We start from the raw sequence: 144,179 nt of genomic DNA, 5'->3' as shown, positions 1-144,179 counted from the left end.
CCTTCTTGCCTAGACTGTTATTTTTCAGGGGTGGGGTTGGGTTGGGTTAGGAGTCATCACAGAAGCCTTCTATGTCTCTCTTTTTGAACTGTCAGTCTGTAGTCATTGAAATCACTGCAAAAGGAGCTTCTTTGGCCTTTATAGTCAGTGGGAGCACAGATCATGGACTACCCCTTAGTTTCTAGTGTCAGTATGGATCACAGTCATTCATATAGGATATTATGTCAGCATGTGCCATGGACCTCAGCATGTCTTTAACAGGAGCATAGGTCATGGACGTCAACATGGCTTCTGGTGATAGCATTTGGCTACAGACACTAATATGGTTCCCAGTAGCAGCACTGCCCACGGACATCAACATGGTTTAAGATGGCAGCACACGCCACAGACAACCATCCGCATTGCCTTTGGTGCTAGCTGGACAATGAACATCAACATGCCCTCTAGTGGTAGTACTGACCATGGACATCCACATGCCTTCCGGCTGCAAGACTGACTAAGGAGGGTCTGAAATTTTAATGAAGACTGTTCAGTGATAGTAGACACACTCTCCCTCAGTCAAAACATGGAGGCCATTATATATCTATTTTCCTTTATCATATATTGGACTGGCACTAAATCCATTCATTTCTCTTAATTCTTAAAGTACAAAGATGTAAAGTTATTTCATAATTTTTGAGGTTTATTAATGGCGTAAAGTAGTACACTTAATTTTCCAGAAGGTGCATATTTTAATTTCTAAGAGGAAATTTTTTGAGGCTGTTCTTTTTTATATACTTTTTATTATTGTTGTTATTATTATTTAATCTTTTCTTTACTGTTCAGTTGTTATCTCCCTCCTGGTTCACCCTCTGACTGTTCCTCATCCCTTACCTCCTTCCCCATCTCCAAGAGGATGTCCTCACCACACTCCCACCCACACACCACCAGGCCTCCCCAGTCCCTGAGGCCTCAAGTCTCTTGAGAGTTAGGAGTGTCTTCTCTCACTGAGGTCAGACCAGGCAGTCCTTTGCTATCTATGTTGGAGGCCCAAGAGGAACTTTCTTAATTTCATTATTCCAGCTGTGTTGGATACCTTTATGTCAACTTGACACAAGGTAGCATCATCTGAGAGGAGGAAACATCAACTGAGAAAAATGCCTCATAAGACTGGGCTGTAGGCAGGCCCATTTGGCACTTTCTTAAATAATGATTGATGTGGGAGGGTAGCCCAGTATGGGCACTTATGGCAGGTTTTATAGTTAATAAAAAATAATGTTATTATAGTAGCATTTCTCCATGATCTTCGGTTCCTGCCTCCAGGTTCCTGCCCTGCTTGAGTTCCAGCACTGACTTCTCTTAGTGATGGACCTTGAAGTGTAGGTGAAATAAAACCTTTCCTTTCCAAACTGCCTTTAGTCATGGTAACTCATTACAGTGATAGAAATTCTAAAACTTCAAGATTTGGCAAATGACTGTTTATCTAAAGACTCAAATGAATCTATATCTAATCTATACCATGTTCCTTTCCTAATTAGGTATTTATAGATTCCATCTTAAATATCTGGAGAGGCCACGTGTTAAAAACAAGGCCTGATTTTTGGCCTGAGATGTTGGGTCCCTTGGGCCTAGCAGAAATAAATTACAGTATTGGTGGTATGCCTTTTAATGTCAGATCTTTCCTTTTTCTCCTTTGCTTTCTGGCCACTGTGTGGCAAATAGACCCCCTCTGCCCTTTGTTTCTATCATGATGTGCTACACGAACAAATCAAGAGGGCCAAATGATCATGGGCTGAAATCATGAGCCAAAGAAATGCTTCCTGTTTTTAAGTAGATTTACGTAGGTGTTTGCTGGAGCAGCAGTAAGTTCACTGTGGGATACAGTGAGCAGGGCTGAAGGGTAAGAACTTTGGCTGTTTTGGATCTAGCTCTATAGACGGGCTGGCTTCCAACCACGTGCTTTGGGTGCCATACATCGAGCTATACCATGTTTGCCTTGCTGAGTTTTACACGTGTATGGATCTAATTTATCATTCCCATCTCCCAATTCCTCTATGTTGGAAAGAGAAATGTTTATCATGTGTTGCGTGCTGGAAACAATTAACTTACTTCTGATAATTTTACAAGGACTCACGGCTGGGAGTTTACCTCGAACATCAGGGAAGACTTCGGATTTGAGCTTTTCAGCAGCGATAAGAAGAGGTAGAATCAATATTCCTGGAGGTAGAATTAACGCACCTTGCGTTATGAAATAAGTGTAAAGCTTTGGATTGTGGGTAATAGTTTTAGAGTTGTGTGCAATAATTTGGACCTGGAACAGCTCCAGAGTCTCACAGGAGATGTCTCAGAGGTCAGCACACTTTGGCGACGAGAGGTGGTGGAAGCAGATGGGAGGGACTAGTGGAAAGCACAACTTCACACTGCCTTTAAAACTGGCACTGAGACCCTGGTGATGGTGGCACATGCCTTTACCCAAAACTTGGGAGACATAAGCAGGCAGAATCTGTGAGTTGGAAGCCAGCCCGTCTATAGAGCTAGAACCAAAACAGCCAAAGCCCTGTCTTGATAAAAGAAAACAAACAAACAAACAAACAAACAAACAAACAAACAAACAAAACACCCAGAGCAACAACAGAAGAGAATGGCATTGGAAGCCCAGATTATTTTTCTTCTTTGCTTCTGGCCTCTGTGATTCCTGTTCCCTAAATTCCTGGCCTATGTGATCTCTGCTCCCTAACTTCCTGGTCTATGTGATCCCTGCTCTCTAACTTCCTAGCCTCAGTGTTTCCTGCTCCCTAATTTCCTGGTCTCAGTGTTTCCTGCTCCCTATCTTCTTGGCCTCAGTGATTCCTGCTCCCTAACTTCCTGGCCTATGTGATGATCCCTGCTCCCTAACTTCCTGGCCTCAGTGATCCCTGCTCCCTAACTTCCTGGCCTCAGTGTTTCCTGCTCCCTAACTTCCTGGCCTCTGTGATCCCTACTCCCTAACTTCCTGGCCTCAGTGTTTCCTGCTCCCTAATTTCCTGGTCTCAGTGTTTCCTGCTCCCTATCTTCTTGGCCTCAGTGATTCCTGCTCCCTAACTTCCTGTCCTATGTGATCCCTGCTCCCTAACTTCCTGGCCTCAGTGTTTCCTGCTCCCTAACTTCCTGGCCTATGTGATCCCTACTCCCTAACTTCCTGGCCTCAGTGTTTCCTGTTCCCTAACTTCCTGGCCTCAGTGTTTCCTGCTCCCTAACTTCCTGGCCTCAGTGTTTCCTGCTCCCTATCTTCTTGGCTTCAGTGATCCCTGCTCCCTAACTTCCTGGCCTCAGTGTTTCCTGCTCCCTATCTTCTTGGCTTCAGTGATCCCTGCTCCCTAACTTCCTGGCCTCAGTGTTTCCTGCTCCCTAACTTCCTGGCCTCAGTGTTTCCTGCTCCCTAGCTTCCTGGCAGCTTTATTTTACTACATTATTATCTTATGCTTTGTCAGAGACCCAAAGCAATGGAGCAAGCAAACACAGAATGAAATTTCCATAACTAAAAGCTAAGACAAGCCTTTCCTTCTGATAAGTTTTCTCAGACACTCCATTACATGGTAGAAAGCTGACTAACAAGAGTTGGAGATTTTAGCCCAGGGTCTTACATATTGGTATTTATCATTGGATATATCAGTAGTCATGCATCTTTATTAGTAAAAGATTTCTTTTTCAAGTTATGTTATGAAAGCCTACATTTCTTTCTATATTGGCTGTAAAAAGCCACCTGTTACTATCTAAATGGTTATGAAATGGAAAAAGCAAAAAAAGTGGTGGTGTATGAATTTCCCTTTAAGTCTACTGGAAAGGGAGACAGGATTGAACACTCTTGGTGGCCAAGAGGACAAAAGTTTCTTTTCAGAAGATGCACAGAAAGACAGATCTTTATTTTTGTGTAACCAAGAAACAAAGTTTCTTCTTCATGGGACATTCTGGAACACAAGCAGGGTCATTTTCTCACAGTTATCACCAAGGCACAAGGTTTCCATCAACTCCAAATATAGATGGCTTGGATATGCATAAGTCAGGACACATGGTTCTTGTCAGGCTTCTGCTACAGAGGGAAGGCCATGTATGTTGGAGAACTTCCCAAGGGACAAAAATTATAAAATATAATTAAAAATTTAAATAAAGAAGATAGAATGTTTGAAAATACAAGGTAAATTTTTAAGATTTTTCCCATACAAAGAAGAGAATCTAGATTCATTGTAGCTTGCAGATAACATTGTAACATGAGATGGCATGGGACTGGTAAGATTGTCAGTGGTAAAAGCATTTGCCGTGCAAGTCAGATAACCTGAGTTGGATTCTGGAATCCACATAAAGGGGAAGAAGAGAACCCAATTTGGTTTGATTTACATCCCTCCCCCCTACATAAACACACAATAACAATTAATAAAAGCATGAGAATTTGCACTTTAAAATATACAGAATAGCTGGCATGTGCTTTTAATCCCAGCACTTGGGAGAGAAAGACAGGTGAGTCTTGGTAAGTTCAAGGCCATCCTAGCCTACATAGTGAGTTCTAGTACAGCCAGAGCTACACAGAAAAACATTGTCTCAAAAATATTAAAAAAATTAAAAAGGAAAAGTTAAAAATATAGAATATGAACCATCACATTTCAGTTATTTTTGTTTCAAATCTTCATTTGGGAGCCAAACAAACCTATCAGAGGGGTCACCTGAGACCACAAATATTTACATTATGATTCATAACAGTAGTAAAATTACAGTTGTGGAGCAGCAATGAAGATAGTTATATGGGCGGGGGTCTCCACAACACGAGGAACTGCAATAAAGCGTGCATCACTAGAAGGTTGAGAAACACTGCTCTGCAGGAAGAGATAACGTGAACTGTTCTGGAGGCACTGAGGGACTAAGGTCAGTTACAGAGGAACAGGAAGAGGAATGGCCGGTGTTCTGCCTGTGGCCTGATGAGAATCATGTAGTACACTTGTCCCTGGATATGACAAAGCATATCTGGGGACCAGAACGTATTCAATACTGGACTTAGAGGAAAGATGGGTTCAGGCCAATCAGGATGGAGCCAGCATAGCAAACATGGCCGTTCTGAGACTACTGTTCTTTCAAGATGGAGAGAAAAGGATATAAAAGAATCACTTTATTTTTTTAAAAGATTTGTTTATTATTTATATGAATACACTGTAGCTGTCCTCAGACACACCAGAAGAGGGCATCAGATCCCATTACAGATGGTTGTGAGCCACCATGTGGTTGCTGGGAATTGAACTCGCAACCTCTGGAAGAACAGTCAGTGCTCTTAACCGCTGAGCCATCTCTCCAGCCCCACTTAGGCCATTTTAACATTCAGGGTTATAGTTAGCTAGCCCCCTGTTATTCTATTATGTATATCCATACAGATATGGAATAGCCTCCTGTTATTCTATTATGTATATCCATACAGACATAGAATATGCCAAAATTGAAAAACAGTTTTAAAAACTCGTTCGTTATTATTGACAGATATTTACTTAATTTTAATTTTCTCCCTCCCTCCCTTCCTTCCTTCTCTTCTTCTTCCTTTAGAATCATTAAGTTGTACTTATGAGGCAACCACTCTGTCACTGTTTCAGCCTCAGCCAAGTAGTATTTACTGGTAATTTTGGCATGTTTCTGGAGCCACAACACTCACCATTTGTTTAATGCACATTATACTGTCTTTGAGGCTAGTAGAACTTTTGAATGTTCTAACATTGTTACTTGTCATTTCTAACCTCTTCAAGAAGCCATGTCTGTAAATGTAAATATTGCTTTTATTTACTCAGAGTAAAAAAATGATATGAGAGCTGTACCCAAGCTTTATGAATACATGGCTTAGGCTGAGCCCATAGTGCTAGCTAACTATTCCTAGGCCTAGGCCTGGAAGCTGCTAGCCTCCATACAATCTAATTTTCTGCAAGTCTGGACCCTTAAGGCTTCAGTTTCCAGCCTCCATCTGGCAACCTAGGTCTAGAATGTTACAGCCGCTGAGACATACTGCTGCTTTAATTCATTCTTTCTAGTTCTTTCTGAACTCTGGCTGGCTAGTACATGAGGGGGGGGGGTTGGTAATGCTGTTTATATTCTGATGTTAATTTGGGTCTCCAAGATTGTTTGCACAGGAGAGTCCCACATGTAAGATACTGAATGACTCTGCCCTCAGTTAATTCTGATTGGTAAATAAAGATGCCAGCAGTCAATGTTTGGGCAGGGCAGACAGAGGCAGGACTTTAGGATTTATGTTCTTGAGACCGGGAAGAGAACTGTCATCATGCTGATATGTAAGGCATATCAAATTATAAAGGCTGTGTGTGTTTCATTCAAGAACTTAAACCTTTGAGGTAGGTTCAACTTAGCTGCTCTGGCTCAAACTATTCTCCTAGCTGACTGATTCAAATTGGTTTTTCTTGACTTCTGACTGGACTGTTCTTATTGAAAAGACTGCCTCTGAACTCCACTGAATTTCCTGAACTTAACTGAACTACACTCACTGAACTACCTTTCTTCACTGACCAACTGAACACAACTCAATTCACTGCATCCTCTTTGTGCTTCTCTTAATTAACCTCTCTATCCTGTCTTTGTAAGACTTGGGTATTCTATTTCGGACTCATTCTGTCAAATTTTTCTCTGATTCATCACTTTGTCTGCCCCTCAACTAGATGTCACTTTCAAACATGGCTACTTCCTTCTACAAACTCACTTTATTTTAATGTGTCTGTATTCCAGTCAGAGAGATTAAAGGTGTTTCATTCCAGCAGATCACATAGACCTAGAAGGTCTTTGCCAGAGCAGCCATGTTGCTGGATTAAAATTCCTCTACACACATCAATTCCTTTCCTCTCTATTTCCTCATGTTTAAAAGAAAGACATCCTTTCAGAGAGTTGTGAGGCATGTGTAAATCAGTGCAGCAATATCTGGTGCTCAAGATGTGTGCATCATGAATCCTGACTTAAGCCTTCCCCAGCCTTGGTATTTATTTTTCAAATTCAATGCCACTTCCTAAAGCTTTTGAATTTTGTGACTTTGCTGAAGGAACTAGGACAACTTTCTGGAAGGTTTAGTTGAGGTTTTCTGTGTTCAGTGACCCTTAGATTTATTATATGTTGACATATCTCAGAATAGCTTTGTGAAATTAGGATCTTGGTTCTCATTCTTTTCCATTGCCTAAAACCAGCATTAATTCATTTAAAGGGGTTCTTCTAAGATCAAATTGATTTGGGGATTCTATTTTAGGGTGTTTTTTGGCAAGACCGTTCTATTCATCCATCTGACCTTGGACTACAAGGATGCTTTTTTATAGCCAGGGATTGGTGAGTGTGATAGGTACCTTGGCTGCCAATTTGATTACACCTGGAATTACTTAAAACCCATACATTGAGGGGGCACATGTGAGAAACTTTTTGCTTAATTTGAAGTGGGAAGCTCTACTTCTAATTTAGATACTTAAGCTGAGAAGACAAACCTTTAATTCAGAGCTTTGGAGGTAAGAAGACCCATCTGTAATCTGGGCCACCCTTTCTGCTGGAAGTCTACATAAGAACGTGGAAGAAGGAAACTTTTGCCTTACACGCTAGTGCTTACCTTCACTGGCATTAGAAAATACTTCCTTCTCTTATCAGTGAGTGCATACCTTGTGTGTTTTTCTGTGACTGGGTTACCTTACTGAGGATGCTATTTTCTAGTTCCATCCATTTGCCTAATAATTTCATGTAGTCATTGTTTTTAATATCTGAGTACTACTCCATTGTGTAAATGTACCACATTTTATGTATCCATTCCTCTACTGAAGGACATCTGGTTTCTTTCAAGCTTCTGACTGTTATAAATAAGGCTGCCACGAACATAGTCCTTGTTATATGTTGGAGCATCTTTTGGGTATATGGCCAGGAGTGGTATAGCTGGATCCTCAGGTAGTACTATGTCAAACTTTCTGAGGAACCTCCAGACTGATTTCTAGAGTGGTTATACCAACTTGCAATCCCACCAACAATGGAGGAGTGTTCCTCTTTCTCCACATCCTCGCCAGCATCTGCTGTCCCCTGAGTTTTTGATCTTAGCCATTCTCTCTGGTCTGAGGTGGTATCTCAAGGTTGTTTTGATTTGCATTTCCCTGATGGCTAAGGATGTCGAACATTTCTTTAGGAGCTTCTTGGCCACTCGGTATTCCCCAGTTGAGAATTCTTTTTTTTTTTTATTTTTTTTTATTAACTTGAGTATTTCTTATATACATTTCAAGTGTTATTCCCTTTCCCGGTTTCCGGGCAAACATCCCCCTCCCCCCTCCCCTTCCTTATGGGTGTTCCCCTCCCAACCCTCCCCCCATTGCCGCCCTCCCCCAATAGTCTAGTTCACTGGGGGTTCAGTCTTAGCAGGACCCAGGGCTTCCCCTTCCTCTGGTGCTCTTACTAGGATATTCATTGCTACCTATGAGGTCAGAGTCCAGGGTCAGTCCATGTATAGTATTTAGGTAGTGGCTTAGTCCCTGGAAGCTCTGGTTGCTTGGCATTGTTGTACATATGGGGTCACGAGCCCCTTCAAGCTCTTCCAGTTCTTTCTCTGATTCCTTCAACGGGGGACCTATTCTCAGTTCAGTGGTTTGCTGCTGGCATTCACCTCTGTACTTGCTGTATTCTGGCTGTGTCTCTCAGGAGTGATCTACATCCGGCTCCTGTCGGTCTGCACTTCTTTGCTTCATCCATCTTGTCTAATTGGGTGGCTGTATATGTATGGGCCACATGTGGGGCAGGCTCTGAATGGGTGTTCCTTCAGTCTCTGTTTTAATCTTTGCCTCTCCCTTCCCTGCCAAGGGTATTCTTTTTCCTCATTTATTTTTTTTTTTTATTAACTTGAGTATTTCTTATATACATTTCGAGTGTTATTCCCTTTCCCGGTTTCCGGGCAAACATCCCCCTCCCCCCTCCCCTTCCTTATGGGTGTTCCCCTCCCAACCCTCCCCCCATTGCCGCCCTCCCCCCATAGACTAGTTCACTGTGGGTTCAGTCTTAGCAGGACCCAGGGCTTCCCCTTCCACTGGTGCTCTTACTAGGATATTCATTGCTACCTATGGGGTCAGAGTCCAGGGTCAGTCCATGTATAGTCTTTAGGTAGTGGCTTAGTCCCTGGAAGCTCTGGTTGCTTGGCATTGTTGTACTTTTGGGGTCTCGAGCCCCTTCAAGCTCTTCCAGTTCTTTCTCTGATTCCTTCAATAGGGGACCTATTCTCAGTTCAGTGGTTTGCTGCTGGCATTCGCCTCTATATTTGCTGTATTCTGGCTGTGTCTCTCAGGAGCGATCTACATCCGGCTCCTGTCGGTCTGCACTTCTTTGCTTCATCCATCTTGTCTAATTGGGTGGCTGTATATGTATGGGCCAAATGTGGGGCAGGCTCTGAATGGGTGTTCCTTCAGTCTCTGTTTTAATCTTTGCCTCTCCCTTCCCTGCCAAGGGTATTCTTTTTCCTCATTTAAAGAAGGAGTGAAGCATTCACATTTTGATCATCCGTCTTGAGTTTCATTTGTTCTAGGGATCTAGGGTAATTCAAGCATTTGGGCTAATAGCCACTTATCAATGAGTGCATACCATGTATGTCTTTCTGTGATTGGGTTAGCTCACTCAGGATGATATTTTCCAGTTCCAACCATTTGCCTACGAATTTCATAAACTCGTTGTTTTTGATAGCTGAGTAATATTCCATTGTGTAGATGTACCATATTTTCTGTATCCATTCCTCTGTTGAAGGGCATCTGGGTTCTTTCCATTTTCTGGCTATTATAAATAAGGCTGCGATGAACATAGTGGAGCACGTGTCTCTTTTATATGTTGAGGCATCGTTTGGGTATATGCCCAAGAGAGGTATAGCTGGATCCTCAGGCAGTTCAATGTCCAATTTTCTGAGGAACCTCCAGACTGATTTCCAGAATGGTTTTACCAGTCTGCAATCCCACCAACAATGGAGGAGTGTTCCTCTTTCTCCACATCCTCGCCAGCATCTGCTGTCACCTGAGTTTTTGATCTTAGCCATTCTCACTGGTGTGAGGTGAAATCTCAGGGTTGTTTTGATTTGCATTCCCCTTATGACTAAAGATGTTGAACATTTCTTTAGGTGTTTCTCAGCCATTCGGCATTCCTCAGCTGTGAATTCTTTGTTTAGCTCTGAACCCCATTTTTTAATAGGGTTATTTGTTTCCCTGCGGTCTAACTTCTTGAGTTCTTTGTATATTTTGGATATAAGGCCTCTATCTGTTGTAGGATTGGTAAAGATCTTTTCCCAATCTGTTGGTTGCCGTTTTGTCCTAACCACAGTGTCCTTTGCCTTACAGAAGCTTTGCAGTTTTATGAGATCCCATTTGTCGATTCTTGATCTTAGAGCATAAGCCATTGGTGTTTTGTTCAGGAAATTTTTTCCAGTGCCCATGTGTTCCAGATGCTTCCCTAGTTTTTCTTCTATTAGTTTGAGTGTGTCTGGTTTGATGTGGAGGTCCTTGATCCACTTGGACTTAAGCTTTGTACAGGGTGATAAGGATGTATCGATCTGCATTCTTCTACATGTTGCCCTCCAGTTGAACCAGCACCATTTGCTGAAAATGCTATCTTTTTTCCATTTGATGGTTTTGGCTCCTTTGTCAAAAATCAAGTGACCATAGGTGTGTGGGTTCATTTCTGGGTCTTCAATTCTATTCCATTGGTGTATCTGTCTGTCTCTGTACCAATACCATGCAGTTTTTATCACTATTGCTCTGTAATATTGCTTGAGTTCAGGGATAGTGATTCCCCCTGAAGTCCTTTTATTGTTGAGGATAGCTTTAGCTATCCTGGGTTTTTTGTTATTCCAGATGAATTTGCAAATTGTTCTGTCTAACTCTTTGAAGAATTGGATTGGTATTTTGATGGGGATTGCATTGAATCTGTAGATTGCTTTTGGTAAAATGGCCATTTTTTACTAAATTAATCCTGCCAATCCATGAGCATGGGAGATCTTTCCATCTTCTGAGGTCTTCTTCAATTTCTTTCCTCGGTGTCTTGAAGTTCTTATTGTACAGATCTTTTACTTGCTTGGTTAAAGTCACACCGAGGTACTTTATATTATTTGGGTCTATTATGAAGGGTGTCGTTTCCCTAATTTCTTTCTCGGCTTGTTTCTCTTTTGTATAGAGGAAGGCAACTGATTTATTTGAGTTAATTTTATACCCAGCCACTTTGCTGAAGTTGTTTATCAGCTTTAGTAGTTCTCTGGTGGAACTTTTGGGATCACTTAAATATACTATCATGTCATCTGCAAATAGTGATATTTTGACCTCTTCTTTTCCGATCTGTATCCACTTGATCTCCGTTTGTTGTGTGATTGCTCTGGCTAGAACTTCAAGAACTATATTGAATAAGTAGGGAGAGAGTGGGCAGCCTTGTCTAGTCCCTGATTTTAGTGGGATTGCTTCAAGTTTCTCTCCATTTAGTTTAATGTTAGCAACTGGTTTGCTGTATATGGCTTTTACTATGTTTAGGTATGGGCCTTGAATTCCTATTCTTTCCAGGACTTTTATCATGAAGGGGTGTTGAATTTTGTCAAATGCTTTCTCAGCATCTAATGAAATGATCCTGTGGTTCTGTTCTTTCAGTTTGTTTATATAATGGATCACGTTGATGGTTTTCCGTATATTAAACCATCCCTGCATGCCTGGGATGAAGCCTACTTGATCATGGTGGATGATTGTTTTGATGTGCTCTTGAATTCGGTTTGCCAGAATTTTATTGAGTATTTTTGCGTCGATATTCATAAGGGAAATTGGTCTGAAGTTCTCTTTCTTTGTTGTGTCTTTGTGTGGTTTAGGTATAAGAGTAATTGTGGCTTCGTAGAAGGAATTCGGTAGTGCTCCATCTGTTTCAATTTTGTGGAATAGTTTGGATAATATTGGTATGAGGTCTTCTATGAAGGTTTGATAGAATTCTGCACTAAACCCGTCTGGACCTGGGCTCTTTTTGGTTGGGAGACCTTTAATGACTGCTTCTATTTCCTTAGGAGTTATGGGGTTGTTTAACTGGTTTATCTGTTCCTGATTTAACTTCGATACCTGGTATCTGTCTAGGAAATTGTCCATTTCCTGAAGATTTTCAAATTTTGTTGAATATAGGTTTTTATAGTAAGATCTGATGATTTTTTGAATTTCCTCTGAATCTGTAGTTATGTCTCCCTTTTCATTTCTGATTTTGTTAATTTGGACGCACTCTCTGTGTCCTCTCGTTAGTCTGGCTAAGGGTTTATCTATCTTGTTGATTTTCTCAAAGAACCAACTTTTGGTTCTGTTGATTCTTTCTATGGTCCTTTTTGTTTCTACTTGGTTGATTTCAGCTCTGAGTTTGATTATTTCCTGCCTTCTACTCCTCCTGGGTGTATTTGCTTCTTTTTGTTCTAGAGCTTTTAGGTGTGCTGTCAAGCTGCTGACATATGCTCTTTCCTGTTTCTTTCTGCAGGCACTCAGCGCTATGAGTTTTCCTCTTAGCACAGCTTTCATTGTGTCCCATAAGTTTGGGTATGTTGTATCTTCATTTTCATTAAATTCTAAAAAGTTTTTAATTTCTTTCTTTATTTCTTCCTTGACCAGGCTATCATTGAGTAGAGCATTGTTCAATTTCCACGTATATGTGGGCATTCTTCCCTTATTGTTATTGAAGACCAGTTTTAGGCCGTGGTGGTCCGATAGCACGCATGGGATTATTTCTATCTTTCTGTACCTGTTGAGGCCCGTTTTTTGACCAATTATATGGTCAATTTTGGAGAAAGTACCATGAGGAGCTGAGAAGAAGGTATATCCTTTTGCTTTAGGATAGAATGTTCTATAAATATCCGTTAAGTCCATTTGGCTCATGACTTCTCTTAGTCTGTCGACATCACTGTTTATTTTCTGTTTCCATGATCTGTCCATTGATGAGAGTGGGGTGTTGAAATCTCCCACTATTATTGTGTGAGGTGCAATGTGTGTTTTGAGCTTTAGTAAGGTTTCTTTTACGTATGTAGGTGCCCTTGTATTTGGGGCATAGATATTTAGGATTGAGAGTTCATCTTGGTGGATTTTTCCTTTGATGAATATGAAGTGTCCTTCCTTATCTTTTTTGATGACTTTTAGTTGGAAATTGATTTTATTTGATATTAGAATGGCTACTCCAGCTTGCTTCTTCTGACCATTTGCTTGGAAAGTTGTTTTCCAGCCTTTCCCTCTGAGGTAGTGTCTGTCTTTGTCTCTGAGGTGTGTTTCCTGTAGGCAGCAGAATGCAGGGTCCTCATTGCGTATCCAGTTTGTTAATCTATGTCTTTTTATTGGGGAGTTGAGGCCATTGTTATTGAGAGATATTAAGGAATAGTGATTATTGCTTCCCGTTATATTCATATTTGGATGTGAGGTTATGTTTGTGTGCTTTCATTCTCTTTGTTTTGTTGCCAAGACGATTAGTTTCTTGCTTCTTCTAGGGTATAGCTTGCCTCCTTATGTTGGGCTTTACCATTTATTATCCTTTGTAGTGCTGGATTTGTAGAAAGATATTGTGTAAATTTGGTTTTGTCATGGAATATCTTGGTTTCTCCATCTATGTTAATTGAGAGTTTTGCTGGATACAGTAACCTGGGCTGGCATTTGTGTTCTCTTAGGGTCTGTATGACATCAGTCCAGGATCTTCTGGCCTTCATAGTTTCTGGCGAGAAGTCTGGTGTGATTCTGATAGGTCTGCCTTTATATGTTACTTGACCTTTTTCCCTTACTGCTTTTAATATTCTTTCTTTATTTTGTGCGTTTGGTGTTTTGACAATTATGTGACGGGAGGTGTTTCTTTTCTGGTCCAATCTATTTGGAGTTCTGTAGGCTTCTTGTATGTCTATGGGTATCTCTTTTTTTAGGTTAGGGAAGTTTTCTTCTATGATTTTGTTGAAGATATTTACTGGTCCTTTGAGCTGGGAGTCTTCACTCTCTTCTATACCTATTATCCTTAGGTTTGATCTTCTCATTGAGTCCTGGATTTCCTGTATGTTTTGGACCAGTAGCTTTTTCTGCTTTACATTATCTTTGACAGTTGAGTCAATGATTTCTATGGAATCTTCTGCTCCTGAGATTCTCTCTTCCATCTCTTGTATTCTGTTGGTGAAGCTTGTATCTACAGCTCCTTGTCTCTTCTTTTGGTTTTCTATATCCAGGGTTGTTTCCATGTGTTCTTTCTTGATTGCTTCTATTTCCATTTTTAATTCCTTCAACTGTTTGATTGTGTTTTCCTGGAATTCTTTCAGGGATTTTTGTGTCTCCTCTCTATGGGCTTCTACTTGTTTATTTATGTTTTCCTGGAATTCTTTCAGGGATTTTTGCGATTCTTTCAGGCATTTTTGCGATTCCTCTCTGTAGGCTTCTACTTGTTCTCTAAGGGAGTTCTTCACGTCTTTCTTGAAGTCCTCCATCATCATGATCAAAAATGATTTTGAAACTAGATCTTGCTTTTCTGGTGTGTTTGGATATTCCATGTTTGTTTTGATGGGAGAATTGGGCTCCGATGGTGCCATGTAGTCTTGGTTTCTGTTGCTTGGGTTCCTGCGCTTGCCTCTCGCCATCAGATTATCTCTAGTGTTACTTTGTTCTGCTATTTCTGACAGTGGCTAGACTGTCCTATAAGCCTGTGTGTCAGGAGTGCTGTAGACCTGTTTTCCTCTCTTTCAGTCAGTTATGGGGACAGAGTGTTCTGCTTTCGGGTGTGTAGTTTTTCCTCTCTACAGGTCTTCAGCTGTTCCTGTGGGCCTGTGTCTTGAGTTCACCAGGCAGCTTTCTTGCAGCAGAAAAGTTGGTCTTATCTGTGGTCCCGGGGCTCAAGTTCGCTCGTGGGGTGCTGCCCACGGGCTCTCTGCAGCGGCAGCAACCAGGAAGCCCTGTGCCGCCGTTTCCGGGAGCTTCAGTGCACCAGGGTTCCAGATGGTCTTTGGCTTTTTCCTCTGGCGTCTGAGATGTGTGTGCAGAGAGCAGTCTCTTCTGGTTTCCCAGGCTTGTCTGCCTCTCTGAAGGTTCAGCTCTCCCTCCCATGGGATTTGGGTGCAGAGAACTGTTTATCCGGTCTGTTTCCTTCAGGTTCTGGCGGTGTCTCAGGCAGGGGTCCTGCCGCTCCTGGGCCTTCCCCCCGGGAGCCCAGACGCCTTATACAGTTTCCTCTTGGGCCAGGGATGTGGGCAGGGGTGAGCAGTGTTGGTGGTCTCTTCCGCTCTGCAGCCTCAGGAGTGCCCACCTGACCAGGCGGTTGGGTCTCTCTCTCACAGGGTCTGGGGGCAGAGAGCTGCTGCGGGCCGGGATCCGGGGGTTTGGGACTTCCGGCAAACACAGAACGTGCCCGGTCCCAGAGGAATTCTGCTTCCGTGTGTCCCAAGCTCACCAGGCAGCTTTCCTGCAGCAGAAAAGCTGGTCTTACCTGTGGTCCCGGGGCTCAAGTTTGCTCGTGGGGTGCTGCCCACGGGCTGTCCGCAGCAGCAGCAACCAGGAAGACCTGTGCCGCCATTTCCCGAGAATTCTTTGTTTAGCTTTGTACCCCATTTTTAATAGGATTATTTGGTTATTTGTAGTCTAACTTCTTGAGTTCTTTATATATATTAGATATTAGCCCTCTATCAGATGTAGGATTGGTAAAGATTTTTTTTTCCCGATCTGTTGGTTGCCATTTTGTCCTATCGACAGTGTCCTTTGCTGTACAGGAGATTTGCAATTTTATGAGGTCCCACTTGTTGATTCTTGTCTTAGAGCATAAACCATTGGTGTTCTGTTCAGGAAAATTTCCCCTTTGCCTATGTGCTGTAGGCTCTTCCCCACTTTCTCTTCTATTAGTTTCAGTGTATCTGGTTTCATGTGGAGGTCTTTGATCCACTTAGACTTGAGCTTTGTACAAAGAGATAAGAATGTGTCAATTTGCATTCTTCTGTCTAGAAAACTGTTCATTTCATCCAGATTTTCCAGTTTTGTTGAGTATAGGCTTTTGTAGAAGGACCTGATGACTTTTTTTAATTTCCTCAGTTTTTGTTGTTATGTCTCCCTTTTCACTTCTGATTTTGTTAATTTGTATACTGTGTCTGTGCCCTTAGTCTGGCTAAAAGTATACCTATCTTGTTGATTTTCTCAAAGAACTAGCTCCCTGGTTTTGTTGATTCTTTGTATAATCCGTTTTGTTTCTACTTGGTTGATTTCAGCTCTGATTTTGATTATTTTTTTTTTTTTTGCTGTCTACTCCTCTTGGGTGTATTTGCTTCTTTTTGTTCTAGAGCTTTCAGGTGTGCTGTCAAGCTGTTAGTGTATGCTCTCTTTAGTTTTGTTTTGGAGGCACTCAGAGCTATGAGTTAGTATCTCTTTCAGTATGTCCCATAAGTTTGGGTACGTTGTTCCTTCATTTTCTTTAAAATCTAAAAAGTCTTTAATTTCTTTATTTCTTTTTTGAGTAGAGAGTTGTTTAGCTTTCATGTGTTCGTGGGCTTTCTGTTGTTTTTGTTGTTATTGAAGACCAGCCTTAGTCCATGGTGATCTGATAGGATGCATGGGATTATTTCCATCTTCTTAACTCTGTTGATACCTGTTTTGTGACCAATTATGTGGTCAATTTTGGAGACGGTACCATGGGGTGCTGAGAAGAAGCTATATTCTTTTGTTTTAGCATGAAATGTTTAAAAGCTCAAAATATCCGAGAAACAATGCACAGACCATATAAAGCTCAAGAAGAAGGAAGACCAAAATGTAGATGCATCAGTCCTGCTTAGAAGCAGGAACAAAATACACATGGGAGGAAGTGCAGGGACAAAGAGTGTACCAGGGACTGAAGGAAAAGTCATCCAAAGACTGCCCCACCAGGAGATCCATCCATATGCAGCCACCAAACCCAGTCACTATTGCTGATGCCAAAAAGTGCTTACTCACAGGAGCCTGATATGGATGTCTCCCGAGAGGCTCTGCTAAAGCCTTACTGATACAGATAAGGATACTTGCAGTTAACCATCAAACTGAGCACAGGGATCCCAATGGAGGAGTAAGAGAAAGGACTGAGGAGCTGAAGGAGTTTGCAAACCCATAGGGAGAACAACAATATCAACCAACCGGCCTCCACTAAAGCTCCCAGGGACTAAACCACCAACCAATGTGTATACATGAAGGGACCCATGGCACCAGCTGCATATGTAGCAGAGGATGACATTGTCCGGCATCACTCAGAGGAGAAACTCTTAGTCCCGCAAAGGCTAATTTCCCCAGTGTAGGGGAATGCCAGGGTGTTGAGGGGGGAGTGGGTGGGTGGGAGTGGGAGTATCTTCATAGAAGCGGGGGGGGGAGGGAGGGGTAATGAGGGGGAAGGGGATAAAATTTGAAATGTAAATACATAAAATATCCAATAAAAATTAAATAAAAGTAATTAAAAAACAAGAAAACACTTCTCTGGAATTCCAGTATCTACTGATCAATGAGACATACAACCTCATAGACTGAGCAGCCAATGAATTCTTAGACCTTCTTTTCATAGGCAGTCATTATTGAATTAGCTGGACCACCATTTGTAGGTCATTCTAATAAACCCCCACTTATATATAGAGGGAGATTTATTCTATAAGTTTTGTTGATAAGAATAGGAAGAACTTTGCCAAAATTCTAGAGTATGCATTTCTCCCAGAAAAGCAATGCATAAACTGAGTAATACATCCAGCATAAAAAACACACTTGAAACTTATTAAGCTATTGGATGTCCATCAAGAAGAACTGCAAGTTAGAGCACCTCATGACCTCTGAACATCGCCTTTAAAAGGAAAGGATCTGGGGCCTTGAGAGATGGAAGATTTCCCTACATTCAGAAGGACCTGAGTTCAGATCTCCATCTACACAAGAAACTGCAAGAGGTGATGCATATCTGTAACACTAGTGCAGGCAGAGGGATCTAAGGAGGATATGTGAAGGCCCAGAGATCACTGGTTAGTGGGTTAGCCAATCAATATGCACTGGGTTCAGTGAGAGCTTGTCTCAAAATGTAAGATAGGGACCATCAAGATGGCTTAGTTGGTAAGGATCAGATAGGTTTCATTAGTTTCTTTTTTGCAGGCAGATACATAGCTACTCAATGATGTTGAGTCTTTTATTGAACCCTGCTATCCTTCTTTAAATTCACCCAGGAATGGGGATTTTCTCTGAGAAAGCAAAGCACAGAAAAATTTTGGATTTAAAAAAATTTGATGCTAAGTTTCATGTATTTGATGATTAGGGTCGATTTTAATGAATTCATTGAGGTTAGGTGGTAAAATTTAGTCAGCTTAAGAGCACTGTGTTCCAACTATGGGAAGTAGATCTTAATTTTTCTTAACTCTTGTTTTATTACTATAAAAGTTTATGGATAATTTTATGTTATATTTTGATAGTATTCATCTTAATTTCTCACCAGATCTACTCCTATTTAGCCATCTGTGTTCTTTCTTCTGAGCATTCTTCGTTCAGTTCCACAGACCATGTTATAATTGGGTCATCTTCTTGGTGTTTAGGTTTTTGAGTTCTTTGCGTATTCTAAAGACTAATCCTGTCAGATGTATAGGTGGCTAGAATTCTGAGAAATGATCTTACAGAGTGAAGGTATCGGGAAGATTAAATGTGGAAGATTCAGTAAAGATTAAGTTAGAAAAAAGACACAGAATTTTCCATCCATTGATGTGGATGATGATCACTTGAAGAATGAGCATGAGAGTGGTTTGACCCAGGTCAGAATTGAAATGAGAGGTCAAGAGCTAGGCTTTGAAGTAAAATTCACAATATTGAATTGGTGATGAAATTTCAATTTATGAGAGGGCAAGCAATACAGGTTTGTTGGGAGCTATGCCCTTAAAACCCTCCATTATTGATCTTAATATTATAGTTAGAGTTAAGTATGACTGGGTTCATTAAGAGGTCAGGATGATGGAAAATCCCCAGCCAGCTGCAGTAGGCTAATACAAATCTGGTGGTCAGGTTGCCTAATGATATGACAAACTTGTGACCTTTCTGAGAAACCAACATCCTGTTGACGTCAGCTGATTACCTGACCACAAGAGTACAGTGTCCTTGGCTTGCGTAGATATTTCCCACTTCCTCCTCCCTCTGTTACCTCTGCTATGGTATAAATTCAGCCTTGGGAAAAAATAAAATTTGTCACCTTGATCAGACTCTTGTCTTGGCGTCCTTCTTCGCGTCTCTTGTCCCCCATTCTCTCCTAGGTGGTCCCCAACCTCCGCTGACTGGACACAGGTTGACTCCAAGATTTGTACTCTGGCTTTTTTTTAGTTGCAGTCAGAAATAATGATAAGGGCTGTCTGGAAGGGTTCCCAGTGAGTTTTATTTTAGACATGAAATTTGAGAATCAATTGAATAAGGAATATTGGGAAGCCAGTTGAAATTTGTGTTACTATATGCTTTTGTTTTTTATAATTATGAGTTGCTATTACTTTAAATCACATGCTTCTCACAGTGAAGGAAATGCCACCATGCTTAATATAGTAATTTGTGAATGTGAAGTGGAGTATGAACTTTTTTAAAGTGAAGGCACACAAAGTTGTCTTTGATGTTATAGTCATAATTTCTACACAGCAGGCAGTGTGTGAGAAAGGCTCTGCTTGAAACCTCAAAACCTCCAAGCTCTGGGATGCTTTCCATTGCTCATACCACTGTCTCCAAGGCTGATTTCTTGTGGTCTTCCCCTGAGACATTCAGTGCTAACACGCTATTTTTATGGCTGTGACTCCCCAAGAACAAAGACAAATACTATTCCTCATAGAATCCCAAATGCTTGCACAGTATTTTCTTTTATTTTTAAGATTTATTTATTATGTATAAGTACACTGTATCTATCTATCTAGAAGAGGGCATCATATATCGTTACAGATGGTTGTGATACATTATGTGGTTGGTGATTTGAACTCAGTATCTCTGGAAGAATAGTCAGTGCTCTTAACCACTGAGCTATCTCTCCAGTCCCAGTATTTCCTACAGTATCTGTGTGGGTTAGCTCTTGCCAACTTGACACAAACTAGAGTCACCATGAAGAGGTAACTGTAATTGAGAAATTGCCTCTATTAGGCTCGTCTGTGGCATGCCTAGAGGACACTTTTTTGATTAATGACAGGTGTAAGAGGACCCATCCCATTGTAGGTACTACTATTCATGGGCTGGCATTTCTGGGTTATATAAGAGAGTAGGCTGAGCAAGCCATGGTGAATAAGTCAGTAAGCGGAAGTCCTCCATGGCCTCTACTTTACTTTCTGCTTTTAGGCCATGACTTGAAGCCCTGACTTCCCTTCATGCTGGACTGTACTCTCTAATCTGAAATAAACCCCTTCCTCCACCAAGTCACTTTGGTCATGATGTTTAGCATAACAACAGAAAGCGAGATAAAACAATACTTAATAAATATTACCTCTGGGAATGCGTGAATGAGCATATCCACATATAATTGTAGAAGTGGTGTCACTCCTACATGAAAAACCCTAGAACTTTGCTACAGCAATATTCTGTATAGCCAGTGTATTTACTCGATGTATTTAGTTTATTATTTAATTAATGATAAGCTACATATGCTGTCTAGTTACACAGTGGTGTTCATCCTAGCTTGTGGAGATCCATCATACGTTTATATAACACTGGCATCACTTGGTGATGCATTTCTTAGAATGGGTCCCCATTAAGACACTCATGAGTATACTTGTAATTTTATCGTTCCTAGAATGTGCAGAAAGCTCACATCTTAAATAATTCTCCACTCTTTTTTCTATGAACTCAGCTCGTTAATGGATAAGTTCATTACCTACCTCCCCTGAAATGTAAACACGAGTGTTTGCTTGTCCATGGGTGGTGCCAGGTGTTGGAAACTCATCCAGAATACATGTCTGTGTCTAAATTTGGACTTCCTTGATGTCAAATACCTTGTCACCAAGACCCCCAGCAGATCCTATTTTGATTTGAGGTCTCAAAGGCATAAAGGTTAAGTTATTGAGCCATTCACCAAGTCTGGGATTCTTAAGTGATGATAGTTCTTGCATTTTATCTTGGGAAAAGATAGTTCTTATATTTTATCTTGTATTTGTCTTGGGAAAGTCTTGGAAATATAAGAATCATAAAGATATTCCTGAATATAAATGTCATAGTAAGAGCAATATGGACATAATATAAACCAATAATAAAGTTAATTCCAACACATGATACTTTAAGGAAGTATACACACAGATGTATTATTTTTAGAATAATTACAACAATGATTAAGAGTACGTATTCTTAGCTGGAAAAGTAAATTTAAGGGAACAGTATTCTACAAAATATATACATGACATAGCAAACATTCATGCACATGTGCATACATGCCAACACAGATGAACCTAATAAATCAACAACAGTTTTTAAGACACATGTACAATAGTAAAACATTTACAAATGCTAAAATAAATATCACATTTTTAAGCTCGGAAAGAGCCCATATGCGCTGTGCAAGTGAGTGTCAGGCTGAAGGTTGGCGATCATGAAGGGGAGGCTGGAATCTGGTGGTTGGTTGTAGTGGTGGATAAGGATGGACTGGCTTGTAGTACACCACAGGCTGAGTGTCAGAAGCACAGAGCACATGTGGGGTGTGCCCAGCTGTAAATTTTGTGTATTCTTCATAGGCTCAGTTCTCTTGGATACTGTTTCTATGTTTTCCCAATATTACCCATGGGGAAAGGTAAGAGAAAACACACCCTCGAATTGTTTAGCAGTTATAATTGTTCTCTAATTATATTATACTATTATATTGACTTCACTGACATGAATTGCATTTTCAAAACACACATTCTAATTTATAGGCAGTCAGCTCTAGCTGTTTTGACCATGTTAACTTCTTTATTCTTCTCAATGGTCCATTTAATTTGGTGTAGCCAGTGCCTTCTCTTATTGGGTTAAATAACTTGAAGATTTATCAATGTTGCTTTTATTTCCTCAGATGAAGTGGTGTATGAACTCACCCCCAAGATGTATGAATTCATGACTTCAGCTGAGCCAGAGCATTTCCTCCTATGTTCTAACCATCCCTAGGCCTAGGCCTGGAAGCTTCTAATCTCAGTACAATCTAATGTTAGTACAAAGTGACTGATATGATCTGGCTTCTTTTGGCTTCTAATTGTATTGCTCTGCTTGACTTCATAGTAACTTTGGCATTTTGTTCTAATCCTCTGGCTCCTTTTCATTCTCTGTCTCATTCTGTTTTCACCTGTGTCTAGCTTGTTCTCTCTACGACCTCTTTCTGTAAAACTGTTCTAGTAAAACTGCCATACATACATATACATATCACATACTACAGCACAACTCTCTCTCTCTCTCTCTCTCTCTCTCTCTCTCTCTTCTTAAGTAGTCTTTCTTTCCTGTGCTTTTCTTCTGTGAGTTTGGCATATCTTATCTCTGACTCCTCATTCTGTCAAATCTTTCTCTGATTCATCACTTTGTCTGCTTCTCAATGAAACATCACATTTAAACATCATTGATATCTTCACAAACTAATCCTACTTTCATTGTTAGAGATTAAAATTGTGTACTAAGGGCATCTTCTGTAAGCCCTGTCACACAGAAGATGCCTGCATTTGGGCAGGATCATATCTTTGGATGTGATTCCTTGTCAGAGTAGTCATGTTGCTGGATAAAATTCCTCTACAAAGATCACATCTTAAACTTGAAAGCCATTAACTACATTGACCCTCAATATTTATAGTATAACAGTGATAAAAAACATTTAATAAGATGTGCTTCCACCTGATTTTTGAAGTGTGATCTATTTTGGAGATGTACTCTCTAAATTTATTTTAGTACTTAACAATTATTTTGTCTTATGTCTTTCATGTTTGATTTTTAGTCTGTTCTTTAATTTTCTTCTCTACAAAGGTCAGGCTATCATGTTGCATGTTGTACTGATCCTTAAATAATCGAGTTCTAGTTGAAAGTAGTGATTATCAGTCTTGCTGGTGCTGCATACGTGCTCGGCAGCAGGCTTGACTCTCTCCCATCATCGATAATTATGCTGATAATACCCAACTCAGCGTGATCAAGGGCTTCCAATCAGTGTGAACACGATGAATCCTATTAGCATTAGCATTCCAAATGCTTTTTCTTATTTTGTCAGTGTTCCAGATTCCTCCTCACTACATAATCTCTTTACAGAATAGAAATATTTAACATAAAACATTTCGAATGCTTTCTGTTTTGGAGGAGAGGCATTTTCAATTGCTAAGTAGACACTTCCCACTTGATACTCATTGAGAGTTGGTGGCAAATGTGAATAGATGAATAATGAATGGTTGTTATGAATGATCTTTTCGTACAACAGTGATTAACACCTCCTCACTTTGAGTAGAGAAGCTAGAAGAGGGTGGGGAATGAGTTCTGACTTAGGAGCTGATCAGAACTATATTGACATCACAGATCCTACCTATGTAAGCTATGTGACCATGGCCAAACATGGAATTTTCCAGGCTTCATATTTTTAGCTGTTGAATATACTTTTGTTTCATATTGCTGTGAATTAATAGTTTAATCACATAATATACATAATACACACACAGTAAGTCATTGATAAGTTATCTGCCAATGAAAAGGGATGCTGAAATCTATCAAAAGATGGAATTTTGGGTTGCTAGGAAGAGGGAGACCAGGTTTCCAGAGAACTACTCCACACTAACGATTGTAACATGCTCGAAGTTTTGATGTTTTCAAGATAACAGATCTAGAAAATGGGCTGAAACAAGAAGACTCAGAAGTACACTGGAGAGGGCAGACCTGGAGCAAGAAGAGTTGTATGAAGCCATGCTTAAGAAGGAGGGTTAGGCTGGAGCTTTCTTTAGTAGAGGATTCTACCCATTTTCTGTATATAAGCAGAATCTTTGACTAACACATAGAGTGCTGATTAAACCTCATTGTGAACTTGAAGGGATTTATAATCACCTAATATAGAAAACTGGTACTGCATAAAGGGGGTTGTTGCTGTTATAACCCTTGTCATGAGTATGGTCTGTAGGCAATTGGGTTTGGTTCATAAGACTGGAAAAGGTTTGGAACTATGGATTAGAGAAGACCGAAAATTTTGCAAGTAGAGTTTAATGGGTCATATTGGTGAGAATACAGAAAACCAGAATGCTGACTGAGTGTGAGCCATGGGTCCTGTCTTAAAAGGCCATACATGTAACATCTGTCAAGTAACCTGGAGACATCCTGCCTGTGTCTGGACAACATGAGTGAGGTTGAATTAAAAATTAATGAACTAGTTTGTACCATGGAGAGAACTTCAAGCCTAAGAGAGAAGCAGAGAATTCAGATACAATATGGCTTCTGGCCTTATCTGGGTTTATAGTGCAGTATAAAGCATAGAATGTTCAGTTTGTTGAGAAATGGGTCAGTAAATAAAGCTGTGGACAAGGAAAGTACAAGGAGAGATGCTGCAACTGTGCAAGAGTTAACACGATTAAAGAGAAACCCCACATTCTATTGTGGGGCAGAAGGAAAGGTGCTTTGAACATAAAACCCCACTTATAAGGATCTAGCCATTAAAACTGCAAATTTGCTAGAAAGGGGATAGGATGATGGAGAATGTCACTGAAGGCATTCTCTGAACTAACAGACTGCATTGAACACTGTTTTCCCACGTTCAGTTGCCATGGTACACAGAGGACACCACAGCTATGGCAGAAGGGGCCTGACTGACTTCATCTCAAGTTTGCAACAGAACCGGTTTTGCAGACAAGCATTACAGGGTTATGGAGGCTCTGTGACAGGCCAGGCAATGTGCAATTGGGTTGGATTTCTTGCAAGGAACACTGCCTGAAGCTCTGAAGGTGAAGCCCAAGTTTTAATGGAGCCCCCAGGATCCTGGAGATGCCAGAATACAGGACATTGACCTGGGAATGGGGTAGGTAGGCATGGAATGGAGCCAGCCTAAAAGAGAAATTGTGACCTGATCGTAGCAGAGCTGAGAAGCGAGGGCTACCTAAGACTATGCGATCCCAGTTGATACAGTAAGAGCTCAAGATGCTATATATGGAGCTGTGGGACTTGCTTTTGCTGAGTCTTGTATTGGCCTGTCATTCCTTATTATGTTCCTATTCCGTCCTTTAGGAATATAAATCTTTACTTTATTCCACTGTATATTACAAAAGAGCACTTGCTTTTTGATAATTCTACAGGTGATTGCTTTGAGTCTGAGAAGAAACAAGACTCCCCCCTCCCCAGCTTTTAAATTTGGTGCCTACTCCTTTTTTCTTCATTCATTAATTAATTTATCTACTTTACATCTTGAACACAGCAGCACCCCCACCACACACACACACCAAGTCCCACCCTTGCAAATCCCTTCCCTCATACTCCCTGCTCCCACTTTGGGTACCACCCACCCTGGGACATCCAGACAAAGCAGGACTAATCACATTCTTTTACACTGAGGTCCAACCAGACAGTCCAGATAGGGGAAGGGAATCAATGGGTATTAGCCATAAAGTATAGAATAATCAGGCTATAATCCACAGACTCAAAGAATCTAATAAGGAGAGCTCAAAGGAGGATTCATAAACATTAAACAAAAGTAAAAAAAAAATCATCAGAAGGGGATGGAGGGAGGGAAATGGGTGGGAGCTGGGGTGAGAAGGGGAAGGGTAGGAAGGGGGATTGGAATCAGGCGTAGGGATAGAGCTGGGGATGAGAACAGAAATTGATGGGGAACATCTCTGGGATTCCCTGGAATCTATGGGGGTGACTCTAGCTGAGACTCCTAGCAGCTGGGGATATGGAGACTGAAATGGCCACCTCCTATAGCTAAAGACTTCCAGTGGAGGCAGGTGGACATCAAGCCATTCAAAAAACCTTTGACCTAAAATTTGTCTTGCCTACAAGATGCACAGGGATAAAATGGAGCAGAGATTGAGGGAGTACACAACCAATGATTGGCCCAACTTGAGACCAATCTCTTGTGAAAGATCTATCCCCTGACACTATTAATAATTCTCTGCTGTGCTTGCAATCGGGAGCCTAGCATAACTGTCTCCTGAGGTGCTTCATCCAGAAGCAGATGGAAACAGATGCAGAGACCCACAACCAAATATTAGGTGGCACTCAGGGGTTTGGGGGAGGGCCCTGTAGAAGAGTTGAGGATAGAATTGAGTGAGCTGGAGGAGTCAAGGACATCAAAAGAAAACTCACAGAATCAATTAACCTGGACCCATGGGGACTGAACCACCAACCTAAAAGCAGGCAGGGCCAGATCTTGGACCCCTACATATTTGGAGCAGACATGCAGCTTGGTCTTCATGTGGGTCCCCTAACAATGAGAGTGGGGATTGTCTCTGACTCTGTCGACTGCAATTGGATCCCCTTCCCCTAAGTGGACTGCCTGGTTTGGCCTCGAGGTGGACTTTTGAATGTGTTGGGACAGTTAAAAACCATGGGTCTTTCAGAGATGGATTAAGCATGTTTTGAATTATGAGCTGAAAAAGAGATTTAAGAAGTCAGGAGAAGAATGTTATGACTCAAAATATATTTGGGGTCTGAAGTGATAGCAGAACAGTTAGGAGTGCATATTGCTTTTACAGAGGATTTAAGTTTGATTCTAAAATCTCATGTCAGGTGACTCATGAGGACCTATAACTCCAACACTAGGGGATATGACATCCACTTCTGGATTCCACAGGCACTAACACTCATATATCACATACCTCTTTCCACATTTATATACATAAGTGTTTGAAAAATAAGTAATAAGATGTTAAGCAGAGAAGTGTTCAGATGCTCACTGTACTTGACTATGTTTGGACTCATCTAGGAGACACACCTCTTGGTGTTTCTGTGAGGATTATTCTAGAGAGGTTTAACTCTCAAAGAGGACCCATCCTGAATGTGGTCGGTACCAATCCCATGGCTTAGTGTTCTAGACTGAATAATGAGGAACAAAGAACAAAGGGAGCTGAGTACCAGCTACTTCACACTCTTATCACCATGCCTTTTCTCACACGAATAGACTGTATTCCTTCAAACTATGAGCCAAGATAAGTCCGTTCTTCCTTAAATTCTTTTGGTAAGAGCAATGAGAGTAGTGACTAGTAGTAAGTCTAACACAGTGACCTCAGTGCTGTGGACCTTGGCTAACAATGATGTGCAAGCATCGGCTCGTGCAGTGCGGTCAACACAGCCAGGCCATTGCAATAGGTGAAACTGGAAGAAAGACGAAGTGTACTTGTGCTTTCTCTTCAGTTTTCCTTGTAATAAAATGGCGCTTAACGAATGGGAAAAGGCAGGCAAAGACTCCAGAAATATAATTTATTTTAAAAAATGTTTACGTTGTACTCTTATCTACTTGCTTTCTTTACTCTTTCCTTTTAAGCCTCTCAGAGATAGCTGCCAGTACTGGTCCGGTCTATCTCTGCACTACCTCTGCATAGGATGAATAATATGAATTATTGTGGCTGGATGTACTTCAGGTTGGGGCAGTGTTGACAGGATCCTCACTGTCCTGATAGGGTAGACATATTGACAGAGTTCAGCTATCTGGAAATCCAACTTCAGGTTTAGTGGCCCAGCCCATAGGCTGCACTGTGAGAGACAGACCTCAGATCATTCATGGTCCATGTCTCTGTTGGTGGTGGAGTCTGAACCATTATTATTACTGTTATTATTATTATTATTATCAGAATACAGAACCATAGTTTTTAGATTTTTACAATAACAGAAAAGAAACAATCTGAGGAAGATGCTTGGCATGGTGTCTGGTACATAAGGGACTGCTGGTTTTTGGTTGTTGTGGTTGTGTGTTTAACACATTTCTTTATAAACTGTTTAATAGACATGTGTCACGGCATAGAGTATGCTGCAAGAACAACAAAACCAGGACTTCTGGATTTCATGTTGGATAATACCTAACTTCTGACCTCCTGAGAGTGTGGAAACTTTGCCTGGAGTTTTTCTTTCTTCTTTTCTTTATTGTTTCCATATGGACTTGTTTCTCAAGTATCCGTTTCCCGAACCAGTCCCCATAAGACATAGTAAAGAATTGTTTTGGTTGTGTCTTTTATTTAGGTACTAAGGTAGAAGGTACTATTTACATTTGTGCAAGATGGTTTGTCCAAGGTTGGCCATCCTTTTTCCAAGTACCAGCTCTTGCTTTTTCTTGACCAGTCTGAAGAAGCCTTATAGCTAATTTTTCCTCTCCTGGATAACTTTACCTAAAGCATCCTTGAATGGTATTTCTTCTGTGCTGGATAGTAAGCCAAAGTGAAGTGGCTTAAGACACCTACTCCTGTGAGTGAGAAGGCTGGGAATGCGGGTGGACAGTGCTGAGATGGACAATTCTTCTGCTCCTGTTATAGTCTCAGCTATAGCCCCAGGTTCTGCAGGTTCTGTACTCTCCAACAGTGCCTCTGTTATTCCTTTCCATGTGGTTGGCTGGGGCTCCCTCAGACTTTAGTAGTCTCAGTACGGTAGGAGCTAGCCAGCTTGCATCTATGGAAGGTCATTTTACCACAGACTTTTGGATCAAACAATTCTGAAACTAGCTCAGGTTGACATAGAAGGGCAGGAGTATGGCAGCCATCTTTGAAGTTGGCCACAGTTCTCGAGTTATCCATTTTTAATCTGGTTTGCTGCTTTTGAGTATCAGGCATGGCTGCCTCTTGAGGGCAGTATGGTGTCCAAACTGCTTCAGGAACTTAAGGAAGGATACCAGGAGTGGGGAGCATTCACACTTGGTGAGGGCATCTTCTCTTAGATTCAAAGGATTTCAGTGAATTTTGACTCCTATAGTCTGTCAGCTGAGTCTTAACCATGTTTTGAGACCTTAAAAATTAAAACATAGACAAACTAGTTAAATAGGTATTTCTTCCTAGTTTTAGAAACATAGGGGGGCAAAAAACTTGACCAAAAAAGTGAATCTACCCTAGCTTTTTTACTTGTTTTTGTTGTGTATTTTTCCTTTGAATTGGAGTGTTCTTTGCTGTGAGTCCCTTCTGTGGGCAAAGGAGCTCTTATTTATCTTTCAACAGTGGTCTGTCATGTGTTACTCCCTTGATGAAGCCCCTGTTGACACACCTGCCATCAGGCAAACTTGATCACACCCTTCTATTTCCTTTGAGGTCCTTCTGCCCTCTGAAAGCTCCCACCTTAGTAACTATAAGTTTATTGCCCCACTATATTTATAAAGGTCAATCAGGCCGTTCTATGGCTGGCGACATAAGGAAACTAATTTCTAAGCACATGCTGTGTGCTGTGTGAGGGCTGGCTACATAGAGCAACGGCTTGGGAAGCTCACTGTAGGGTAGAGGAAAAGGTCAAGAAATATATACGTAGCATGGAATATTTCAGGGTTAGAGGTCTGAACAGTGTTTTTTGAGTTTCTGTGAGTTATTTTCTTGTTGCTATGGTCAAATATCTGATAGCAATGCATTTAGAACATTTCACCCAGCGTGGCAGTGAAGGTGTGGTGGAATGAATGCCTTACGTCATATGGAAAGGAAGCCCCACAATGAGAATTCAGGAAGAGGACAGACAGCCTCCACCTTCTCCCTTGCAAAATCTCTCAATGACGCTATCATATGAATTCATCCAAGGTCTAATGCCTTCACTAGGTCAGAGCCATCACTGTCTAACAATCTCTTTAGCTATAATGCAGTCATAGGCACAGCCGAAACTGTGCTTTATTGATCGCCTAGGCACTTATTAATCCATTGAAGTTGGCAACAATGATTAACTACCACATGTGTACTACAGAAGCTCAGGGGAAAGCACTCTGCCCCTGCAGGGAGGAGTTTGTTTGGCAGAAGGCTCCCTAGGGAAGGCTTGGTTGCTGTGAACCATTTTCTGTTTTTTTTTTTGTTTGTTTTGTTTTTGTTTGTTTGTTTTTCATTTTTCCTTTGGTTTGGTTAGTTTGAGGACTGGTGGTATACAGAACAAAAAGATGGTGGGACCGTATAACAACTCCCCAGACTTTCTTCTAAAGAAACCAGCACGCAGGGTTGAAAATGTGGTTTGGCAGTTAAGAACACACCGACTGCTCTTTCAGAGACCACAGGTTCAAGTCTCAGCCCTCAGAGCTGTCTGTATTACTTCAGTTTCATGGGAAATGCAGCTCTCTTCTGTCCTCTGTGGGGATCAGGCAAAACCATGCAGGCAAAACACCACACATGTAAAATAGGATAATTAGGAAATAAATAGGTAGCACTTTTAGCCATATTAATTTGATGGCTGTTTACCCCCGTAGAGAAGAATGAAACTAGACTCCTAGCTCTCACCAGGCACAGAGTTCAGATCCAGGTCTGTCAGCAACCTTAATGCTGAAACTCTAAAACTGCTAGAGGAAAATGCAGGGGAAATATTTCAAGAGATAGGAATGGGCAAAACCTTTCACAAAATTATCCCAAGAATTAACAGACGTGAGTGCATGCAAGGAAGAAGCCCTGAACAGCAGTCCACCGAGAGAAGAGACCCCCAGCAGAGTGGGAGAAACCTGCCAACACTTAACAGAGGAGTGATATCTAGGTAACCAAATAAATAAAGAACTCTAAGAATTAAAGATTGCAATAAATGTACTCATGAAGTATCTAGAAAGCTCTTAAAGGAAGAAATACAAATAGTCAAATAAAAATTTAAGAAAGTGTTCAACCTTCTTAACTACCAGGGAAATGCAAACTAAACATTTTGCAAATTCTACCTCATTATCAGAATGACTGTCCTCAAGAAAGCAAGGAACAAATGTAAATGGACAGTCCCACCTCCAGTGTGTGTGTGTGTGTGTGTGTGTGTGTGTGTGTGTGTGGTATATATGTGTGTATGACTATGTGTAGTGTGTGTGGTGTGGTGTGTGTGTGTGTGTGTGTGCATGGTGTTTATGTGTGGTGTGGTGTATGGCATGGTGTATGTATGTGTGACACTATGTCTTGTGTGGTTGCAGTGTGTGTGTGGTGTGTATGTGTGTGACTGTGTATAGTGTGTGTGGTATGGTATGTGTGTGTGGTGTGTGTGTGGTATATATGTGTGTGTGTATGACTGTATGTGGTATGATGTGTGTGTGTGTGTGTGGTATGTGTGTATGGAATGTATGTGGTGTGGTGTGTGTTGCATGTATGTGTGTGTGGTATATATGTGTGTGTGTAACTATGTGTAGTGTGTATGTGTGGTGTGTGTGGGTGGGTGTATATGTATATGTGACTGTGTGTAGTGTGGTGACTGTGTGGTGTTGTGTGTATGTATGTCTGTGGTGTGTGTGTATGTGTGTGTATGTCTGTGTGTGTGTGTGTGTGTGTGTGTGTATGTGTATGTGTGCAGGTGGACATGGAAGTCAGATTTAACTCGGGGTATCATTCCTCTGGTGTCATCTATGTTGTATTTGGCCTAGATCGTGTCAAATAGGCTAGGCAGACTGGCCAGCAAGCCCTGCTGATCTGTCTGTCTTTACTTCTCCAGTGCTGTGATACAGGTGTCCATCATGGTGTCTGTGCTGGTCTTGGAGAGGAACACTTACACACTGTTGGTGAGGATGGTACATTCACTATGAAAGTCAGTATGGATACTCCTTGAGAACTATCTAAAAATAGAACTATCCTAGGATCCAGCTATATAAGTTCTAGGCACACTCCAGGAGGAGTCAAAGTCAGCACACCATAGACTTACAATTGCAAGGTTAGTGCTGCTCTATTCGCAACACCCAGGAGATGGAGCAGACTGAATGTCCACAAACGAACAATGGAGCGGGAAAACGTACATGAATACAATGGAATTTTAGTCAGGTATAAGGAAGAATGAAATTATGACAACCATAGGAAAATGGACAGCATTAGAGCATATTTTTATGCCATGTAAACCAGACTTAGAAAAATAAACATTTTCTCTTATATGAGAAACACATGCACATGCGCACACAAACACACACACACACTCATGCACATATGGGATATGAATGGATATTAGAGAGAGGAAGAGGCTTGAGGGTGAGGAGCAGGAGGCGACAAGAGAACGCAAGGGAATATTTGTGGCATGAATGCAGGAGACATGATCTGTGAGGTGGGAGAGGACCCCGAAAGGAGGAGGAGGACAGAAGGGGAGAGCAGTTGGGTGGAGTAACGTGAAATGTACTCAGGATATTGTAACAGGGAAACTAACTTCCTTGAGTGCAGAAGTAGGTTTCATTCCTTTGGGGTCTTCCACTGACACTGCCGCTGAAGATCCAGAGTTAAACTCTGCCCAGAGAGCATTTGTCAGACAGACAGCTCTACTGTCGAAGGACTCTGAGGAGCATGCAAGGGGAGAGGGTGAGTTAGACGTGAGAACTCCAAGCCCCAACCTTGCACCTCAGCGAGTCTTGCTAGGGCAGACAGTGGGATAAGGACCACTTACTGGGAGAACAGGGGTATTCAGAAGCTCTGCGAAGGGGCCCTGCTTTCTCTGTTCCTCTGACATCTAGTGGAGCTTGTCCCTTTCAGGGATCTGTGCTTATAGCAAATCACAATTAGTGATACAGATTCTGGTGTTAAGAGACTGTTGTGCTGATATGGTTTGACCTCAGTTATGCAAACTCCAAGTGTGAGCAAAGGAAGACAATTTAAAGACTCAATACGATGTTAGCTTAAGAGAGACTCAAAGCCTGATATTGGGTTTGGATGTGCTTGTTCTAACTTGTCAATTAAAGAATTGGCCTATATCTGTGATCTGTGTTTAGATTTTCTGATGACAGAGCATTATAATAACTAGAGCTAGAAATGCCATCTTTAGTGGTAATATAGCAGGGGACTTGTGGAGAGGTCTTAAGGTGTTAATAATTAGAAGCATGTGAACCAGACAGTCTCAAAGCAATTAACGATGGTAATTGAATATTTGGTTGCAGAGCAAAACGTCTCATGTGTAGCGGAAGCTGCTGTTTGCCTGCCTGTAGGAGTTACCTTATAAAAATAAGGTTGAAAGTCCGCAAAGGAAAAAAAGATATGAGCCAAACAAATGCTTGCCTTACAGGCAGCCACGTTTTTGAATAGCAGTGTCTTGTTGCTGTATGTGACACTATTGGCTGCAAACCACAGCAGAAACAATTCAATCTTTCAGGCTATCCCGGGTAAATACAGCACACCATTTACTCATGAAAAACTCAACTGTCAGGGACGGTCTGGTGTCATTTGATTTGGTAAATACTTACTTCCATGTTTATGTATGTTCAATGCAATCAGTGGCCACGCAATGGCCACAGTGTCACATCTGTGCTCATTTGAGGGCATAGGGAAATATTAATGCTGAATTCAGAATGGCCCATACAGGTCATACAGGTCATACAGACCACAGAGGTCCCATACAGCCTTTGCATGAACTTCATCAGTTATGACATTTGATTAATGCGAAATATATATGTGGGTGCTGCAGCTGGCCAGGAGTTTTCTATCCAGACAGTGGTGGAGTAGCCCGTCTGATGTTTTTCTCCTTAGCCTCCCTCCACTCCCTGAAGACATATAATATACTGTGATGTGATTTTTTTTTTTTAAAGTTAAGGCTCCAGCAGGCAGTAAAGAATAGCAACCCAGTACCTTAAAGCTTCCCAGTTAATCAATCACCTCCGAGCTGTTTGAGGAACTCGAATGTATCCATTAATCTCACAGACCTTTGGGAGTGTACATGGGCTCTGTAAAAGGTTAATCACTCTGCAGACTAGAATCCTAGCTTACTATCCAAATAGATCTATCAACGTGGAGTAAAGGAGCTTAGGGGTTACTGAACAGGGCTGGGACACCGGGATGAAGCATTAGCCTGAAGTTGGGAAACATGTTTCCGGTGTAACGACTTGACCTCTTTGGATCGGGAAAGTTCCTGTTCGTTTCGTAATGTGTGTGCGTTTCGTTATTTGCACGATTTCGCGAGGCGCTTGGGAGCTGTGTACACAGCGAGGTGAGCCTGAAGCAGCACCCCAGAGTTAGAAACTGGAACCAAACAGCCCATTACTTAAAGACATTTAGTAAAAATTTCTCAAACTATACCTACTTCACGATGCTAAATTTTTTTTTCGTGAAATGTTTGCAGGACTAACTTTGGGGGAAAAATATCTACATTCATTTTCACTGTGGTCCAAGGACCTATTAAAAGGTAAAACGAGCTCAGTTCAGCTGCCGCCACTGCTCTTGGCCCGGTGGTGGTGCACTCTTGCAATCCTGGTGTTTGCGAAGTGGAGGCTTGTGTAGTTCAAGGTCATCCATTTCTCCACTGGGAGGAGTTTGAAGCCAGCCTGGTCTCCTTAAGACCCAGTCTCACAAAACCAACCCCCAGAAAAACTAACCGGTAAATAATGGCCAATAAACCGTTCGACCAGGGAGTCTTATTGGGTTCACGGTCTTCAATCCCTTTCCTAAAGCAAGGCAACTCCTTTTAAAAAATGGAGCAAGGGGAGCACCGGAGACAGGCCGGTCTTTGGGGTCCCCAGGCTTCCGGAAGGGTATTGGGGCTTGGGCGCAGCAGGCTTCCAGAGGCTCCGCAGCCCCAGTCTGGCTTTCGCAGGCTTGTCTGTCCGGGTTGTGGGGTGGGAAGGGGTGGAGGTTGGGTGTAGGGCGGGGGCGTGTCTTCGGGCCAGACACGCCCCCACCGACCTTAAAAAGCGCAAGCCTGCGCCCGGCTGTCTACCGCTCGCGCTCGCGGGGACTGCCACGCTCCGTGCGGTCCCCAGCCCCGCGCCTGCCGCGCCCTCACCCGCGTCGCAGAGCCGCCCATGGCTGACTTGAGTTTCATTGAGGATGCAGTCGCCTTCCCCGAGAAGGAGGAAGATGAGGAAGAGGAGGAGGAGGGCGTGGAGTGGGGTTACGAGGAAGGTAGGCTCGTGGGGCTGCTGTCGCCGCTGCTCCGCCCCACGCGGTCCTGCTCCTGCCCCTCTGAGGCTGCCCCGGTGCGGTTCGCACCTGCTGCTCCCGGGCAGTCGCATCTCCCAGCCTGGAGCAGCAGAGTTGCTTTCTAGTCTTGCGAAGTGTAACTAAATGTGCTCCAGAAAAAGCGTCCTGATTGTAGGTTGGGTCATTGCTTGTGGCGACTGTAAAAAGAGTTTCCTGAATCTGTCTCCGCAGACTCATGTTTACTGTATACACGGAGAAAAGCGCGAAAAGCCCATAGATATATGTATGGGACACTGAATTTGCATTCTAAATAAGTGGTGCTTATTAGCGTTACCGGTTTTCGGCTGTCTCTGAGCATGTTGGTTTTTGCGGAAATTTCCTAGTACTGTACATAAATAAACTGAGGAGCAGAAGAAATTTCTGTGGTGTCTTTTTCTAGTCATTTAAAGATGGCATAAGTTTTCTAGATCCCTACATCAAGACGTCTGTATGCACAGATATAAACACAGCAGTAAAGGGTTTTGTGTGTGATATTTAACAACAGATCCCTCACGCAATGAATGTAAAAGCCCACACACATTTCTCACATTTCTTCTATATACAGATGATAGTCACAGCTATAATGTCAAGGATTATGAGGTTTTCATGTTATATTTTACTGTCATTAACCTTTAAAAGCCAACCGAGTCTTATTTTCGTCTTCAGGTGTTGAGTGGGGCTTAGTGTTTCCTGATGCGAATGGCGAGTACCAGTCACCTATCAACCTGAACTCCAGAGAAGCCAGATACGACCCCTCGCTGCTGGATGTCCGCCTGTCTCCAAATTACGTGGTGTGCAGGGACTGTGAAGTCACCAACGATGGACACACCATTCAAGTCATCCTGAAGTCGAAATCAGGTAATTTAGAACGCACGTTTCTGCAGTTTTGTAAACGGGAGGACAGCGTCTGATTTAACCTGTATGGTTTTAAAGGTGGCACCAACGAAGTTTCCATTTTCACAGTTCCTTATAAGTTACATTTTCTGGGAATTATTTTATAGTACAGTTCTGAAGGTTTGAGAGGGTGAAGTGATGGGTATGTCAGCTGACTGTCCTTCCAAAGCTGTGCCTAGAGCTGCCTCTTGCTTAAACGAACATTTACTGAACTTTAAAGAAAGGAGTACATACACAGGCATGCTGATTTGAGTTTTTCTGCTGGGCTTTTTGTTCTAAATTATCAATTAGCTGAAATCATTTAATTATAATGTTTTTTGAAAATAGTTTGTGAGACCAAAGTTTGGAATTTATTGATATCACCTGTGTTCGACATAAACTTTTCAAATTAAATCTCCCCTTCTCTATTAATGACAAGAATAATTTTAATGTTGAACCCAGCCAGACATGTAAGTGGCAACTCAGCGTGTGCTTTTGTTTATTCTTAACTCACCCGCTCTTCTTGAACCTCGTTGAAATGAATCTGAAATGTTTTGCAGAAAATGCAATTTCCAGGAAAATTGCTTTTCATCTTAAGTGTAGGAGGACGAACGCAGGTTTAAAAAACATTAGCGATAAGATTGTGTTTTTCATGGGGAATAATAACTATTTTTCCTCCTGGAGAGAATGGAACATTAGTGCATTGAATGTTGATGTGCTTTACAAACAGGCTGTGCTTGCATTAATTCCAAATTGATAAACTAGGTGTTTCAAACCACGAGACCATGAGTTCTGTCATTAGGCAAGGAGGATATTTATTGCTTCCTCTACTCCTCATGTTTCACAGTTCTGATTCGAAATCCATGAGGCAGAGCATGCATTCTTCACAGCTATTGTGAATTTAATCAAGGTGGGGACAACTCCTGAAGGGGACAGTGTGTGTTTTATATGGAGCTAGTACACACACACACACACACACACACACACACACACACATGCACGCTTACACTTACACACACACACTCACACACTCACATTCACATACTCTCACACACACTCACACGCTAGCACACTCATACATACGCACACTCACACAAACACACACACACACTCACTCACTGAGACAGATTTGAGCTTAAATCAGAGTGTTTTGGAGATGTTTCTCTCTGGTCATTATATATTTTATACTTTTGTGTATTTATATATCCCTCCACCCCTTCTCTCCTCTGACCTCCACTCCTGAGCAAGAGGAACTGCTCCCTGAACTTCTGTCCTGACTTGCAATGCCCGATGGATCCAGACTTCAATCTCCACTTCTTTGGGAACCTTCCTCCCTCAGGACCCCAGTCCTTTTCTGTCACTACAGTAATTTCTTCCTTTTAATATTTCAACAAACTTAAAAGTCATTCAGTCCTGGGCATGGCGGTGCACATCTTTAAATTAGCACTGCAGAGGCCCAGGAAGGGGGGGAGGGGTATCTGTGAGTTCCAGGCTAGCCTGATCTACATTGTGAGTTTAAGGCATAAGAAGGCAAGAAACTGAAAAAAAAAATCTCTTAATTAGTTTATAACTTTTCCTAGGCTGCTGCAGCTTCTCTAAGGAATTGTCTTGAAACTCTGAACACCTTCCTCTCTTTCTTCCTTTCTTTCTTTCTTTCTTTCTTTCTTTCTTTCTTTCTTTCTTTCTTTAATGAAGCCTTTTCTTTATCAAAATGGACAACAGATATAATTTGGATAATTGGCTGTGTCTTCATTTTCTCTACTTCTAGCTATAGCCTGTCCTGCCCTACCTACAACTTCTGTTTTTCTCTAGTAACAATTACTTTGAACCTTCAAAAATTTCTTTTTTCTGTTTTATCGAGACTATAATATAATTACATCATTTCCCCTTCCCTTTCCTCCCTTACTATTGCACATTACCCCTTCTTGCTACCTTTCAAACTCATGGCCATTTTCATTAATTATTAATTGTTCCCATGTACATATATGTTTTATGTCTGTCTATCTATCTATCTATCTATCTATCTATCTATCTATCTATCTATCTATCTATCACCTGCTCAGTCTGTATACTGTTACCTAGATGTTTGTTTTCAGGGCTGAACCTTTTAAATGTTTGTCCTTACCTCCGTATTTCTTAATAACATGTTTATGTTCTTTGCTCTGATATTGGGAGCTCTTCAGGCTCCCTGCTGTGGAAGAGGAGGTGAGTCTTACTACTCTTTCCTGTCCTGGTTTTGTCCCACATACTAAATTATATTGTTATTAAAAGTAACACTCAGAGCATAATTGCTATGACCTTGCACCTGCCATTTCTGCCTGAGGCTTTATTGGGTTTCCTCTGTGGAACAATGTTTTCCTTTGGAGTTACTGTACTGTTTATTTTTAATGTTACCTAACAGGAAGTCACATTCAAATCCCACAGATGATAGAGTGTGTCTCAGGCCATTTGATGGCAGCAAGCCATCCTCTCTTCCCTCTTGTCCTTTCTCTGGCCTCTTGGAGCTGCCCCTCCGTCGCTGGACTGCCACCGAAACCCTGAAGTTCATACACTTCCCAAGTTTGCTCTCACACTTTCGATTTCTAAAACCTGGTGCTGGTTGAATTAATTTTCTGTTGAATTTCACCACTCAGTGTTTTACGAAGGTGAGGCTCTTCTTCACTGCTTTCCGTTTTCTTTTCCCTGTTGTTTGTTTTGGGTTCCTTCTCTCTCAGTTCCGTTCTTCCCTTTCCTCTTGGAGGTTCTCCTCAAACACCCAGTGACCTGGCTCTCTGCTCCTACTTAAGATGAGTCCACATGAGTCTCAGATGCTCAGTTCAGGAAGGCAGAGGCTGAGGTCTGGTCACATAGTCAGTAACGGAGTCTGATGGTGGCATGGGTGTGCTAGAGACAGTTCTGGAGCAGGCCTTAGTGTCCTCAGAACTTACTGCTTGCTGTTTCTGTTTTCTTAGGGACGGTGGGTAAGTGGCAAGGGAGGGCTGGCCCACACGTGGAAGTTTGCATTCTGGTTGTTGTCAATAGCCAAGAGACTGCCACCATATGGTGTGTTCCTACTCTCTGCTAATCTGCTAGGCACTGTAAAGGCAGCTGTTGGGCTGTGGAGAATGGGGTTCAGAGAGAAGCGCTCTTTTTAGGGGTTTTCATTTCTCGTTTGCAGTTTTCCACTCTATATGCCTCTACCCTTATCCAGGCATACCCAACGCCCGCCATTCCGAGTCTGTCCTTGTGCCTCTTTCCATTTGGCTCTTCTGACAAAGTGCCTTAGATTACATAACTTATCAATATCAGTTTATGTCTTCCAGTTAAGTCTCAGCTCAGGTGTGTGCAGATGCGGCCTCTGGTGAGAATGTGCTCTGATGTGTGGATGGCACCTTCTAGCTGTTGTCCTCAAGTTGCAGAAGGGGAAAGGGGAACGCTCTTCCCATTCTTCAGGACACAGCTCTCCTCGCCTCGGCATCTCTAACATGGCCGCACTTCCAGCCTGGCTTTAGTACGGTGCTAGGTGCTAGGTGGACCTCCGGGGGTCACCTCTGCCATAGTAATTTCTGTTTTACTAAACGAGAATTTCAGGTCGCTTAGCAGCTCCCTCCGTTTCTTTGGCACCTCTCTGCCGCGTTACGTTTTTTTTACCCTTGGCCATTCTGCGCTTGCGCATTCCCCTCTTGTATAGTGAGGCCTGAGCAGTCAGGAAAGCACTTCTTGTGTAACTGGAGGTGTTTCCTGATGTAGCGTGATGTCTTTAAATTTTATTTATTTGTTGTATATCTTATTTATTTATTTGCTTATTTAGTTTCATTTGAGAGATAGGAGCCGTGTAAGTTATCCAGGGCAATGTAAGAACCACTGTGTAGCTGGAGATGGTCTTTCGTTTCAATAACCTCCTGCCTCTACCCCAGAGTGCTGGGATTAGAAACATGACCTACAGTGTCCCACTCACATGCTTTTTAAAAATACTTTTAGAATTATTGTTTTTGTTATTAGTATGTATAAATGGTGTGTGTGTGTGTGTGTCTGTGTGTGTGTGTATGTGTGTGTGTGTGTGTCTGTGTGTATGTGTGTGTGTGTGTGTGTGTGTGTGTGTGTGTTGAGGTTTCATGCGGGTGGCGGGGGTTCAGAGGGCACTTTTACCACTCTATGCCTCCTTACACACTTACATGGAAGTTTTAGGATCAAATTCAAGTTGTCAGGCTTCAAAGAAAGTCTTTTTTACATCCTGAGGCATTTTGCTGACCCACAGGTTATCTTTTTTTAAAAGTAAAATACACTATTTGTAGGGTAAGCACAGTATTCTTTGGTAGGAATTAAAGCTTACATTTTATCACCTGCCATGTTGAGGTTTTTGTTTCTGTGAGGATGCCAGTGACTGTGGACATGGTCACTTTTTCCTTCTTTTTAATTTTTTTTTCTATCTTTATTGAAAAAACAAAACCTCTCAAAGAATTTCCCCAATTGACCACACCATTTTTTGTATCTAACTTCAGTGTTGATGCTTCACAAACTAAAGCTCTTAGAGGCATCCCAGTGATGCCGTGCCTGTACGTGGTCCCCTCTGGGAATGCTGCCTTGGGGCATTTCTTGGGCCCACCGCCTAGTCTCTCCACCATGCAGCTCTGTGGAGACTTCCTTGGGCTGAGGCCATGGGTGGTCTTACCACAAGCTCTCCCCCGGGGAACTGTAAAAACCTTATCATACTCTAAGTGCCAGGTTTGAAGTGAGATGTGTGGAAACTTTCTCCCTGGTCTCAGATGGGGTTACGTGAGGGCTGTTTTAATTTTGACTGCTTCACCCTGCCAGTTCTTCATACTCAGTGATCCTGAGCACACTGGGCTCTCAGGCTTCCTCCTCAGCTCTGCTCATACAGGCAGTGCAACACAGAGACCTTGCGTGCTGCTTTGTCTCCTGTTAGGTTTCTGTCATCAGACTGGCCCTACGCTGCATACCCCCTTGGCAGGTTGGGACAGCCTCAGAGTAAAGAACCCAGGGAAGGAAAGTCAGTCCTCACTGAGGAGCACACTTTGGACTTGAGCAGTTCCCCAAGTCAGACTGTTCTGCACCTTCTCCAGCATGTATTTTAGAGTTCAGAGCGTATGTATCAGGTTTTCTGAGGCATCCTCTGGAACACTGCTGACATCCCATCAGGAAGGTGGCACTCTTTTCCTTTCTGACACACGTGTTCTCTCGACACTTACTGATTATTTACTGCACCAGTATAAACTCACCTGTCTGTAAGAGCTAAGCAGACACTCACAGCTAGGTGAACAAAAGACCAGTAAATAACTGCCTGGTGTCTGGTTTACCTGTGGTGTTGGGAGGATGGGCCTGGATAGGTCCTGCCTGGTTTGCCTGGTTTGTGTGATGTGTCGGGAGAAGCTGGAGGTGTGTGCCTCTGCAGTGTACTTGCTCATTGGTCCCCTCTGGCTGGTGGAGCGCAGTTGGCAATGTTATAGTTTTACCTTATACGGAGAGTTACCAGCTTTGGAAGTCAGCAATCAGTTACTGAAGGGCGATTGTTTAGTGGAAACTATTAGAGAAGGGTTTGGGGAGGAGGTAGGGTTTGAGGTGATCTTGAAGGGTAAATATGCTTATAGGTTGGTGAGGTATGGGGCAGAGAGCTGCAAAAACCACAAGATATGGGAGACATGTAGAGATGATGGAAGGAAAGGAAGGGCTTGTAGCACATCTGGGAGAAGATGTATATGTGGTAAAGGGCTTAATGGGCAACATGGCAGCACAGGATGACTTGAGACCTAGGAGAGATTGGGAGCTGGTTGGAAATTCAGAGAAAGAAAGTAAATTACCCAAGACTGAGGCCATTGTGTTTCGTACCAGTGGAAAAGTAGGGCGGACACAGGGCTAAGCTGAGGTGTCATCTGCAGAGCTCCAGTGTGTGGAGTAGGGGGAGGAGGGAACAGACAGAGATGGGCAGGGGTGGAGTCCCCGAGATTGGACCATGGTTTGGATCCTGTCACCATCCTCTCTCTACTGGATCTGCTTAAAAGTGGCAGAATTCCACTTGGCCTGGAGTTTGGCCCATTTTCACATCCCGTGGGTGATGACTTGACCAGGCCATGTGTCCCATTGTCTCCTGGAGCTGGGGAAGTTATTTAAAGCTGTCACATACACGATTTGATTTCCCACCAGGGCTAGTGAATGGCAGGAATCTTCACACCTGAGGTATGCAGGATAAAGAAAATTGAACACACTTATGATGGTAAGAAAAATAGCATAAATATAATACGACAACCATTTTCATTTATTGACAGTGGTTATGTTCTCAGTGCCCAAGGATTGTGCTGAACTCTTTCTATACTCTTTTTCTTGTTATATACGCTTATGATAAAGTTTACCTTATAAACTAGGCACAGAATGAAATTAACAGCAGTATGTAATAATCACATAGAACGTTATAAACACATGATGGGATATAAGTTTTGTGGATGAAGTCTCTATATGTTTGAAATTGTTGATTGTGTACTTTTAGTTTGTGGTTGAATGCAGACAATAGAAACCACAGATTGTGGTTACAGATAGGGACAGATTTCTTCTGGGACAATATGGTACTCAGGTGTGAGACATTGTGCTAGGCCCATAGGATAGCACATCACTCCATCTGGCTACGAAGGGTAAACACTTGGTTTTTATGACACATGGTCTTGTTATTAGCCCAGGCTAGCCTCCAGTTCTCCCTTCTCTTCCTTCAGCCTCTGAGTGCAAGTGCCTGTCCCCTATGCCAGGCAAAGATAATGACATTTTTAATTGGCCATCAGCATAAGAGAAATTGCTAATCACTCTAGATCATTTGTGCTATATCCTCTGGCACTTACTATAGCAACTTTAATTAGAAAAGTTCACTTCTGGGTCTGTTATAATTCTCGGTCTATTTTTAGACTGGGTGATTATTCCTAACCCCAATTCCCTGTGTAGAGCCTCTGCCCACTGGTGACTTAGATTTCTTCTCTCAGAACACATGTGAACTGCTTAGCATCTCCGAGCCTTTCCAAGGCTTTTCTCCCTGCCTTAGCTGCCGTTTTCCATCCCCTTAGTATATTCTTCAAAGTTCAGCTTGACTGTCGTTCCAGAAAGTCCTCAGTGATTCTGTGTGAGCTATCTTGTTTTTGATGACTCTAGCTGGATCTCCTCCTACTCTCCAAACATTCTCCTTGCTGCCTCTGATACCTGCTGTAAGGAACATTCTTGAGGTCGTGGGGAGGTCTGGCTGCATTGGGTAGGACTGTCTGCATTGAGGATGCCTCGATATACTGTGCATGCTTGGCTGCATTGGGGATGCCTGGCTGCACTGGGAATGCCCAGCTGCATTGAGGATGCTAACTGACTGGGCATGCTTGACTGAACTGTGGCTGCCTGACTGCTCTGTGGATGCCCGGCTGCTGCTGAGGTCGGATCCTTTTGCTTTGTCTCTTCTGTGGCCAACCCACTCAAAATGAGTGTTCAGTTCAGTGAAGTGTGAAGGAATTCTCCTCCAGCCACAGCTTTTGAATTACACGGTAAATCTATTTTCTGCAAAGGACTATGAGGCTTAGACAAGTTTAGGTACATGTTTGTTCCTTAAGTTGTCACACGATCCTCAAGTTTTGTGGAGCATCCCTTTAGGGGCTCTCTCTGTGTCTTCTAGCATCAGGACCAGGCCTATTAAAGAGCAGTTAAGAAACGGGGACAGGAGCAATGACATCAACTCAGTTGCAGATTCTCCTCCCAGCTTTGTCACTCTAAAGAAATGGAGCATTTCAGAAGAGTCACCCCGAGGCCGTTTCATTGTAATTACATCAGGGCTGATGTCACCTCCCCCAAGGAATCTTCAAGCACTAACCAAACATCACTCTCCAGAACTGAGTGGTGGTTACATGGGAAAGGCACTCACTGGGATGACTGGCTTCCTAGTAAGCAGCGTCATTTGTAGAAAACGGGTGTAGCATCTTTAGAGGATGTCACTGAATAGGGTCCAACAGTGACCATTTTGTTGTATGTACAGTCTATTTTGAAGGATGGATAAAGAGTTCATTAACTTTGACATCTCAAACTAAATTCAGTGTTTTGCCTTTTTAATAGCTTTGTGTGGCCACATGGTATTAGTATGGTTTACTTCTGAGTTAAGCAGCAGCAAAAATGAAAAATACCCAGACCCCGACACCTGGACAAAGCCACCTTTTTGCTTTCTTTCCACGAGGATCAGGCCGGGCATCGTGCCTTCCTCCTATGTGTTCATATGTCCTCACAGCATGTATCGTCAGTGAGGATCTTGTTCCTTCATTATAATTTAATGGGATACAATTAACTGCAGCTAATAAAACTACCACTGTGACCAAGAGTGACTTGGCTTTGTCTGTTCTCCACATGGATGTGAGATCCATGAAGCCAGAATTTCTGTCTGTTTTGATAAAATCTTTGTATTATATGTATTTTATACACTGCATGGTATCATGTTATAGATGATAAGGAATAGTTGTAAATAGTTCCCTTGGGTTTTCAGTATCTTCCTGTCAGACCATAGGCCTATACAGCTTGAGTATAGCCTGCGGCTGGAGAGATTGGTCCATGGTAAGAGCACTTGCTGTGTAAGCCTAAGACCTGAGGTCATTTCCAGTTCCCAGCACCCATGGTAGAAAGATTGCCTCTTTTTTAGCTTATTACACACACAGACACACACACACACACACACACACACACACACACACACACACACACACACACACACACTTTGTGGGACTGACTCACTTCTACTTGCAGAACTATTAGCATTTCCCTTGGATGCTCTTTTCCCTCCTGAGTTGGTAGAAAGGTGACAACCAACCTTGTAAGATACTTTCGAGGACTGCATGCTGTGTGAAACGCCTTTATCTTGCTTCTATTTTCTGCCATGTTCTTTCCTCTTGTTCTCCTTCTAATTGACATTTTTTTTTTCTGGCTTTAGTGCACACAGATTGACGTAAAGCCAGTTAGAACTGGTTAGTAGCTAAGCATCAACCAAACAGCAGATAGCGCTGCCCCAATTCACTTTCTCATCTCTGGAATTTGGGGATCCCGATGAAACTGATCACGGAGAGAGGACTGTCAGGCTCCCGTGCGGACAGTGGTCTGTTTTCTGACTCTTCTTTTAGGGCATCAGGGATGAAGGTGTCAGATATTTGTGTCAAAGAAGATAAAATTCTTTTTTTCAATATCTATTTATTATGTATACATCACACAGCTTTCTGCCTGCATGTACCCCTACGGGCCAGAAGAGGGCATCAGACCTCATTACAAATGGTTGTGAGCCACTATGTGGTTGCTGGGAATTGAACTCTGGACCTCTGGAAGAACAGTCAGTGCTCTTAACTACTGAGCCATCTCTCCAGCCCTGAAGATACAATTCTTAACTGATGCTGTTTTTGAATTAGGAGTTGCTAAAGGGGAAACAAAAATCTGGAATCATTCTTTATTCCCATTGAAATTGGCCATGCTTTACGATACACTTTATTTCAAGTTACAAATATTCTTTCTAGGGGCTGTTAAAAAATACATAAGAAATTGCTTACGTGCAGGTTATCATGAAAATGTAAACTTTAATGTGACCTACTTTGGGACAGAGTTGTAGATCATATTCAAAAATGAAACACTAGATGTGGCCCAGATGGACGAGTACTAATATTTTAACCATTATTACTATTTGATTACAATTTCAGCCGAAGAGTAGACAGAGCAATATATGTGATATGTTGAATGGTCATTGGTTTTTATAAAACTGTGATTATAATAATAGACTGTACTTAATTTTTATTTTAATTTTTAATTAAAAATTTTTTTTCAAGGCAGGGTTTCTTGGGAAAGGGTTGTGGTTGTAGCTCTGGCTGTCCTGGAACTCACTCTGTAGACTAGACTGGCCTCGAACTCACAGAGATCTGCCTGCCTTTGCCTCTGAGTGCTGAGATTAAAGGCCTGTGACACTGTTGCCTGGTAGATTATATTTATTTTTACTTTGTGAGTATGTGTGCACACTCTGTGTGTGTGTGTGTGTGTGTGTGTGTGTGTGTGTTCCACATGTGTGTGGGACTTAAAGAGGCCAGACAAGGGTGTTGGATCCCCTGGAGCTGGAGTTACAGAAGGTTGTGAGCAGCCTCATGAAGGTGCTTAAAACCTAAGATCTTTACAAGAGCAGTGAGTACTCTTAACCACCGAACACCATTCCAGCCCCTGCTGGTTGTGTTAACACACATTCTCCTTAGATATTTTATCTAAGGATATTTATCTTAGATATTTTATCTATACCTATACCTGTTCTTTGATTGAAATTATACTGATGCCAGTGGATGACCCAAGATGTAGCTTACTTCATTGATAGACTTATAGCAAGGGACTGGTTTGTACGCGGCTCTGACTATATTTGTGTGCCTTGGTCAGTGATCAGCATAAAAGTCACGGTAGTGTGTGTATGTGTGGAAACTGAGCAGAGGGCCCATTGGTAAGAAGCAGTACTACTCTTGCAGAAGACCCAAATTTGTTTCCCAGAACCCATGTCAGGTGGCTATTAAGTGTCTACAACTCTAGCTCTAGGGGGTCTGACACCCTTTTCTTGTGCCATGAGCACCTGCACATAATTTAAAATAAATATTTTAAAAAAGTCTCAGGAGAGATTTACTACCTTATCTATTCCTGGAGTATAAAACAAGAAAACTTAAAATATACACATTACTACCACGGCCCTATCTAAATAGCAAACATAAGAAGCGTAGTGAAATCTGGTCAGTTTAAATTTACCTCAGATGTAATAAGATTTCTCATTTTGACTTCTTTAGAGTCCAGGAGAGCTTTTTGGTTCAGCAATAACAGCACAATCACAATCACAATCACAATGCCTCTTGTATGTACAGCCTGGGACAGCATTCAGCAGCATCGTTTTCTCTTTTCAGTTTTGTCAGGAGGACCGCTGCCTCAGGGACAGGAGTTTGAACTGTATGAAGTTAGATTTCACTGGGGAAGAGAAAACCAGCGTGGTTCTGAGCATACGGTCAATTTCAAAGCCTTCCCCATGGAGGTAAGAATAAAAGTCTTATAAAAAATCTTATAACTTAGTAAAGAACTCAGCAATTTATAGAAGGTGTTTGTTTTGAAGGAAGATGTGTAACTCTTCCTAGTAGATGTCAGGTTGGAGAGGGTAATGAACCACTATGTGCCTACTTCCTGGGCTCAAAGTGCACAGGGGGCACAGGTCACAGAGCGATCAGCACTTATGTTGTCTCAGGTCATAGAGAATGAGTGTGTGTGTGTGTGTGTGTGTGTGTGTGTGTGTGTGTGTGTGTGTGTGACTCCCTAAGTAATCCCTACAACAATTCTTTCCTCATGAATTCATATATATTCTTTAACACACACTTGAAGTGGTCTATCTCCCATGGTACTTTTTCTGGGATCCTTGCTTAGGTGGAATTCTTTATCCCCTTTCTAATCTCCCATTGGACTTGATATCGTTTCCTGTCACGTGCTTACCCATAGATTGGCACATGTTGAGTCCACTGACTTCTTTGGCTTCAATAGTTTGAGGACAAGGTTTCGAATTTGTTCCTCTGATGACTCTTACCATTATGGACTGCCGGGTTCATCACAAAGGTCATGAAGTTGAGGGGATGCACCTATCAACTTATATTTCATTCCAGAAGAAATCTCAGCTCTCCTCAATAAGCAGATATTCTCTAGTATCTAAGAGCCTCCCTTCTTTCCTTCCTCCTGCCCTCACTCCCAGTCCTGTGGTTTTGATTAATTTCTAGGCCTTTATACCTTAACTACATCAGACCTTGACTTCACCTCCATGTAGACTCATGTAGATAGTCAACCGCCTAATGGGTTTCTGTTTTGGATACCTAGTAAACATTACAGAGTGAAGATCATCTAGGGCCTTTGTGAAGAAGAACGGTTTTGAGGTTTGCTGCAATACTAGGCCTCTTTCTCTGTCCTCCACACTTTGGATGTACTTCATACTGAGTAAGGACTCATTCCTAGAGGTAAAGAAGCCATGGGTAGCTCTGCCTCCACAATCAGAAATCACTAATATGTAGTTTTATGTACACCTTATGTGGACCGGACAGGATTACACTGGAATATTTTCAGCATTATCTCAATCATTGCTTTAAAATCCCCTCAGACGCTCTAGCTAGTCATTTCATTCAAAAGAAACCCAAGTTTTAAAAGTGAAATGTGAAATGTTTCAAGGATGGAAGAAATACCTAAGTGGCCGTGTATTGAAGAGTACGTGAGGTGTGTCTCAGGAAGTAGCGTCAAGTTTCTGCTGAGGAAGCTTCCATGTATCTCCTTGCATTTTGTTCTTTGCTTTGCCCTGCCCCACATCCCTGGGCATAGAGACACCTTCTCATTTCTACTGCCTTAAAAACCATGACCTGTTACCTCTGGCTCCTGTTCTTTCCCGAGTGCACCTTAGCAAGAAGAGTGTATATACCATACAACATCAAAGAAGAAGGAAGACACCACACGTGCTGTGGAGGATGGGGGTGGGGTGGGGTAGGAGCTGGTCAGAAGGGAGGACAGAGAAGCCATGCCCTCCTGTTGGGGTTGGAAGGTCTGTGTCACCATCTTGTTCTAATCAGTCTCAAAGGCAGAGGGGTCCTGGCGGAAATGAGCATAATGGGGCAGCAAGAACCACAGGTTCTGCTTGTCACACAGTTCATGGCGGGCCATGCAGAAGTTTTGCTATTTTGGGGTCAGCGGTCATCTGGGCAGTCCAGATGAGATTTCTGATCTAACATTCAGGCAGGTTTATCTACTCGGCGCTTTAACTGATCCATTCCTCTAAGTGCAGGCAGTGGTTTATTTTGAGTAAAGATTAAATTCTGGCAGTGAGGCTCTGCTTCTGTAGAGATTTATATTGTGGATAATGGAATTACTTCACTCTTTCCAGTGTCGTTAAGGGGTGGTATTTGTATGCTTTGTTATCCCAGACTATCCTTGGGGCAGTCCCAGGGAAAATGCTGACATTAGTCATCTGTCCTTTGCTCAGACTGATTTTATTGGTGTGTCAGTGCTGCAGCCTCACAGGGTTTAGAGGAGGGTCTCTTGCACTGTAGCTCTTAGACTTGAAGGACACAGAGGCTAGGGTCATAGTTCCATGCTTTAAAGCATCTACTGATCTCCCAGAGGACCCACGTTCTGTTCCCACGCATCTGTGTCAGTTGGCTTTCAACTACTTAGAACTCCAGCACCACATTCTTCAGACCTCCATGGGTATTGCTTTTGTGTGCAGTAGGTAGGTTATAGTAAGACTGAGAGGAGCGGCTCTCCCCAGTAGGCCTTGGATGCTGTCTGACAAAATTTTTAGCCTTTTGACTGGCAAAAATTTTGTTCACAACATATTCCAAAAGGTTTTTATGTGTCAGGATGTTGGGTCTGGCTAGTCACAGGGTGTTAGGTGGGTCGTAGAGGGGGGTCACAGAATGGCTCTTTAGTCATTAGACTTTGGAGCTGCCACATTCCAATCTGCTGCCCACTCAGCCTTTGGAGATGCATTTTCTTTCCCGGGATCGTTAGTCTTATAGGCTTCGTATTCTGCTTCTCTCTGCCAGGGAGCATCATTTTCTGGCTGCTCAGAAATATCCCAATGGTAGACTGATTCTCTCCGTCAATCACTACCAGTGTTCGCACAGAAAATGCTACTCTCACAACTGTAGGGGGCGTTGCTTTGATTTCTTGCTGGGCCAATCAAAAATAAAGTCAATCAGGAGCCCAGCGTATGGCCAAGTTTTAGTAAGAATGTCCCTCACCTCCTGCCCATTATTTGAGAGAGGGACTTTAATTGTTGGATTTAGGAAATATATGGTCTCAGAGTAACTCATAGACCTGAATAAATCGGGCAGGTTAAATATTTCTTTCTCTGAATCCCTCCGGGTTTATGGCTACGAGATCATAGCCTCCTCCCCTGCAAAGATGCCCTATAGAACTACCCATAAAGCGTTTCCTTGTGTGGTTCTTAAGTCTTGATTTCCAAAGCTGTCATGTTACATAAATGAGTAATTTAAAAAAATCCCTCTCTCCTGTTAATCTGTGGAGTTACTTTTGCCTCTACTATTTTTTGATTAAAAATATTTATTTTTAATGACTTTTTGGCCTGGGATAGAACATGCTTAATAGTATTTATAATGTCATTATTAAACATTAACTAGTGTCAGCATTAAGGCTGGCATTAGTGTCGCAAAAATGCAAATGAAAACATAAAAAACTTGACTGGAAGACGGGAATGTACGGTTTTATAACTGTGGACCCAGAAGACCATACTAAATATGAGTTAAGGATACGTGAAGCCTCAGAGACAGATCTAACCATGTGAGAGTCAAGGAACTTCATCAGGAGGGTTTATGAACAAAGTAAAAGACAAACACAGCCTGAAGGGAAACAAGATCGTGTACAACATGTGACGCACTGTGTGTCCTTACGATTCATGTGAGGCCCTCTTAACCTGCAGTGGCCGGCAAATGAAGGCATCATCCAGTTAACTGCTGCTGTCTGACGTATGCTCTTTAGATATGGGAGAAGAGTGAAATATTAATGTCTGGAAGATAAGGCTTCCTATACATTATTGATGGAAGGTTTAAGCCTGTAGACTTAAAGAAAGACTAAAGCTGTGGCAGTGGCCAACATTTTTTGTAATATTCTTTAAAATTTTTATGTAGTGTATTTTGACCATATTTATCCTTCCCCAACTCCTCCCAGATCCTCCCTGTTTTTATCATTTCTAGAACATATGTTATTAGATCACTTCTCTGACCGACCCTTAGAATTTTCTGAATCGTGTCACTTCTTTTTTTATCATTAATTAATTCTGCACTGATTGTTTCATGCACGTATATACTGCATCCTAGTTATCTCCCTTCTTCCCTCCTGCCCCTCTCACCCCTTCTTCCCTATAGCTCTTTTTACCATACTTAATGGTCTGTTGTCCTATTTTATTACCGTTGAGATTACCCAGGGCCATCTGTGTGACTCTGGGTTTAGAACTATCCATTGTCCAGTGGGCTCAGTAGGGCATATACAACTGAGGATAACACCTACCCCTTTCCAGAATGTCAGTAGCCAGTAGTTCTGCAGTAATGGGTAAGGCCCTACAAGGGCTTCCCTCACCCATGGCTGACTGCTGGCAGGGCTGGTCTTGGGCAGAACTTGTGTGGATAACCTCTGACGACGTGGTGAGCCCTGATGTCTCAAAGGTGGCATTTCATAGCCCTTCTCCCTGTCATTAGTCAATGGGCTTCTACATTCCTTTACATCTTTTTTGATGCTCCTTGAGCATGAAAGGGGGGTGCTTTAAATGTGTTTAGGGCCCAGCCCCAAGAGGTTATCATCAACATCTAGGGCATCTCTGAGCCTCTGCACTCACCACTGTTCTCTTTGAAGAGAGGCTTCTCTGATTAGGGCTGAGAGCAACATTTGTCTGGTTTTAAACAGGAACTTAGGAGATAGTGTGTCTACCTCCCTTAGGCATGGAGTTTTGACCAGGATTGTAGTACTACACGTGGGTTCCTTCTTGTGGGGCAGGCCTCTAATCCAGTCAGGGTACTTCGTTACCTCTGTAACAGTTGTGTCTCTATCACAAAGGATGCTGTATCCTGTCTGACAGGTTAGCATTGTAACTTGTAGGGTTCACAGTTGCCTGTGACCACTGGTGCCTTTTTCTCTCCCCAGGCACCTGTGTAGCACCTTCTAGAACTCTGAAAGTTAAGTACCTCAGTTCCAGCCTGATTTCTTTATATCCAACACCCACTTTTTTCTTTCTCCATTTAATTTTTTCTTTGGAGGCAAGTATATAGCCCAGTCTGACCTTGAACTCAAAAATCCTCCTGCCTCAGCTACCTGAGCTCTGAGTTTACAGGCATGCACCAGCCTGGTGGGTTTAGGGCAAGCGTTTAAAAAGCTCATTACTCTTTCCGTTTTTCTTGCTACAGTCAGATGCAGGATTGTTGTGGGGGATGGGCACTGTTCTACACACACTAGCATTCTGAGCACTCTGGTGTAAGAGTGCCTTTCACAGTGGGCCAGTGGTGGTGTTGTGGTACAGGCCCTTGTCTTTATCTAGGTTACATTTAAGAAGCTGCTCTTGTGTTGTGTACTCTGAGTGGGCTAGGTGATGGATGAGCTGAAAACCAGCTGCTTATGGAATGCGGAGTTCAGTGAAAAAGAAGACTCTGGCAGAGCGGGGACCCTTCTCAAGCATTTTGGCCCTCTTGCCCCCTCTACTGAGACAAGTGCCAGCTCCTATCATGTCCTATGTTCCCCCTTTCTCCTCAGGGGAGTGGGGTATCTACCATGAATTGCAACCTTGGGACAAATGATCTGGTCTTTATAGTCAGCACCTCCAGATAATGTTTGTATTTCCCATGAAAATGAAAAGCATACTTCCCCTTCATCATTTCTTTACCTCCCTGAAGGAGAATCCCAGGAAGAGCTCACCTGGTTAGCAAAGGAATTAGGAGTAAGTTATTTTACTTCTAGGAGCAGCTCCCAGAGAGCTTCAGGCCAGTGAATCTTTTCTAAGATTCACTGACTTCCATAAGGAAATACAATACGGATACTTTATGGCAGAATATGGTAAGAATTAGATATAGAGACTCAATAGTCAAAGAATTTCAGATTTAAAAGGTACCTTTGAGACTAGCTATCCAAATGCCTAATGCAGGACAAACCTCTGAGGTTTGGAAGGGTCTAGTATCTTGTAGTACTTGTTGGAAATATGATGCATGGTCTTGATGAAGCATGGAGGCTGGTTAAACAGTTCATGTAAGGGAGGGCTGTCCTCTTAAGGGCTGTTCTTGCTAGTATATCTGATGGACACACAATCGAGGAGTCATTCTCAATACCTGACCTGTGATTGGTTGTTGTAACTGCAGCCATTTCAAGTACAAAGCAGACTTTGACATCAAGATCCCAGTGGAGGAGTAAAGGTAAAGGGCCATGGTCATGCGAAGGTGGGACGTCTGCTATGCCTTGAGAATGCTGTACTTAGTGGACAGCCTGGCTCTGCTTACTCTGCACCTCCCAGGTCTGAAGAGGGAGGCAGCTAGGATCACGGTTCTCAGAAATACCTAAGAATCAATGTCAGCTTCAAGGGGAACCTTCTCCCCAAGCCAATTCTTAGGAGGAAAATAAACAAAATTGGGATTTTCTTTGCACACATAGTTAATATTTTGGAATGCTGTTGCTTTGACGGTGAACAGTTGCCATCCTGAGGAATGAAGACAGCTGCTAAGAGAAACTCTGCAATTTGAACATTCAGCTCCAATGGTCGGTTTTATTATGTCCAGTGAAGTCTTATTGTTTTTCCATGAGGAAGAGTGTCTTGTCTTTGACTATAATTATTGATTAGTATTCTGGTATCCCCCATGGGCTCACATATTGTGATCCTGCCTAAACTGGCCACTGCCTCTCCAGTGGCCACAGTTGTAGAAACTCTATTTCATTAACAAACAAACAAATTTTATGTTGCCTGATTTCTACCAAGCACTCACCTTTTTATTCCATTAAAATAATGGTCTCTGCTTTGATCCAGCATATTTATCTTTCTATTTATTATACTTTTGTGTGTACAGAAACCTACCAGGTTACTGACTAAAAGTTATGATGTTGAGCAAACAGAAATGTTCTTGAACCTGCACTGCACTGTTTGGGGGACCCAAACTGTGTGTGGGGGCACCCAGTGGGGGCTTCCTTCCTCCCTGTCTGACCTTTTCTTGGCAGTTACCTCTGATTCTTTATCTGCAAGCAGTTCCTTCTTTATTTCTGTTTGAAGATACACAGAAGGTTGTTTTGTCAAGCTAAATTTGGAAGAGGCATTTATATTCTGGCTGACTTCATGATACAAAGCAAATCAGTGTAGACCCGCAATATTCATGGGTATGTTATTAATGCACAGGTAGCTATAGACGAGTTTACTACAGACTGATAGTCTGTAGTGAATCATGTCTCATCTCAATATGATTTCAGACAATAAACATTAATTTTGATATTAAATCTTTAAATGAGCAGCTCTCTCTAAGCCTACGTCTCTTTGGGCATACCTTTTATCCATCCATCCATCCATCCATCCATCTGAAAATACATTATTAAAACCTACTACTCAGGCCTTTGACTCAATACTGGTGAGGAATGCAACGTGAAGCTTGGTATTGTTCACATTACGGGGGAACTCGAACGTAGTGTATGCGATTTGCTTCCTCTCCAGTTTTGTCCTAAAAGGAAGACTATTTAGAAAAGATGAATGTTTCTGTGATATAGAAGGATCTCAGCCCTTTAATCTGCCTGTGCAATATATAAATTCTGATCATTAGGAATAACAAGAATACTTTTTAAAGACATTTATTAGAATGCAAACATCATTTGAGGTGCAGATGTTTGCCAACCGTATACAGTATTAGCTAGAGTATGGGGGACATTGTACCTGCCACAACCCAGGCACAGGCTATAGTGAGATATATTAGTTTCAGTAACCCAACAAAGTTAGAACCAGTGAGATTTAGGTCAGAAAGTATTAACAGGGCAGAGTTAAGTAAGGAGGTCCATTTAGGAACCATGGCCAATTTGGCAGGAATGAGAGAATCTTGATTTCATGTAAGCTCTTCAGTCTTGAATAAGCTAATAAGCTGACTCCAGATTCTACATTCTCATGTAATGGGCAACAATTTAGCTCAGAAATTGGCAGGGCTAACCCTTCTGTCATTCCTATGACTAGGAAGAGATAGGAGAGACTTAGAGGTGATGGACCTTAAGTGGTTGTGACAAAACATTTGTAGTTACTGCAAATAAGACACACAGTTTGTTCAGGGATAAAATGTAGAAAGCCTTTACTTGATCCTTGTAGCTTCTCCTTCCACTTCAGCTGAATATATTAGCGTTATAATCTAATGACTAAGCTGTAGTCAGTATCCATTCCCAAAGCCCTCTTTCTTGATGCGTTTTTGATTATGATTAGTATGCATACATACAAAACAGAATTCCCATCATTAGCTGCCACTGATCTAGAGACCATGAGACCTGGAGAACAGAGCTGATAAATAAGGCAGACTTAAGTCTTGTGCAGTAGCCAACTTTATTTGGAGCCTCAGACAATTTATACTCTGACAGTTAGGAAAGGTCATGTGAGGGCTGGAGAGATGGCTCAGCCATTAAAGGCTAGGCTCAGAACCAAAAATATAAGACAGGTCATGTGAGTACCGTTCATGAGAGAAGCTGTATGCAATCACGGTGACAAGCCTCATGTGGCAAACACTTGTATTTCCATAAAGGCATAAAAAGCCAGTTTAAATATTTAATCGAATAGCAACAGCAACAATAATGACTAATTGGAAGCCTGCTCTGATCTGCCATCCCTCAGAGGAGAATGAAAACACATTCCAAAAACAATTATGTGTTTGAGGAGACTGAGGTCACAAGACTCTTGTCTCATTTCTTTGGGGCTCTCTCACAAGCCCTCAGAATTCTCCTCACATGACTCCGTTCCTGGACCGGGTTTCTACAGTTAGCTGTTTGGTAGTGAAACAGACAACTGCTCTGGGGAGGATAATGGTCTATCAACGTGAAGCTGCTGGCTCAGTGAGAGGATGTTAGAAGACTTTTAGCTTTGTAACATCTTAGTCTGACAAACATGCAAGGTTTTCTGCTTTACGAATTGCAGTTTAGGTACTGGGTGTATGGCACGGAGGCAGAAAGCCTGCCTGGTCTTTCCCAGATTCCATTTTCAGAACGGTGAAAAAGGAAAACAAGAGAAAGATGTTCTAGGACAATTGCATTTTTGCTAATTCTTGGATGTGCTTAATATTTTTTCTTTTGGTTTCACAGGGCTCTACACAACAAAAGTTCATTGCAGAACCTTACCATAATGTATACAATATTCTCAGACAGAAAGACTTTTGGGAGAGGGGCATGATTTCCCAGAATGCAGCTGGCCCAGGTGATGTGTGTCGTAAGAGAGAGTGCTATTCTGATTTTAGTTCACTGCATTTGTTGTTTGGTTCCTACATATTTATTTAACTTAATTTTTTCATTGATACAACATAAAAATACATTTGCCCCCAACAATGTGAAATAGTACAAAACTGCAAAAACTAGTAATATAGGGTTTATAAAGATGGCTCAGTGCGCAAATGCTTGTCATGAAACAAGAGGACCTGATTTTGTATTCTCAACACACAGTGGTAGGAGTCTGTGTCCCTAGCCTCAGTCCAGAGTGCAGAGATAAACGGATTCCTGGCTTCAGTGTAAAGACTTGTCTGTTAAAAACCAAAAGATGGCTAATCACTGATGAAGCCATCCATAATCTTTGGCCTCCATAGGCACTTGCATCTCTCTCTCTCTTAGACACACACACACACACACACACACACACACACACACACACACACACACACGAACACGTATTGCCCCCTCCAACATTGAAAAGACAATACTAAGAGTCTGGTGTTTATTCGATAATTTCTAAAAGCATTCCATGATCATTGTTAGATATATTGTATTCAATGTAAATGCTGTAACTTAGGGCTGTGGGTTACTCTGTTATTTAGAAGCCCCAAAGGACTTAAGAAATAGAAATCCATGTTTCAAGTTAAATATAACATTAACTATAAATGGAAGATATTTAAGACTTGACATGTAGCAGGAGGATTTTTTCCTATTCACTAATGTTTGTATTTGGAGACCCCCACAGCAAGAAAAATTCTCTGAACCCTGTCTAATAAGTCAGTGACCTCTACATGAAATGACTTATTTAGTGGAACTCTGGAATTGGTGTATTTCCCTGGAATATCCCTTGGGAACTCTACATTGGTGAGCTCAGTGAGGAGACCCGGAATTGAGTGTCCCCCAAGTGTTCGCTGAACTGTAAATGTACACGTCATCGTGAGAATCTCTGGATGGCCTATAAAAACAAAACACCTATGTGGCAAGAGGAAATATGCTGGGGGCGGGAGGGGACTAAACAGTGTGCCTGGCCAGTTAGCTTATAGGCAGGAGAGAGGGTAGGGCTAATTGGTTAATTTCCTGAGTAGCTTAAATTCCACACAGACTTAAAAGAGGAAAAAGGAGGAGGAGGAAGGGGGTATTTGGGGTAGAGAAGAGGTCAGGCTTTGTTTAGGGAAAAAAAAACCCTCTTATTATAGAAACCAGGAACAGGGAAGACATGCTTCCTGTTAGTTGCGCTGATTCCTCAGATTTTTCCATCCTCTATAGGGATCATGCTCTTCGCTCACCCTGTAAGGCGCCATGGCACTAGACACTAGAGAGACCACTGTTCTGGGAGTCAGCAAAGGCTGCCTGTTTCCTTTACCACAGACTGGCTCATCCTAACCATCTGTGAGCCCTCACGTCCCTTTAAAAAGATTTGGAGGTGGGGTGGGCAGAGATTAGCTAGGATTTAGCTTCCCTGTTTCTTCTTTCTAATCTATTAGGTAGGTTTTACCCAGTCCACCCTCTTAGCCTGGGCCAATCACTGAACTGTGGGTACTAACAAAGGGTTCTGTGTGGTTGTCACACTTCACAGTGACCTTAAAGCCACCAATTGTCCTCTTAATTTGGATTGTACAGCAGTGAAAATACTTGGTAGTGAGTTTCAAAACGAATACCACGTATCCACCTTCTTCCAGAGAACAGATACTTCAGGTTTTTTAATCAGCAGGCTTTGTTCATAGCGGACTCACCAGCCCTGCTGAGTGGTTTTCAATCTTGCTCTACTGAATTAAAACCTCGTGTGTATGGCCGCTGGGTGAGTCACAGTGGAAGGAGGACCATGATGCTCATAACTGTTTGTCACCTTTTGCAGCCCAACACCATCAAGCGCTTTCCTTAGGAGGGTTTGTATTCAGAGGCAGCTTCCATGCAGGCAACACAAGCAGGCAACACAAGCAGGCGAATCATGCATTAATTACTTTTGAATCACTGTGATCACGTCACCTGACAGAAGTATACTGAAAGAGGACAGATATATTTGGGCTTGGGGTTTGAGAGGGTCTCAATCCATCCTAGTAGAGAGGATGTGGCAACAGGAGTGTCTGGCAGAAGCTGTTTTCACCCCGGGGGACCAAGAAGCAGGAACTGAAAGCCAGGCCTAACCTGTAAAGGTTTATTCCAGTCCCCCACTTCTGTCAGCCAGCCTTCATCTCCTGAAGCTTCTGCAGCCCCCCAGATAGAGCTAGCTGGGAAGAAGCACTGAGACCATGGGCCTGTGGAGAATGTTCCAGATTCAAACTGGAGCAGTAAGAGAAGAAGTGTTTCTGAATCTTGTGTCTATTGGGAAGGAAGACACTGGAGGTGATGCATTTTGGTAAACACATGTGCGTGTGTGTGTGTGTGTGTGTGTGTGTGTGTGTGTGTGTGTGTGTTCAATGCATCAGCGCATGAAAAATATGAGACACAAGAAGACAATTTCTTTTCCGGGGATCTTGAGTACCAAGAAAGAAACATATTTGACACCTGGATGGTTGTTAAATGACATTGTAGAGCAAACCAGGATAGACTTAGGAAGTAATGACTGTGTGTTCACTGTTGTGCTTGGGGTTGACAAGGATGACAAAAAAGTACTCATTCTCCACAGGGTGGCAGACATATTCAAAATGACTGCTTGTCTGAAAAAGGCTTTTAGGGTGTGAGTGCAAAAGATCATAGAATGGTGGAATTCTGCTAGGCTCAGAGAAAACTAGAAAAGAGTGGTGTCTTAGTTTGGATTTCATTGCTTTGAAGAGATACTATAACCAATACAACTCTTTTTTTTTTTTTTTCGGAGCTGGGGACCGAACCCAGGGCCTTGCGCTTGCTAGGCAAGAGCTCTACCACTGAGCTAAATTCGCAACCCCAATACAACTCTTATAAAAGCAAACATTTAATTGGGGCTGGCTTGCAGTTTTAAAAAGTCAGTCTATTATTATCATGGTAGGACACATGGCAGTGTCCATGCAGTGTTGGTGTTGGAGGAACCAAGAGTCCTACATCTTGATTTGGAGGCAGCCAGGAGGAGGGTCTCTTCTACCCTTGGTGGAACTTAAGCATTGGAACCTCAAAGATCACCCCCACAGTAACATACTTCCTCTAAAATGGTCACACGTCCTCCAGAAGGCCACACCTTCTTCTTTTTTTTTTTTATTAACTTGAGTATTTCTTATATACATTTCGAGTGTTATTCCCTTTCCCGGTTTCCGGGCAAACATCCACTTCCCCCCTCCCCTTTCTTATCGGTGTTCCCCTCCCCATCCTCCCCCCATTGCCGCCCTCCCCCCAACAATCACATTCACTGGGGGTTCAGTCTTAGGAGGACCCAGGGCTTCCCCTTCCACTGGTGCTCTTACTAGGATATTCATTGCTACCTATGAGGTCAGAGTCCAGGGTCAGTCCATGTATAGTCTTTAGGTAGTGGCTTAGTCCCTGGAAGCTCTGGTTGGTTGGCATTGTTGTTCATAAGGGGTCTCGAGCCCCTTCAAGCTCTTCCAGTTCTTTCTCTGATTCCTTCAATGGGGGTCCTGTTCTCAGTTCAGTGGTTTGCTGCTGGCATTTGCCTCTGTGTTTGCTGTATTCTGGCTGTGTCTCTCAGGAGCGATCTACATCCGGCTCCTGTCGGCCTGCACTTCTTTGCTTCATCCATCTTGTGTAATTGGATGGCGGTATATGTATGGGTCACATGTGGGGCAGGCTCTGAATGGGTGTTCCTTCTGTCTCTGTTTTAATCTTTGCCTCTCTATTCCCTGCCAAGGGTATTCTTGTTCCCCTTTTAAAGAATGAGTGAAGCATTCACATTGTGATCATCCGTCTTGAGTTTCATTTGTTCTAGGCATCTAGGGTAATTCAAGCATTTGGGCTAATAGCCACTTATCAATGAGTGCATATCATGTGTGTTTTTCTGTGATTGGGTTACCTCACTCAGGATGATATTTTCCAGTTCCAACCATTTGCCTATGAATTTCATAAAGTCATTGTTTTTGATAGCTGAGTAATATTCCATTGTGTGGATGTGCCACATTTTCTGTATCCATTCCTCTGTTGAAGGGCATCTGGGTTCTTTCCAGCTTCTGGCTATTAGAAATAACGCTGCGATGAACATAGTGGAGCACGTGTCTTTTTTATATGTTGGGGCATCTTTTGGGTATATGCCCAAGAGAGGTATAGCTGGATCCTCAGGCAGTTCAATATCCAATTTTCTGAGGAACCTCCAGACTGATTTCCAGAATGGTTGTACCAGTCTGCAATCCCACCAACAATGGAGGAGTGTTCCTCTTTCTCGGCATCCTCGCCAGCATTTGCTGTCACCTGAGTTTTTGATCTTAGCCATTCTCACTGGTGTGAGGTGAAATCTCAGGGTTGTTTTGATTTGCATTTCCCTTATGACTAAAGTTGTTGAACATTTCTTTAGGTGTTTCTCAGCCATTCAGCATTCCTCAACTGTGAATTCTTTGTTTAGCTCTGAACCCCATTTTTTAATAGGGTTATTTGTTTCCCTGTGGTCTAACTTCTTGAGTTCTTTGTATATTTTGGATATAAGGCCTCTATCTGTTGTAGGATTGGTAAAGATCTTTTCCCAATCTGTTGGTTGCCGTTTTGTCCTAACCACAGTGTCCTTTGCCTTACAGAAGCTTTGCAGTTTTATGAGATCCCATTTGTCGATTCTTGATCTTAGAGCATAAGCCATTGGTGTTTTGTTCAGGAAATTTTTTCCAGTGCCCATGTGTTCCAGATGCTGCCCTAGTTTTTCTTCTATTAGTTTGAGTGTATCTGGTTTGATGTGGAGGTCCTTGATCCACTTGGACTTAAGCTTTGTACAGGGTGATAAGCATGGATTGATCTGCATTCTTCTACATGTTGACCTCCAGTTGAACCAGCACCATTTGCTGAAAATGCTATCTTTTTTCCATTTGATGGTTTTGGCTCCTTTGTCAAAAATCAAGTGCCCATAGGTGTGTGGGTTCATTTCTGGGTCTTCAATTCTGTTCCATTGGTCTATCTGTCTGTCTCTGTACCAATACCATGCAGTTTTTATCACTATTGCTCTGTAATACTGCTTGAGTTCAGGGATAGTGATTCCCCCTGAAGTCCTTTTATTGTTGAGGATCTTTTTAGCTATCCTGGGTTTTTGTTATTCCAGATGAATTTGCAAATTGTTCTGTCTAACTCTTTGAAGAATTGGATTGGTATTTTGATGGGGATTGCATTGAATCTGTAGATCGCTTTTGGTAAAATGGCCATTTTTACTAAATTAATCCTGCCAATCCATGAGCATGGGAGATCTTTCCATCTTCTGAGGTCTTCTTCAATTTCTTTCTTCAGAGTCTTGAAGTTCTTATTGTACAGATCTTTTACTTGCTTGATTAAAGTCACACCGAGGTACTTTATATTATTTGGGTCTATTATGAAGGGTGTTGTTTCCCTAATTTCTTTCTCCGCTTGTTTCTCTTTTGTGTAGAGGAAGGCTACTGATTTATTTGAGTTAATTTTATACCCAGCCACTTTGCTGAAGTTGTTTATCAGCTTTAGTAGTTCTCTGGTGGAACTTTTGGGATCACTTAAATATACTATCATATCATCTGCAAATAGTGATATTTTGACTTCTTCTTTTCCGATCTGTATCCCCTTGACCTCCTTTTGTTGTCTGATTGCTCTGGCTAGAACTTCAAGAACTATATTGAGTAAGTAGGGAGAGAGTAGGCAGCCTTGTCTAGTCCCTGATTTTAGTGGGATTGCTTCAAGTTTCTCTCCATTTAGTTTAATGTTAGCAACTGGTTTGCTGTATATGGCTGTTACTATGTTTAGGTATGAAGGCCACACCTTCTAATAGGGCCACTTCCCAATGGGCCAAGTGTATTCAAGCCACCACAAATGGATTTTAGAACCAGGTCTTGATAGAGGAGTAGGAGCTTGCTCCATTAACAAGGCTAAGAAGGCTGTCTCTGGGCTAAGGTGTAGCATTATGTAGGGCAGGAATTCTGAGCTTCATCTGGGGTGAGAAGGGACCTTAGATATCCTTGAGTTGCTAAGAATTAAACTCCATTTCCTGGAGGGTACTCAGACGTACAACTACCTTTAAGCAGGTAGTGTGTCAGGGTGAGATTAGGGTGCTGGAGCAGGAATGGAGCAAAAATCAGGGGAGATGAGGGATGCGTGTGTGTGTGTGTGTGTGTGTGTGTGTGTGTGTGTGTGTGTGTGTGTGTGTGATGTGTAGAAGATAAATAAGCTAGACAGATTAGAACAAGCCACCGGGATGCTGAGAAATGGAACAAGGACAATGGAACATCCCTGAAATGAGTATTGCAACGGTGGAGTCCTTACAGACATAGTATCCCTAATCCAAAAGAGTGGCCGACAGAAGTGCTTCTGATATGAGCATTTGGAATATGTGCATCCAGTAGTGAGATATGATGGGTTTGGACACAAATCTAAACAGGAGATTCATACACATCCCTTACATGTTTTACACACACAGCTTAAAGGTGAACTTTTACTGTATTTATAACACACATGAGACAAAGTAGAAGGCGTGGCACTTTCTACTGGCAATGTCATAGTAGTTTGAAAAGGTTTTGGATTTTGGAGTTCAGATGTTGGGATGATGGAAGATCAGTGTGTAATAGGAAGGAATCGAGTAGGGAGACAGTGGGTGGAGCTGCTGAAGGAGTCGGCAGGTTTTAACAATAGAGCCATTGTTATCTTGTAACTGTCTACAGTGCTTTTAGATCTTCCAACTTTCAAACTATGGAGAGAACAGTAGTACGAGGTCCTAGCCCCGGGGGTATTGATAAAGATGCCCTTGGCCACTTCTCAGGTAAAGACATGACATGTAGGAAGTCATATATAATTTGAGTCTCACATAGGATAGTAATGTCTCCCTGTGTAACAATGTGGATTATTCAGCAAAACCATTAACTTTAGTCCTTATTTATTGTTAATTGCGTTTGATTTGTATTGTTAAGGAGGGCAGGAAATTCAGCTTTAGAATGTTCCCTTCGTTTTTTTTAGTCCAAGCATCTTAATTTATTCGTTCCCACAGGAAAATGTGTATTTCTCCTTTGGTTTCCTAGGCAAAATCTACCACACTCTCTCTTACCTGGTGATGCTTTTGGAAGGGCTTTATCTTGATACCCTTGTTCCCTGAAGTTATTACCACCTACTGCTGTTGACAGCTGCTTCCAGAGTCTCTGTTTATCTACTTCATTACCTATGGCATTTTCCTACATAGATATCTATATTTTGTCATGTGCTCAGTAAAGGGAGGTCTCATAACTTTCGTGCTTTCATATATATTTTTAAAAAGGGAAGAATATCAAGATTTGGGACTGAAAGCAGCAATCGAGGAAGCAATTGGGTTTCTTGCATTTGCCTATATCAACCTTTTAATAGAGACCTGATTTTTTACTCAGAAGTGAAAACCAGTTTTGTGCCAAGCAATGCAGAATTTTATTTAAAGTGATTAGAACTTGTCTTGCTGGTGGTCCTGGTCCAGGGAGAAAGTCATTCAGGGAATTAGAGTATTGCTTCTTGTTTCCAGCTGGAGGACTTCTTACAGGGCCGGAGTTGACTTCAGAAGCTTATAGGTTTCACCTCTGAGCAAGTGAGTGTTGTGTCCCATGGGACTCGGAGATTTGAGAGAATGGCAAACGATGACACTCTTCTCTCCAAACCTCTGCTTTGGAGAAGCTAGAAAAAGGTACGAGAAAGGCTGATCGAATATTAGAAGTCATTTTGGCATGATGCCCAGTAAGCATGTATATGATATTTTTCATGAGTTGGGTTTTGAGTGTGAGGCCTGGGGGGCGGGGGGCAATGTTATTAATGATGCAACTGCACGGAGACCAAGAGAACCAGAAGAAAGTTTTCAAGGTCGAATGGTCATGCTGGTGTTGTGATTGGTGTCAAATTTAAAATAAGCTCAGTTAGATCCTAAGAATTTTTCATACTTACTGGCTTGCCTTGCATATCTTACAGGACAGCAATTCTTGGCAGACAGTGAGTTTTAAGTAAATAAAGCAAGCAGGTAAAAGAGTGAAGAATAGATGAGAGAGTTCTGGGCATAGTGCCAGGTACTGAGGCCATGAAGGTGACAGGGAGGTCGTTTTCCTATTTTGGAGACTTCCTGTTTGCTATCTCCAGTGCTTTCTACTCAGAAAGCTACATGATTTGCTACCTCAGTGTCTTTGGGCCTCTATTCACATGTCATACAAACAGAAAGGCAAACCCCAGCCCTCTTCCTCCTTTAGCTGGTTTCCCGCTACATCCTTCCATAGAAATTTGTTGATATAAACTTAACTATATGAAATATGTGCAGCTGTATAGTTCTATATTGTTATACATGTATAAATGCAGGAATGCTACAATTTTATAATTTCATAATATATATGCTGGGTTTAGCATATATAGAAATTAGGTACCTGGAAATGAATTTAGAATGGCTGGTTAGGGACAGAGAATGGAAGTGTGACTGTCAGGGCTTCGCTGAAACATGACTGTGGTCAGATGTTTGGTGTATACGTGGGGACTAACGAAGAACTGTGGGGTATTGCTGTGCAATATTTCAGTTACGAGTTCTTTATTCACCCACTAAACATTTATTGGGTGCTTATTATGTTTGTTCCAGACAGTTTTCAGTACTGGTAAATTTCATAGACAAATCACAAATCCACACCCAGAAGACTTTGTCTCTACTGCTGTGATTTCCTTGGGCAAAAGAGGTGGCACACTTTAAAGGATCATTGTTAAAAGATAGGTGTGATTGTTTATGTGACCTCCGGTGGGATGGCAGAGAGGAAAGGGGGAGTAAAGAGTAAAGGTGGGGAGAGAAGGACCTTCAGAGTCTGAGTTCGTGAAGGCTTTAGAATTTGCTTGGAGGTCAGAGGGAAGTGGAGCTTGTAACTTGGGAACCGGAAGAATGGTGGAGGTCTTGGACAATGCTTCGGTGTGAAATTAGGATGTAGAGTTCGACATATTTTGAATCTGACAGTTGCTATTCATTCTGTCAAATGCCCAGGAAGGGGCTGGGATTAGAACAGAGCAGACTAGATTTATGGGAGTGGCTGATATTCACTCATTTATCTCTTTCAATCATGTTCTATGGAAGTGATAACTCCAGGAACACAGTGTCCTTTCTTTGCCCAATGTCATTGGTAACAGTTACAATATTAAGGGGTGTCCTGTTACCATTGCTTATTGGTATGACAGGCATATGGAATGTTGCTTAGCAAGCCTAACCACGGAAGACTTTGCCAAAAGAAGTCTTGATCCTAGGGAATGACTGTTTTGTGTGCCTAGCCGCCATAGTAGGAGCGATGCTACCTTAGTAGCAAATTATTCTTAGTTACGCCCACCATCAGTTCATTTTTTGATATTTATTAAGTACCTCTGAATAACAAATTACTGCCAATATAACCCATACATAGGTATTTAGAAAAATATTTATGTGAGTGCAAAAGACTTGTTTTAATATTTAGGTATATGACCTTAAAATGGCTTCTGGTGATAGGGTTTTTCTTTCTTTTCTTTTTTCCTCTCTCCTGGTTGTATGTGCATGCATGTGTAATATATGCACATATGTATATGTGTGGAGGCCAGAAAAGGATATCTAATACTCATCCTACTCTGCCATAGCATATACAAGAGCACATCAAGGACAGGTTCAGTGCTGGGTGATGCAGCTGCTCACTGCTATGACCACTGGCTGTTCCCCCTCTTTAACGGTCTGTTTTCCCATTTGGCTTAGGAAATGGTGCCATCTGTGAGCCTCAGTCCTGATGATTAGTTCTTAGAAGTGAGAGAAGGGCTTGTATTCTTTTGCAGTTTATACAAATGTCGAGTTAGTGGCTAAGTATACACGCAGACTCTGTATTACAATTTCAGAAAACTTTCTTTGCCCACAGCCCTGAAGCAGTCATTCTCGATCCCTTCTTCCTGGAGTCTAAGGCCGAGTTTCCTTCTCCTAGAGAGTTGCCTGCTTAGAAAGTTCACATGACAAGGACTGTGCCTCTGTGGAGTTTTCTGCGTTTTGTCACTTAGCCTAAGAAAGGGGGAGCTCCCAACACATTGTTCCTTGGTGTCACAGAGTGTTTTGTTAGGTGGTCATGCTTTGATGATCTGCTTATTAGCCGTTAGATATTCGAGTTTCCATTTGGTGTAACACATGCACATATGAGTAAAGTGACCTATGAATTGTGTTACTCTGTGCACATGCTTCTCTTTTTCTTTGGTTTATATACTTGAGATAGGAGTTATTGGGTCATATGCTGTCTTAGGATTTCTATCATTGCAATGAAATACTCTGACCCCCCAAAAAAGGCAATTTGGGGGAAAGCTTACACTTCCAGGTTGCCGTTCATCACCAAAGGAAGTCAGGACAGGAATTCAGGCATGGCAGGGATCTGGAGGCAGGAGCTGATGCAGAGGTCATGGAGAAGTGCTACTGCCTTGCATCCCCCGCCTTGCTCAGCCTCCTTTCTTATAGAACACAGGACAAGAGCCTAGGAATGGCACCACCCGTAATGGGCTAGGACCTTCCTCACTGACCTCTAATTAAGAAAAAACCTTAGAGTTGGATCTTTTGGAGGGATCTTCTTAGTTGAGGCTCCTTCCTCCATGATGACTCTAGCTTGTATCAAGTTGACATAAAATCAGCAGGACATATGCCAGTTCTCTGTTTTGATTCTAGAAAGTTCTTCTCCTTCCAAAGGTCACTTGGTGGCTGTCCCAGTCCTATGAATGGTGTATGTAGATCCTGATTTCTCTGCACCCTGACTAACATGCCATTAGATTGTTGACTAAAGCCATTCTGGAATGTGTGAATCATACATTCTAGAATGTACGATAATGGCTTTCAGTAACATTTTTCTGATGGTTACATTATATTGAAATCTTTCATGTGTCTGCTGACTATATACCTTTCAATTCAAAGACTCCTCACACTTTAGAACATTGAACTGGGCTGGGATAAGTCTTGTTGTACAACATTTGCAGAATGTGTGAGGCCCTGAGTTTAACCCCAATACTAAAGAGGAGATGGTGGCATGGGGAGGAGGAGGGAGGATGAGGAAGGGGTAAGCGAGAGAACAGAAGATGGATAGAGACAGTTAGGAGGAGCCCAGAGCAATCACTCTTACACACCTGTCTCATACCTTGCAGGCTACACACACTGTTGTTAGGTAGCCGGCGGGTGGAGCCTAGCAGAACTGTCTGTAAGTCAACAAAGCCCTCTACTATAAGCAAAATGTCTGCTTCACTACACCTGACCATATCCTGAAGTGGTAATGTACACACTTTACCATTTACCTAGTCAAATAATTTGACTTTCATTACTGCCGAAGATTTAAAAGGCTTATTGTTTAAAAAATATCTATTGCAACCTCATGCAAGAGTGAAGCAAAGACAAAATAACTGTTCACCTTACCTCTTTGTTTTTTTTTAATTTAATTTAATTTTTAAAATTTTTTTTATTAACTTGAGTATTTCTTATTTACATTTCGAATGTTATTCCCTTTCCCGGTTTCCGGGCAAACATCCCCCTAATCCCTCCCCCTCCCCTTCTTTATGGGTGTTCCCCTCCCCATCCTTCCCCCATTGCCGCCCTCCCCCCAACAATCACATTCACTGGGGGTTCAGTCTTAGCAGGACCCAGGCTTCCCTTACCACTGGTGCTCTTACTAGGATATTCATTGCTACCTATGAGGTCAGAGTCCAGGGTCAGTCCATGTATAGTCTTTAGGTAGTGGCTTAGTCCCTGGAAGCTCTAGTTGCTTGGCATTGTTGTTCATAAGGGGTCTCGAGTCCCTTCAAGCTCTTCTAGTTCTTTCTCTGATTCCTTCAACGGGGGTCCTATTCTCAGTTCAGTGGTTTGCTGCTGGCATTCGCCTCTGTATTTGCTGTATTCTGGCTGTGTCTCTCAGGATTACCTCTTTGTTTTAATTATCTTACTTTTTTTTTTTTTGAGATAAGGTCTCATTATGTGGCTCAGGTTTATCTTAATAAGTATCCTCCTGACCCAACCTCCAAGTGCTGTGGTTATAGGCACCCTTCAGTATTTGCAGCCTTCTGTTACAATTGTAGGAAGCACAATTATCTGTTGTGTTTCATTACTGTGGAGCAAGGAAGGTCCTTTGTAACCATGGGGACTTTTCGTGTCCATCCCAGTTCCTGGGAAATGATACAGAGGCTTAAATTTATTTATAATGCTTATGTTCCTAAGTTAGGTTTCCTTCCCAAATAGCTTATAACTCAATTATCCCATTTATGATGTTCTGCGTCTGCCATATGGCTGATTAGTTACTTCTCCTTGGTTTCATATGTCCGAGTTCCTCCGAGTTTGCATGGCAACTCGTCCCTGTGTCCGACTCTTTCCCAGAGTTCCTTTCTCTCTTCCAGCTGTTCTGTCTGTTCTTCTCCTGCTTTGTTACCGGCCATTCAGCTCTTTATTGGCAGGTGATGCTTTTACACAGTACACAAGAGAATCTCCCTACAGGCTTCCCTTTCCTAAGGTCCCCATCTCAGTGCATAGATACACATATCAAATGCAGTTTGGGCTCTGTACTGATTTCATTTGTCTAAAACAAAAGCAAAGTCTGCAATAAAGAATAGAGGCATGCATGGCCTAAGACCAGGGATGTGTGAGAAGCATGAAAGTGGGCCACTCTGTTACTGTGGGAACATTGGAATGTAGTCACACCAACCCTGATGGTCTACCTCAGTCATAGACACATAGTCAGGAGACTCGGTGAACACCAGTGAACTTCAGATGGCCTCACAGAATACTTCATGGTAAACTTAGAAAAACTTAAGTAGAAGGGCTGCTGTCTAACATAATAGTGAGGGACTGCAGACCTGGTTCAGCAGAAGAGCATTTATTTACCTGCCTTGTACAAGGTCCTGATTTTAAACCAACCAACCAACCAACCAACCAACCAACCAACCAAACAAACAAACACCCAACAACAACAACAACAAAAATGAAAACTCAAATCTAACAAAAAGGTTTAGTATAGCACAGTTGAGTAATGGCTTATTATCCTAATCAGGTATCACATATGGTATAACTGCGTATACTTTTCAATGATTAATATTGCAGTTATTTTAAATGCTAGCATCACTATAAATACAGGAGTGACGGGTTCTTCTGCACAGCCGTGGAGTCACTAGGAGGTAGGGCATTTCCAACTTCTTTGTCACTTTATAAACACAGTCACACATTCCACTCCATTTGTTATTAGAATTGATGTAGAAGAGAATGGTTGCATAGATAAGATGATTAAAATACAATTTAGGTATCACACAAGCAACTGTTATGACACAGGGCCCCTACCTAGACCTGTACAAGCTCTAGGACACTGTAAGCACTTTTGTCTTGGTGCTAATCACTCTTTGTTTTGTCAGGACTGTGTCAGAATATATAGCCCAGGCTGGCCACACACACAATCACACAATATTAATTAATTAACTTTCTAGTTTCATTTTCTCTCTCTCTCTCTCTCTCTCTCTCTCTCTCTCTGTGTGTGTGTGTGTGTGTGTGTGTGTGTGTGTGTGTGTGTGTGTGTCTTTCATCTGCCATGTAAGCACTCTGGCTCAGCTACATCTTCACCTTAGTGATGAGTCTTGGATTGTGTATAAAGTATAGTATCTAGAAATGTTTCTCCATGTCATCATAATCTGCACAGAATTGAAGTTTAGTGCTAGAAAAATGTAGATAAAACATATCTGATTTCTGGTTCATACCCATTTATCACTTTCCTGGGTCCAGTTGTCTGTGTTTTTTCTTTTTTAAACTCTAAATGTTTTTGTTCAAATTCTACTTCAGTCAAGCAGCCTAATGCTGTAGCTTCTCATAACAGAAAAAGAGCTGGTCTCTGTTTTGGATCAGTAATTCCTTAAGCTCCATTTTCATGGAATATCCTTTACAGTTAATTTATAGCATTGCATAGTCGCTAGCAGACGTCAGAGGAATCCCATCCCCTTTATTTTGTAGAAGCAGCACGTGTAATGTGTTTCACCATGTGTTTGCTGAAGAATAGTTCTTTGTGCTACTCTCTTGAGCAACAAGTGAGTTGGATTAGCATGTTTTTATTTTAAAGTGAGTTACAAAACTTACATAAATAAGGAAGTACTTTGTTTGAAAAGCATCTGAGTGTGCTTATACAGAGCTTTTTGTCCTCTGATTAGGGCCTTCCTTTTCATTTTAATGTGGTCATAGAGAAGAACAAAGTCGGGACATGATTTTGCTAAAATTCTATTTCATGTGCTGCTGCGCATACTCATGTCTGTTTTGCCTGCCAAAGTTCACCTTTCTAACAGTATTCTAGAGACAGAGGTTATACAGTTGGGCAGTTTTAGATCCATGTATTCTCTTGTGAGCATGAGGTTAACAAAAAATGCATTCCACTATGATTCCCAGAGGGTGGTGAGAGTCATGTTAATGCTTCCGAAGACCATGTATGAGCCAGATACATGACATATCTTATTTGGTCCATTATATGTATATTCTTTTATGTCTATTTTCAACTGAATAATCAGGTCAAGAAGTATTAAATAAGTGGCCCAAGCTACGAAGGTAATGGCTCAGATGAGCACTGCATATCATTCTCTCTTTCCTATAGGGTATGGCTTTCCCATTTCTAATAAAATGGTTCTGATTTTTGTTTTGGATAATCCTAATTGAAAAAGCCCCAGGAACACTGTGTTAACTGATGAGTCTCTTGTAGATAACATGAGAATTAAAGGGAAGTGCTGTCACGTTTCAACATTATCAGGTAAATTCATTTCAGTTTAAAAGGTATAATTGGGTCTAAACTATTTTCTAAATAATGAAGTTATTAGGCAAAGTAAGAAGCTTATATACCTAGAGTTGGGTCAGGAACTGACAGCGGTCGTTCACAGAAAAATAAAATCTTGTTAGGTTTTGGAATCCAGTTAGAGTTACTTTATATGCATCCCTGGTACTATAAAATAGCTCACATTGGCAACAACTTGAAATAGTTGATATAAATCAAGTCATTGGGAGCTTCGTGGAAGTGAAAGGTAAGATGTAACTCTTGGCTGTGCGTAGAAAGGACGTGTTGGAGCAGATTCCTGGTTTGGGTTATATCATTAGAATTGAGAAATAAGAAACAACTCAGGTTGTGAATCAGTGAGGGTTGTGATACACCAATGTGAAAATATCCTGCAGGAGGGCTTTTACTAGGCAGCTTAACACAGAGACTCAAGAGTCTGGGTGGAAGATGTTGATTTTAGAATCAAGGCATCTAGGTGATAGTTAGGGTGGCGGAGTAGATAAGATTACCCACCAACAATGTATGAAGGGAAGGAAAGGACAGAGTCTGAAGATGGAACCTGGACAGAACCAGTGGAGCCAGAGGCAAGGACTTAGAGGAACTGGAGGCAGAGGGATGTGGGAGTATGTACATACATGTAGCCCACAGACAGGGAGGATGAGAGAGTAGGGATGGGGACAGCAGATGCTGCAAGGATGACAAGGACTCCCTGTGACACAGCAGAGGACAGTCCCTGGGTGAGCTGCTGTATAGAGTGGTAGCAATGAAAAATGGATTGTGGGGTTTCACAGAAGAAATGATCGGGGAGGGCTGAGGATGGTCAACAGAGATGTGTGTAAGAAAAAGAAAATCTGCTGGGAAGACCAGGCAGTGGGCGGATGTGTGAGGTCTAGAGAGTAGTTTGCTCTTTTCATTTAAGGTGAGAAGAAGATAGTCACGTGTTCAAATGATGCTGAGAGGGTAGTTCCTTACAAAGAGGACGACAAAGGTTGAGATGGACTAAAGATCTTTTTTTAGTTAGTGATAGAATGTCCCAGTGTGTCAACAGGTGCTTTGGAGAAAGGTCGGACAAGTGTTTCTGTCAGGAAAAGGACAGGTTTTCTTTTGTCCCGGAAATGAGTGTCTTTCTTGTGAGAATATTGACAAGCGCTTGACATTAACAGCTGACTTTTGCAGTTGGCTTGAAGGCTGGTTCTGGCAGACCAGCATTTTGTAAAGTTTGGCCCTGATGCTCTACTCTGCCTTTACTTGGTTCTCAGTCCTCGTTTGGGAGGCACTTGAAGTTATGAGAGATCCTGGTGACATGGCTCTGAATAGTGGAAAGCAATATTAGTTATTATTTGGATGTTAAGGAAATAAATGAGTTGAAATGGTGCCATGGGAAAGATAATCTGGACTAGCCTTGTATGTGAGCTTTCCCCCTTCCCCATTGGCATGGCAGTTGGGTTGTTCTTGTTCTGATAATGTTCAGGCAGCCAATTTGGTGAGACTTCACGTATGTAGTTTTTCTGATATTTCTAGAACATTCAACCTCACAGTAGATTTCCTGGTCTCCTGGGTCTTACGATTATTTTGCCCGGTCTCCCAAGATGTTTCCTAAGCCGTGGGCACAGGAGTTGTATTGTAGATGTATAAGTTGGGGCTCTGCACCCCACAATTACTTGCTTTTTAAAAGTCCTAACCAGATGCGACACTTATGAGTGACAACAACCATCAGCGTGACACTGTAACCATAAGGGCACAATAGATGCTTTCATTCCTCAGTGATATTTGGGCTTAGGCCTGCTCAACAGGGAGGAAATCATGCCTAATGTGAGAGCCTAGCTAATTACTGGGGGCCATGGCTGCTAGAGAACTTACTACTGTCACTTTACTAAATCATGACAATCCTTGATTGCATTCTAAATACTCATTTTTAGTCTCACAAATAAGTGTTCCACCTACCCCTCATTCAGGAAACCTTTCTTTGCACCATTCACAGACTATTACAGAAAACCAACTGTATTGACTCTCAAGGGTGGAGATAATACCATGTGTCTATCTAGCAGTGGTTCTCGACCTCCTTAATGCTTTGATCCTTTAATACAGTTCCCCATGTTGTGCTGACCCCCAACCATAACATTATTTTGTTGCTACTTTGTAACTGTAATTTTGCTCTTGTTATGAATCATAATGTAGAGATCTGATATGAAGGATGACACACAAGGTATTGATATAGAGGTAGATTGTCATAAAAGGTTTATCCATGCATTGTACCTGGGAGGTCCCGAGAGCCCACACTGGATGCTTGTGAGTGCTTTCTGTTGTTCATGGTAGCAGAATCAGGAGGGCAAGTGGACCCAGGTAAAAAGCACAGGCATGACATCGTCCCCTATGCAATGGTCATTCTTATGGAAACTAAGACCCCTGAAGAAAACAATAACACTTAACAGCAGGAGTTAGTGCAGTCTGAAGAAAAACAGACAGGCTTCTTAAAGACCTAGATCTCGTTCAGAGGCCTCACCGCCCCACAGCTGACACAGTGGGTTTTAAACTTCTGCATGTTCTCGACAGAGACAAAGTGCAGCAGTGGTCGTGGTAGAATCTGCCATTATAAAGATGCGAGTAAGGGAGTAAGGAATGGTCGATGTAATACAGAGAGACTGCAACATCCTGGTCTTTCCTTCCAAGCTCCTCCTTCCACTCCTCCATTGTGCTGTAAATAATCCGATTTTTATTTATGTACACCTTGGGTCTTTATAATAAAGAGTCTTGAAGTCTTCATGTTTCTGAAAGGCATGGACACTCAGACACTCGGTAATGTGGGTGTTCAGTAAATGCTTGGAGGAGCACAGCCATTGAACCATTCGAGCTTCTTGGTCAAGTGTGGCTTATGTCACCCATGAGAAAGTAACAAATTAACAGACCTAATCTATGTGACATGCCGTCTTTACTGTACAAAATAAGTACAGTGTAGATTAAATCACAGCAGATCAATTACATCCATAACCCAACTTTGTGAAGTAACAGGCGATTTCCTGGAAAAAAAAGGAGAGCACCACACAATCAAATTTCCTTGTATACTTATATACTTTATTTTTTCTCTGAGACAGGATCTTATTATGTAGCCCTGGCTGTGCTGGAACTTGCTATGTTGTCCAGACTAGTCTTGAACTCAGAGAGATCTGCTTGATCTGTTGCCTGTGTGCTGGGATTCAAGGTGTGTGCCAGCATACTCAGTTTATGCACCATTTAAACCATTTTAACTGTCAGAACTTTTCATTTTTTTTAAAATAAGTTTTAGGTTTTTTTAATTTTATGGGAAATGCAAAATGTTTTTAAATGTCCTACTTTTTCATTGTTTTGACTCACATGATGTTTCCGTAAGACTTCTTGAACCTTTCCTGGTTAATTTCCTACCTGATCCTTCACTTTGGGAAAGAGCCCACTGGTTTGACAATGTCCTGTTCCTAACACGGCAGCAATATGCAAGGGGACAAAAGGAAGTCAGGGTTCATAGAGGAAAGCTTGCTGCTCCAAAGGAAAGTCTCTTATGAATTACATAGACAATCTTTGAACTGGTAGATTCTTAGCCCTAAGAATACTACAAATACTGTTTGGCTATTCTCTGCCATTGCCTTCTGATTCTTGATTACCTGTGTGACCTGGTTCCTCACTACATTTAGGCAACCATGACCAGTGGATGTCACGTAGAGAGAGAATTTCTAATAACTCATTTTCTGTCTTATGCATCATAGTAACAATTGTCTACACCGTGAGATGTCCTCTTGGATAACAGTCACGTCATATAATGATAGTGAATCTTAAAGGGCAGCACTAAATTCAGAAGTGAACGCTGCTTAACTCTTGCCTGTTACTCAATAGCCCAATCTGGTTTTTTGTTTTGTTTTGTTTTGTTTTGTTTTGTTTTAGTCCAGTACTTAACACCATTTTGTCTTTCAGTCTCTGATTTCACAAGGACATTTTTTTTTCTTTCTTAAAAATTGTAACCCAGCAGGCCTAACACGTATAAGGCTTTGGGTTTGATCCCTAGCACCATGGAAAATAAAAACTGTGGCTCCTCCAGATGCTTCATAAACTCATGCTTGGGGACCTAGGAAAGAACAGGTTAAGAGATACTCAGCTTCTGAGATTGTCAGGCTGCCTGCCTGAGACTATCTCACTTTCCACTGCTGGCTTCTTTTGGCATCAAGGAAGGCAGCGGGACAAACCCAGGACACACAGCAGGACCTGATGTTGGAGTTCTCTGGGCAGGTGGTGTGGTAGCCTAGCTCAGATGAAAGCACTTCATGACTCCTATTGGGGAGGAAGATCTTTTCCAGATTCAATTAAGTCTATTCAGAGGTCACCGTGAATGCTTGATTATTAAAATATCAGGAGCTTGTTTGATACCCTTAGGCTTTCCTCCAGACTACTAAAAGAAGACATGAGAAGAAGATTGAAGGTCCAAGGAGAATTTTGCTTAAATTCAGGAGTGCTGATTTTCCAGGTTCAGTCATTTAGCACTTTTAGTGCCTGTTTTCTGGCAAGCCTGCCCACTTCCTGGGGTGAGTGGCCTTGTCTTATGTTGGTGGATGCCTTCACATTCTGCCTTTGTCTCCGAAAGCTTCTTCATAACTTAAAAAAAAAAAAAAGGCATGTACAGGCCTCCTCCCCACGTTCTCTGTAGCTCTTGACATGGTCATGGCCACGTTCTTCTGAAAAACTCTTCTCATTTGTGCTAACAGAAGTCTGGAGTCTTTTGAGCTCCTCCAGAAACTTAACTGTAGGCCTGTTTTCTCATCTCAGCCCTTTCCAAGGTCAGTCCTTGTTTCTGTCATCTATCTTAGGCCCACAGTCTGAGAATGAGTTTTATTCTTGCTGTGACCAAATACCAAGAAGCAAGAAACAGCCTCTCAGGCAAGACTTATCTTGCATTGTGTCTTCAAAGGCCTCTATCCATGGTCATTTGATTGTGTACACTTGGGTAGGGCATCCTGGCAGCAGGAGCTTGTGAGAGGAGGTTCTTCACCCTGAGGTGGCCAGGAGGGAAAGGAGGAGGCTGTGATCCTCAATGGCAAGTGCTGGTAACCCACTTTCGACGGCTAGGGTCAAACTTCTAAAGTTTCTAGCCACCTCCCAAAGTCACACTACTCACTGGGGACATGTGTAGTCTGCTCTCTTCGAGTGGCTCTAGTTCTGATTCTGTCTTGAACAGAGCACCAAGTTCACGTCGGAAAGCACAGTCTAAAAGTGAACTCATCTTACTTTGGATGGCTTATTGATGGGAATTCTAACCACCACCACCTTCTTCTCCTCCTCTTCCTCCTCCCCTCCCTCCTCCTCCCCCTCCTCCTCCTCCCCCTCCTCCTCCTCTCCCTCCTCCTCCTCCTCCTGTCATTCTAATAGCTTAGCTTCTCATCCATATTTCTACCTCCCTGCCCTCTTGTCTTACAGCTCACCTCCTTCTCCAGACTTTTTCTATCAGATGTAGAGTAAGGCCAGAGGGTAGAGAGGATTTGTGTGAAGTGGGTTAAAGGGAATAGCATGGAGCAGTTCTGAGGAGTCTGGGTCACCCTTGCCTTGAGCACTGATGGTTAAATGGGGGAAGGAAGGGATTAGGGACATTTAAGTCTGTTTGGAGTAGGAAATAGAGGCAATTAGAGATTTTGAAGAGAGGAAATGTGAAAGCTGGCCTCCAGAGAGATTAGTGGGACTCCGAAACACAAATGGGTAGAGGCAGGAAAGGCGTTGGTGAACAGAGATAAGGGCTGGTGTGTGGGCCTGGGAGGTGCGGCGTGCTGCTCAGTGTCAACCAGAGTGCACCTCGGACAGGATTCCGTGTCAGTTCTAGAACCCTTTTGTTTGTGGTAATAAGAAGACAACTGAAAGGAAATGCCACTACGTGTTTGCAGACAGGAGACTCCAGAAGACACACAGGAGTTCTGGGACTGGGGAGACTGGTGAGTCATGGGGGCCTTCTCAGATTTTACAACTTTTTCCAGTCTCATGATTCATTCTTTTGTCCCTTAATGCTGTCGTGCTATTTATGTTAACAATAAACCCCGTTTATCTTGAAGACAGTTTCCTGTTAAGCCACCATGAAATCTTCAGACTTACTTTCCTCAGTGACAAGCAAATGGCTGTCTGACCGTGGTGCGTCAGAGGTTCACAACTGTGGACAGGTTTATCTGCTACTGTGGCTACGTAGATTAAGATGAATGTATTCCAGGGACTAACGGTAAAGTCCCATAATCAATGACAGGAAATTAGAGTCTGTGAGCTCTCTAGTGAAAACGTAGTCAAGGGTTTTCTCTGAAACCAGGAGAGGGTGTGTTACCATGAATGTATGTAACAGCCCGTGGTCTGTTGTGTTAGTGTTGGCTTGCAACCTGGTTATCCAGCACCCCTGATAGGCTTGATCATTGTAGCCTTAAGTCTCTTCCTGAGGCCTAAGTCAGTGGGAAATAGTTGTGACAAGTGAGGAGGGCAGAGCTTGAATGTCAGAGAAGAGCTTTACCACTCCTCTGACCTACCTGGGCTAGGAGAAAGCCAACCTTCAACTCACTGAAGGAGTTTGGTAGCTGTAGTAAGAGTTTGTGTTCAGTCCGTACGAGGCAGCCCTCGACTACCCACTGTGGTTTATATTTTCAAGGCAAAGACTGTCTATGTTCCTCATGGAGTAGGGACAGCTGCCTCCTGGCCTAGGGGGCCATCTTTATTCCTCTGTCCTTTGAAAGTTATGTAATCATGCACGGTGGACTATCTAAAGCCTGTCAGTGGATATAGTAACAAGCCATCTAGCGCTCAGCAGTAGCCAAGAGCCTTGCTACACTCAGCCTGCACTGCAAACTGGGAAAACTGCTCTCTGTCCTCAGACATCATCTTCCCATGTCAGTGGCCTTGCAGCTCCATTTAACCAATGCTGATGCCAGCAAAATGGGATTGGCATATGGGAGGAGAGGGCACATGACAAGACCCAGAGGTGTGAATGAACTGAGCTTGAGAAGTACAGTGCCCTTTAGGTTACAGAGAGCCTGATGCTCAAAGGAGGTAGTGACCTGTGAAGTTCATGGACTGAAAGGAGACTCTCAGACCTATGATTCCCAGCTGAGGTCAGTGAGAGTGCGTTGCCTCTGAGGGTCAAGAGTTGCATCGCTCAGGTCGCAGCTTCTTCCTCTGTCCTTGTAGTAGCCAGACACATCCCCAGTCAGTCTGCACTGCTTGCCCTGCCTACCTTTGAAGTCTATCCACTGAGACCCTTCACCTCACAATAGCTATCTCCTTGGGATTCTCAGAAGCCATTTCTTAAGGCAATGGGGGAAAAGTTGCATCACCCCCCTTTTCAGGCGTTTTATCCCTTTGTGAACTATATAGCCTCAGTGTGTGGATTTCAATCAAATCTATATCTCTCCTTATGCCTTTGTTGAATACCTCCCTCAGAATGAGGCATAATACACATGCATTTTACAAAACATTGGATTTGTTTGTTCTTATATTATCGGAGTCTCTTTATCTGGGGAGGGTATTTGTTCTGAGACCTCATACAGATGGCTGAAACTGGCACAGTACAGAGTACCAATAACTAATGAATAAAAATGGTAAATTATAACAATGACTATGGTGGAAACTCTAGTGATTCCCTATCAGAGCTATGACAAAATCTGAAGCAGCTTGCAGTGTGACTCCCTTGCCTTTCATCCCTTGTATCATTGCCAGACTTAAATCCCCACAAAGGTATTCTAGCTCTTCATATGCCTTGATGATCTTCCTACGTCTATGACTTTGATTCAGGTAATTGAACTGACATCACTCTAAGGAGGATCTGCTAAAATTATAGGAATAAAGGAGGGGTTGGGGAGAACAAAGATAATTTGAATAAATCAAGAGGTTGAGATGCAAACAAATTGTGCTATGATAATAAGGAAAGACGAGAGTTCTGGGAAAATCCCATGAGGAAACCTGGCTGCCAGAGGTGGAAGGTGCTGGAGATTGAAGTGTCAGACAGATGGAGTAATACTTACAGAGAGAAGTGTGACCAAAAGTGTGCAGGCAAACTGATGGATCTCCACGATTTGGGTGAGAGGAGGGACCTTAGAGAGTGAAAACTGGCTTCACACGTTGTCGTTACTAGGTTAATCTCAAGTGGCAATAAAGCTTTCAGGCACTTTCCTTGTGGTGACAGTATCAAGGTCGGATCATTGAGCTCCATATGACTGTCTAGGACATAGTTCATAAGCTGGAAATAGCACACATGATGACTACTCAGGGCAGGCATGATGCTTGTGACTTACATTGGTTGGTTGCAGCTACACTGAGCTTGCTTACCTCAGGTGAGATATATGAACCAGGCTATGAACAGAATTGTGTCCTTCCAAAGTCCAATATTGATGCCCGTTCATGAGAGCGGTTATGAGTGTATTTGGAAATCACATCTTTATAGGGGAAATTAGGGAAGGACTCTTATGCGCAGACCCTCATTCAGCATAACTGTGTTCTTATTGATTATGACATAGACATACATGTGGGGGATACCATGTGACATCACAGAGACGGTCATCTTCAAGCCAGGGTTAGAAACGTCACATGGAGACAACTTTGCCAGCACCTCATTCTCCCATTTCCAGCCTCTGGAACTTTGAGAAAGTGAGTTTCTATTGCTTCAGCCTTGCTGTGACAGTGTACCTCATAGGTGGAGTATAGATGGAGCAGGAAGGCCCTCAAGGACCAGAGCAAGCCTAGAATTGAGAAGCAGCAAGAGGGCAGTGTGCTGTGCCCGCAGATCACGCATCTGGTGACAGCTGTGGGTGCAACCCCAGGCTGGTCAGCTCCCAGGATGTGTCGGAAACTGGCTTGGAACTTGAGTTAGCCATCTAATCTCTTTCATGGGGGAAATGGACTCTATTGTCTACTTCCCGTAAGCGGAAATATACATCTTCTGGAGAAGATAAAGTCTCAAGACCGGAATGGTCGTTTGTTGTCAGAGTTTGGGATTCTTTTCGACTCAGAGATGACAGTCTTTCTTGGCTTTGAGCCATCGGGTCTCTGGACAAAGAACAGGTGGTAGCGATTTTCTTGCCACTCTTAGTTTGCATTATCGTGCTAGACATTTGGAGACACAGAGAGCTGCTGTTCATTTTATCTTGGGATGGCTGAGCTGCTAGGGTTTCCCTTATTTCCCCTTAAGGGAAACAAAAAAAATCGCCATTTTTACAACAGTTTGAGATTTCCAGAAAAATAATGAACATAATACAAAAAATTTCTGTGTGCCGCATAGCGATTTTCTCCTATGGATACATATCCGTTAGAATTAGTGTGCTAACAGATGCATTAGTAAGTCTATATCTCACTCACGTTTCCTTAATTTAATGGAATTTCCTTCTGTCTCTAAATCCCATTTATGAAATCTTATCACTGTTAGTGCTCCTTTGTTCTTCAGCTTCTCTTGTCTGTGACATTTTCTCATTTTCTCCTCAATGGTTTTGACAGTTCTGAGCTGTCCTGGCTGGGTGCTCTGACTGACATTCTAGTCACGATTACATTGTCGTTAAGGGAAGCTGGGAGGAAGAACACAGAGGCACAGTGCCATCTTCACTACGTATCACTGTGACAAATTATAAGCTGGTCTTGTTTGTGTGGTTTTGTTGGGCTCCTTTACTAGAAAGTCCTCCTTTACCCACTCCGTGTGCTGTTCTTGAAGCAGCCTCCATGCGCTACACACACATAGAGAGCAGGGAACCTCAAGGTTGTTAAAGTGCTTAAAGGGATTTGCAAATTTCTGAGGGGCAGGTGTGAGCGATGATTCTGAGCTGAGCTGAACTAGGAAGAGTATCAAACCACACGCCGAACAAACCGAAAACAGAATGTCATGCTTTAAAAACAGGGAAATGCAAGTCAAAACAACCCTGAGATTCCACCTCACACCAGTCAGAATGGCTAAGATCAAAAACTCAGGTGACAGCAGAATGTGAAGAAAGAGGAACACTCCTCCATTGTTGGTGGGATTGCAGACTGGTACAACCACTCTGGAAATCAGTCTGGAGTTTCCTCAGAAAATTGGACATTGAACTGCCTGAGGATCCAGCTATACCTTTCTTGGGCATATACCCAAAAGATGCCCCAACATACAATAAAGACATGTGCTCCACTATGTTCATAGCAGCCTTATTTATAGTAGCCAGAAGCTGGAAAGAACCCAGATGCCCTTCAACAGAGGAATGGATACAGAAAATGTACATCTACACAATGGAATATTACTCAGCTATCAAAAACAATGACTTTATGAATTCATAGGCAAATGGTTGGAACTGGAAAATATCATCCTGAGTGAGGTAACCCAATCACAGAAAAACACACATGGTATGCACTCATTGATAAGTGGCTATTAGCCCAAAAGCTCGATGCAATCCACAGACCACATGAAACTCAAGAAGAAGGATGACCAAAGTGAGGATGTTTCACTCCTTCTTAAAAGGGGTACAAAAATATTCATAGGAGGGGATATGGAGGCAAAGTTTAGAGCAGAGACTGAAGGAACAGCCATTCAGAGCCTGTCCCACATATGGCCCGTATATATACAGACACCAAAACTAGATAAGATTTATGAAGCTAAGAAGTGCATGCTGACAGGAACTGGATATAGGTTTTTCCTGAGAGGCTCAGCCAGAGCATGTCAAATACAGAAGCGAATGCCAGCAGCAAACCACTGAACTGAGAACGGAACCCTCATTGGAGGAATTAGAGAAAAGATTGAAAGAGCTGAAGGGGCTTGCAACCCCATAAGAACAACAATCCCAACCAACCAAGCTTCCAGGGACTAAGCACTACCCAAAGACTATACATGAACTGACCCAGGGCTCCAACTGCATATGTAGCAGAGGATAGCCTTGTTGGGCACCAGTGGAAGGGGAAACCCTTGGTCATGCCAAGGTTGGACCCTCAGTGCAGGGGAATATCGAGGAAGGGGGGTGGGGGCTATACCCTTATTGGGGAGGGGGAGGGGATGGGGTTATGGACAGGAAACCAGGAAAGGGAATAACATTTGAAATGTAAATAAAGAAATAAATCCAATTAAAAAACATTTATTAATATTTCATTTCTGGAAAAAAGTGCCCCATAATCTAGTTATGGGCAGAAAATCTCTTTTAAAGTCTGTGATATAATGAATAAAATCCCTTCTGATGGAGGGCTCAGAGCTTTGTTGATAAGCAGGAGTCAGTAGCCAGAATCTGTACCTCGGAGGGCAGCCATTGTTACATCCAATATTCATCATTTTCTTATTGATTGGGAGGTGACCTGAGGCTGCATTCAGAAAGACAGTGCCTCAATATTTAATACTTGACACTTAACAGCCCCAGTGTGGTTGCGCAGCCTGGCCTCGGTTCCTCAGTCCATTACTGACTTTGTTTCCTCCCTCTAGTGGTCAGTTGATTTTTTAATTTTTCAAGAATGCACTCTTTTCTCATACAGTGTATCCCGATTATAGGTTCCTCTCCCTCAATTCCTCCCGGTTCCTCCTCACCTGGATCCGCTCCCTTTTTGTCTCTTATTAGAAAAGAACAGGTATCCAGAAATGTGCGTCTGCCTTCATTACTTTATGATAGCTCTTAAAAAAAAAAAAGCCCCCTCCCACACCCAGCAGTTTGCTGTTTCTGGGTATTCTCAGATGGTGAAGATCGTTTACCAGATTTTGAGAGTGGTTTAAGATTTGTTACTGGAAATGGTTGGACAGTGATGCGGGTCCTAATCCAAGTCCTCCCCACTCCGTTGGTGCAAGGGTTGAAGCGTGCTACCAGTCCACCACTGAGCCACACACCCTTCCTCAGTCCTTCCAAGGAGGAATACTGTTTGTCTTTAGACCTGTAGTTTTGATCTGTTGCAACCCACAGGGCCAAGATTTAAAGAAAGATGCTCAACCACTGTGAAATCGTCCCTGAGTCACATTGAGCGACACAGCAATAGGAAGGGCTCTTAGAGACAGCTTCTCTTGGGGCAGTAGTCTGCTTATGGAAAAGGGTTGTGATCCCCCCTTTTACTCTTTTTTTTTCTTTTTTCTTATTTTCAGAGCTGGGGACCGAACCCAGGGCCTTGAGCTTGCTAGGCAAGCGCTCTACCACTGAGCTAAATCCCCAACCCCCCCCTCCTCTTTTACTCTTAATACTGTGTAGATTCTGCGGGTAGGATAGACACTGCCTGCTTTTCTGAGTAGTGTGTTAAGTGATGCGGCCGGTCTGTCTTGTGCCCTCAGCTCCACCTGATCCACTGGAATTCCACGCTGTTTGGCAGCATCGATGAGGCGGTTGGGAAACCCCACGGCATTGTCATCATTGCACTGTTCGTCCAGGTAAATCTTCTGCTGTGAGGTGACATTGTTTAGAGCTGTTTTCCTGTAGTCATTCTGTGGAATATATCTTAAACTCTCAATTTTATTGCTTAGAGGTCAAATTTAACACATACAAACACTGATAATTTGACAGTCAGTTCCCAAGAGTTGAGATGTATTTCTTGTATAAAACAGTTCATTTATTTATCCGATGTTTCCTTCAGAGTGGTATCTGGGGCCTGTGGAGAAACAACTTGGAAAATGTCTCCTGAAGTCAGACTTCATTTTATTTAGGAAAAAGAATTTCAGAAAAAATTTTTTAGACTCAGGCTTAGTACAAAATCTAAGAAAAATCAATCAATAATATAATCATGTAGTGAATCACCTTGTCTTTTGGTTATTAATAATTTTCACTCTAAGATGATTTGAAATGCTTTATAGAAAACAATGCTAAAATGAAAACTGGTGGAAATCATGGCAGATTTAGCCAGTCTAAGTGGTTGTTGAGCTCTGTGGTGGCAGAAACCTTAGCACAGTTTCGCAAACACATAAAAATGGAATCATGTGCTGTGAAGTAGAGATTTCAAAGTTATCCCAAGGTGAGTTTTAAACTTCATCCTTGGCTTCATGGTATGATCAAAGACTGATTGGATGTGAGAGTCCTTGGGAATTTTAGCAGCTCGCAGAAGAAGAGCATCTGAAGCCCATGGACAGAATTAAAACACATCCTTGCATTTTTAATTGAAATTCTCTCCACACACTCTACCTCATGTTTACATAGGCAAAGCTCAATATTCCTTTAGTTTTGCAGCTATTATATAGGTAGAAAGAAACGTCAAATTGTTGACAGAAGATATTTTTAATTTTCAGTGTATTGAAGAAATAACGTAGAAACACCTTTTTCTGTACCTGGAACAGTGAGTGAGTATGAAGTTGGCAAAGTTGAGGCAGTGAAAGACATTGCATTCAGGAAAGGGATAACATTTAAAATCTAAAAAAAATCCAATAAAAGAAAGAATAAAGATAATAAATGCAGGAATACAAATAAACAAGATGCTGCTTGTGGAGATGGGAACAGCTTCATCTTCAGACTTGGTACTTGGTGGATTTGGAGTTTTATTAGGTATGGTTGTTTATTGTTACCACTGTCTGATGCTCCATATGTATAATGGTCTGAGGACTAAGGGGGGTCTGGGTTGTAAACTTAGCCTTCTGGGACCAGTCCTGTGTTTCCAGGAGCAAGCCTTGTGGTCACAGAAAGCCCCAGAACATGCAGGTACTCTCACCTCCATGCATTTGCTCTGAGGAAAGACTCAGTTATAGCTGATGAGTGTCAGGGGAAATAGAAGAGAAAGGGGACAAAGTCTCTACATCCTAAGCTGGTGCCCTGGCCACAGCAGTGGAGCCCCAGAGGAGGAAGTGGAGGAAATGGGGTCAGTGACAGTGATTTCTAAAGGCTTGACTCAAAGAAAAGAAGGCCGGAGGAGCAGAATCAATGGCGGGTTTGACATCTGAGATCTAGCACAGACACAGTTTAAAAATATGGAGAAGAGAGGGGACAGTTCATGCAGAGGCATCTTAAAGGAGAAGGGAGGGCGTGGAGTGGAGGAAGTCTGCCTAGGTTACTTGGAGTTAAGGGCTCACAGAGCAACCTCCTTCCTAGTCGAGGAGAGGGCAAGGTGTTAGGGAAGCTCAAGTTTGGGGTCCTTCATTATTCCAAGACATGCAGTGCAGTATTATAGAGTAAGAGGAATCTGAGTGTAGGGTTTGTCTTTGAAACAGCCCCGAGACAGAGATAATAAAGAGTCTGTGTGGCAAACTCACTTAAGGCAGGATGTCATGGATTGGGTGGGACAGCATGTGAGGTATTGTTCTCCACCCGCGTAGGAGGAAGGATATAGATTGTTGCAATGATCAATTGGAGAGCACGTGATTTAGGAGGATAAAGGGGGCAGGAGACTAGAGAGTGGTAGAAAGATGTCATTCAGTTTAATGAGAAAGGATGAATCAAGGGGACTGAGTATGTTGGCTGCTAATACAGTGAAAGGAGAGAACAGAAGAAGAGAGGGCTGGTTGAGTGTGGAGGCTTGATCAGAAAGAGTGGCCTCTTAGTGCTGAAAATCTCACAATGGCAGCAAGGAGGATATAGAGGGTAAAGTAACCAGTCTGAGATCACAGAGCTTAAATGTGGTAGAGTCAGAAACAGAAGCGGGCTGGTCAGTGCCGTGTGTGAGACCTCACCGCTGGACCACTAAGTTGTCTGGCTTTACAATGTTCTGATGTGGACTTTTCTCAGAGGTTATGATCTGACAGGAGATTCATAAGGGAAAATTGATCCCAGTTAGACGTTCATGCCTCTAAGCGCTACCTCCTCCTAAAATGAAACTAAGGAGACACTGTTTCTCCTGAAGATCAGGGAAGGCTCCTGGTTGAGATGCTGGCTTTGCTTTCATGCACATATTTACAAGTTTATTTTACGCTTTGAATTTGTTTCTATAAAATGTAGTGATATTGTCTTAGTTATTGTTTTATTGCTGTAAAGAGGTGACCAAGGGCAACTTATAAAAGGAAGCACTTCATTGGAGGCTCGCTTCCTTAAACTCTAGACATTTTATTGTCTGGTTTTAGAGCTCGTCTCAGGGAAGGGTTTGATTACATTGAGCTGACTGGCCATTCTTCAGTTACTTCAGTTCCTCTTTCTCTCACACATTTCACCGTTAACGTTAGGAGAAACAGGTGAGAATCTTGACAGCTACTCTAGCTTCTTACAGGTCGTTCTGCAGACATAGTTGTAAAGAGCAAAAGCCTAGCACGACAGTGCCTGTCTGTCTGAGGTGATGCCTGAGCCCTGCTCTTCCTCGTTCTTGTCAGGGCCACTGGAGGGAGGCTGAAAGCGGCAATCAGGTGTCACTAGGTATCTACAAAGACGAGGACATAAGATTCGGAAACTTATTTCAAGTATCAGTTTTTTTGAATATTTGCACACGCACACAAACGTATAAAGTAGAAATAGATATTTTATAAACAATATAAAATATATTATAAAATATATAAATAAGTACATATATACACACATATATGTATATATACATGTATATGTATATATACATACATACATATATATATGAATGAATGAAAGCTTTGGAAATAATGAGGAGGCTATTGAATAGTGATCAGCGATAATTAATTAATTAATTAATTAATTGTGATATTGACATTTAAAACAATATGTGCACTTCTGAGTTAATGAAAATTTTCAACTTTGATGAAATTTTTATGGCAATGCTGTATAACCATCAAAAGCAATAATACAGGGCAAAATAGGTAAATAAATAAAAGTGAAAACTCTGGGCATAGTGATGCAGTGATTTACTTCTAGCATGTAGGAGACAGAGACAGAGGCAGGTGGACGTCTGAGGCCAGCTTGGTTTACAGACCACATTTCAAGGGTAGTTGGAGAGAGTCTGTCTTTTAAAGAGGGCAAGAGTTTAGACCCATATTGCATGCCTTTAACTCACAATCACTTATGCTATTTTTCTATAGAAGCTTTATGGTTTTGCATATTGCCTATGACACCGTAAATGATAAAAATCTATAGTAGCATGAATTTGGATAGATTCTCAGGTATTATATTGTTCAAGCCTTGGGAACATGTTACCTTAAGTTATTGGCCTGAGCATAAGTAGAAAAGTAATTTAGTCCCCAGGAAGGTCATTCAGGTGGACTGGAGCCTTGCTTCCTGTAGTTATTTTGGGCAAAAGCTAAGCCCCCAAAATGTGTTTGTGGTTTGTGCTTTATGTATTTCAGATAGGGAAGGAGCATGTTGGCTTGAAGGCTGTGACTGAGATACTTCAGGATATCCAATACAAGGTAAATCATTATTTAAACGAATGTAGAATGGTTTTGCGTGAATTCCCAGTGGCCATCTCTAGGCTTGATAACTCTCTAGAAGGACATATGGGACTCTGACTGGCTAAACTGCTAAAGTTAACAGTTATGGTTTATTACAGGGTAAGGCAGAGAAGGGAACATGGCTTGAAGCCTAGGGGGACCTGGAGCCAAGCTTCCTAGTGTTTCTTCGGGGTCCCTAGTTGTCCCAGCATGATGTGTTACCTGTGTGAACTTTCACATCCTTGGTGTCTAGAGAGATTTTCAGGGACTGATCATTTTTCATGGATTGCTTAGTCAATTTTCCCTGACTTCTTAAGCCCTGTTGTTATTTCTCTAACACTGAGCCAAGCCAGGCATCTATATATTTCCAGGATAAGCCTACTGGCTCACATTGGTGTAACAGGTCCCAAGGGTGGAGTTGAAAATCCCCAGGAGTTCACCTTAAATATGGCATGACCCAAGCCTTCAGGTATAGGAAAACATCTTACCAGGGGTGGGGGCGAGGGACTCCAAGGCCTCAGAGCCCATCTTCTGGAAGGCAGCCAAAGGGCTCCTCCTGAAGCCAGGGTGGAGTCCAGGAAGTGAGGATGAGACTTCCTCTAATAGCTTTTCCTCTGGCACCTATTTTAGTAAAGATGTTTCTGAGGGGCAGTTGACACGAGTTGCATATTCTGGCATTATAAATGAAGTTTGTATTCAAAAGCAAGCAGCTATAGACGCAGAGAAGGTATATTTTTCTGGATCCAGTCTATTTCACCCCACTGAGAAGAGTGGCCCACTCACTAATATTGGAAACTGGTAAGATCATCAGAAAAGTCTTCAGTGTAGAGACCTTTAGTTTTAATAATTTTTATTCGAAATGTCTATAACCTTTACATTAATGTGGACTGAATTAAGTTTTCTTTTTCCAGGGAAAATCCAAAACAATTCCATGCTTTAATCCTAACACTTTATTACCAGGTAAGCATTTATCTGACAGCCATTAATGAACTTTAACTGTGTGTAACCTTCCCGGTTTCCTTGATTGTTCATAAGCATCTGTAATTAGCTGACAAAATGTCTTTGGAATTTCTGTTCTCTGGACCAGGTGCCATTTCAGATCACTGTTGATAAGGCAGGAAAGCCTTTGAATGTTAGGAAACCCTTGCCTCTGCTTCCTTATTCCAGAAAGAACTTTCTCAGTGACATCATTTGTAAAATGCAAAGTGGCCACCTCAGTGTAAAGAACCCACAAACATCAAATAACTGATACACTTCCAAGACAACCACCTTATTGCTAGAATGAAATAAACATCATGTCTACTTTTATAAGGTTACACCCTTACAGCATCACCATTTAAATATTCTAATTGTACATATGCATGGGTAATAATTATATATAAAACATCCTGAATATAATGTGGAGTTATAGTTTTGCTTTCCACATTTCTCTGCTTACATTATGTGCTGTTCCATAGTGCTTCAAACTAAAGCAATCACGTTGATACATTGTATCCTCTCTCCACATTTAACTGCTCTATCACAAACTAGTTTTTCTCACATATTGAACACTTACCTTGGTCTCTATTGAATCCCCAGTTCTCTTAGGCAGTGCTAAGGAGTTCAAATAAGTGACCTATTTTCTCTGATCAGAAGTAGGGTTTTAGTAATGTGCTGTTGAAGAAGCAATGTAGAGATGGCTACAACAGAATGTTTAAAAACACCACCATTATTTAGGGTCAAGTCTTCCACCAGTTAGTAGCTGTGTGATCTTGGATAAATTGCTAACACTCTATAACTTAGTTTTCCCATATAAAATGGAATGGGGCTAATATGTCACATTTATTTGTTGAGAAGATTAAATGAATTGATATATACTATTCCAAAGAACACTCGACACATAGTTCAATAGAAGTCAGCTATGAATTAGCTATTATGAAAAATGGGTAATAGTTTCTGAACTACATTAAGGCATATGATAGAGCCATTGATAGAAATCTCTGTAAATGTAAAGGGAATTAATTACGGTTTTCATTGATTATTTTTTTCAAAAGTGGTAGTGTGAGAATTTGTATATGAGGCTCTAACTTAAAAATGGCTTCCATTTGAGAAATGTATGTGAGTTGACTGCCATTTTGAAAACTGCTGCTAAAGTGTTAAGTCATCAACTTTCGTAACATATCCATGTATTTGTGCAGACCCTCTTCTGCGGGATTACTGGGTCTATGAAGGATCTCTTACTATTCCACCTTGCAGTGAAGGAGTTACCTGGATATTATTCCGATACCCATTAACTATATCCCAGCTGCAGGTGAGTATTTAGATCTTTCAGAGTGAAGCTCCGGGGCTAAATATCCTTTCTATAAAGGGAAAATGTCTCAATGTGCTTTAGTTCCTGTTGTTAGACTGTCTTAGCTTTCAGGTGAAAGTTAAATGCTGGGGGCCAGGGAAAACTATAGAACAGTCACAGATGAATGATGCCCAATGCTCATTTATGGTCTGCATTCTAAAAGTTAGTTTTTGTAGAGTAAATAGAACTTTCCATGAAACAGCCAAACTTTGGTTAGTCTAGCCATTGCTTTATATGGATGTTTCCAGGTATGGGGAAGAGAAAGTTCTGGAAGTAGAGTCTGCTGATGATTTCACAGGCATGCAGTATTCTTTCTTGACATGCAAATAAATTACTGTGATGTATGAGGGTATGTGAGAGAGTCAGAAAGCAAGCCCTGGGAAGTCCTGGATTGTTCCCTGGGGTTGTTTGCTCTTTTTGTCCTTGGGTTCCACATAGATTCTCTAAATGCCAATGAAAGTCATCTGTGGAGACACTCATCCACAGGGATGCTAAGGTGATAAAATCATTTGAGTCCCGGAGTTTAAGACTCGACTAGGTACTGTAGCAAGATGTACCTGGAGGAAGAAGGAGGAGAGACAGCCCAGTAAATTTTGACTGGATTTTAGCTGGGAAAGAATGAATCAGCACCTCTCTTATGTGTTGATGGTTTTGAAGGGGCAGGGGATAGAGCTCTTGATGAGCGAGCGTGTGTGGTCCTGGCTGTGACTAACAGGACCACTCATATAGGAAAAAAAATGATGATTATAGCACAGTGCATAGAGGTTTGCAAGGTTTCTGTCTTTCCATATCTAAGGATCATATCCTCTAAAGCTGTATTTTCCCATCATGACCAAACACAAATGTTTAAGAAATAGAACCAAGTTTTCTTTAGGATTTTTTAAAAATATATCATCATTTCTTGAAATTAAGAAGCTCAAGTTTACTAAATTCTAGATTGATTGCTTTGCTAGTATTATTTTATTTTTAAAATATTATTTTCATTTGTATTGATTATATTGATTATACTGTATAATTTCCTCCCTCCAAAACCTCCCATGTTACCCTACTCTCAGCTCCTTGAACTGTATGGCTCTTTTCATAAATTGTTGCATAATATGTATATATATATATATACATATGTATTCATAAATACATAGATTTAGTCTGCATAACATTATTTGTGTGTACATTTCCAGGACTGATCATTTGATATTTCATAATCAATTGGTGTGTTCGTTTCTGGGGAAGACTGTTTCCTGAACTCTCAGCATTCCTTGGTTTAGCATTAATTCTTCAAAGTCTCATGCTTAGCCTTTTCAGTCCTTATTTTGGATTGTCTAGGGAACAGTTTAAAGTCATCCTCTTCAGGATACCTGTCACGGATTTTGAACTTTTCCACATCCTCCTCAGCTCTTACTTTTCATAGGACAAATCCCAACTCTATTCTCCTCTCTCACCTATTTGTTCTTATAAGAAACTTGTTGGAAGTGTGAAGAGGCATAGGGGACAAAATATTTTACTTTCAAGAGTGCTGCTCTCAGTTTGGACAGAAAACAACTGTTCAGGCTACAGTCGTGATAAGGTGTTCCAGCGAGTCCATATTGGATGGCCTAAGGAATGACTTCAGAAAAGTAGAGGTTTGTTTGGTGGGAGTGAGAAAAATTAGAAAATTTACTTTAACTATTGAAAATAAAGCCTTGGGATAATCGTGTCTTATTTTGAGATGTAATAGTAACAGTGTCTTCTGCAATAGATAATCCTCCAACTCTGTTGACCTAGAATAACTGTTATGTATAACCTCAGTGTGTCAAAGATTTATGATGTATCTGAAATCACATGGCAGATCTCTCGCCAGCATGGCTCTGAGGTTGTTAAGGGCGATTGCCATGGTGAACACTCTCAGGTGTGGTGTAGACTTGATACGACGTTTCAGTGTCGAGTTCAAGGGTGTAGTCTACTAAGACAGAGGCAAAATCATTGTTTGTGGCTCTCGCTGGTGTCAAAGGGAACCTGGGTTTGTGTTGACCCTTCGAGTAAGGCCAGACATCAAGTCTAACCCTCATTCACCAAGTCACGCTGGGAGGTAAACTGTGCTGGGAGAAACCTACACCATGTGCGTTTAAAGGAAACGTTTCCTCCTTCTTTGAGAATGGCCGACTTCCCAGTCACACTAATCTGTCAGGAAACAGGCTTATTTTTAGCGTAGAGCATTGTGGCATCTCTTGAGAAGGAAGCGGTGTAAGTGCAGACGCACACACATACAGCATGTATTTGTGTCTATGAAAATATACTTCAGAGTGGTTTTTTTTTTTTTTGACTTGAAGATTTTACTCAATCCTTCTCATAGAGGTCCATAGAAAGTAAAGTTAAAAAAAAAAAATCGAAGAAGTCCAGAGAGGGAAGTAAAACTTAGGAGTCCAAAGAAAGGGGGCATGAACAAGGAGAATCAGGATGCTGTGCATCACTAAACGAGAGAGGGAAGAAGAGGAGACAGGGAGAGATACAGAGGAGAAAGAGCACCATAAGAGAACACCCATAAGAGGGTAACAGGCAGAGTTTCAAGACAGGAGGCTGCATCCTGCCTCACATGGTCTATTCAGCCTCACAGAAGCTGTGGTGCCTGGAAATGCCTCATCTTCACAAACATCCCTGGAAAAAGTGCACTAAATCATGCCGCTTTCCTGCTAAATCCACAGCAGCTTGCAGTGAAAGAGGGTGGGCTTCTGCTGCAGTGTGGGTGGCCCTGTCCTCGGTGCTGAGAACTCCAGGATACATGACCGGAAGCCTCTGTGGAGATGACTTTTTCATATGATTCCTGGCTTGTGCACAGTATGTTGAGAGAAAAAGATGATTGGGTGGACTTCAGTGGAAGTAATTTTCTTTTTATGATCTCATAACCATTTAATCACGTTAAGATATGTTCTAATCATTAGAAACCAAGGAACAACAACAACAACAACAACAACAACAACAACAAAAACAGCCATCTTTATCTGAATTGTTGCTTAGAATGAAATTTCCAAAACAGAAGAGAAATATCAAACATCATCAAATATGATTGAACTTTTAATATGCCTTTTATTTTGATGGTCATTAAAATGGAGACAGACCAGTCTAGCATTGCTAGAATATGCCGGTGGAACAGTGGCCATATAGCTAGAGATGCGGACATATATCAAGAGAAGTGCGCTGGTTGTTAGTATCCTTCTTTTCTTACCCTCCCCAGTCTTTTCTTCTGCCTATATATTTCAATTTCTTAGCTTATCTCTCTTCTCTTATTAGCTGTCTTGGGCTTTTCCATAAAACAGTAGCACCAAGCAAAGGAAGATGATGGTACATTTTCTTTTTGGTATTACTGAAAGACCCCCGGAGCGGGGAGACTCTCACTCAAGTCTCGGGATGACGTGACCCCCCAAGAACTCACGTAAGACCATCCTTGCTGTAAAAACACAAGGTTTATTGATAGGAACCAGTGCACTGGGGTCAAGACTCATATCCCACACAGGGGCAGAGGAGTTTGACCCCGAGTGGCTGGGAGAAGAGGTATTTAAAGGAAGAAACTACAACCCAAGGGGGTAGGGAGGGTGTTATTGGAGAATGTCAAGAATATCAGTGAAAAAATCAGAAGGAGAAGCTTCCTGTTTCTCAAGATTGTTCTGTAAGATTTTAATCTAACTTTATGGTCAGTTAGTTCCTGGGACAGAGTTGTTGAACCAGCTGGTGTAATTGCAGTTCCAGGGCCCAATCAGTTTCTTTTTTCTGCTCTAAACTTTTGTCTAGGGAGGCAGCCTTAAAACTTCTATCTTTCATTACCTTCGTTCTGTCCCTTCCCTATCTTATATAAATGGGTAAAAAATTGAGAGTGTTCCTAGACATGACAGCCTGAGTTAGAGAATGACATATATGTGGGATATATATGGAGGATCTAGGTCATGTATATTTTGGGGGCTGGGTATCAAGCCAGAGCATCGCAGGTGTTCAACACATGCCCTTCCTTAAGCTTTGCCTCTTGGTATGGCCAGATGAGGAATTCTAATAAAGCGTGAACACAGCTGTCTGTCTGGAGGACTTTAGTGTTCCATATGGAACTGAGAGACTGTCCATGGTGAGAGGTTTATACCATGGCCATGCCTGGGTTGATTTGGAATGCCAGTTTTACTTTTGATCTATATCCATGGCTCTCTGATGGTTTCAATGAGAATGGCCCACACAGGCTCATGTATTTAAAAACTTGGCTTCCAGTTGGCGAAACTGTTTGGGAAGGATTAGGAGGTTTGGCCTTGTTGGAGGAGGTATATCACAAGGCATGGACTTTGAAGTGTCAAAAGCCAATACTCAGTTGGTTCTGTTTGCTTTCTACTAACAGATCAAGGTATAATTGCTCAGCTACTGCTCCAGTGCCAGCTCATGCCTCATGGCTTCCCACCATCACCATGGTAACCATGGACTCTAACCCTCTGGAACTGTGAGCCTCAAACTAAAAGCTTTCTAGTTTACTTTGATCATGGTGTTTTTCCAGCAATAGAAAAGTAACTAAGACAGAAATTGCTACCAGAGAGCGGGTTCTTGCTGTGACAGACCCGAGTCTGTTATTTTTTTGGAGGAATGGAAGATAATGGGACCTTGGACTAGGAAAGTGGTTAAACTCTGTAAATGGGGCTTAATGGGCCATCCTCATAGGAGTTTAGAAGACAATAGTGCTGAGAGCAATGTGGCTGCCTTTGCCTGTTACCTAAGAGTCTGTCTGAGGCTAAATCAAAGGGAAAAAAGAAACCCCACATTGACAAAGCCAGCTCAGTCAACAAGGTCTCAAGGGAGGCAGTGTGGATCGAAAAGAAAAAGACAATCAGACAACACTGTAACATGACTCCAGCCAGTGCTGAGGCTGAAGTGGGTTTATTTTTTTCCCAGTCAACTTCTTTTATACTATTCTAGGCACTTGCAGAGAATAGGGTCAATTCTTAGATCAAAGACAAAGTAATCAAACAAGTTAATAAACAAAGAGATCAAAGAAGGCAATAAACAAAGCCCCTGGTCATTGTTTCTAGGGGCTTGTCAGGATGACCAAGATAAAAGGAATGTCACACATTCCTAGCTGAATTTACCTTGAGCTTTGTATTAGCCCAAATGTGAATATTCTTATCTGAGCCTTCTTCCTTGAGCCTAGCGACAGGTACTTACCAAATTTTTGTAAGCAGCGCCAAGAGTTCTCCACACCAGGGATATAGGTTTAATAGGTCCCTTACAAAATTTGGCTGCTGGCAATGTGACAGTACCAAAAGCTGTGGTCTACCATGAAAGTTTCTTCTTTGTTTATAGGATGAAGATGTAAGAAGGATGTTGGACTGATTTTGTTGGCCGAGGAGATTTTAAGACAAGCTAATATTTACTCTCAAAATATTGACTCTCTTAAGTAGTTATTGCTAATAACTTATACAGATCAGTGAAAAAGGGCAAGCAAGGCAAACAGAAATGTAAAATATACAGTTTGAGGAGGAGAAGAATATTAGGAAATTTTATGTTGGAAAGCTTGAATTACCCAAGATACAGTCCCCAGACAACGTGAAACTCAAGATGGACAACTAAAGTGCAGATGCTTCACTCCTCCTTAAAAGAGGGATCAAAAATATTCATAGGATGGGATAAGGAGGAAAAAGTTTTACGTTGGAATCAAGGCCTATGCTGAAGTTGATAAGGAGGGTCAAGATACATAATGAAAAAAAGTGAGTGATGCTTTCAGGTCAAAACTGCACACAGCCAGTGCTGAAACTTGTGGGAAGAAAGCCTAAAGAATATTCTCTACCTAAACAGCAAATATGTAATTAGTAGAGGGAGCCAGGCTTCATTCCATGCAGGCAAACCCAATTTGGTACACCCTCAGTCATGTGGTTCTGGTTTTAGATCATGAAGGAGAGAGGAGTAAATGGGTGTGGGATCTTCCTCCTCAGTTAAGGAAAGCTGCTATATCCAGCATTGTTGTCAGAGGTGTCCCCTCAAAGCAGTCCTGAGAGTCCATTATGTGAAGCTGTGAAAGTGAAGCCTGGATTGACTTGCAGACCCAAGGATGTTGGAGATGTCAGAACTGTGGGATGTCTGCCTGGGAGAACATTCAGCAAAGTTGGAAGGATGGGACCATCTAAGCTCTTTGATGTCAGAGATGGAGTTACAGAGTTTAGCATTTGCTCTACTGGGTTTCAGTCCAGTATTTCCTTACTCTGCCCTGATTCCTTCCTTTTGGTGTGGTAATGTATATTTTGTGCCATTGTACTTTGGTAGTATTTAATTTGCTTTTTGATGTGAATTTTACAGTGCATTGCAATTAATATTGCCTTGGAGCTCAGGTGAGACTTTGGACTTTTAAAATATCTTAAGACTGTAAACGTTGAACTGAATAAATTTTGCATTATGATATAGCTAAGAACCTGTGAGGTAGAATGTGGTTTGTATGAGAGTGTCCTCCATCCCCTGCTCACATGTTTAACTATTTGATCTCCAATTGGGGAACCTTTTTTGAGATGGATTAAGAGGTGGGACCTTGTTGGAGAATGAGTGTTGCTGGGAATGGACTTTGAGGTTCCATGAACCAGCACCATTTCCAGTTAGCTCTCTGTGCTTGACGGTTGTGTCCCAGGATGTAAGTTCATGCTTGCTTGCTGCTGCCATACTCTTGGGCATGATGATCACGTGTTCCAGTTCCCTGAAGAGTGAGCACCAAGCTAAGTGCCTTCATCATTGTTCTTTGTCACAGCAATAGAAAGCTAAAACCATGGCCATGGTGTTGAATGGGCTTTGCATTTCATTTCCTTGCTTCTTTCTTCTTCCAAGTTTTGCTGCGTGAAGACCCTGCCATGAGTCTGCCCCTCTCTCATCACAGCACAAAGACTCAGGTCCTTGTAGGTCTCAGTCCCAAGTGTGCACTCACATGCTCAGGAGGTCTCTGGGCTCTACCTGAGATGCTATGAATAGGTGTGGTATAAGAAGTGGCAGTTTCTATTGCCATTCTCGAGACCCATGTCAAGTACTGTTTTGTTACCCTGTCTTGCACTCATTTCAACCATGTATTAGATTCATATTCTAATCCCAAATACTGAGCTTCCAAACATGAGTGTGAGGGGGATGGGTAGCCCTAGACCTTGCCTAATGGAAACATACCCATGTATACACACATGTAAAAACAAAACAAAAACCCAGTAGAATTAATCAAAATTGTCGGTTTAACCCAATAGACACGTGATTGCAACAGAAAGTCAATAGAAAAGGTACTGCTAGGAAGTTTTTGAGTTCTTTTTTTTTTCTTTCTTTTTTTTCAGAGCTGGGGACTGAACCCAGGGCCTTGCGCTTGCTAGGCAAACGCTCTACCACTGAGCTAAATCCCCAACAACCCAGTTTTTGAGTTCTTAACCTCATGCTTAGCCTTTGGTCCTCTGGGAGTGTTATATATTTCCGTGCATCTCAGATTGTACTATCACTGTGAATGCTCAGGGAAACAGAGCTAGGTAGAAGTTATTATTTTTTTTAACCAGGGAGACTCCTTTTTAAAAAATTTGCATTGCTTGTAGGCACTTGCAGAACCTACTATGACACTTTGTATGAGCATTCCTGTGTCTTATGTAATGAGAGCATTTTCCTGGTGGATGCAGCCTTATTGACCTCTGTTCCTGGAGGGAGTTTTATTCTGTGTTCATCATCAGCTACCCAGAAGAGGAGAAGAAGTTAGCTGTGGCTGAGGCTGCTGTGGGCTATACATGGAAATAAGGACACTGACATCAGAGTGTTTGGGAAGAAGATGTTCTTTCTCTTCTCTAATTCTTACTCTAGAAAACATGTCTAGATTAAGGAGCCTCTACAGAGTCACTCACAGTTGAGGAGTTGGAAGCCTCCTGAGTGCTGGGATTATAGTTGTTAAGTCATGAAGCTACCCTGACCTTAAACTATTTTATTGAAATATGGTTAGCATAGTGAGCTGTGTACATTTAGCATAAATATCCATAAGAATATAAACATTTGATAGGTTTTGGAATAAGGACATACATGTGAAACATTGACCCTATCAAGACCATCAACATGTTCATCACCCTTAGTTAAGTTTCTATTGCTGTGAAGACTCTATGACCAAAGCAGCTTATAGAAGAAAGAGTCTATTGGGGGCTTGCAGTCTCTGCGTGTGAGTGTATGACTAGCATGACAGAGAGCACTGGAGCAGGCAGGCATGGGAGTAGAGCAGTAGCTGAAAGCATATGTTCTTATCTGTAAGTAGGGGAAAGAGAGAGAAAGCGCTAACTGGGAATGGCATAGGCATTTGACATCCCAAAGCCTTGTCTCTGGTGACACATCTCCAACAAGAGCATGCCTCCTAGTCCTTCCCAAACACTTCCAGCAACCCAGACAAGTGTTCAAGAATGTAAACATTTTTTGAGCCTTTCTTATCGAAACCATATCAGCTCCCAATGAACTCTTCTGTATGTTGGCCATGGTGTGTATTCACAGCAACAGAAATATAACCAAGACAACCCTCCAACATTTCTTCTTATGGTCTTTATTAGTATTATGTATTCTTGGTGGGAACAGTTAATTCAAGATCTAACTCATTGATACTATTAGGTGCACAGCACAATACTGTTAGCAGTTTCCTGCAGAGGGCAATGATTGAGGCCAACATTTGGCTTGATCTCCTCTCAAGAAGTTGTTTTCACATAATGTGCTCCAGACTGAGGCCCAGGGTTTGAAGGCTGTGCCTTCAGCTTAGGTAAAGAAAATATAAAATTAATCAAGTTTTAAAATAAGCTTCAAAGTCCATGAAAAATGACATATTTTCCTATAACATGCTCAGACCACAGCTTGTCACTGACCATCCCTATGGGTTGTGGACCTTGGCATAGACTCTTCATGTAGTTTAAAGTGGATAAAGTGAATGCTGAGAGGCAGGATTTAAGCTTTCTCAGTGGATTGATTTACTACCAATTTCAGCTATAGATTTGTCTGCACGATGCTGAAGGTTTGATGTGAAAAGAAGTTGCACAGAAGATGGCTGGTTAGTAATTAGCATAGGTGGTACACTGTTGGAACTATGCGAGTGTCTGTATATGGATTTCTTCTTCCTCCTATTGTTTATGTCACCCCTGTGAATGCTGCTATCATTGTCATCTCTGTTGCACAGGGGAGATTGGGGCATAAAGAGGTGATGCCATTTGGTCCTGTGGGGCCCAGGTAGCAGAGCCAAGAGACAATGACAGGCATTTGGCTACAAGTCCACACCCTGGCCACTGTATTCTTTTTGAAACAGCCTAGGATTCTGTGTTGTCCAGGGTCTTTCTGTTTTCACCCGTGTGTGTGTGTGTGTGTGTGTGTGTGTGTGTGTGTGTGTGTGTGTGTGTAACATTAAGGAAAAGGCATAAGCAAATACTGAAAGGATTCTCATGAAGCCCCAGTTCTAGAGAGTTTTCAGTTGCTGTAAACATTGGGTACTGCTTAGGACCCTGGCAAAGAGCAGTAAAAGAAAACTTATTTAGTAGTTGCCTATGTGCTTGACTGGCACTGCTATGGGAGAAAAGCGTGTAGCCATAGTGAAGATGCAGATCAACGGGGCAGTTGTCGCTGGGTCAGACTCCTCACTTACAGACTTTCAATCTGTATTTGGAGATGTGGAAAAGTAAAACATTACAAGTCATCTTTGTAAAGAGGTTGCTGATCTAACCCGCCACTTAACTTTCCTCAGCTGTGTTTCAGCCTGTGTGGGAGCAGACTGAATTGGAATGTTGTGGGGCATAGGAGAACGCACACACACACACACACACACACACACACACACACACACATACACACACACACACACACACACACACGTATGGTTTTGCTATTATTTAGCGATTTCCTGGCCCTTTTCAGTCTGGGCTTTTAGTTAGGGAGTCCTGAAGTTGTTCATCTTTTTCACTGCTTCTCTTTAAAGGAAGACGGGGTTCCTGTGTTACAGACTTCTGTAACCACAATATTTTGATACAGACACTCCTGTGGAAAGAGTGGAACATGGCTGTTTCTTTTTATTTCTGTGGAGTATTTTAGCGAAGTACCAGATGCTGTTGGTTATGTGGGTGGCATGTGGGATGAGCTTGGGGAACGCTCATGGAGCTTTTGCTGGCTACTAAGTTCTTCTCATGTTCACATGTGGTAGACCACAGTTTCTTAGAGGCTCAAACCAGAGGACCTGACAAGGAGATCCTCAGAACTCTGAAAAGCTTTTCACTTGTCACAGGCAAGTCATAAAACCAGGAAAGACAACCAGAGTTGGGTGATGAGAAGTAAGGTTGACCCTTGATGAAGGAAACCATCAGTTCTTCCTATCTGTCTATCGATCTGTCTGTCTATTTATCTATCTGCCATCTATCTTCTATCATCTATGTATATATGTATCTATCACCTGTTATCTACCTATATATTGACCTATGTACCTATACATCTATGTATTTATGTATCTATTTATGTAATTCTATCATATTTTATACTTATATTTGATGAAATGTAGTCATATACATAACCTCCAACACTACTCACATTCCCCTAACACCTTTCTTAATTTAATTTATCCCTGCTCCCCTTCCTCCCCTCCTTCCTCTTTCTCCTTCTTCCTCCTCATCCTCCTCCCCGTCTTCTTCTGTAATAACATACTAAGAACAGTTAGTGATACTCATGTGTGCACGGGTCTAGGGCCTGCTATGGGAATCCTACTAATGGCCATACTATCAAAGGAGGCTGATTCTCCTTTCCTGAAGTTATTAACTGCCAGTAGCACCTTAGTAATATGAAGGGCCTGGGGACCAGTCCCCATCTACATTGGGCAGCTTCATCTTAAGTGAGTTCTGTGTGGGTAATCACAGCTACTGTATTTATGAATGTAATAGCCATACCATGTCCAGAAGGCAGCATCTCACAGCTCTCTTCCTCGTCCTCCAGCTCTCACATTCTTTCTGCTTCTTCTATGATGCTCCTTGGTAGCCTTGGTAGGGGTGGGAGATTACTAAAGATGTCCCATGCAGGACTGAGCACTCATCACCTTCACCAATTATGTCCCTCTATATTGCTTGCTGTATGTGAAGTTAGTTATTCTATAAGGATTGTACTACTATGACACCAGTAGACTAATGTTCCCTGCCAGGTCAGTATTGTAGCATTAAGTCTCCTGTACTGAATAAGAACGTTTTACCCTTACAGGCACACATATAGCATAATCTAGCACTAAGAGGGCTAATAAGCAGGGAAGAAGTTTTCTGGACAGTTTGACGTTGGCTTGCAGTCACAGCACGTGGTATGTTCAGCAATACGGTCTTACCATGCAGTTCTAGTGGGCAGCGAGAGCAATGATACTACCCTCCGTTGTTTGAGAACTTCTGGGTGCCTTCCTAACCAGTAACCTGTAGGGAGGTACTCGTTTCTAGTTTAATAGCCCATATCCTCTGAGAGTGGAAGTGTCCACCCATTGAAGGTACCGCTGTTTGAACTAATTTCTTTTAAAGTTATATTTTGAAATTAGCTTATTAACTAGTGGATTTCCATAAGACTTTTTCATAATAATTAGTTTATTTTAGCCCTATTCATCCTCTTCCTGTGTCTCTCTGGGTCTGAGTTACTTCCCTTAGTATAATTTCTCTAGTTTGTTTCATTTGTATTCGTTCTTCATGACTGAGTAATATTCCATTGTGTATATGTACCACAGTTTTCTTATTAATTCTTTGGTTGATGGATATTTGGGATGATCCCATTTCCTGGCTATTATGAATCAAGCAGTGACGAACATGGATGTGCAAGTGTGTCTGTGGTAGGCTAGAAAGTTCTTTGGATATGTACCCTGGAGTGATAGCTTGGTCATTTGGTAGTTATATTTCTGGATTTTTTTTTTAAACATCAGATTTATTTCCAAAGTGGCTGCCCTAGATTACACCCAGCCCCTCACCAACAGTGCATAACAATTCCTCCTTGTCATGTCCACACTACTATTTGTTGCTTATTTGTGCTATTGATGATGAGCATGTGACTGTTCTAACTCAGGTGACATGGGATATCTTTAAATTTTAAAGATTTTTCATAATTTATTCATTTTTTCACATCATACCTCAATCATAGTCTTCCCATCTCCTCACCTCCTAGTCCTGCCCCTTCAAATCCCTCTCCCACTGTCTCCTTGGATACCACCCCACCCTGGGACATCTAGTTCCACCAGGACTAATCACTTCCTCTCCCACTGAGGCCCACGCAGACAGTCCAGGAAGGGGAACTGATGCCAGGTAACAGAGACAGAGATAGCCCAGTTTCAATTGTTAGGGGACCATATGAAGACCCAAGTTACACATTTGCTACAAATGTAGAGCAGCCTAGGTCCAGCCACTGCATGCTCGTTAGTTGGTGGTTCAGTCTTCATGAGCCCTCATAGGCCAGGTTAGTTGACCATGTAGGTCTTCTTGGGGTGTCCTTGACCCCTGAGTCTCACTCAATCCTATCCCCCATTCTTCCACAAGACTCCCCAAGCACTGCATGATGTTCGGGGATGAGGGTCTCTGCATCTGTTTCCATTAGCTGCTGGATGAGGCCTCTCAGGAGACAGTTATGCTAGGCTCCTGTCTGCAAGCATAGCAGAGTATCATAATAGTGTCAGGATGGGGGTGACATGGAATCTTCACGTGGTTTTAGTCTACATTTCCCCGATGGCTAAGGATGTTGAGTGCTTCTAAAGATTCTTCTTAGCCATTTGTATTGCTTCTTTTGAGAATTCTTGCTTTAGTTCATAGCCCATCTTTAAAAGTATTTTATTTTAAAAATGGTATGTGTGTGTCTACTTGTGGGTTTGTGCATGAGAGTGTAGGTGCCATCAGGGGCAGGAGAGGGTATCTTCCCTCTGGAGCTGGAGTTACAGGTGGTTTTGAACTGAGGGCTGAGAATTAAGCACAGGTTCTCTGATCAGGCCCTCCACTTCCTATAGGCCACTTTCAACTTAGGTTGTTTACTTTCTTAATATTTAGAAGTTTTTGGAGGGGGGAATGCTTAGATATTCAAGGCTCTAATGCTCCATCAGATGAGTATCTGGCAAAGGTTTTTTTTTTCCTGGAATTCATTCTCGTAGCAAATCTAACACCTAATCATCTTACACAAAGTGACGTCAGAGCAGTTCAGCTAAGAATGTCCTTGGGAAGCTTCAGAGCATTTGCTCATTTGTTTTCTCCCCTTTTCTCTGTGTGTATTCAGCTGACACACAATTTTTGTGTGGTAGGGTTTTCACATGAACAAATCTAGTAGGTTTCTGTAGACATTGGAATTACTCAGATTCCTATTGTCATCTTTTAAGGGCCTTGTCTGTTACGCTTATGTCTGAAACAACCAAATCAGTCTTTTTGACTTATTATTTTAAAGTGTGTGTGTATGTGTGTGTGTGTGTGTGTGTCTGTGTGTGTGTGTATGTGTGTGTGTGTGTGTGTGTGTGTGTGTGTGTGTGTGTGTGTGTGCAGTACCCCTGGAGGTTAGAAGTGGGTGTGCTATTCCTAATGCGGGTGCTCACACTGAACTCAGGTCCTCTGCAGAGGCAGCATGCTTTTTAAACCACTGGGCTGTTTCTCCAGCTCTCTTTTTCAGCTTTCATTTTTTCTTTTATACTTTAATTTATGGATATATTAAATTGCTTATGATATTCTGAACTTGCATATGTATGGTTAGTGACTAACTTCCTTTATTCTGTATTTCCTTCCAGATAGAAGAATTTCGAAGACTGAGGACACATGTTAAGGGGGCAGAACTTGTCGAAGGCTGTGACGGGATTTTGGGAGATAATTTCCGACCTACCCAGCCCCTGAGTGACAGAGTCATCCGAGCAGCATTTCAGTAGCCAGAGAAACCTGAAACAAGCCCATCTGCATCAGGGTATGTAAAATTAGACAAGGAAACGAGTTACTTTAGCCCAAAATCCAAAGATGTTCTATAGTCTGACTATTAAAAATACATGTTGTAGTAGGACATTATGGTGCATTCTCATGCATATTTGTTTGTTTGTTTTTTATTGGATATTTTATTTGTTTACAGTTCAAATGTTATCCCTTTCCCAGTTTTCCCTCCGGAAACTCCATATCCCATTCCTCCTCCCCTTGCTTCTATGAGGGTTCTTCCCACGTATGCACCCACTCTTGCTACCCTGCCCTGGCATTCCTCTACACTGGGGCATCGAGACTTCACAGAACCAAGGGTCTCTTCTCCCATTGATGTCTAACAAGGTCATGCTCTGCTACATATGCAACTGGAGACATGGGTCAAATCATGTGTACTTTTTGGTTGGTGGTTTAGTCCCTGGGAGAGATAGGGGGTCTAGTTGGTTGATATTATTGTTCTTCCTGTGGGGTTGCAAATTCTTTCAGCTCCTTCAGTCCTTTCTCTAGCTTCTCAATTGAAGACACTGTCCTCAGTCCAATGTTTGGCTGTGAGCATTTGCCTCTGTATTTGTCAAGCCGTTAGTGTTCTGCTAATTATATTTTCCCCTATGTCCACTTTCTATTCTTTTAGTTTCATTGTATCAGGTTTTATATAGAGGTCCTTGATTCACTTAGACTTGAACTTTGTACAAGGCAATAAGAAAGGATCAATTTGCATTTTTCTACATGTTTACTGCCAGTTGAACCAGCACTACCATTTGTTGAAACACTGTCTTTTTCTTCACTGGATGGTTTTAGCATCTTTGTCAAAGGTCAAGTGACTATAGGTGTGTGGGTTCATTTCTGGGTCTTCATTTCTATCCCACTGATCTACCTGTCTGTCTCTGTACCAATACCATACAGTTTTTATCACTATTGTTTTGTAATACTGCTTGAGGTCAGGGATGGTGATTCCCTGAGAAGTTCTTTTATTGTTGAGAATAGTTTTTGCTATCATGGGTTTTTTGTTATTTCAAAATGAATTTTCAAATTGCTTTTTTCTAACTCTATGAGGAATTGAGTTGGAATTTTGATGGGGGATTTCATTGAATCTGTAGATTGCTTTTGGCAAGATGGCCACCTTTACTATATTAATCCTGCCAACCCATGAGCATGGGAGATCTTTCCAACTTCTGAGATCATCTTCAATTTCTTTCTTCAGAGACGTGAAGTTCTTATTATACAGATCTTTTACTTGCTTCGTCACACCAAGGTATTTTATATTATTTGTGGCTATTGTTAAGGGTGTAATTTCCTTAATTTCTTTTTCAGCCTGTTTAACCTTTGAGTAGAGGAAGAGTTAATTTTATATTCAGCCACATTGCTGAAGTTGTTTTTCAGGTTTAAGAGATCTCTGGTGGAATTTTTGGATTCACTTAAGTATACTATCATGTTCTCTGCAAATAGTGATACCTTGACTTCTTCCTCTCCAATTTGTATCCATTTGAACTATTTTTGTTGTCTGATTGCTCTGGCTAGGACTTCAAGTATTATATTGAATAAGTAGGGAGAGAGTGGGCAGCCTTGTCTAGTCCCTGATTTTAGTGGGATTGCTTCAAGTTTCTCTCCATTTAGTTTGATGTTGGTTACTGCTTTGCTGTATATTGCTTTTACTATGCTTAGGTATGGGCCTTGAATTCCTGATCTTTCCAAGACTTTTACCATGAAGAGATATTGAATTTTGTCAAATGCTTTTTCAGCATCTAATGAGATGATCATTTTTTTTTCCTTTGAGTTTGTTTATATAGTGGATTTTGTTGATGGATTTCTGTATATTGAACCATCCTGGCATCCTTGAGATGAAGCCTTCTTAATCATGGTGGATGATCGTTTTGATATGTTCTTGGATTCAGTTGGCAAGAGTTTTATTGTGCATTTTTACATCGATATTCATAAGTGAAATAGGTCTGAAGTTCTCTTTCTTTGTTGGGTCTTTGTGTGGTTTAGTTTAAGCATAGTTGTGGCTTCATACAACAAATTAGATATTGTTCCTTCTGTTTCTATTTTGTGGAATAGTTTGAAGAATATTGGTATTAGGTCTTCTTTAAAGGTCTCATAGAATTCTGCATTAAACCCATCTGGTCCTGGACATTTTTTGGTTCGGAGACCTTAATGACTGCTTGTATTTCTTTAGATGTTATGGGACTGTTTACATGGTTTAATCTGTTCCTGATTTAACTTTGCTACATGATATCTATCTAGAAAATTGTCCATTTCATCAAGATTTTCTAGTTTTGCAGAGTATAGGCTTTTGTAGTAGGATCTGATAATTTTCTTAAATTTCGTTGGTTTCTGTTGTTATGTTTCCCTGTTCATTTCTGATTGTGTTACTTTGGATACACTCTCTGGGCCCTCTGGTTAACTTGCCTAAGAGTTTATCTATCTTGTTGATTTTCTCAAAGAACCAGTTCCTGGTTTTGTTGATACTTTGAATAGTTCTTTTTGTTTCCACTGGGTTGATTTCAGCCCTGAGATTATTTCCTGCCTTCTACTCCTCTTGAGATTTTTTGCTTCCTTTTGTTCTAGAGCTTTCAGGTGTGCTGTCAAGCTGCTAATATATGCTTTCTCCAGTTTCCTTTTGGAGGCACTCAGAGCTATGAGTTTTCCTCTTAGTACAGCTTTCATTGTGTCCCATAAGTTTCAGTATGTTATATCTTCACTTTCATTAAATTCTAAAAAGTCTTTAATTTCTTTCTTTATGTCTTCCTTGACTAGCTTATCATTGAGTAAATCATTGTTCAGCTTCTATGTGTATATGGGCTTTCTATCGTTTTTGTTGTTATTGAAGACCAGCCTTTGTCTGTGGTTATCTGATAGGATGCCTGGGATTATTTCAATCTTCTTGTATCTGTTGAGGCCTGTTTTGTGACTGATTATTATGGTCAGTTTTTGAGAAGGTACCATGAGGTGCTGAGAAGAAGGTATATTCTTTTGTTTTAGCATAAAATGTTCTATAGATATCTGTAAATCCATTTGGTTCATAACTTTTCTTAGTTTCACTGTGTCTCTGTTTAGTTTCTGTTTCCATGATCTGTCCATTGATGAGAGTGGGGTATTGATGTCTCTCACTATTATTGTGTGACGTACAATGTGTACTTTGACCTCTAGTAAAATTTATTTTATGAATAAGGGTGCCCTTGCATTTGGAGCATAGATGTTCAGAATTGAGAGTTCATCTTGGTAGATTTTTCCTTTGATGAGTTAGAAGTGTCCTTCCTTATCTTTTTTGATAACTTTTGGTTGAAAGTCGATTGTATTTTATATTAGAATGGTTACTCTGGTTTGTTTCTTGGGGTCATTTGCTTGGAAATTTTTTTCCAACCTTATTCTCTGAGATAATATCTATCTTTTCCACTGAGGTGTGTTTCCTGTATGCAGCAAAATGCTCAGTCCTCTTTTCTTATCCCATCTGTTAGTCTGTGTCTTTTTACTGGGGAATTGAGTCCATTGATGTTAAGAGATATAAAGGAAAAGTGACTGTTGCTTCTTGTTATTTTTGTTGTTAAAGGTGGAATTTGGTTTTGTTGAAAGAATATTACTTTCTTGCTTTTTCTAGAGTGTAGTTTCCCTCTTTGTGTTGTAGTTTTTCATCTTTTTTTAGCGCTGAATTTGTGAAAAGGTATAAATTTTGTTTTGTCATGGAATATCTTGGTTTCTCCATCTATGTTAACTGAGAGTTTTGCTGTATATAGTAGCCTTGGTTGGCATTTGGGGTTTTGATTATTATATGACAGGAGGAATTTCTTTTCTGGTCCAATCTATTTGGAATTCTGTAGGCTTCTTTTATGCTTATGGGCATCTATTTCTTTAGGTTAGGGAAGTTTTCTTCTATAATTTCGTTGAAGATATTTACTGGCACTTCAAGTTTAGAATCTTTGTTCTCTTCTATACCTATTATCCTGTGGTTTGGTCTTCTCGTGGTGTCCTGGATTTCCTGGATATTTTGGGTTAGGAACTTTTCGCATTTTGCATTTTCTTTGACTGTTGTGTCAATGTTTTCTATGATATCATCTGCCCCTGAGATTCTCTCTTCTATCTCTAGTATTCTGTTGATGATGCTTTTATCTATGACTCCCTGATCTCTTTTCTAGGTTTTCTATCTCCAGGGTTGTCTCCCTTTGTGATTTCTTTGTTGATTCTATTTCAATTTTTAGATCCTGGATGGTGTTTTTTTAATTCCTTCATCTGTTTGTTTGTGTGTTCCTGTAATTTTTAAGAGATTTTTGTATTTCCTCTTTAAGAGCTTTTACCTGTTTACCTACCTGTGTTGTCCTCTACTTCTTTAAGGGACTTTTTTATGTCCTTAAAATCCTCTATCATCATCATCATGAGATGTGATTTTCAATCTGAATCTTGTTTTTCTGGTGTGCTGAGGTATCTAGGACTTGTATTGAGAGAACTGGGTTCTGATGATACCAAGTAGCTTTTCTGTTGCTTAGGTTCTTAAGCTTGCCCCTTGCCATCTGATTATCTCTAGTGTTTAGCTCGTCTTTTTGTCTCTGACTGGAGACTGTACCTCTTCTGAGCCTGTGATCTTTGGTGGTCAGTACTCCTGGGAGATCAGCTCTCTCTGGGCAGGATTTAGGTACACAGACCTGTGCCACAACATTTACTCCACAGTGCAGATGGAGACTGGAATGACCCTGTTCCTGGTTACTCCATGCTTTCTGTGTCCTGTGGTCTCCTGCTGGGTCCCCCTTTGGCTAGTTATTGGAGCAAAAGTGTTGGTCTTACTTGTGAACTTAGGAGTGGCAGCACTCCTGGGAGACTAGTTCTCTCTGGGTGGGATTTGGTTACAGAAAGCTGTGCCACAGGGTTAACTCTGGAACACACAGATGGAGACAGTAAGTAGCCTGTTCCTGGTTGTTCTGGGGTTCCTGTGCCCTGTGGTTTCCTGTCAGGTCCCTCTTTAACCAGTTATTGGAGCAAAAGTGCTGATCTCACCTGTGAACTTAGGAATGACTTTTGGAGACCAGCTCTCTCCGGGCGGGATTTGGGTATGTAGGGTTAACTCCAGTGCGCAGATGGAGACTCGCAATATATATGTATGTATATATTTAAAAGTTTTATTTTTCTTTATTTTCTCACTTGAAATCCTTAATCCTGATTTCTGCTTTGGTGGTGGCTTTCCTAAGGAAGGGCACATGGGTGCAGAGGCAGGAATTTTGCAGCGGTCTCTTTAGCAGGCTGTTCGTCATCTCCTGAAGATGCAGAGGCTACTTCCCTGAACAGCAAGCATGACAGGAGGCCTAAATGAATTAGCCTTTGCTTTTATCATCGTGCAGGGTCATTCTGTTCAGTGGCTTATGAAGGGCTGACTTGGCATGACTGAAAGTCCTGTAGAAGACTTTTTTTTTATCAGCATGTATTACCTGTACAGAATGGTGGGTTTGTATGTGACATTTTCATGTATATGACCTACTTTAGCCATATTGCTTCTGTCCCTTTACTCTCTTTTGTTTGCTTCTTAGAAGTATTTTTTGTTTGCTAACTGAAGAAGCATAATTAGCTATTTTTCAATAATATTATTTTGTTGAATGACATATTGAATCCATCGTATTTATTACTTGTGCTTAGGGAGTTCACGAACATGGGAAAGATAAAAATTCAGACATTACTATGTATTGGAATCTTTCCTTGCCTTGTAAGCCACCTAAGTGTGCATCAGTTAGAGAAGTTGTAGCAGACAGCTGCTTTCCACAATAGGAACACCTCTGCTAGGACAGTACCTGAAGAGTCAGGACAGAGCTCGGACTATGGATGAACTATTGAGAGTACAGTCTCATATGTGAGGTGTAGGAGTCACATATCACAACGGTGAAGTCACAGTTGAATGGAAAACTCAAGCCTTTAATAGCTCACAGTCTCATGACCTGACAGCTATTGATGGAGATTTCAAAAGGTGGTGATGTCGTCAGTCTTCTTTTCTTGTCTTTGTTTTTAGTCTATACTGTAGACTTTGGTTTTCTGGAATATGCTTTGCTCATTCTGTACTGTACCTTCTTCTTTTTGCTTTGAACTGCCCTGAGCTCAGCTCAAATAACCATTTCACTAGGGAACCTCTGCTTTTTGCTTACAGCTAACTTTGTTTCCTGACCCCTTTTCCATTTAGCTGTGTGTGTATTTCTTATTTTTCTATTGCATCTCAAGCTCCACAGGTTGGAATTGTTTTGTTTCACCATGATCCCCCTGTAACACATCATGTCTTGTATCTGGCTTGTCTTCAGGCCAACTAGAAGTTTCTCAGAGCACATGAGTACAGCAGCCAGTCTCATTTATTCTCACCTCTCAACTGGCCAGTGTAGAGCCCTTTCCCCTTCCTCTAACTTGAGATAATGAAGGTTCAGCAAATCCAACATTGCTCAAAATGGGAAAAAAGTATAGAAATTCAGATGTTAAAATAAGGACATCCATATGTGCTTTAGGCTGAGCCTCAAAATAGATTAGCCAAAGAGCTAAAATGACCTAAGTCCAAAGTTATTATTGAGCACTTATTCTGACTATCGTGGGTGTACCCAGAAAATCATACATGGTTTTTGTCCTCATAGAATCTAGAATCTGAGGGAAGGAGTCAGGCAATAGAGGAGTAAGTGATCAAAAATACACTGTTGCAAATAGTAATGCATTATATGCAAGAAAGGAACTAAGGAAGAACCAAAGGAATTTCTAGGAATAGAAAATATTTTTATACAAAGGCCAGAAGGTATACTTGCTGTGGAGGAGGTAAGACATAGGTACACTGAGGTCTCTGGAGGAAAGCCTGGTGTGATTAACATAGAGAAATAAAGGCTGAAGCATATGAGAGCCAAGTGGCAGATGTTATCAGTAACACTAAGGCAATCCTGATATTATTCTGGATGTATCACGAACCTGTAAGGACCTTGATTCATGGGACTGACTATCCTGTGTCTCTCTTTAATAGCACACTGTAAGAAGAAATTGGGTAGATTGAGTTAAAGTGGACCAGAGAAGGGTAGAAAGATTTTAGAAATCTGTTGGGTAGCCAAAATGACGGACATGGAGACCCAGACGTTAGATTGGAAGCAGTAGCAATGGAGGGTAAGTAATGTAAAGGACAAAGAAATTGTAAATGGTATCTATTGATGAACTGGGTAAGGGTGGAGGGGAATAGAATTGTCAAATTAAATGCTGAGGTTTGGGTCTTAGGAAACCATGGGTGGAATGCCTTTTAGTAACAGCAAGAAAGCTGGAGGAGGCCATTTTAGGTTCAGAAAAATAAAGAAATTGAGTTGGAGTACATTGACAAGAAGACACCTGGCTGTCATAATAGTGGGAATGCATAAGAAACTTGCTAAAATTTCGGGTGTGGAAATGCACCTGCTAATGTTCTCATTGCTTGGAACAACTGCCTGATGAATCAACAAACAACTCAAGGACCAAGGAGTTGTTTTCGCTTATAGTTTCAAAGACTTCAGTCCATGGTTGCTCAGTTCTGCTTGTTTGAGCAGAACATGATGGTACTAGGGCCATGTGATAGAGGGCCTCCATGGTGGACAGGAAGCAGACACAGAGAGAGACCAGGCCAGGATGCAGCCAAAAGGACATTATCTAGTCATCTGCTTCCTCCAACTAGGCATCATGCCTGCCTCTCACCTTTTCCATCACTGCTGTCATAGGAATCTACCAAAGCTTTAATCCACTGGATTGGTCTGAGCCCCTCTGGTCCGATGCACTGCAAACATCTGCACATTTACATCCAGTGCTGAACTTTCTAATTTCCTGGGCATTTCTTAGTCTAGTCAAGTTGAAAATCAAAACGAAGCATCACACAAGATAAGAAAACTTGTCTGTGTGAAATATGGAAATATTTGTCACAGAGGGGAAAGTGGCATTCGAATGGATCAGAGGGATTATTTCACTAAGAGCTTATGGGGTCTTACATGGGAGTTTAGAGTAGGGGTGATTAAAAGCCAGGTCAACCGCGCCTAAAGCAATCCATTGCTTGAATAGTGAGGCTGAAAAGTTGATGCACTTAGCTTGGCTAAACTCCATTTTCTTCTCATCACCTGGGCTGAGGTCAGAGAAGGTCTCCACTGTGAGTAGCTTAGCCGTGAAAGATGCATGCTGCAGTGGCTGAAGTTCATAGAGGGTGTGGCTACAGGTACAATAACTGGACACTTTTCAGAAGGGCATTTGTTTAACTTTATAAATGGCTACACAGTTGTTTCTCAAAGTACTTTCAATCCCAATCTTTCACACCAGCACTGTCTGGCTTGATTGGTCTTCCTGAAATAGCTGTTAATGCATCAAGTGCACAGATCAACAGTATTCATTGTGATATTTTACACATACGCGCTTACGTATTGATTATGACAGAGTGGATCAGGTGAAGCAGAATACTGAGATTGATTTTATTTTGAGCTCAATTTCTCTCTCTCTCTCTCTCTCTCTCTCTCTCTCTCTCTCTCTCTCTGTGTGTGTGTGTGTGTGTGTGTGTGTGTGTGTGTTTGTAGCAGAGCATGCAACTGAGAAGTTCGTTCTCTGGGACAGATCTCAGTGTTGAAGACTTTGAATCTTGAAAGGCTGCTTTGTGTGTTCCAAGAAGAAGGAAGAAAGGGGTGCTGACTTACAGATTGAATCTGTTTGTGCCTTGCTTTGTTTCTTAAATGACATAGGCTAGTCACCAGGTGGCAATGTAGTTGGGAAAAGACCCAAGTGAAGGAGAAGATAGACCTACGGGAAGAGGCCCTTTAAGAGTATAGAGAGGTACAAAGGGACTTGTTAGTGGTAGCTTACGAGGCATTCCAGACTATAGTTGGTATTCTTTATGTGAATATAATTAACTGTTAATGACATTTTTACTGACATGAGATCATGGCCTTGAGTGTTTGATTCATATCTGGTCCTAGACCAGAGTTGCTTCTGAGTATCTACATCACTGTGCTCTGTGTGTCTTTTGTCCCTTTGTCTGTCTTTATTATACACAGATACTGAAATCTCATACTGCTTCTTACATTTTGTGTATGTTAGATCTTTAACTATTTGATAGAAAAAGTAAGTTTTAAAGTAGTTAGAGTTGACATATTTGCTTTCAAAGGGGGAAAATGCTTCAGACATTCTAATTTGGATTTTGTCCTTTTACGAATGCATTATTATCCTTTTGTCTTGAAATGGATAATACAAATGTAGTCTTAGTTCTACATAGTTATATTCAGAATCAGACTTATGGATGTTTTCTTTTTATGTAATACTTAATAATGCCCTAAGGCACACAATTCAAATTTTTATTAAAGTGAGATTATTTGATAGTCAGACTTTGAATTTAATGCATGAATGTTTCATTTAAGCTCTTGGAACTAAGGGCAGGAAAATGCCATGATAGTTGTTCTCTTAAAAATGCTTAAGATAATTCAGATTTATTTCAGCTGTGCTTTTTGAAATAACTTTAGTTTTGGGATTAAAATGACAGGGCTTTAAAATGTGCCATTTCTGGACATCTGGAGGGCTTTGATAAGAAGCATTATTATTCCCATGAGGAATCTGAGACTGTTTTATATTAGCATTTGAAAGTATGAATTAGAATTTGGTAGTTGTTTGTCGAATTAGCATGTAATTCACCAAGGTGCTAGGAATGCTTTGGTTCAGCAGTGATGACTCGCATCTCAGGGAGATTATTGCTACTATGAGGTCCATTATTTATTGGAGTTTTTAAAAAGTGTTTATTTGTGTGCATGTGTGTAAATACATGCTACATATGTGTAGATGCCCATAGCAGCCAGCAGAGGGCATCAGATCCTTTGGAACTGGTATTATAGGAGGTTGTGAGCATTCTGGTGTGGGTGCTGGAAGCCAAACCAAGGTCCTCGCAATCTCAGAAAGCTAATTGCTGAGCCATCTCTGTAGTCTAATTAGTCCTTGAAGTTTTAAAGACAGGGTTCAGAAAAACCAAATCTTAGTAACAACAGTAAATAAGACCAGATTTGGGGTCCAATTTACACATCACGCCTGTTATCATAGTAGTGATCTTCTGGAAAATAGTTATGTGCCTTTTAAATGAAGTGTTAGCCCAAGTTAAAATCCACTTGGACTGGTCACAGAATAGCTCGCCTAAAATTCAAATAACATTAATCCACGCACAGGTTTCCACTAAGTGCAATACATCACAATGATTTATTTTCTGCAAGCACCAATTATCCATGTTTCTTTCCTTCATTAAATTTTCTTTCCCTTGTTAAAAACAGGAACAACAAACAGAAAAATAAAGAAAAAAGACCAGCAAACATCCTAGACTAATCCTTGTTTGAATTGCTGCCATTTTTTCCCTAGGTCTTCAAAGCAATCCTTGACTACTTTGAACTGTTTCCGGCGTGTGCCTTTGCAGTTATTGGTTTGGTTTTCTCGGCTTTGATGAGGCAATATGTAGCATCAGTTTCACATCCATTTTCTTTTGTAACCAGAAAGAATTCTAGGCTAAAAAAACTCACAAGGCCTTATGGGAAAGGGAGGACCATGTGAGGAAGGTGAGGAAAGTCTCTGTATTGCAGCTGACCCTACCTGTTATCCCTCCAGGATGAAGGAAAAGCTGTTTCAGTCAGCAGCTCTTGGCTCAATCCACTGAGCATGGTGTCCGGGGTCAGCAAAAGAAGCACAGGCTTCACAGATGGGGCTGTTCTCTGTTTACTGGGTCCTGTAGAATTCTCTCAAGTTCACAGAATGATTTCAGTGATGCGTGTAAGATCCAGGTCGGAAGCCTGTTCCAGCTTCAAGACCTAAATCACAGGCGTGCCTTCCATTTCTGGATTGTCCTTCATTCCAGATGTAGTCAGGTTGACAACCAGGAAGAACCATCACATGCCTAAACACCAGGGGCGCCTAAGTCGTCTCTTAGGCTTTGAGGGGAAAAAAATAAGACTTTACAGCCAAGAACCACTGAGAATTTTGAGCATTTGTATAGTCTGATCCCTGAAATACAGTCAATTTCGGGATTTTTTAGCATCCAGGAATGTTTTCCAAAGAGAATTGTCATGACTGTGGCCAATGCATGTGGCCTAAGTACATTCTGTTTGTCTATTGCCCTTTGCCCAAGAGATACACGTCAACCTCGAACTGGATCTAAATAGGCAGCGAAGTGGACATATATCAGCCAAGGAAAGAATTTACTTCTAGGAGTTGTAAAGCAGACTTGTCCTACAGATAGGACAGTCAGTCCTTAGAGAAGGCTTTTGTGATACAGTATATTAGAATCCTCCCAGTTCCTTTCTGTATGGTGTTGATGGAACCTGGCTTCACCAGGGCGTGTTCCAGCAGACCCCCCTGGGTGCCTTTGACTTCTGGGTTGGTGTGATGAATGTACTTCCTTCCTTCTCTCTTGACTATCTGTGTCATGGCAAAGATAGAAGCAGCAGGATGGAAGTAAGCAGGGCCTCAAGCTAATACGGTATTTTTTATAGCAAGTCTCTAGCTATAGAAGGCAAAAGCTAAAAAATATAATTTGGGAAATTGCCAAAAATGATAAAAAAAAATGATGGCAGAATCCCTTGGAAATAACATGCCCTTTAATCAGGATTTTAAGAGGATATCTTCTCTTGGCTTCTACATGATCTGTAGCAAGGATGCTACGGAAGCCCAACCAAATAGAAAGTGAATAGAAACCAAATAGAAACCAAATAGACTAGTGTTCCATTGTAATTGAAAGCCCTACAGGGAAAATGTAATCAAAGTAGGATTAGTAATTTGCTTAACAATTTTCTTAGTTAGAAAAACCCAGAGAATTTCCTAGAAAGTCTATTCACAACTTATCCTGCTCCTGAGTACATTGATGGCTACAGGAACTGACTACTAGCTTGTTATTCCTCTTAGGATCATCTCCCAGCCCCCACCCCAGGAACCTGCCATTGGGAAGTTCTGAGTATTCTACTGGCTTCTGACTATTTAAATACAGTTTACATTTGAGGGGCCACGGTTTTCTCCATGAGGTGTTTCCCAAGTAAGCTCAGCATTACTAACCTTTCTCTATTTACTGCAGTCTAGATCCACATTCATTTAGCTTACAGTTAATTTGGTCTTCTAATAATGTGGTTAGGAGTAAGTGTTATTCTCCACTAAAGTGTGAATTCTCATGCACTGGAATTAAGTCCACGTGTAAAGTATTATGTTAGCTTGGCTTTCTCTATGTAAGACTTCTAAGAATATTTACTATGCCAAGGTCTGAGACGGTCTGGGATAGGATACACCTCTGCACAGGTTTAAGCTGGGAGCAGTAACAGGTTGCCGACTGGTAAGTGTGAGGGAATCCAAAGTGTTCTTTGTGGTTCTTGGAGCCCTCCAGTGGTGAGGAGCAGCAGAGCCAGCAGGGGTAGGGACCAGGGGCCCCCTGTTTCTTTCTGTCTAGGAGAGGAAGAGCAGATCCAGGGTGTCCTCTTTTCATTTAAGTTCGTTAAAGGCTTCATGGACTCTTTATTCCTCCATACAGACGTGGTTCTCTGCCGGCTGATGTTCAAAGGTGGGACCCTGGCTTCCTCCCCTGACCCCATAGTTCTAATTCATCACCCGTTTCCTCATATTTTCCTTCTGATAGCTTCCAAAGCTGTATAGTGTCCCCATGTCTGTCATCACTGCCTGCAAAAACAGCATCGGATTATGTCAAACTGGTGTATGCATTCTACACAAACCTGCTAAGGAAAAACACAGATAACAGCGCCCAGACTTATATATGTCAGCTCCAGTCAGTAGGCAGTAGCTGTCTGGAGAGTGGTAAAGATTTTGAATTCCCCTCTGAGCACAGCGGGAAAGAGTATTGAGACTGAGCGACAATGCCTACCATTGGTGGGATGATTTTCTGTCCTTTTTTTTGTAGCCCATAATTAAAGGTAACATTATTAACATGTAGCTTTAGTGTTCTAGCTGTTAACTATGGGATCTTAGGAAACGAGCTTTGGAAAACTGGTTTGTATTAGCCAGTACTGTGCTTCCTGGTCTTAGCCATTTCTGAGGAAGTAGAGAAACAAGTCAAAGTGGTTGAATCCCCTATTTTACTTTGTCAGTATTTTTTTAAATCTCAGATTAAGGCCCAGGTTAAGGGCACTGACCCCTAGCCCACCAAAGCTCCAGTTTCTAACACTATATAGCATATTGCACACATACAGGAAATGCTTGAGAAGCCTGCGGTCTTAGGGATGGAGGGATAGCCCAGCCATTAAAGACTACGGGCAAGGTTGAACGTCTGAAGTCTCAGAGAAGAGGAGAAATGTCATCGTATCAGTGAGGAGGGAAGAACGAGAGCCTGGCAGACAGAGGGATTCACGCGGGTCTCTCTCTATGGAGTGGAAGTCCTCTCCTAAAAGGGGGAAGTGGCTTAGCAAATTCCTCTTTTGGGACCTCTGTAGTGAAATCCCAGGTGTGGGGTAGCTCTGGAGATGTGGAGCCAACCTCAGAATAAGGTGACAGAAGACTGCCTGGGAGGGTTCATGTCCCTGAATGCAGAACGATCCCTTCCTTCCTAACCTAAGGGTCTGCTTAGGTTCATGAGTGTACTAATCCCAGTCAAGTGGCCTCTGCCTCTATGACCTAACCTCCCGTTGCAGACTTTACTTCCTAATGCCCACCCTGTAACAATTGGGAGGACATATACATATAGACCATTCCAGGATACTTAGAAGAAATAAGAGAACAATGGATGCTGACATGAGCCCCCCATGGCTAAGAGACTGTCTATTTAAGATGTTTTAGTGGAAATATGACTAGATATAAATGATTGTTTTTTGACTGTAAACTTTAGAGTCTTTCACTGTTATTGTCACTGTTTAAATGGTAGATACATAGAGGTCTGTTTAATTCTCTAACTATTTTAATTTTATGTAAACATCCAAGTTAATTGTCTTCATAACAGACTTCCAACAATCTATGCCTGGTCCTTTTGACAGAATCTGAAATATTTATTAAGATTATATAGATAGTTCTCTGGTTGAGAAATATGTCACTATATTACAGCTCCTCAAATTAAATTGCTGGAATCGTAAAGCTGTGACACCTTCAGATGGCTTTATTTCCCACTCCTGGGCTTATTAAACCCACCCCTGTGAGGGGTCTGTTCTGACTGCTCTTGTTGCTCTGAGTTCCCACTGATCATTCTGTGGTGCAGTTTAGTAGGAATTGAAGGTCTTCACTCGCCTTTGGAAAATACAATACTTCCAGAGGCTTTGCGGTGTGTGGTACTGAATTGGATCACAACCCTTAGTCTTGAGGAGGTCCTTAACAATGGCTACTCCCCATACATAGAAAGAAATAGTACCGCTTTGCTCTCTGTAACTACCTCCTTCAGTCTTTACACCAGTGTAATATCTAAAGGGCACGCCTTAAAAAAAAAGAACAGTGTCTACTGTCTATTGCTCCATGCTGGGATACCCTCCTCTTGATGGTGGTCCTCATATTCTTGGCTAACATATTTCTGATGAACATGAACGGTTATCTTTTCAATGTTCTCACTTTTCATGGTCCTCCTGCTCACGTGTGATGGCGCCTACACCTATGTGCTGTGGGAAAACAACAGCGAGCTTTTTTCAGGTCTGCAAATTCGTTCTGAGTTTTCAAGAGGGGCAGCCATGCTCCATTAATGTTATTTTTTTTAATATCATTTTTTCAGATTTTTTCAAAGTGATTATAATTAGTAGATTGCAGCAAAAAAAATCACTGTAATGCTAAGGAAAGGAAATAAGAATAAAAATGTTGCTAAAATCACAATTACTCATTTGTGACACATTTTGGTACCTGAAATATTTACAGATAAGGTGAAAACCCACCTTTCCTTATAATGGGACACAGTGCAAACAAACCCTTTCTCATAATGGCTGGCCACGTCCCAATTCAACTTAATTTTGTTGACTTTGATTTCCGGACTAGAAGAATTAAGCTTGAACTAGTGAAAAATGAAGTGTATGTGCTTTCTATTAAGAAGTAATTAGACACTCAGTCACCCTTACGGCACACCAGGGAGTGAGGAGGAGGAAGAGAAATGTGACTCACTGTCTTGTATAAAATGGCTTCGTTAATTAGCGCAGTGCTAATTGAGACTGGGAGACTGTCACGTTATATCATGTAGGCTTACTTCTGAATAATTTTAAAAGCTAAGCTGAGTGTTTCATAAGGTGGAGATTGTTAAGCAGTAAGGTTCATCCCACAGAGTGGATAATCTACCTCGGCGCTCTTGAGTGATGGCTTCAGACGCTGTTGCTGTACAGCGCCTCACTTAATGCTCTCAACTCCTGGTGACACGTAACTCTTACCTGTACTTTAGAGATAAAGAAACTGAGGCAGGGAAGTGATATGTTACTTGTTTAAGGTCACAACCAGTACAGCCATTGATGTCCCTGTGGGACTGACCACAGATCGTGAGCTATTGAACTGCACCTATGAATCTCTGCCTACTTTTCCTTGAAAAAGAGATCCTCTGAGTGGGCGGGGAGAATGTATGTTTTCACTTTATGAAACAAGTTACTAGTTCCTCTGTGGGTTCACTAAGTCACATATGCCCACTGTGTGAGCATTTTATAGAATGAGGTTTTGTCATCCAGTTTGCCTGCCACCTTGGTTTGTCTCCTTTCCCTCCCTAATCTATGCTATAACAAGCTAACCCTAACCACTGAGCTATTTCTTTGCTTTGGTTTCTGTGACTCCAAACATAATTGATAGACATACATGGTTAAAATATTCAACATAATTTGTCAGGTTGTCCCCGCTTTTCTAGTGATCCTTTAATTTTTTTTTCTTTTTTTTTGGAGCTGGGGACTGAACCCAGGGTCTTGTGCTTGGTAGGCAAGCGCTCTACCACTGAGCTAAATCCCCAACCCCAGCCTTTAATTTAGTGCCTAATAACGTTCAGTTGCTTTTTTTTTTTCTGAGTTGTCTACCTAAACCATAGTAGTAGCATTTGTCAATTTTGATAATTTTATATATTGAATCATTGTTACTCCGGTACACCAATGGGTACTTCTATAGAGTGTTAGCTAATTTGCTGTGGTGTCTGCTGTCCTTATTTCTGATGCATGTAGATGTCTAAACCCAGAGGCTTGCTTTCCAGTATCTTTCCTTTGAGTGTTCAAAAAGAGTGCCACTCCTGACCTCTCCCTTCTCCTCTCGGAGATTTCTTTGTTTTCCTTTCTGTGATTAGTGGCTATGGGAAAAGCAGATAACCAGGTGTCACTGCTTATAGTAGACTCACATTTAGTTTCAGTGTTTTTTCTTTTATACATTATTGCCCTGAGCTTTCTGAAATAGCTTTTAGGATAGAGCCGAGGTAGGTGTGCACAGCTAAGTTCACACTGAAGGAACTTGTGCAATTCACTCAAGGATGTGCCCTAGTGCCAGGAAAAATGGCCATTTAAAATGGGTTCTTATTCCCTTTTTTATTGGATATTGTTATTTACATTTCAAATGTTATTCCCTTTCCCGGTTTTCTGGGTATAAGCCCCCTATCCCATCCCTCTCCCCTTCTTCTATAAGGGTGTTCCCCTCCCCATCCATCCCCCTTCTCACCCCCTGACATTCCCCTACAGTGGGAGTCCAATCTTGGCAGAACCAATGGCTTCTCCTTCCATTGGTGCCCAATAAGGCCATACTCTGCTACATATGCAGTTGGAGCCCTGGGTCAGTCCATGTATAGTCTTTGGGGTAGAGGTTTAGTCCCTGGAAGCTCTGGTAGGTTGGCATTGCTGTTCTTATGGGGTTGCAAGCCCCTTCAGCTTTTTCAATCCTTTCTGTAATTCCTCAAACAGGGGTCCATTTCTCAGTTCAATGGTTTGCTGCTAGCATTTGCTTCTGTATTTGACATGCTCTGGGTGTGTCTCTCAGGAGACATCTATATTCAGTTCCTGTCAGCATGCACTTCTTACTTTCATCAATCTTATCTAGTTTTGGAGGCTACACACACACACACACACACACACACACACACACACACACACACACACACACACACACACACACACATATATATATATATATATATATATATATATATATATATATATATATATATATATATATGGGTCACATGTGGGGCTGGTACTAATTGGCCGTTCCTTCAGTCTCTGCTCAAACTTTGCCTTCATATTCCCTCCTATGAATATTTTTGTTCCCCTCAGAGAGGGGGTAAAGCATCTGCATTTTGGTCATTCTTCTTCTCGAGCTTCATGTGGTCTGTGTATTTTTATCTTGGGTAACTCGAGCTTTTGGGCTAATATCCACTTATCAATGAGTGCATACTATGTATGTCTTTCTGTGATTGGATTACCCCACTCAGGATGATCTTTTCATGAAGTCATTGTTTTTAATAGCTGAGAATACTCCATTGTGTAGATGTACCACATTTTCTGTATCCATTCCTCTGTTGAAGGGCATCTGGGTTCTTTCTAGTTTCTGGCTGTTATAAATAAGGGTGCTATGAACATAGTGGAACACGTGTCTTTGTTGTATGTTGGAGCAACTTTTGGGTATATGCCCAGGAGAGGTATAGCTGGGTCCTCAGGTAGTAGTGGAATGTCCAATTTTCTGATGAACTGATTTCCAGAGTGGTTGTACCAGTTTGCAATCCCGCCAACAATGGAGGAGTGTTCCTCTTTCTCCACATTCTCACCAGCATCTGTTGTCACCTAAATTTTTGAACTTAGCCATTCTGACTGGTATGAGGTGGAATCTCAGGGTTGTTTTGATTTGAACTTCCCTGATGACTAAAGATGTTGAACATTTCTTTAGGTACTTCTCAGCCATTTGATATTCCTCAGTTGAGAATTCTTTGTTTAGCTCTGTACCCCAATTTTTAATAGAGTTATTTGACTCTCTGGAGTCTAACTTCTTAAATTCTTTGTTATTTTGGATATTAGCCCTCTATCAGATGTAGGATTGGTAAAGATCTTTTCCCAATCTGTTGGTTACCATTTTGTCCTAATGACAGTGTCCTTTGCCTTACAGAAGCTTTGTAGTTTTATGAGGTCCCATTTGTCAATTCTTGATCTTAGAGCATAAGCCATTGGCGTTCTGTTCAGGAAATTTTCCCCAGTGTCAACGTGATCAAGACTCTTCTATACTTTTCTTCTATTAGTTTGAGTGTATCTGGTTTGATGTGGAGGTCCTTGATCCACTTGGACTTAAGCTTTGTACAGGGTGATAAAAATGGGAAATTTTGCATTCTTCTACATGCTGACCTCCAGTTGAGCCAGCACCATTTGTTGAAAATGCTATCTTTTTTCCATTGCATGGTTTTGGCTCCTTTGTCAAAAATCAAGTGACCACAGGTATGTGGGTTCATTTCTGAGTCTTCAATTCTATTCCATTGATCTACCTCCCTGTCTCTGTACTAATACCATACAGTTTTTATCACTATTGCTCTGCAATACTGCTTGAGGTCAGGGATGGTGATTTCCCCAAAAGTTCTTTTATTGTTGATTACAGTTTTTGCTATTCTGGGTTTTTTGTTATTACAAATGAATTTACAAATTGCTCTTTCTAACTCTATGAAGAATTGAGTTGGAATTTTGATGGGGATTGCATTGAATCTGTAGATAGCTTTTGGCAAGATGGCCATTTTTACTATATCAATCTTGCCAATCCATGAGGATGGGAGGTCTTTCCATCTTCTGAGATATTCTTCAATTTCTTTCTTCAGAAACTTGATGTTCTTGTCATACAGATCTTTTATTTACTTAGCTAAGTCATGCTGAGGTATTTTATATCATTTGGAACTATTGTGAACGGTGTCATTTCCCTAATTTCTTTCTCAGCCTGTTTCTCCTTTGAGTAGAGGAAGGCTACTGATTTGTTTGAGTTAATTTTATACCCAGCCACTTTGCTGAAGATGTTTATCAGTCTTAATAGTTCTCTGGTGGAACTTTTGGGGTCACTTAAATATACTATCATATCATCTGCAAATAGTGATATTTTGACTTCTTCCTTTCTATTCACTTTTTCTTTCTTTTTTTTTTTCCGGAGCTGAGGACCGAACCCAGGGTCTTGAGCTTGCTAGGCAAGCGCTCTACCACTGAGCTAAATCCCCAACCCCGACTTCCTCCATTCTAATCTGTATCCCTTTGACCCCCTTTCATTGTCTGACTGCTTTGGCTAGGACTTTGAGTACTTTATTGAATAAGTAGGGACAGAGTTGGCAGCCTAGTGTCTAGTCCCTATTTTTGTGGGATTGCTTCAAGTTTCTCTCCATTTAGTTTAATGTTAGCTACTGGTTTGCTTTATATGCTTTTTTTACTATGTTTAGGTATGGGCCTTGAATTCCTATTCTTTCCAGGACTTTTATCATGAAGGGGTGTTGAATTTTGTCAAATGCTTTCTCAGCATCTAATGAAATGGTCATGAGTTTTTCTTCTTTGAGTTTGTTCGTATAGTGGATTACATTGATGGATTTCCATACATTGAACTATCCCTGAATCCCTAAGATGAAGCCTTTTTGATCATGATGGATGATCCTTTTGGTGTGTTCTTGGATTCAGTTTGCAAGAATTTTATTGAGTATTTTTGTGTCAATATTCATGAGGGAAATTGGTCTGAAGTTCTCTCTCTTTGTTGGGTCTTTGCGTGCTTTAGGTATAAGCTTAATTGTAGCTTCATAGGAGGAATTGGGTAGTGCTTCGTCTGTTTCAATTTTGTGGAATAGTTTGGATAGTATTGGTATGAGGTCTTCTTTGAAGGTCTGATAGAATTCTGTACTAAACCCATCTGTTTGTGGGCTCCTTTTGGTTGGGAGACTTTTAATAACTGCTTCTATTTCTTTAGGAATTATGGGGTTGTTTAGATGGTTTATCTGTCCATTTCCTCCAGATTTTCAAGTTTTGTTACATATAGGCTTTTGTAGTAGGATCTGATGATTTTTTGAATTTCCTCAGATTCTGTTGTTATGTCTTCCCTTTCACTTCTGATTTTGTTAATTTGGATACACTCTCTGTGACCTCTGGTTATTTTCTCAAAAACACAACAACAACAACAATGATGACGACAACAACAACAACAACAACAACAACAACAACAACAACAACAACAAAACCAAAAACAGCTCCTGATTATGTTGATTCTTTACAGTCCTTTTTGTTTCTACTTGGTTGATTTCAGCCTTGAGTTTGATTTTTCCTGCCTTCTACTCTTCTTGGGTGTATTTGCTTCTTTCTGTTCTAGAGCTTTTAGGTGTGCTGTTAAGCTGTCCTGTTTCTCTTTGCAGGCACTCAGAGCTTTCCTCTTACTACTGCTTTCATTGTGTCCCATAAGTTTGGGCATTAAATTCTCAGAAGTCTTTAATTTCTTTCTTCATTTCTTTCTTGACCAAGTTATCATTGAATAGAGCATTGTTCAACTTCCATGTGTATGTGGCCTTCCTGTCTTTTTTTGTTGTTATTGAAGATCAGCCTTAGTCTGTGGTGATCTGATAAGATGCATGGGATTATTTCTATCTTCCTGTATCTGTTGAGGCCTGTTTTGTGACTCATTATATGGTCAATTTTTGAGAAGGTACCATGAGATGCTGGGAAGAAGGTTTATCCTTTTGTTTTAGGATGAGATGTTCTTAAATATCTGTTAAGTCCATTTGGTTCATAACTTCTGTTAGTTTCTCTATGTCTCTGTCTAACTGTGTTTTCATGATCTGTCAATTTATGGGTGTGTGGTATTGAAATCTCCTACTATTGGTGTGTGAGGTGCAATGTGTGGTTTGAGCTTTAGTAAGGTTTCTTTTATGAATGTAGGTGCCCTTGCTTTTGAAGCATAGATATTTAGGATTAAGAGTTCATCTTGGTGGATTTTTCCTTTGATGAACATGAAGTGTCCTTCCTCATCTTTTTTGATAACTTTTGGTTGAAAGTCAATTTTATTTGATACTAGTATGGCTACTCCAGCTCGTTTCTTCAGACCATCTTCTTGGAAAGTTGTTTTCCAGCCTTTTTCTCTGAAGTAGTGTCTTTCTTTGTCTCTGAGGTGTGTTTCCTGTATACAACCAAATGCTGGGTCCTCTTTATGTTAGTATATGTCTTTTTATTGTGGAATTGAGTCCATTAATGTTGAGAGACATTAAGGAATAGTGATTGTTGCTTCCTGTTATTTTTGTTGTTAGAGGTGGAATTATGTTTGTGTGTTTCTATTCATTTGTTTTCATTGCAGGGAGATTACTTTCTTGCTTTTTCTAGGGTGTAGTTTCCCTCCTAATGTTGGAGTTTTCCATCTATTATCCTTTGTAGGGCTAGATTTGTAGAAGGATAGTATGTAATTTGGTTTTGTCATGGAATATCTTGTTTTCTCCATGTATATTAATTGAGAGTTTTGCAGGATATAGTACTCTGGGCTGGCATTTGTGTTCTCTTTGGGTCTGTATGTCATCTTCCCAGGATCTTCTGGCTTTCATAATCTCTGGTGAGAAGTCTGGTGTAATTCTGATAGGCCTGTCTTTATATGTTACTTGACCTTTTCCCCTTCTTTTTATATTCTTTCTTTGTTTAGTGCTTTTGGTGTTTTGATTATTATGTGACTGGAGGAATTTCTTTTCTGGTTCAATCTATTTGGAGTTCTGTATGCTTCTTGTATGTTTAGTTAGTTAGTTAGTTAGTATGTATGTTAGTTAGTTCTTTTAGTTAGGGAAGTTTTCTTCTATAATTTTGTTGAAGATATTTACTGACCCTTTAGTTGGGAGTCTTCACTCTCTTTTATACCTATTATCCTTTCGTTTGATCTTCTCATTGTGTCTTGGATTTTCTGGATGGTTTGGGCTAGGAGCTTTTTGCATTTTACATTATCTTTGAGGGTTGTGTTGATGTTTTCTATGGTATCTTCTGCCCCTGAGATTCTCTCTTATATATCTCGTAATCTGTTGGTGATGCTTTCATTTATGACTCCTGATCTCTTCTCTAGGTTTTCTATCTCCAGGTTTGTCTCTCTTTGTGCTTTCTTTATTGTTTCTATTTCCATTTTAAAACCCTGGACGGTTTTGTTCAATTCTTTCATCTGTTTGGGTTTTTTTTTCTTGTAATTCTTTAAGGGTCTTTTGTGTTTCCTCTTTAAGGGTTTCTACTTGTTTACTTGTGTTGTCCTGTATTTCTTTAAAGGACTTATTATGTCCTTCTTAAAGTCCTCCATCATCATCATAAAATGTGATTTTTTTTAAATCTAAATCTTGCTTTTCTAGTGTGTTTGGCTATCCAGTATTTGCTTTGGTGGGAGAACTGGGCTCTGATGAGGCCAAGTAGTCTTGGTTTCTATTGCTTAGGTTCCTGCGCTTGCCTCTGGTCATCAGGTTTTCTCTTGTGTTAGCTTGTCTTGCTGTCTGTGACAGTGGCTTGACTTTCCTCTAGGCCTGTGTGTCAGCCCTCCTGTAGACCTGTTTTCTTTGAGGCAGATCTGGGTACAGTGAGCTGTAGGACTGGGTCAGCTACAGGCAGAAACCAGAAGGGTCCTGTTCTAGACTGCTCCTGAGTTTAAGTGCCCTGAAGCCTCCAGGCAAATCGATTGTAGCAGAATAGTTTGTCTTACCTCTGCTCTCAGGTGTGTAGGTACTCCTGCCGATTGGCTCTCAGCTCTCAGTGCAGCAGGAACCGGAAGAGTCCTGCCCCCGACTACTCCTAGGTCCCTGTGCCCAAGTGGCACAGATAGTACTAGGCAATTTCCTCTTGGGTCAGGAATGTGGGCAGAGAGTAGTCTCCTCTAGTTCTCAGCAGTATCTGCACTTCTGAGGGTCCAGCTCTCTCCCCCATGGGATTTGGGTGCATCGAGCTGTGTGACAGGTTTGGTTCAGTTCCAGGAGCAGGCTGGACTCAGCAGGTTCCTGCTGCTGACTGCTCCTGTATTCCTGTATCCAGAGGCACTATGCAGTTTCCTCTTGGGCCAGGGATGTTGGAGGGTGGAAGTGGCAGACTGTCTGAAGTCTCAGGATTGTTGGAACTTCTGGGTGTTCAGTTCTGTCTCCCATGGGATTTCTGTTCATGGAGCTGTTGGATCAGTTCAGGTCAGTTCCGGGCACAGAAAGAAATCAGAAGTCATGGGTTCTTATTCTTTTTAGATTTTTAAGTTAAAACAATTTTTAGATTTATTTATTTTGTGTGTGTGTGTGTGTGTGTGTTTTGCCTACATGTATGTGTATTACTATGTATATGCCTTGTGCATATGTGTGTGAACTATGAATTTGCTTGGCACTCATGTATATATGTGTACTAGGGGTATCCCTGGTTCTCATGTATATGTATGTACTATGAATGTGCCTGGTGCTCATGTATGTGTGTGTATACTATGTGTGTACCTGGTTCTCATGTATATGTGTATTCTATGACTATGCCTGGTGTTTGTGTACATGTGTATACTATGTATATGCCTGGTGCTCATGTATATGTGTATACTGTGAATGTACCTGCTGTTCATGTATGTGTGTGTACTATGTGTGGATCTTGTTCTCATGTCTGTGTGTGTGTTGTGTGTGTGTGCCTGGTACTTTTGGTGAAGGAGAGGAGTTTTGGAGTGGTTTTCTGATCCACCATGTTCTAGGTCCTTGCAAGAACAGGTGCTTAGCTGCTGGCCATCACTAACCCCTGTGATCATTTCTTAAAAGTTCCCATCTTGGAGACTTGATTTTGAATTATTGTTTTTAAAAGAGCTACTTTTGTAGAAGATTGTCAGTTAGCTGAGTCAGACCTCTTGTCCCTGAAGTCAGTCTCTGACCTTTGGCAGCCTCTGAGGGGTAGGAAGTACATGCACGTGCAATTGTATTGTTTTTAGTTTTTCAGGAAATTCCCTAAAGGCATCTGAATTGTCCTTATTCCCTGGGGTCCCGAAGTAGAAGAAAAATTAAAGTTCAAAATAGGCCTGTGAAAGATAACATCTGTTGTAATTATATTGAAAGAATTGATGATTTAACAGACTTTAGAATGTGGTCGTACTTCAAGGTCATTATTGTGAATAATAATCACTGAAGAAGAGAAAATCCACTCTACATTTTAGGGTTTTTTTTCTGTTGTATTTACACTAGAGGATATTTGGAAGACATCCCAATGCAGAGAATGCAAGCCTGATTACCTCTGTGTATTTGTCATTTCTTTAGATTCTTTTATCGAAGAGATTCATGTTCTGATGACCCAGTGATATGGTTATCAGAAAGAATTTAGAAAATACACAGAATGCATCAAAGGGAATGTTTATCACAAATAATGATCACTGATTGAGCATTGGCAGTTTTTCTTTACCACAAATAGCATTAAAATAACAGAAAAGAGAATTTCTTTAAGTGTTCAAACTCACAAGGATGAGAAAGCGAGAGGAAAGACAAAGATGACAGCACTCTAGCAGCCGGAAGCACGTGGAGGTGTGGTGAAGGAGGCAGCAGGGGTCTCACCATGCGGCTCAGAGGCCTGGGAATTTGCTACAGATGCCTTTGGACATCAGAGGGCAATGAAGCTAGTGTTAGCTGTGTTGGTTGAATACCGTTGAGAAGCAGTTATACTTTACAATCCCCTTCCAGATGCCTGGAAATACTTGCCCTGTGGAGAGAGTAGACAAGAGCCAATGATAGGGAACTTGGTGGCCTCACTACACCAGGGTGAAGGATCGAGTTTCTGAGAACTCAGTGCTTCTGCTTTCTTCCACTCCACCCAGGTTCTGGTGCAGTGTCTGGTCCGCTTGTCCAGCTGACCAACAAGGCGTGTGCCCAGGATGGCGGTGGAGAGAGATCAGAGACAGAGAATTCAGTCAGCACATATGTAACTGAATTGGGCATGAGCTTCTAAAAGAGGTTTCTGCAGAGATGCAAATGTCGAGAAAGGATCACAGTGTAGCCTGGCAGACCTTCAAGTTGCTATGTAGATCAGGCTGGCCTTGAACTTGAGACCTACCTCTATCTGCTTCACAAGTGCTGGGATTAAAGATAGATGTATGTGCTTTCTCAGCCACAAGATATGCCTTAACCTCTTGAAGGAAGTAGGACAATTAATAATTAGCATTGAATTCAATTAATTATAAAAAATTCCATGATTATTAAACTCAGAGAAAGCAACAAACACTCAGGGCAAAAAAAATCTAATGAAACACACAGTTTCATTCTGAATAATGTTTACCATTACTATACTACAAAATAATCGATTCAACCAAAAATTTAGTATAAATATATTTGCAGGGTAGGATGTGGTAAGGATTTATGTACTTGTCTTGAGTGGTGTACCTTTCTTGAGGGAGGAGGGAAACTGACTAGAGGAAATTAAGGCTTCCCTTGCCATGGGGAAAGACACCAGGTAACACTTAAGCAAATTGGATGGTTGGCCTAGAGGAACATTATCTGGGATGTTCATGCAATCTTTCCATGGAAAGGACTGATTAGAAAGTTGCTGACATGGGAGACAGAGTCTTCATAGCAAGCACTTTTACTTATCCAATTGTTTAAACAGCCTAAATATAATTTTGATACAAATAAAAAATTAAACAGGAACAGGTACACTCTTCTTTGGAGCATTTACTTTAGGTCAGGTGGCATGGTGGACATTTTTGAAATGGCCCAGATGAGACCTATCATATTTTCATCCCTTTAGAACTCTATGTGAAATACAGAAAATCTCAAACATCTGCTATAATGTTAGAAAATGATGAGCAGTGTCTCACATTTATTTTGGTGCACAGAACATCAAGTGAGATGTTTTGAAGTACCTGATAGAATCGCTGGTAAGTGGGTTTCCATCCCTGGGGGCAGCGTGCTCAACACATTGTGCCCTGGCAGTATTCCATGCTCATAAACCATAGAAGGCAGGAGTTGGGATCTCAGACCTCAGAGGGTGCCAGAGATCAGCATGGAGTGCCTCTTAGTTGCTGAGTTCCTTATTAAGAAAGGGTCTCACTGCTGGCAGCTGACTCATTGATTATGTGAGGCTGACTGGCCCGATGAGCCCAAGGCATCACCTGTCTCTGCCACCCCAGTGCTGGTAGCTAAGTGCAAACTATCAAACTTGGGATTTTTACTGGGTTCTGGGAATCGAACTCATATACCTCATGCTTGCAAAATAATCTCTTTACCAAATGAACGATGTCCCCAGCACCTAGAAGTTATCATTTAATTGTTGGAAAAACACAGATAATGAAAATCTTAACAAAAACAAAAGGTGGCAGGTATTATTTCTCACCTCCTCTATGGCCAAGTTTTAGCAAAGTAAACATCATATATTTACCAGCACATCATATATCAAGATAAATTAGGATTTCGTAGGCATTAGCTGAGAATCTCTCAATCATACCCCGGGAGCTACAGAAACTAACAGGATACCAGTGAGCATGTAAGCCTTTGCACTGTGAACATATTCTTGAGGTCATATCATATGAGGTCAGGTCTGAACACCTAACTAATTGGAGTATTACAGATTCTTATGTTGTTAGTTGATGTTTAGGGGTTAACGTTTATTAGAAACTAGGATATATTATTCAAGTAAAATTTCCTTTTATGAACTTCAGATAATGTCTGTAGACCAACCTATCCCAAATGAGTTCTATAAATGTCTGGTCCGTGGTGGTGGGGGGAATCACTTAAGTAAGTAAAGATTGTCCCCATCCTGAATATAATGTCTGTTTATATATTTATAATGCAAGTTAGCAAACAGATGTTGATGATTTTGTGTTATAGAACTCTATTACCAGAGTCTCCATGGGGTTTTTGACCCTTTTTTCCCCAACCAGCTTTTGGTATAGTTAGGAACACAATTGGGAAAGATTCAATTTCATTGTTTCCTTTGCAGAAAATGAATGCATGTTCGTTAAATTCCTCTAACTCTGAAGTGCAGTGCACTCATTTGATTAGCAGTTAGTTTCATGTATTTTAATTTGTAGTTCTTGTGTTTGTTGTCAAAATATGTATCTTGACAATATCTTATTTTACTCTTGAAAAATCGGATTTCTGATGTTCAATATTACAGATTTGATATGAGGAGATAGAAGATATTGATCAGTATTATAAAGCTTAAATTAAGGATGTGTTCAAGGGAATGTCATAGTGACTATAATTTAAAATGACGTATTATTGGAAAATGGAAATAAGAGATTTTAAGTGTTCTCCCCACAAAATAGCAACAGTATAGGTTAATTTACTACAGTTCAGTTTGATTTACGCATTCTATAATATATTTCAGAACATCATGCTGTATATGGTTAGTGTGTCAATTTAATCTGTCAATTGAAATATTTTTAAAGGCTGTAGCATGACATTATTTATTTGAAATACAGTTTGGAACTATATATCCCTACCTTATAAATCCTTGCTTTATAAACTATCCATATGCTTACATATGTACATTAATGGCTTGCAAGTGTATCTAGGCATATGGACAGATTGATATGGATGCCATGTGGATAATTCTAATGTATTTTGTTATGCCACTGTTTACCATTTTCACTGTGGCTGTGGTGAATATTCTTGCACAGACAATTGGCGAGGTGGCTTTGTCTTTGTTGTACATTGCTAGAAATACTATTCAAAAAGTGTATTGAATCCTTAGCTTTTCTTTTTGTTTTGCGGTGCTGATTGAATCACATGCTGGGGAAGTGCTGTACCACTGAGCCATCTTTTTTCATCTTTGAATGGACAGCTATTGTCTGAAACTGTGACACTGGGCATCTGCATGAATGTATCAATAGCTACATACCAGTAAGATGTTGGATTCTAGTCTTAGCTGACATTTCCCCCCTAAATGAGTGTCTTGGTTCCTGTTCAATTGCTATAACCAAACACCATGTCTGAAGCAACTTATAAAAGAAAGTATTTAATCTGGGGCTCATGGTTGTAGAGGGCTAGAGTCTATGCTGGGGATCATGGCAGCAGTCAGCAGGCAGAAAACTGTAGCAGAAGCTTAGAACCTATACATTGAGATACAACGAGGCAGAGAAAACTAAGTGAGTAGAAAAACCTCAAAGCCTATTTCTGCATACCTCCTAATCTTTCTGGAATAGTTTCTCCACCTGAAACCAATCATTCAAACATATGAGCCTGTGAGAGTTGTTCTCATTCAAGCCACTACATGGGGAAACCTGTGGTTTGTTATGTCCTCAAAGTGCTGTCCAAATGTGCTATTCTACATTTAACCATATAATTACCAGGACCTTAAGATGCTTTATAACCGGGAAGAAATGGTTACTATTCATTATGTTTATAACACACGAAAGTGTTAGCAATTTAAGGCTTTGTTTTTATTAAAACATGTGAGTATTTAATTAATAATATAGCTCAAGTACAATTTTGGTTGAAAATGCCTTTGACATTGTATTCTAGTTCAGTCTGAAATAAGATTATGGTAGGCTGCAAATAGCCTAACTGCTTTGTTCTCTTTGCCTGAAGGAAGAAGACGTTGGTCCCACAGAGTCCTTTGATGAGGAGTGGAAACTCTTGAGCGGCAGCTTCCTGTTAACCTTCAAGCCTGCATTATCTTCAGTTACTGCGGCTTTGATGGAGATCTGTGACCATTGTCTGTATACATGCTGTTATGAGATATTAGAAGTGGCTGTTCACTATAAAGAAAATCAGTGTGCATGCACACACCACAGCTTCTGGAATTCATACTTTTGCACATACTGCCTGTTGCTTATGTGTAGAAAGAATGAAAGTAGTTTTCAGACTTATTAATGTGACTGTATCATATTATCAATATGAGATAAGAAAAACACGTCTCCAGAGCCAAGTCATTTATTTCCTTTCTGTATTAGAAAATATGCTCACTAGTGTATTTCTTGATAATAAAGTGTTTTGATCTACAATAGCTTAGAACATCAAAATACAATATGAAGGAGTCATAAAAATTATCTCGTTTTTTTTTTCAGTAATTATACCAAATTTAATGTCAAAGTGGTTTGTCCAGGAGAAACTTTTGAAGTTAATGCAAAAATACTTCATATATTATTTTTAAAAGCAATTTAATTGAATAATATAGTTATCAGATATCTTTAAGTATGGATTCTACAGAGTTAAGAATAGCATAAAAACAGATAGGAAGAAAAATGGGGACAGCATACCAGTAGAACTTTATTCCATAAACCCATTAGTATACTATGTTAATTTCGTATTGTATACTTTGTAAGTCTTCCAAATACAATATAGATTGCACTTCTGATGTGAGGTAAGATAAGAGTCAACCATACCTTTCTTTGAAGGATGGCTGTCAATTAAGCTCATCCTTAGTCATATCTCAGTTCAATGTGACAGAATTGTGCAAACTGGTAAAGATAATGGAGGGAATCAAGAACTTCTCAAATAAATACTATTGGATGTTTTAATTTTGCAAAAAGAAACAGCTTCAAAATAAAATCCCAATTTGGAGGGATTGTTTGCTGGTAGCTAGAAGTAAACACCCATTCAGAGGTTTTAGATCCCTTGGGTAAAGACTACATTAGTGGAAGCAATACAAATAAAAGTCACAAGAGATCTCCTTGAAAACAGAAGAAAAGAAGGCTCAACATAGAGTGCTGGGTAGGGAAGAAAACTAGAGTCATGAGGGAAGTGGTATACAGGAAGGGTCAATATCCCTGGAACACAATAGAGCAGCCACAGGCAAGACTTCTGATAACAGAGAGAGGGCCTGGATACTTCCTTTTTGAAGCTTTTAATATTTGCTAAAATGAAAATGTTACAATATAAGTTACACTGAAAAGAAGAAGAGGAGGAGGAGGAGGGTGAGGAGGAGGAGGAGGAGGAGGAGGAGGAGAAGAAGAAGAAGAAGAAGAAGAAGAAGAAGAAGAAGAAGAAGAAGAAGAACCAACAATTGAAATCTTTACATCTTCCAGGCTAGCACTATGAGATCCATGTTCAGCCATGGCTATGGGAATGTCTTAGTTTATAGCTAATGTGATATAAATGCTTTCATGGGTGGGCAGTTAAATGGTATTCCTGGTGCTACTTTGGTAGAACAGTGCTTGGGATAACATAGGGGTCTATGTCTCCATTCCTACAGAACTGACCTGGACTTGTATTTTCATGTTTCATCCTTCCTATAGTCTCCACCCATCTTATTCTGAAACATAAAAGTGGAAAATGTAACAACAAAATTAATATAATTAACTTCCAGAGTGATATCTAGTTGTCATAAGAATTTTATAAAGTTGGGGGTTGGGGATTTAGCTCAGTGGTAGAGTGCTTGCCTAGCAAGCGCAAGGCTCTGGGTTCGGTCCCCAGCTCTGAAAAAAAAGAAAAAAGAAAAAAAAAGAATTTTATAAAGCAACCAAATTTATTTTCTGAGTTTTTTTGACCATTTAAGATTAGTATTCATGGTGAGTTTTATAGAGGAATTTTAATCCAGCAACATGGCTGCTCTGGAAAGAGATCACATCCAGGGGCTTTCTAGGTCTGTGTGACCCAGCCAGAATGACATACCTATAATCCCTACAGATATACCCTTAGTGCACACCTTTAATCCTTAACAATGTAGTTAATGTTAGTTTGCAGAAGGAAGAAGCTGAAAGTGATCTCCAATTGAAGGATAGACAAAGTTACAAGTCAGAGGAAGATTTGACAAAATAAGTCAGGGATAGGACATGCCCTATCAGGGGTGAGGGCAGTTCAGTGAGTACAGTTCAGTTGAGTTCAGGCAAACAGTGTTGTTTAGTTGAGTGAAGTTTGGAGCAGTTCAGTTGAATGCAGTTGAGTTCAGTTTCATTCAGTTCCTGTGCAGTCAATACAGTTTAGTTTGTGGAATTCAAGAGGCAATTTTTCCAAGCAGAGCAATTCAGTGAGAAGCTGAGAGAATCCCATTTGAATTAATCACCTTGGAGAGCCATTTGAGTCAGAACAGCTGAGTTGAATCAGCCAGCCAGAGTTCAGAAAGAACTAGAAAGGGTGATTTTTATTCAGCAGTAAGCCTTTGAGATGACACATTTGGCAAATAAAAGGCACTTTTACAGAGGCTTAATAGTCTGAATATTTTTCCTATCTTTTTGGGCTCCTGTTTTTGAGAGACGTTTTCACCATGTAGCTCTTTCAGTCTTACACATCTTTGTGTAGACCAGACTGGAATTAGTCTCACAGAGATCTGCCTGACTCTGCTAGAGTTGGTATGTGCTACTAAGCCCAACCGATATTTCTACGCATTAAAAACCCCTTCACATGCTAATTGCAACTGATTCAGAATAGAAACATCAATGTGTGTTTGTATGAATGGATTTGAAAGTCTAATTTGTCCATCAATAAAACTATTAATAACTATTCTCAAATCTACATTTCATTGATGGTGACTGGGAAAGAAAACCCAAAGTTTTGCATTGGGATCTGAGCCTTCTGGAACAGATGTGAGCAATTAACTAGGAATCTACGGTGACTTTCATCAATCTTGAAATTTAGGGTAAAAGCAAAAAGTTGAAATGCCTTTCCATCTAAAAATGTGTCTGAGTTGTGGTCATTAATGACCTTAATGGCGTATGAGGGGATATTGTTTGTCAGCCAAGACACTTTCAGTCTTTTACATGAGAAAAGTGTGTGAGTGTGTGTGTTATCCTTGTCATATGACCAAAGGATATTATCTTACATCATTTATAGATGTAACAACAATATACTTTAGAATTATTAATCTGTATGATTATGTACATTCTAAAGAATCTGAAAGAGTAAATAGAGTCACAGAGTTTCATTGTTAGTCTTATTTGCTGATCTCCTTACGCTCATTCAAATCTAGGGATTCAGGTTACTGACTGTGTCATTTTCTCACTCTAGTTCAGCTTCGTTCCCATCTGCTTCTGTGCTGTTACTGTCAAGAGTGCTGCATATGTGTGTGTTGTAGGTCTAACTGTACAGTAGTACCGTATTGTCTCTTATACTTGTCTTTATGTGATGATATAAGTAAGAAATGCCCATTTAGCACTCCTTCACAGGGACCTAACTGCATTTTCTGGTGTTTTGCTGTTGTTTTAATAGAAGTTCTAATCACATCTGATATCCTAGGCTTCAGGCTGAGGATATTTTTTGTTAGCATTGTTTTGGGACAAGACTACAGGAAGTTTTCATGGTTTTTGTTTAAATATAAAGTCCTCATTTCACCCTTATCTATGAAACTTGGTTTTGCTGGATATAATGTCTTCATTAACGTCTTTACCAGACAAGAGGTGGTCCACTATCTTCTAGGATCCACAGTTCTGGTGTGGTGTTATCGGTTACGTTCCCTTCTGAGTGACAGGTCATCATTTTTCTCCTGTTACTTTTTGAATTCTCCTTGCCCTTTAGCATTCTTCCTGTGATGTTTTGGGGCATAAATCTACATTTGTGCTACTTGGACTTGTTTGACCTTCTTGAATACATAAAATAATGTTTTCTTCCAAACATCAAAACCATTTTTCTCATGGATTTAGCACATCTAACGTTTTAGTAGCATGCCAAATTAAACTAAAGGAAAGGGAATTTATGCCCTCCTGGCTCAGGACTGGAAGATTAATCCTTATACACTTTTGTAGGAGAGGGAAAAGATTTGGGGATTATATTTCAAATGAAATGTTCTAAGTGTTTTAAGCTAGAAAATATTTTGGAATAAATGTTTTTGAATTTCATGTGTGTTCCTAGGACAGTCAAGAATATACAGAAATGTACATGTGTGGACTCAGAGGTATAAAACCCTATCTAGTGTTTCAACCAAACACGGCATATCAAGTCATAATAAAACTGAGTACTTCCATTTGTAAAGCTAGATGAGGCATCCCAGTATCCTCCTACTTGGATTCCAAAACCCTCCTACCAAGGATTCCAAAAGCAGGCAACAGAGTCAGAGACACCGCTTCCTTCATTAGGAGTACCACAAGAGCACCAAGCTACACAACTGTAACATATACAGGGGAGGTGGGTCAGACCAATGCAGGCTCCAGGATTGCCTGTTAAATCTTTGTAAGCCCGTATGAGTCCTAGTTAGTTGAGTTTGTGTGCCATTTTCTTGTAGTGTTCTTGACCTCTCTGACCCCTACAATTTTTCCTCTCCTTCTAACAAAGGGTTCACCAAACTCTACCTAATGTTTAGCCATGGGACACTGCATCTGTTTCCATCAATTGCTGGATGGAGCCTCTTTGATGAGGATTATAGAAGACTCCTGTCTATGGATATAACAGTATATTATTAGGAATCATTTAATTGACTTTTTGTCTATTTGCTGACATGTGACATATTCTAGATTTCTAGGCTATCTGGCCTCTGGTTCCTGGCTGTCAAGGTAGTGTCAGGTGTGGGCTTCCTCTCATGACATGGGTCTCAAGCTGCCCCAGTCATTGGCTAGTCACTCCCACAATTCTGATTCCATGTTTCACCTCTCCTGGTGTGGTGTTCAGGCACCTCACTGCCTCAGAGAAGGCAGGGAAAAGTCCTGAATTGATGGGGCCCACAGCTCACCTCTTTCCTCTGTGGACTCAGATATTGCTGTATGCTAGAAGGAGGAGGGTAAAACGGAGTTGGAATAAATAGGGTTCCAGTCTGCAGGAATGCCAGAATTGTCACAGCTCTTAGAAAAGGAATAAAGAGATCCAGGTGACCAGGGGCCTAGGTCCTGCAGCTGTTGCTGCAGTGGCAATGTCGGAGCTAGTGCTCTGATGTGAGCATCTGCATGTGAAGAGAGTCTGGCCAGAAAGGTGGGTCTAAGGTCCAATGATGTACTTCAGGTGAGAGTCCTCTCCCAAATGTTATAGCTTAGTAAAAACATCCAGTCTCAGATGATCCTTGGTACAATAACTTGTGCACTTTATTTCACAAGTGGAAAGGGACTACATGCGTTCTATTGCCTAAGCCTAAGATGTTGGGAAAAACTCCTGTTCTTTGTGACTGATTGCTTGATCATCTAGTTACACGTTTGTGGCCGGCATGGAAACAGGGAAGGAGTTAGCTGTACTCCTATAGGTCTCAAATTCTGCAATTTCCAGGATTTAGGCATGTCCCACCTCAGCAGTCTTATGCCCATTCCTCTGGTGTCTTGGTCTACATATCCTACATACAACTTCTGTGCCATCATTACTCCAACACATCTCACAAGCAGTACAAATTTGTAGGTTGATGGTTTTTGTGGTTGGGTTGGTGTACCAATCTCTCCACTGGAAGTTTTGCCTAGTTACAGAAGATAGCCAGTTCAGGCTCTGTGTCCCCTATTACTAGAAGTGTTAGCTAGAATCATTCTCATAGATTCCTAGGAGTTTTTCATCACCATAGATTTCTAACTTATGCTCCATATGCCCCCAAAATTCCAGTTGTCTTTCCCTCCACCCTCCTTCACATGGCCATTCTGTTCTCATCCCTACCCAGGGATATTCTTATGTCCTTCCTTAAGCCTTCCTTGTTATTTAGCCTATTAGGGTCTGTGGATTGTAGCATGATTTTATTTTATAGCTAATAACTACTTGTAAGTGAATACATACCATGTTTGTCTTTCTGGATTTGGGTTGCCTCACTCAAGATGATTTTTTTTCTAGTTCCATTCATTTGCCTAAAATTTTCATGATGATTTTTCTAATAGCTAAGTAACACTCTGTTGTGTAAATATACCACATTTTCTTTATCTATTCTTTGATTGAGGGACATATAGGTTATTTCTAGTGTCTGTGTATTACAAAGAAAGCTGCTATGAACATAATTGAGATTAAAAAACAAAAGTGAAAATTATACAATGAAAAAAAAAAGAAAGCATCTTCAACAAATGGTGCTGGTCTAACTAGATGTCAGCATGTAGAAGAATCCAAGTATACCTGTATCTATCACCCTTCACAAAACTCAAGTCCAAGTGGGTCAAAGACTTCAACACAAAACCAGATATAACAAACTTAACACAAGAGAAAGTGGAGAACAGCCTTGAATGCACTGGCACAGGCGACAACTTTCTGAACAGAACACCAATAATGCAGGCACTAAGAGCGACAATTAATAAGTGTGACTTCATAAAACTGAAAAGTTTCTGGAAGGCATATGACACTGTCCATAGAACAAATGGCAGCCTACAGAATGGAGAAAGATTTTCACCAAACTCAGATCTGATAGAGGGCTAATTTCTAAGATATATAGAGAATTCAGAAAGCCAGACATCAACAAACCAAGTGATCTAATTAAAAATGGGGTACAGATCTAAACAGAAAATTCACAGCAGAAAAATCTCATATGGCTGAGACGCACTTGAAGAAATGTTGAACATCCTTGGTCATCGGGGAAATATAGTCAAAGCATCTGTGAGATTCCACTTTACACCTGCCAACATGGCTAAAATGAAAAACATGTGGCAGTTCAAGTTTGCTAGGGTGTATAGCAAGGGGAACACTCCTCCATGGCTGGTAGGAATGCAAATATGTCCAGACACTTTGGTAATAAATATGATGGTTCCTTTGAAAATTGCGAATCAACCTACCTCAGACCCAGTTGCAGCACTTCTGGGTATATATCCAGAGGACATTCCGTACTACCACAGGATACTTGCTCTTTGATAATCTAAAAGGGAAGGTTGGTTACTGGAAAGGAAATGATAGGTAATAGACACCCAGTACTTCTTTTGCATCTTCACACATTTGGATCAAAACCCTAGATATTTAACCACACGGTGGTAGTCGCTGGTCCTGTGGAAGGGAAGGGAGAATAAGAGTCAATAGTAGATACTGGGTGAATTCTAGAAACAATAAATGTTAGATTTATAAAAGAAACACCACAATGATATAGGACTCTATGGCAAAAGAGGGCAGGGAAGGGTAGAATCCTGCTTTTATTGGAGTTGACAGCAAAGGAAGATCAAAAGTTTGGGGATGTAGGGTGACTCACAGAAAAGTGTAGCTGAGGCAGGGAGATTCTTGGGGATAGAGCGATGGCTTAGCAGTTGAAAGCACTGGGTGTTCTTGCAGAAGACTTGGGTTGGGTTCTAGTACATGCACGGTAACTAACAACCACCTGTACCTCCAGTTCTAGGGTGACTCTTCTTGCTTCTATGAACACCTCACGAATGTGCACTGGAATGACAAAATCATTCAAAGAAGTCTTAGTTTCATTTTCTGTGTCTTTAATAAAATAGCTGACAAAAGCAGCTTAAGAGTTAAAAGGCTTACCTGGCTCAAAATTCTGGGTCACAAATCATTATTTCGGGGGAGTCAAGATAGTAGCAACTTACAGTCAAATTACATCCACAGTCAGGAGCAGGGAGGCATGGACTGATGAATTCATACAAGTGATCAGACCAGTTTTTTCCTTTTCATTCAGTCCAGGGCCACCCTATGAAAATTTGGGTGTATTTTCACACCTCAATTAATTCAACTAACCCAATAGGTATGCTCAGAGACCAAATTAATCTAGAAAAATCCTCATTGAGACTTCTTTCTAAATTTCTAAACTTCTTTAAGTTTTCAAAATTAATTTTGCTTCTGAAAAATCAATTAGCCCATTGGAAAAAATCAATAAGGGAAAACAAATATACCATGAATCAAATGAAAATACAACTTATATTCGTGGGATACTGCAAAAGTTTTAATAAGGAAATTTGTAGGTATAAATAACTTTATTTTTTTTCTTTTTTTTTTTTTTGGAGCTGGGGACAGAACTCAGGGCCTTGCATTTGCTAGGCAAGCACTCTACCACTGAGCTAAATCCCCAACCCCTATAAATAACTTTATTAAAAATCAAAATGATCCCGGGAAAATAAATTAAATGTGCCCCAAGTTCTCAGAAAACAAATAAGCCAACCACAAAATTAGTAGAAGGGAGTAAGAACTATTAAAGATTAAATTAGTGAGATGAGAAATAAAATGCATATTTCATGTTCAATAAAACATATAGTCTGTGTTTGGGAAAGATTAACAGGATTGACAAACTCTTAGGTGAAATAACCAAAAGCAATGGAGAGATTAACCATATTAATGCAATTCAAGCAGAAAGGGTCTGGATTCTTGGGAGCTATTAGGTTATGTTTAGAAAATTACTTGAAATAATTGGAAAATCTCAAAGAATTCACACACAGTCCATCAAGAGTAAGCCAAGAGGATATCACTTCATGAGCAAACTCCTGGTGAAACTAGGGACATAATACAAATAGTATTATTTATATGGGAAAACCCAAAACCAACATTATATTGAATGTTAATAATATTACACTGAATGAATAACTTTTTTAAAAATTATGAATGAGACAAGGGTGTCCACTCTCTTCAGCCACAGCCATGATGCAAGAAAATAAAGAAAGTGATACATGAAAGAAACAGATTAGATAATAACTATTGGTAGGTAATATGATTTTGTAATTGAAATACTCAGAAAGACTCAACCTAAAAAATCTAAAATATCTGTGCCTGGAGCTGACCTAGTCCCAGAGCTCTCTGTACTGAAAACCCTTGGCAAGAGAGCGGAACTCTCAGAAGTGCAGACAATCCTGGGAACTCAGGGTAGACTATCACTTCTGCTCACATTTCTGGCTCAAGAGGAACCTGCCTGGAACACTCTGGATACAGGAACCAAGGAGCAGTCTGGGACAGGATCCCTCTTGTTTCCATCTGAGCCCAGAGCTGACCTTGTGACGCAGCTCTCTGATCCCACTGGGAGGAAGCAAATCTACAGGAGTGCTGAGGCACAGGAGGGTCAAGCCACTGTCAGAGGCAGCAAGACCAGCTAACACCAAAGACAACTATATGGGGAGAGGCAAGCACAGGAACCTAAGCAACAGTAACCAAGACTACTTGGCATCATCAGAGCCTAGTTTTCCAACCAAAGCAAAAACTGGATATCTCAATACACAAGAAAAGCAAGATTTGGATTAAAATAACATCTCATGGTGATGATACAGGACTTTAAGAAGGATATAAATAAGTCCCTTAAAGAAATACAGGACAACACAGTAGTAGAAGTCCTTTTCCAAGAGGAAATACAAAAACCCCTTAAAGAATTACAGGGAAACACAACCTAACAGGTGAAGGAACTGAACAAAACCATCCAGTATTCAAAAATGGAAATAGAAACAATAAAGAAAGCACAAAGGGAGACAACCCTAGAGATAGAAAACCTAGGAAAGAGATCAGGAGTCATAGATGCAAGCATCAACAACAGATTACAAGAGATAGAAAAGAGAATCTCAGGGGTAGAAGATACCATAGAAAACATTGACACAACTGTCAAAGAAAATGTAAAAGGCATAAAGCTCCTAACCAAAAACATCCAGGAAATCAAGGACACAATGAGAAAATCAAACCTAAGGATAATAGGTATAGAAGAGAGTAAAGACTTGCAACTTAAAGGGCCAGTAAATATCTTCAACAAAATTATAGAAGAAAACTTCCCTAACCTAAAGAAAGAGATACCCATAAACATACAAGAAGCCTACAGAACTCCAAATAGATTGGATCAGAAAAGAAATACCTCCTGTCACATAATAGTAAAAACTAATGCACAAAATGCACAAATGCACAAAACAAAGAAAGAATATTAAAAGCAGTAAGGGAAAAAGATCAAGTAACATACAAAGGCAGATCTATCACAATCACACCAGACTTCTCACCAGAGACTATGAAAGCCAGAAGATCCTGGGCAGATGTCACACAGACCCTAAGAGAACACAGATGCCAACCCAGGCTACTATATCCAGCAAAACTCTCAATTAACATAGATGGAGAAACCAAGATATTCCATGACAAAACCAAATTTACACAATATCCTTCCACCTCCAGCCCTACAAAGGATGGAAAACTCTAACACAAGGAAGGAAACTACACACTATAAAAAACAAGAAAGTAATCTTGCAACAAAACCAAAAGAAGAGAGACACACAAATGTAATTCTACCTCTAACAACAAAGATAACAAGAAAAAAAATTGGTCCCTCATATCTCCCAACATCAATAGACTCAATTTCCCAGTAAAAAGACATAGACTAACAGACTGAATACCTGAAGAGGACCCAATATTTTGCTGCATACAGGAAACACAACTAAGTGACAAAGTCAGACACTACCTCAGAGTAAAAGACTAGAAAACAAATTTCTAAGCAAATGGTCCCAAGAAACAAGCTGAAATAGCCATTCTAATATGAAATAAAATCGACTTTCAACCAAAAGTTGTCAAAAAAGATAATAAAGAATACTTCATATTCATCAAAGGAAAAATCTACCCAGATGAACTCTCAACCCTGAATATATATGCTCCAAATGCAAGGGCACCTACGTTCATAAAAGAAACCTTACTAAAGCTCAAAGCACAACATTGCACCTTAGACAATAATAGTGGAAGATTTCAACACCCCACTCTCATCAATGGACAGATCATGGAAAGAGAAATTAAACAGAGAGATGGAGAAACTAACAGAAGTTATGAACCAAATGGATTTAACAGATATCTATAGAACATTTCAGCATAAAACAAAGGAATATTCTCAGCACTTCATGGAACCATCTCCAATACTGACCATAAATCGGTTCCAAAACAGGCCTCAACAAATACAGGGAGATTGAAATAATCCCATGCATCCTATCAGATCACCATGGACTAAGGCTGATCATGGACTTGTTGATAACAACAAAAATGACATAAAGTCCACTTTGATGGTTTGCATATGCTTGACCCAGGGAGTGCTACTATTAAAAAAATGTGGCCTTGTTGGAGCAAGTGTGTCACTGTGGGGGTGGGCTTGGAGATCCCCCTCCCAGCTGCCTGAAGATGCTCAGTCTTTTCCTAGCTTCCTTCGGATGAAGATGTAGAACTTTTAGCTCCTCTGGCACCATGTCTGCCTGGATGCTGCCATGTTCCTGCATTGATGATAATGGACTGAACTTCTGAAACTGTGAGCCATCCCTGATTAAATGTTGTACTTTATAAAACTTGCAGTGGACATGGTTCACAGCAATAAAACCCTAACTAAGCCACCCACATACATGTGGAAGTTGAACAACACTCTATTCAGCGATAATCTGGTCAAAGAAGAAATGAAGAAATTAAAGACTTTTTAGAATTTAATGAAAAGAAAGACACAACATACCCAAACTTATGGGACACAACAAAAGCAGTGCTAAGAGGAAAACTCATAGCTCTGAGTATCTCCAAAAAGAAACTGGAGAGAGCATACACTAGCAGCTTGACAGCACACCTGAAAACTCGAGAACAAAAAGAAGCAAATACATCTAAGAGGAGTAGACAGCAGGAAATAATCAAACTCAGGGCTGAAATCAACCAAGTAGAAAAAAAGAACTATACAAAGAATTAATAAAACCAGGAGGTGTTTCTTTGAGAACATTGAGAAAATAGATAAACCCTTAGGCAGACTAATCAGAGGGCAGAGAGACAGTATCCAAAGTAACAAAATCAGAAATGAAAAGGGAGACATAACAACAGAGACTGAGAAAATTCAAAAAATCACCAGATCCTAGTACAAAAGCCTATACTAAAAAAAAAAACTAAAAAATCTGGATGAAATTGACATTTTTTCTAGACAGATACCAGGTACCAAAGTCAAATCAGGATCAGATAAACCATCTAAACAGTCCCGTAACTACTAAAGAAAAAGAAGCAGTTATTGAAAATCTCCCAATGAAAAAAACCCGGGACCAGAGGGTTTTAGTGAAGAATTCTATCAGACCTTCATAGAAGACCTAATGCCAATACTCTCCAAACTATTCCACAAAATAGAAACAGAAGACTATCCAATTCCTTCTATGCAACCATAATTACACTTAAACCTAAAGAAGACAAAGACCCAACAAAGAAAGAGAATGCCTGACCAATTCCCCTCAGGAATACCAATGCAAAAATATTCAATAAAATTCTTGCAAACTGAATCCAAGAACACATCAAAAATAATCATTCATCATGATCTAGTAGGCTTCATCCCAGGGATCCATTGTTGTTTCAATATATGACAATACATCAAGGGAATCTACTGTATGAACAAAGTCAAAGAAAATAACAACATGATCACCTAATTAGATTTTGAGAAAGCATTTGACAGAATTCAACACCCTTTTATAGTAAAAGTCTTAGAAAGATCAAGAATTCAAGGTAAACCTAAACATAGTAAAAGCAATATACAGCAAACCAGTAACTAACATCAAGTTAAGGGAAGAGAAACTTGAAGCAATCCCACTAAAATCAGGGACTAGACAAGGCTGCCCACTGCCCACTTTGTCCCTTCCTATTCAATATAGTACTTTAAGTCCAAGCCAGAGCAATCATAAAACAAAACGAGGTCAAAGGGATACAAATTGGAATGAAAGAATTCAAAATATCACTATTTGCAGATGATTGATAGTATAGTTAAGTGACCCCAAAAATTCTACCAGAGAACTCCTTCAGCTGATAAACAACTTCAGCAAAATGACTGTATATAAAATTAACTCAAATAAATCAGTGCCCTTC

The 144,179-nt window shown here is 41.2% G+C and overlaps 1 protein-coding gene across 2 annotated transcripts; it reads left to right on the top strand.

Moving 5' to 3' along the window:
• Positions 1 to 34,628: 34,628 nt before the first annotated feature.
• Positions 34,629 to 131,674, top strand: Ca8 (carbonic anhydrase 8). 2 transcript variants are annotated; one of them, NM_001009662.1, is made up of 9 exons: positions 34,629 to 34,807; positions 35,531 to 35,722; positions 46,642 to 46,766; positions 82,712 to 82,807; positions 86,594 to 86,656; positions 87,589 to 87,637; positions 88,855 to 88,967; positions 102,718 to 102,887; positions 131,217 to 131,632. In NM_001009662.1, exons 1-8 carry the CDS (start codon positions 34,708 to 34,710, stop codon positions 102,850 to 102,852), a joined length of 873 nt encoding a protein of 290 aa, NP_001009662.1. In that variant the 5' UTR covers positions 34,629 to 34,707; the 3' UTR covers positions 102,853 to 102,887; positions 131,217 to 131,632. The 2 variants fall into 2 exon arrangements, with proteins under 2 accessions (NP_001009662.1, XP_087403963.1); XM_087547837.1 differs by lacking the exons at positions 34,629 to 34,807; positions 35,531 to 35,722; positions 46,642 to 46,766 and adding an exon at positions 78,679 to 79,110 and having other exon boundaries at positions 131,217 to 131,674.
• The last annotated feature ends 12,505 nt before the right edge of the window (positions 131,675 to 144,179 follow it).

This window comes from Rattus norvegicus, chromosome 5, assembly GCF_021556685.1.
Source record: "Rattus norvegicus strain SHRSP/BbbUtx chromosome 5, alternate assembly SHRSP_T2T, whole genome shotgun sequence".
NCBI lineage: Eukaryota > Metazoa > Chordata > Mammalia > Rodentia > Muridae > Rattus > Rattus norvegicus.
The sequence above is the reverse complement of the archived record's forward strand: the minus strand, read 5'-3'. Positions and strand labels throughout refer to the sequence as shown.

What these genes read in the sequence shown, in the direction of transcription:
- Ca8 (NM_001009662.1), top strand. Translation starts at nt 34,708, where the DNA reads ATGGCTGACTTGAGTTTCATTGAGGATGCAGTCGCCTTCCCCGAGAAG. An exon ending in TTCAGGATATCCAATACAAG is followed by an intron (nt 86,657 to 87,588) that starts GTAAATCATTAT and finishes TTCTTTTTCCAG; the next exon opens with GGAAAATCCAAAACAATTCC. An exon ending in TCCTAACACTTTATTACCAG is followed by an intron (nt 87,638 to 88,854) that starts GTAAGCATTTAT and finishes GTATTTGTGCAG; the next exon opens with ACCCTCTTCTGCGGGATTAC.